Here is a 144,179-nt window from a genome sequence, read left to right on the forward strand (position 1 = left end):
CCCCACCCTGCACCACATGCCAGGAACCATACTGGCCCTCATGGCCAGATGCTATGGCCATGAAAGGCCACCAGCTGCCCACCCCCAGTGCTGCCCGCGTCACAATCTAAAACTGTGCACTTTCAAATGGACTCGAAATGTTAACTCTGTTTCTCCCTCTACAGATACGGCCAGATCTGCTGAGGTTACCCAGCATTTTCTGCTTTAATTTCAGATTTCCAGAATCTGCAATATTTTGCTTTTATTTTAGTGCTTTTAAATTAGTTTTTTTTATGCAGAATATAGGTGAAAGCTTGTGAATATAACTCTCAAAAGATTGCCCCAACCCTCCCCAACCACCACCACAACCCTCTCAGATTCTTTCTCACAGGTGATCTGCATGACCTGGCCCCAACACCTTAGGAAGGATATTTTGGCCTTGGAGGGATTGTAATGTAGGTTTACAAGCATGATACCAGGTCTTCAGGGGTTAAGTTATGAGGCGAGATTATACAAATTAGGCCTGTTTTCTCTAGAATTTAGAAGGTTATGGGTTAATCAATCAAAGTCTTCAAGATATTAACAGGAAAAGACATAATAGATAAAGATAAACTGTTTCCTCTGCTTGGAGATTCTAGAATTAGAGAGCATAGTCTAAAAATTAGGCTATGATTCAGGACATTCAGACCATTCAGGACAGATGTTAGGAAGGATTTTCACACAAAAGTGTAGTCGAGGTTTGGAACTCTCTTCCACAAACAGCAATCGATGCTAGATCAGTTGTTGCTTTTAAATCTGAACTAGATAAATTTTTGTTAAGCAAAGGTATTAAGGGATATCGGCCAAAGGCAGGTATATGAAGTTAGGCCACAGATCAGCCATGATCTCATTGAAAGGCGAAACAGGCTCGAGGGGCTGAATGGCCTACTGCTGTTCTTATATTTCTGTACAAAATTCAGCTTCTCATATCCTGGGATGATGCACAAAATGTTGTATTTTCTTGTGTTCCCTCAATGTGAATGAAAGTCACAAAGCATGTGGAAAATGTGCCGATCGGGAGAATAACGATACAAATGAAGAGATATACTGAGTGGACAGCTGAATCCCTGTGATTTGATCAGCAAATAGACCGCGATCAATGACCAGCAATAAAACATTAGTACCTGATTGAGTGAGATGACAAGATATTGTATTCAATTTATTGAATCAATCAAGGTAAATAAATACATTAAAGAATCGGACACAAACATTTGTAGCCTTTATTACATAATTTCAAAAAGTGGAACATTGTATGTTGCATGGTCACATTTATTATCAGCTTTTAAATTACAGTAACATAATACAAAGCATTAATGTGCTTTTAAGTAAAGCATTATGAAATGCTAGGGAAAATTGCTTTAGGCAAGTATCAATTGTAGATGAAAATTTGCATAATGAATCTCTTCTGGATGTTTCTTATGACCACAGTATCCACGATGTGAAAATTCTTTGACATTCAAGTGTAGCTGAGATCTGTGGCAAACAGCAGGAAATTCTAAAACATATTAATAAAAAAAAAGTAAGCATCAAGAACAATGGCATATGTGTTATGTTTACTCTTATCACAGCCCATTTTATGCACCATGGAAATATCTGTCATTAAGTTACGTATAGTAGCATTGTAATTTCCAGTTCATGAGTTGAGACTATTGCATGAATTTGTAGATTTCTAAGGGTGGGTTGTGTGACACATATTGTCACCCGTTTAATTGTACTCTATTACTACCCAAAAACTATACTCTGAAAAGTATCTATGAAAGGTATGAAAATGTATAGGTGAATCATTAATAATAACTTTCCTGGTTTTGCTTGTTCTGGAAAAGTAAATATAGAAAAAATAAAATCAGAGTTAGACAAATCATATGTAGAATATATGGATTTGGAATTGGATGGTCCGACTTGGAATAATGGACCAATTAGCCTGACATCAGAAGTAGGGAAAGTGCTGGAAACTATTATGAGGGACATGGTAACTGGGCACTTTGAAAATTATTATCTGAATACGCAGGATCAACAGGGATTTACTAAAAGGAAATTGTGCTGTATAAATTGTTTAGAGTCCTTGAGGTTGTAGCTAGTAAAGTGGTCAAGGGGCTACCAGCAAATGTCATGTATTTGGAGTTGCAAAAAACATTTGACAAAGTGATGTCCAAAGGTTATTGCATATAATTAGCACTCGTGAGATTGGGAGTAATATTTTTGGATGGATTGAGGATTGATTAATGGATAGAATGTAGGAACATACAGGTCATTTCAGTTGACATGATGTAATTAGTGGGAGAGAGCGAGACAGGATAATAAAATTAGCAGTTGATAAGGGAGAAGGTTACCCAACGAATAAGAGGGCCCAACATAAAAGAAGAGGAAGTTTCTAGGCAGCAGATATCAATGGAAATAAACTGGTCAGCAATATAAAAAGGACAAAGTTTGTGCAAAAGGCAGCAACAATTACAACCAGGCTAGCAGCTAACAGAGAAGTCGAACCAGCAGACAATAAGAGACCTTGCAAGCGAGATGGAAAACTTGGCGTTTCAGCCAGAATTCCATTCACTACCAGCGGTACCGGAAAGTCCCAGCTGCAAATGAGGACGGAAGATTTCAGCCCTTATTTCTGGCAGTATATCTGCTACAACATAGTCTTTTATGTAATTAATGTGTCAAACCGTAAATTGCTTAGGAAGCAGGAGGCCGTTCCTTATTGAACAGCTCTATAACTAAGTAACTTTACCTTGTGTGGCTGTACAATAAGGTTAGAAAGCTTAAAGTGGTCGATCAGAGGAAGTGGGTATCCATCATCCAGGGCCGCTGCATAGAACAATAGTTTTCATGTCAGTTGTAAATATAGTGGGCACAATTCTGAAATTAACAGTAGACCTTTACTCCCCATCTCCACAGTGAACAGATTTTACATTTGATCTGCTGCAAAGATTGCAGAATGATGCACTGATGCAAATTTTACTCCAAGCTGTTTGTTGGATGTGTTCAACATCTGAAAGATGTGCTGCTTTGCCATGGCTGGCGTATGCCAAGATTCACGGGTAGTGCTGAGGTGGAAGGTCTGTTATTCCCAGCTGTTAGTTTTGTTGAAATGTTTATTTTGGTTCCAATAACATTTTCTGAGATGTTTTTATATACTTTTGGAGCAATGTTTTTCTCATTGCTTACCTCTTAATATTTCTTTCAGAAAATACTTGCCTATTTTAAAGCTAGTGATTTCAGTTTTATGTACTTTGCATGGAGCTTGGGGGGATTTCCCACTGCAATGTGTTTCTTGGTGGCGGGAGGCGGCCCGCTGTTGGCCGATGGCGGGATCTTGTAGTCCCATCACGGTCAATGGGATTTCCCATTGAATCCACCTCTTTCCACCGGGAAACGCACAGCGAAGGTTCGCCGTCAGCGGGCCTGCTGAAAAATCCCCCCCCCCCCCCCAATGCGACCACCAATTCACGTAAAACAGAGTGTAGGTGTAAACTGTGGCTTTAATCGACTAGAACAGTGCCTGCCTGCGACTGCTCTGCTACTGAGAGCCGCCTACAGGGCTACTGCTCTTTATACCTTCCCTCAAGGGGAGGAGCCAGGGGCGGAGCCCACAAAGGCATCAATATGATACATCACAGGTATTACCTTACAATGGTCCATAAGTGGAGCCCTCATGGGCAACAGCGTGGTACAGTTACATACATGGTGAATGCTTACTACAATACGTTCACCACATCACCCCCCCCACCACATTGTTTACCTGCAACACAGCAATTGTGTGAAGGACACAGAACGATATTTTTAAGGTAAAATTTTGTTGCCAATAAAGTGAGAATATCTATCTATGTTAGGTCAGATAGGCTTCAGATGGTTTCACAGGTCGGCACAACATCAAGGGCTGAAGGGCCCGTACTGCGCTGTAATGCTCTATGTCTATGTCTATTAGTGCTGGGAGACCAGATTTGTTTCTCATTTTGTCGCTAATAATCAGCTCTGGAGCAAGGTACACTACACAGGTTAAGAATAAAGCTGCTTATAATCTACTCCAATGTAGGTAGTAGGGGTGGGGGTGTAGGGGAGTCGGGATGGAGTGAGGTTGGCGTGCAGAATGTTTTTTAAATGGTGAGATAAATAATAGAATGCACTGCTTGAAAGGGTTTGGATGAGGAGTACCTTCCATAGGAATAGGAGTATGTCAGTGCTTAGAGCAAGTTCGGCAAATTGGTGAGATCATGACTGATCTGTATCCAAACTCCATTTACACCCTGCTCTCCATACCCCTTAATACCATCAGCCAGCAAATTTGTATTGATCTCAGAGAGTTAACAATTGAGCTTGTTTTTTTTTGTGAAAGAGTGTTCGATATTTCTATCACCCTTTCCTTAAAGAAGTGTTCTCACCATCTCTCGAATGGCCTGGCTTTTATTTGAAGGTTATATCTCCTTGTCTTAAACTTACCCCAGCAGGGGAAAAGGTATCTCCAGGAACAGGAGCACATTATGAATGTGTGGTTGTGCAGGAACGACACAGGTGATAACTTCAACAGTTTAATACAAAGGTACTCAACTGCTTTTACATGTCATGCTTGTAGCTTGTAGCCACATGGGAGTGACTTCAGGTGTGTCCTCCCATCTCCACATTACCTATCACTCCTGGTACACAGGTCACATAGTACTCTGTGAGCGGATGCACATTTTTCGCAGGTATTTAGCCCCGCAAGCCTGTTCTGTCTTGCAATGAGTCCATGCTGATCTTTGACCTGACTCCATATAAACACTTTTGCCCCATGTCTCTCAATACCTTGGGCGAACAATTGACCTAGAATCCATTGCCATTCGTGAAAGAGATTTTCAAATTTTGACACCCTTTGTGTGTGGGAGTGTTTGCTAACTGCATTCTTGAAAGATCCGGTTCAAGTTTTTCGACAATTGCTAGATTCCTCAACCAGCAGAAATTATTTACCTCTATCTACTCTATTTATTCACTTTAATATCGGAAAAAAAAAACCCTGGACTGCTAAATTCCCATGGATCCAACGCTTGTTTGTGCACTCTCTCCTCATAATTTAACTCTTAGAGTTAGCATTTTGATAAATCTATGCTCCAGTATCATGAAAGCCAATACCTCTTCCTAAAATGTGCTGCTCACAATTGCTTATCGACTCCAGTTGTGGCCTAATCATGGTTTTGTATAACTGAACCATCACTTTCACCCTCTTATGTTCTAATCTTGTAGATACAATGACCAACATCTCAATAACCTTTTTGATTATTTTCTGTATCTATTGTTGACATTTTAATGATCTATGTATCTAGATCCCCAAGACTGTTGGATCTCTACTCTTTTTTGCATTTTGACATGTGGAAAGAACACCATTCTACCCTTTTTTGGTCTAAAGTGAATGACCTCACATTTAACTGCATTAAAACTCATTTGCCACATTCTTTCCCTGTTCACTTCACCTATCTTTTTATTTTTACACTATCAGATTATTTAAAAATCCTATAAACCTCAATGCAATTTCCTAGCTTTCCATATTTCGGATAACAGGAGCCTAGTTTATCTAATCTCTCCTTTGAATTGGAGCTTGTTAATGTGCTGGTGAATCTTCTTCTAATGTCAGTATCTTGTTTCTAAGGTGCAATGCTCAGATGGCACACAATTCTCCATGTGCAATCTAACTAAGTGTAGGAAAAAGTTCACACACTTGATATTCTAGCTCCTCTCTAGATATCAAAGCTAACAGATCATTAGATGCTCAGTTAACTTTGTTTTGTATCTGAGTGGCACATTTTAATGATCGGTGTACATGGACCACTAAATCTCTTTGTACCTTCACTGCTCCTCCGATTAATGCTCAGATCTGTTCTATTTTGGTACAAGATGGATGATCTCACACTTAACTGTGTTGAAATCCATTTGTTTTGTCCGCTCATTTAATCCATAAATGGTTCTTGGTAATTTTATGCTCCTGCCTACACTACTTGCTATGCCACTAATCTTTGTGTCATCAGCAAACTTGGATATATTGCCCTCTATTGTGTTATCTAAGTTGTTAATTATAAAGTGAAAAGTTGCTGCTTCAGCACAGATGCTTGTGGGACACCACTATTCACTTCCTTCCAATTCAAATACCTATTATCCCTACTTTCTATCTTCTGCTACCTAATTAATCTCTTCATCATGTCAATAATTTATTTTCAATTCTATGACCTTAAAATTTAGCTAATAGTCTCTTAGAATGATAGAATCATGGAATCCCTACAGTGCTACAGAGGCTATTTGAAACCTTATTGCATGCCTTCAGGCAATCCATATAAAATATATTCAGAGGAATTTCAATGTCTTAATGATAGATTCCATTATCTTCTCCCTGCAGGTCTTAGACAAAGAGGCCTACAATTTCCTGGCTTACCTTTCTTGCTTTTCTTAAATAATGGAATTATATTTGTAATTTTCCAATCTAAAGGGACAAATCCTTAATGTAGAGTTTTGGAAGGTTATGGCTAAAACTTCAACCAAATCTTTTAAAATTCTGGGGATCTGTGTTTAGTGCCATCATTTTCCGAAAACTGTTTTCTGACATACGTAGCTTTAATGAGTTCAAAAAGGAACTCTCTATTACCTTCTCCCTCAAATGCTTGTCTAACTTCTCTTTAAATGTATCAAGACAATATTTTGCTCATGGGATTTCCCATTGAGATTATCTCCGCCAACCCCGCCAATGATGTCATGGGGATACCGCCATGAAAGGTCAGGAAACCTATTAACATTCAGTTAAATACGATTAGCGGGCCTCCCTCCCAGTATCACCCCACCACATTGGGGAATTCTCCCCCCCCCCCCCCGCCCCACCCCCACCACTGATACACCATCAATAACACACGATGAGTGATGAACCTAACTGAGGCTTTAATACACTAAACAGCAAGACTCCTGCCTCTGGACCCGAACTGCCACCTTTATACATAAGCCCGAGGGGAGGAGCCACAGGTGGAGCCAGCCTGGACAAGCCCAGGCATGCACAAGCATGCACAATACAATACAATACATATAATGTAATAACGTTGTTTACCACAACCCCCACTGGCATGGCATCACATCAACAGCTATACAGCAGGCCAAACCCGCTGAGGGCATACAGGTAAATACAGCCCACTGGGGAGGGGGTGGGGGGAGGGTCATGCCCAGGAAGTGTCCCCTGTCACTGCTCCCAGCAGTTTTCACAGCTGCGGGAAGGGGGTGTTGCATGTGGAGGGGTCCCGTATGTGTGGGAGAGGTGGGGAATGCTGTGTTTGATCTGTCAGGAGCCATGAATGAGCCTGCACCACCAGCATGATTTTGTGCGACTCGCCCCTTCCATTTATTTTCGAAGTGTTTAAAAGTATGGTTGGAAAACCTGACAAGGTAGTTGGTGGGTTGCCCTCCACATTTCCCGCCTCAGATAACACTTCGAAAATATTGGAAAAATTCCATTCTTAGACTGCATGGAGTGTTCTAATTGTTCTGATTAAGTTTTGATACCGGTTTAGCATAACTTCCCTACCTTGCAATCCTATCACACAAGAAATAAAGTCTTATGCTCCTGCATTTTTAAATTGTCCTTTCTATCCTCTGGCACAACCTTTAGTAATTGGTGCATTTGTACTCTGTGATGCCTTTGTTCCTTTAATTCACCTAAACTTGCAACTTCCAGGCAATAAGTGAGCTCCCCATTCTTCCTACTAAAATGTACCAACTCACATTTATTCACTTGTCAATTATTTTCCAATTCTGCAAGTTTCCTGTCCTCCAGTAATTTCTTGCAGTTTTCCTCAGTGTCACTGTCACTAATAACTGTCATTACTATGTTTTTGGGATTTTGCTTTGATTTCTACACAATGTTTCGTTATTGGGCCAGGTTATTGTGAAGTAACCTGAGTAATATTATCAATTGCAGTTGCCCGTTTTCTGTCTCAATTGTATGCAATGAAAGTCTTTGATAACATGTTTCCTACTTTGCAATAATAAAATTAACATGATGTAGTTAACTGTAAAACTAAGATGGATAGAAAGCATGGATAATTGCAAATTAAGCCCTTCTGCGTGATACCTCCTCTATGTGTTGCATTATTCCTTGGTAAAGTTATGTACCCACAATGACTGGATGTGGGATAAATGGTAGTACATTGAAACTTATCTAGGTATTAGCATTTGAATACAGTTTTCTTGTTAACACTATTTGTTAGATATTCAATTTAGATTATTAAATTAAATTCAATTTAGCCGGGAGAGCTGAACATTTTGCTGTTGAGCAAAACTATGTAAACTATACACAGTCACGACAATTTCTGGCTTTGCAAACCTGTCCTGGGAATATGAGCACTGGATGTTCAGATTTAGTTTCGAAGCTCCCGAGTGTGAAGGCGGCTGGACAAAAGGCTGGCATCAGTGCTCCGGCACTTTGTTGAAAATATGAAAACCAAACAAAACAAACAAAACTCTCTAGCCTTATTTCCTCATACCCCCTCAATCCCCACATACTCCCCATGACATTCCAGCCTATGACACTCCACCCACCCCATTGCCCTTTATAATCCCGATGCCAACTTCATGCCAACTAATGTCAACTCATGCCCCCTCCCACCACCCTTTTCTCTTACAGCCAACATGCTAACTCACGCAGTATACACCATGGGCAGACACAAGGCCCATGCTGAAATTAAAGAAAGTTCTTAAGTATCTATTGATGAATTTGCTACTTTAAAAAACTTAATTGATGAAAAGCTATTCACTACATTTAACTTCACGTAAATAATTAATCCTATATAACAAAAAAAGCATTTGTATTCATATTCCCACTTCAAAAAATTATAAACACTTGGAGCTGTCAATCAAATTGTGAAGTAACAGGCATTCCACTGTGATAATGATAGGTTGTGAAGTCAATCCTGCAGCACATTTCCTGCAATGGTAGTCCTCAGGCTTATGTCAACCGACAAATTGATTGGCACTGATTTCTTTTAACAATGCAGGCAGTTATCTTCAAATATTAAAGGGAACAGTTTTAAATCCCTTGCAAGTTCCCTTTGACAGTTCTATTTGACAGTTCCACCGAGCTGGCCAGAGTAGATAGGGAGAAACTTCTTCATGCATCGATGAGAATCTGAAATGGTCAGGATCTGCTTCAGAGTGTGGTGCTGACAGGCTCAATCAAAGCATTTAAGATGGAATACATGATTACCTGAAGGATAAGACTGTGCAGGACTGGCTCAGTGGCTTAGTGGTTCGCACTGCTGCCTCACAGCGCCAGGGACATGGGTTATGATTCTATGACTGTGGGGAGAAGGTGAAGGAACGGCATTAAGTGAACTGCTCCCTCAGAGTGCCAGCACAGACATGTTGGACCAAATGGTCCCCTTCTATGATGTAGCGATTCTATGAACATTCCCCAATGATGGGTCGGTGATCCCGCTGCAGGTGGCGGGAATTTCATTTGCATTCATTTGCATCTGATGAATGCTCATTAAAACCTGCCCACTGGGGTCTCGTCAGGCTTTCCAATCCTGCGACACATCAGCATCAAACCTGATTGCTAAAGAGTGATGTGCATCAGGCAGGATCCTCAGTTCACCAAGGACTTCGAGGTGAGTGCAACAAAGCCTTTCTGCCATAGTGCTGTGCTGCTACTGATGTGCTGTTCACCACTCAACCCGGGCAGACCTGTTCCTGCTTTCATCTCCACACTGAGCTGGTCATCATGGACACTACTGTGCTGCTGGATCTATGGACCCTCCTGGTTGTCTCGGACCAGTATTCAATCTGGGGTTGGGGAGTAGAGGCAGTATTCTTTCCCTCTGGTGCCACACACCAGTGTCGATCACCGCAACAAAGGTGTGAAATTTGACCATTGCTGGAGTGTGAGGTGAGGAGGAAAGGCACGGTTATGTTCTGACGAAGACAAGGGGTATAATGTGGAAGGAAGATTCTGTCAGGAAGTGCGGTAGGACATGGGGCTCCCGATGGCAAACAGAGGGACTAAGGAGGTGGATTCCATGACATACAATGGAAGGTGGAGGGAAGAGTAAGAGGAGGGAAGCTGGACCCTGTCAAGCCTGCATGAAAACAAGGCATTCAAAGGGGTACCACAATCTTTACTGGAAGGGGATGGATGGAGATTCTAGATTTGGTGGGTAGTGGTCCAAGTGGCGGTCTGTTGTGGGGGGGTGGGGGGAGGGGGCTTCAGCCGTTACCCCAGAGATTTTAATCCTAACTGTTCCTGGGTAACTATCTTGCTAAGAGAGTCAGAACCATCTGGCATTTCTGATTTATATCGGAGTTTTGGATGCTCCCTGGTGCAGGTTAATTGCCCATTGGAATTTCCCATCAATTCCTGTGCAGTCGTTACGTGGGGTCATCCAGAGGATCCTTTAGATCAGCTGCTGGGGCACCTTCTGGGTACAACCCTCCGCAGATCAGAAGTTCTGGGCCAATTTGCAGAAGCTCAGGCAAGCAACCATAGCTAATATGTGTGCCAATTCTGTTCAGCATAGCACTGCTGGATTGTGTTCAGAAATGAGGACCTTAATTCATTCTTGTTTCCTTACCTCCTATTGCTACAGATACTGCAATCAGCTACTTCAGCGAAGGCCATGATTGAAGTGGCAAATTTCCTGGTCTTTATGATTCAGCTGCTCCCTCGAGAAACGCACTGAGCCAGCAGGACAGCTGATGTTTCATATTTAAGCAACTGAGGGATTTATGTACTTTTGGAAATTGCTGCCATTTTTAATGCAGAAAAATTCAAATGCAAATCATAAGTTTTCATAACAGTAAATAATTGGAAAGCCCGGTTTTATTTTTCAGGTTGACGCTTACCATTAATACGTGGTAAAATGACAATAGAAACCAAGAAATCAATTGCAGTTTGCAGGCAGTTTACCTGTGAGAATAAAGCACATTAATACCGTGAGGGAAAAGAGCGATATTCACATATGCATAAAATTGATTGAAATGCTCAGGAGAGTTCTGAGTAATTTATTCACTACGCCGAGTAAGAGACTTGGTTAAAAGCCACTTTGGAATGAAAACCAGCATGTGATATATCGCAGGCTTTGCTAACTGTAGCATTAATAGCTCTAGACATAAATTTAGATTGATTTACATTCCACTACATAAGTAGGACAAAGAGATACAGAATAAAATGTTTTGTAAATACCCACATTTCCCAGTCTCAAGGATCATTATCTGAGAGTTCAACTCTGCAGTCTTGGACTGACAGAAAATAAAAAGTCAAAACTCTGTGAAGTAGCACAACAGTTGCTTATGTCAAAGCTGACCTATTTCTGCTTCTGGCTTGAAAGAAATAAAAGATCTTCTCCATTGCAGACAGAAATAATGGGGGGAAATGTTTCCACTATTATTGTGCCCAGGTTTCTGTGGAATCGGCCAAACCAGTACAAAGGATCAGGGAATTTTCAATGTTAATGACGTATGAACAAAGTTACTTGTGTTGGTATTTTCCATGATCATTTACCATGGTTCAGGATTGAATTCACCCGAGTCAGGCCCCATCCACAGAACTGGCCATGTCCCAGGTCAAAATTGCGAGATGCTACCCATAATGCAGTTTTGAATTACAATCGTTTCCTTTGACACATAGACACTTATCAGCACATTTTAAAACAATTTTAATATCAAATAAAAAATGTAATTTACTGAAGAAACAGATGAATATACACCCATGAAATGCTTAAATAGTTCAGTATAGCTTTTTTTAAACTAATATTCAATTATTTTAAGTCAGTTTGCTTTTAGGTGGAGTACTGCACACAATTAGTAAAATGCTTTAGCTGATAAGCCCATTTTCATCTGTGTTAATGAAACTGAACCAGCTTGCTCATTTTAAATACATCAAATCATTTTATGATGGAGAAAAGGAAACAATCACATTTTGTTAACATTCATCAATTTTGCTGGCTCATGGACAATTTTAAGTTTATGATGATGCAAATACATTTTATTGCAACATAACCAGTGTGATTTCAAGCCTATTTTGACTGTAATTTTGCAATACATCCATCGCCCATACTGGCAAAAAAATTGCAAACGAGATCATCAGAAAACCTAACAAACTCTCGCTGATTTTTTTTCTGAACTGGAAATGGCCAAATTATCAGTCACACTTCTCAAAGCAAAATTAAAATTTATCACAAAATAAGAATGCTAATGCTTCTCACTTTAATCATCAGGATCACTCAGTAAAATTTTGATTTTTTTTTACACTAAAGTAATCATAAAGCAGGAATGTGGGAATCAGAATGCTGATCTTTTGCTCTGTATCTAAATCTAATGCTGCATTTTTAGCTGCCACCATCCCTGGCAAGGTTGCTTGAGCCAAATAAAGGGTGAGATCTACTGGCCTTATTGTGCCTGAAAGGCAGCGCGGCAGATTGATGCTGGGAGATCCCTCTTCTAATCTACCTGGTTTGCCACGCCCTGTGAGGCTGCAATGTGAATCCTGCCCATTGTGGGTGGGATCACTTTTTAGCAAATCTGCATATTAATGTGAGACAGCAAGTCTCAGTTTCCTTTTCATTAAAACATTTTTTTCCAATAAAAAGATATGGCCAGTCCACCTGCACCCTGGACATCTTTGGGTTGTAGAATGAGAACCGTGCAGACACGGGGTGAATGTGCAAAAGCTAATCTCATTCTAATATGCACTCACATGATTTACCCAAGGCGTGGGATGTACCTACTTGCCTTGGAGATCTTGGTTAAGTGCCAGTCTTCACAAATAGGGACCAGCTGGCATGGCATAGCATTTTGGGGGTCTTCCAGGGGATTGTAAGCCTCCAAGTGCTTGTCCTCTGGGTAGGGTGATACTGTGGCAGTGCCACCTAGGTCCTGGCATAGCTCAGGTGGTGCTAGCAGTATTGAGCTGACATTTGTCCTGTGATGGGGATTAGGCCTGGGTGAGGAGGTTGAGGACCCCCTTGTAGTTGGGGCTTGGGAGACTTTGAGGGCTGTTTGGAGGGATTGGGTATCATTTAAAAACGGCATCCCAATCTCATCCTGCACTGAGGAATTCTGGTGAGCAGAGCTCCTCAGTGCAAGAAATGGAGCTAACTGTGGCCTCAGCTACCCATTCCCTGATGAGGGTCCTAATCTACGGAATGGGTGGCACGGTAGCACAATGGTTATCATTGTTGCTTCAAAATGCCAGGGTCCCAGGTTTGATTCCCAGCTTGGGTCACTGTATGTGCAGAGTCTGCATGTTCTCACTGTGTCTGCGTGCGTTTTCTCCAGGTGCTCCGGTTTCCTCCCACAAGTCCCGAAAGACGTGCTTGTTCGGTGATTTGGACATTCTGAATTCTCCTTCTATGTACCTGAACAGGCACCGGCGTGTGGCGGCGAGAGGATTTTCACAGTAACGTCATTGCAGTGTTAATGTAAGCCTACTTGTGACAATAATAAAGATTATAAATGGCTGTTTGATAGCGTGATGGTTCTTGGTGCTCTGAGAGTGCGTTACAGAACTCTGTTCCCATTCAAGTATATCGCGCCCGTAAGCTTTACTTTACACTCTCATTACAAAAGTCTACTTTAAAAAAGTTTATTCTTTTTATGAGCTAGAATTTTAACCGCAGCCATCACAAAGACTTCAGGCGTCTAATCATTTCCTTTATCCTTCTTTACATGAAATATCTATCTCATTTATAAAATTTAATAACCATGTATCCTTCAAATTACAGAAATTTATCTACTTCCTTTTTGAAATCCCTTGAAGATTCTTGTTTGTTCAATGTGGTGGAACATATTTCCAACTATCATTAAAGATAGTCTGGCCTAATTCCTTATTTATCTTTTCCTTCCCTTAAAGCTGGAACCACACCCAGTTCTGGAGCCTTTATTTTGGAGAGAAATGTGTCTGTTTCCAGTTTATCAACCCCTTCATAATATCAAAAGATTTAATTAAGTCTCTCCACAGCCTTCTCTGCAAAAACATGAATGCACAATTGCTCTTCATGGTAAATTTTGGGAATGTTCCATCTCCTTTACCTCCTTGAATAACAATGTCCTTTATGAAAGAGGAGCGAGAAGATTTATGTGAGACAATGGACGCAATTCCCGGAAAAAGTTCCAAGTGCTGCAGCGAGGGGGAATTTTTAGAACAGTACAGCACAGAACAGGCCTTTCGGCCCTCAATGTTGTGCCGAGCCATGATCACCCTACTCAAACCCACGTATCCACCCTACACCTGTAACCCAACAACCCCCCCCCCCTTAACCTTACTTCTATTAGGACACTACGGGCAATTTAGCATGGCCAATCCACCTAACCCGCACATCTTTGGACTGTGGGAGGAAACCGGAGCACCCGGAGGAAACCCACGCACACAGGGGGAGGACGTGCAGACTCCACACAGACAGTGACCCAGCCAGGAATCGAACCTGGGACCCTGGAGCTGTGAAGCATTTATGCTAACCACCATGCTACCCTGCTGCCCCAAATTGCCGCGAGTTTCCTGGCCCTCGGCCTAGCGAATATTAATTGGTCCACTTAACGAAGCCTCACGGCCTTCTCGCCTCAAATGTCGACTTGCCAGCTGATTCGCCGGCACCGCGCTCGCCAGGGGCTGCTAAGAACATCGAGCAGCACTTAAGCTGCACTTGCTCAGTCAACCCCACCCAGCTTGCAAAAGAGGCGCGGAGGAGACCGGCCTCAAGAATTGTGGATGCTCACCGGCGGAGGATCCTGGATGTGCTGGAGGCCAGGAGGGATGTCCTGTTCCCTTGAGGGTTCCAGAGGGTGAGCCACAAGGCAGCCAGTGCTGCGTGGGACGAGGTGGCGGCAGCAGTCAGCTCAGGGAGCGTGACCAGGAGGACACGCCAGCAGTGTCGGAGGAAGGTCAATGACCTACACCGGGCAGCACAAGTGAGTAGAGACCAACGTCCCACCCCCAACCCCCCAAGGGAGCATCCCCCCAGGTGACCCCCAATCCTCCCTCCATCCCCCTCCTCCTTCAGCACTCCCTACACTCACCCCTTCAACCCTCCCTCAACCTACCCCCATCCCTCCCTTCACACCTGCCCCCACAACTGTGAACCACACGCGTGGCTAACGATGCCCTCTCAGTGTCCCCTCAGGAAAAGCCATCTCATAATCGGAGGGCGAAGGCCCAGACTGGCGGTCGAGTGCCGGACTTGGGAATCTTCACCTCTTTCGAGGACAGGGCCCTGGCGGTGACTGGTGTGGCCGAGGACAGGGCCGTCACCAACCTGGAGGCTGGTGGACGCCACAGAGGTGTGTACCTGAAAACGTGAGTAGTAATTGTCTTACTGACTGATCCATCCCTCCCGCTGACCACATGTCCATTCTCCAGCCGAGGGCGCCGGCCCTTCCTGGGGAGTCCCCTCTCCTGACTCTGAGGAGAACACCTTAGAGGAGAGTTCCAAGGATGCAACTGTTATAGTCGCGGCGCAGCTGTCATCCCCACCCTCCACTAGCACAGATACACACACCTCGGTGGGAAATGTTAGTGGTCACGTTTCTGGGGCACAATTTGGTGAACGCCACACTGCCGATGATGTACAGCTGGTGGAGGCAAGAACCCCCTGGCAAGATAGCATTTGGAGGATCCCTGAACCCAGCTGTGTCCCAGCCTGGTGCTGAGCCTCTGGAACAGAGTTACCTGGGCTGATGGAGATGATAGGGACCAACCTCGGTGTGCAGAGGGAAATGTTAGCTCAATCCCAGAGGCTCAGGGGAAGGCACCCCGGCAATGAGTGGCACCGAAGGCAACAATGCTCAGGTGGCGACCGCAGTGGAGAACCTGGTGCATGACGTTGGCACCATGAGTAAAGGTGTCAAAGACGTTGCAAGGTCGGTGACGGACATGGCTGAGGGTCTCGGGAGTATGCCTCACGGGGGAATGTCACCCAGTACCAGGCCGATCTTGATAAGGTTCTGCAGGACATGACCTGTTCTCAGATGGGAATAGCTGAGGCGCAGCGGTGCTTGTCCCAGTCGCAGGTGGGCATGGCTGAGGCACTGTAGAGCATGGCCCAGTCACTGAGGGATGTATCTCAGTCACTGAGGAGCATCGCCAAGGGTGTTGACATAATGGTGCGGACCATGAGGAACCGCCAGGTCTGGCAGAGCCAGATGATGCAGGGCAGCTGGGGCTCGGACCTGTTGCCCCTCCATCCCAAGGTCAACCCCAGGGCCCTATGGGCACCAACCGCGAGTAGGGGGTGCTGAGTGCCAAACCGGGCCCGTCCCATGGGACGGCGATGGTGGCCACCAGCACTCCCGAGTCTCACCCCCTGATGAGGCTGCGTCTCGGGGTCAGCACACGGGACAGGGCAGCACAGCTGTGCATGTGCCATCGACTAGTGATCCGGGGCCCACCGGCCCCAGTGCCTCCAGAGGACGTCCGCCAGGGGCATTGAAGGCCATGGGACAATGTAAGCAACTGGCTGCCTCCACCTCCAATATGCATCCTGTGGAAACACCAAGACGTAGTGATGGAGCTTGGAGGGCCAGGCATGTTGAGCATCACTGAAGGCACCAGTGTAGCGGGTAGTGGTTAGGTAAGGGATTGGAAGGATGTAGGGTTGGGGCCAGGGGGTTGGGGACGGCACTATCTGAAATGGGGTATTGTACATCACATTGGACAACTCTTTGCACACACATTATGATGCCACTGTCACTTTCTTCCGCAAAGTGGACTGACCCCCGGACCCTTTGCCTGTCTCTCCAGGCAACCCCCCCTCCCCATGGCACCCACCCACCCTCCATCCTTGGTCATGTCCCGGGAGCTGTGTCCCATCTCCTGGGTGTTCGGATGTTGGCTCCTGCGTGTGAGATGTTGACTCCCACAATGTCCAGGCATCATGGTCGATCAGAATGCTAGGCAATGACTCCCACATGCTACATGGTCCGCCTACCCATGGGAACCCATTTGACTTGTGTCAAGTGCTCATTTAACCACAATTGCCGATTCCCTATTAGCGATTGCCTTCTGCCGCGCTGCCAGAGGCCTCAGCAGTCGGTGGGGGCTATGGATGATCGGTGGGGCAGATGGGCAGGGACAGAGGTTGCCCCCGAAATGGGGTTGGGATCCAAGGTTTGGCATGATGGTGCCATGATTGATTGCCCCCCCTAGTGCCTCCACCCCCACACTCCCATGGTGCCCACCCCTGCTGAGGGACCCCCACCCCCCACCAAGCACTGGGGTGGCAATCCCAGCACCCCTGGTCTCTTTGCCTGTGAGCAAAGATTACCACTCCCCTCCTCGGCTCCCCACAGAAGCCCTTCCATTAAGTTCACCTTTTCCAAAAGGAGTACTAAACTGTGCCAGTGTGAGCAGTTGCTGTGGAGGCCGCTGAATGACAGGAGGCTGGTGAACGACAGAAGGCCATTGGATGACCGATGGCTCTCGTTAATTGTTTGGAAATGGGGCTTTTGTGGTGATAATTCGTTTCTTGCCACGCTATGGTGGGTTCCGAATTCGCCTACAGGAGCGGGCCGGTTGTATTGCAAATTGTTTGGCACCTGGTGCGTGTTGCTCTTTTTAACTGAATACTGATATGACAGTTATTAATGATGATATTGCTTCTCAGAGTCGCCAGGTATCAAATGATACCACCACAAGGTTTTACCGGATATCGATCAAAGACCAAACAATCAGTTAGTTAGTTCAAGTTCAATGATAGTTTATTTACACACAAGAATTACTTCGACATGCAACATAAAACACTACAAGCTAAATTACACCTAACACTACAACAACCTGTATTTAACTTCAGGTACCCGGCTTTATGCAGAGGAACAAGGTCTTTGTTCGGATCTTACATGGCTGGGTCTGGAGAAGTGACTTTGTTTCTGCTGGGCTCATCCATCTGGTAGCGATCGTTGGTCTTGAACTTGTCTTCTGGGCGTGATGCCACACTTGGTTTCAGGCGTAGGTCGGGGCCAAGAGAGATCGAGCGCCGGAGCCAAGGGAGACTGAACACATGGCAGTGTCTCTCTTTATCCTTCTGGGGTTTCGCACTCTTTTGGGCAGTCCTTAGCTTTGGACCCAATAATTCGGCAGGCTTCGATTACTGCCTTCGATTTTGACCAATAAAGGGGTTGGTGCCTTAATGGCGGGGCGTGTCCTGAGCGGTCATTAACCTTGGCTTTTTGGGCTCCCTGAGCAAAGGGAGTGGCACCGATGAGTCTGTTTCTGTATCTGTTACCTGAGTACAGGTCTTTGGTTCTGGGGAAATGGGCTATTAGAATGCAAAGTAGCTGGGGGTTTCGATAGCCTCTAGTTATCTGAGTTGCCAATATACATAAGCTCTGAGCATCTGAGTCCTGGGTTGACCATATTTCCCATGGTCCTTTGCAGGTGGCCATACTTCCCGGGATCCTTTGTAAATGGCCATCCCAGATGGCTACACGCGGTTCTCGTTTTTAGACTCTCCTGCTATTCACCGGCCTCGTTATTCTTAAGCGCGAGTGTAACGAGGCCGGAAGATCGCGCCCAATGTATGTTTTCTCACCAAGGACAAAACAAATTACGGCCAAGGTTCTCCGTTGTGAGTCCGCCCCGCTACCGCTGCTAACGGGACCAGAGAACCCTCTGTCGTGATCGAATGGAGAATCCTGCCCTACATCTTTCAATTTATCCATGCTGCCTTTTCCTATGCAGACCAGTGTTCTTCTTGGTTTTTTTTAGCACCCTGGAGCATTGGGCAAATGATGTTAGTGGTGTCTTTATGAATATTCTAAGAACTCTCCTGGTCTGACATCTCTGGCATATTCCAAACCAATGCATTGATGTTACCTTTCAACTTACTGGAAGCTACCTTTCACTAAATGTCATCACTTGTTCTATTTGCGTGGAGCTACATTATCAATTTTCTACCAGAGAACTCAGCAGATTTTCTTCCTCCTTACCTCAACGAAGGTTGGGCATTGCACTTTGTTTTTATGACACCAGAATGAATTCCAACTTACTTTCACAGATGATGGGACCAATGGAATCAGTGCTCAAAGATGAGCTGTATGCTGCTGCAGCTCTGTAATAACCCTTACGAGGCCCATGGGGATACACCAACGATCTCCCTGTGGGACTCATGGAGTATGAGCATCCCCTGTAGTGGGCCGAGACCTCCCCCCCCCCCCACCCCCGTCCCCCTCCAGCTGGGGGGGCTCGTTACGCTGCTCTGCAAAAACTGGCCCAGACTGGAACTGCCAGCCTTGACGTCCCGACTGAGACCTACTGTGTTACATGGCTTTCGGCACCGAGAAACATCCCCTATCCAACAGCATTTTGCCATTTTGTTTTGGCCTCGGTACGTTTCTCCCTGCCAAGGCTGCACTTAGAGGAATATCCTGCTGGGAGCTTCATTGGGGGTGCCATTTTGTCTGGCAGCCCTGATCTCCTGCAATCCCCCCTTCAGTCCCCCAGCTTTTCGGGCACTCCCCCACCCCCAACCTTGGGTGGCCTCCAGGAACTCCCGTCTATTTGGTAAGGCCTCCCACCAAAGCCTGCTCCATGGCGGTGCCAACCTTTCACCTGGGCACCCTGGCACTGCTAGGACGGTAATATCAGGGTGCACAGGTGGCACTGTCAAGGTGCCAGGCTGGCTGTGCCAAATTGCCCTGCTGCCAGGGGGTGCCAGGGTGCCACCTTGCCCTGTCTCTTACCACTTGGGGGTCTCCAATGGCCAGGGAGACCAGACCCCCCAGGTGCCATCATGATTAGTCTATGTTTGTGTAGTCGATGGTAACCATGATGTGGAGATGCCGGCATTGGAGTGGGATGGGCACAGTAAGAAGTTTTACAACACCAGGTAAAAGTCCAACAGGTTTGTTTGGAATCCTTAGCTTTCGGAGCCTAGCTGATGAAGGAGCTGTGCTCAGAAACCTAGTGATTCCAAACAAACCTGTTGGACTTTAACCTGGTGTTGTAAGACTTCTTGCTAAGTTTGTGTCGATCAGTACTAAATTGTGCCCTGGCAAGGTCTCCCAGGCATGTTCAGTGAGTCCCGGGAGCTGTTATGCCCATGTAAATGTTCAGATCTGGATCTTGTCAAGCGAGGGCAAGATCCAGATTGCACCGGGTGGAGTGAGTCGTGGGGTGGGGGGGGGGGGGGGGTCTGGTCTGGTTAGAACTGCCCACCCAAAGTGGGTGTTCTTCAGGAAATACGTTCCTCTTATATTTCCTATCTGTCAGATCTGGCGCGCATTGGTGTCTATGTGATACACTTCTACAACTCACCAAGGCTTCTTAGATTGCAGCTCCCAAACTCATGACTTCTGCTATCTAGAGGACAGGACCAGCAGACATATGGATGTCATGTTCTGCAGACTGGCCAAAGTGAATGATAATTTATTATGAAATAACTGCGTGATAAAGATAACTAGAATAAATAAAATAATAAACATTAATTAACTATTGTAGAATTGTATTGTATTGTAAAATATGTATATCCTCCAGCATGTCCTACTCTCAACTCCCCAACTCCGCAGCTTCACATGGTGGGTTTACACTGCCACCTAGTGGTCAGAGGTCATGCATAACATTATGTAAAACTTGCTTTATGCATATCATCACAATGGAAACATCATCAGTTCCATTATCCCCTTCCAAGTCACATGCCAGCTCAACTTGGACAAATATCCCCATTCCTTTATGGTTACTGGGTCAAGGTTCTTGTGCTCCCTACCTAACAGCACAGTGAGAGTACTGTTATTACGGTCAAACCACCATCTGCAACTGGAAATGTGCAACAAATGCTGGGATAGCCAGTGACACCGATATCCCAAGAATGATCAATGAAAAATAAAAATTGGGATTGAAGTAGAAGAAAACTAGCCCTAATATTTCCATATTATTCTGAATTTGGGACACCGGTACCCTTCATTGACAAATTTCCTTCATCGACACATATCCCATTTTGGTGCTGTCTGAAAAGACAGATACCTTTGAGCTGACTCTATGGTGTATTGCCAGCAGCTATTTCTGATTAAAGTACTTTCCCATTTATTACTGCTCATTGTTTTCTCTCAATTGATCGTTCATTCAATACAGCACCACACAAGACTGTCAATGGGCCCTTCTGGCAGCTCATTGAAATAACTGTCCAATTTAGCCCGGTGCTGCAGCCTTGTCTCCATAACCCTGCTGCAAATGAATCCTCTTTAAGTAGGTGCCCGAGTGCTTTTTGAGAGTTACGAAGTCTGATTCCACCACCCTTTCACACAGTTCCATATCTTAATAACTCTCTGAGTGTGAAACAATTGAGGGATTTCTGTTAGGTGGAGAAATTACAGAAGTTGTGATTGTTCTCCTGAGAACAGCAAAGGTTAACGAGAAACCGAATATAGATATTCAAATCTATGGTGGATTTTGAAAATGCAGGTATGGAGAAATTATTTCCTTTGTGCGACTGTGTTAGTAACCACTTATCATTACTTTAAAATAATTGACAGTGAGGAAATTAGGTTTCTTTTCACATCGAGAGTTGTTAAGATCTGGGATTTTGGCAGCTCTTATAGATGTTTATCATCATTCGGAAGGTAGGAGTTATGTTTGCTATTTTGCATTTCTTTTGGGATCTGCTTCAAACCTAGTAATCTAAGGGGTTCCAGAAATCATTTGCATAAACTTTAAAATGCCAGATTGAAGATTAAGTGGACCAAGTATCTGTACAGTAATAGTACACTCACAATGTAAAGGTGACGATAAAAATTAAAGCTTACTTGTGAGTGTATTATTGCTTAGTCCCACTGTCTCTATAGTTTAAAAGGTTTGGCTGGGATGGTGGGACCCATCATGGGTGGGATGGAAAATTGGGCAAACCAGCAAAATATCCATTGACTTTTGGCAATTTCTGGAAAATCCCAGCCAATAAATGGGGTTTCCACTTTACATACAAGTTATGGTGGTGTAGAGGGAGCAGCTCCAAAGAAAGTCTTGGCCCACATTTTCCACATTCGACTTAACATTTAAAAAAGTGTTTCGACTTGATGCAACTGAAAATGAAGTTTGAAAAACACTTACTTGAAAGGAACCGATGTGTGACTTCTTTAGAGATAATTGTACCCTAAATGAGAACAGTAGATATCTATTAGTTAGTGTTATCCAAAGTTACATTTGCTATTAATTAGACATCTTACGGTTGGTTTTAAGAAATGGTCAAACAGTTTGAAGTGGAAAGGTAGTAAGGGGTATTCTACATCTAACTATATTAGTTATTTGAGTCTAGTGTAGACCTATGATAGCAATTATTTAAAAAGCTTAATGTCTAAAGTTTCTTCATTATTGCCCATCATGGTTGCCTTTGAGAAGTTGTTTAAGTTGAAGTTAGGCAGCTGAAGACAGTCCCCAAAGTTGGAGCAATTAAAATCAGGAATCCAAACTCGGAGGAGCGCATAGAATTCAAAGGCTTGTAGGATTGGAGGAGGTACATAAATAGAAAGAGGTGACATCCTGGAGTGTTGTGAGAACAAAGGTAAGAATTTTGAAATCAAGGGGTTGCAGAACTGGATTCCAGTATGGGGCTGTGAGTTCAGGGGTAAAGGGTGAATGGGACCCGATGTAAGTGAAGTTATGGGAAGCAGAAGTAGTGGAGCACAAATTTACCTGAAGGTAACAAAGGTATGGATGAGGGTTTTCTGCAGCAGATAAGCTAAAGCAGGATGGAGTCAGGCGATGTTATTGAGGTAGATGATCAATTGGACATGTGATTAGAGCTGATCTTGTGGGTCAGATATAATACTAAGTTTCCGAATGGCCTCAGTATGCCTCTAACAGTTGTCATGTTGAGCAATGGAGTTGGTGGTGTGGGACAGGGATCAAAGGCAACAGCTTTGGTTTTCCTAATATTTAGTTGGAGGGAATTTCTGCTCATCCACCACTGAAAGTTGGAACAGCAGTGTAGTAAATCGGAGACAGTGAATGTGTCAATTTTGAGGAAGTTAGAGTTCCCATTTAACAAGTATTTATACCTGAGTGAGAACAGTTGAGCAACACTGTTGAGTTCATTAATGATTTCTCTCAATAACTTTATTATAAGATAGTCTAATATTACCTATCCAATGTTAGTTGCCCAGTAATCTTGTCGCCTTTTATACCGATTGTGGTTGTAATCTGTGCATTCTGTGAATGGAAATAGTCAATTATTAGATTCCAATACCACCAGCAAAAATAATTTGATTTAGAAGCTATGAGAAATCAAAGACTCACCAGTTTAATATTGAAGAGTGGAGCTAATGTAGAATTTGGTAAGATAGCAAAAGCATAGATATCTCCAGATGTTGTAAGGATGATTTTATCAGACAAAAGAGCCACAGATGGTGCTGAGTCAGATACAAGGTGCAGTTTCATCTTCATGATTGGATACATTTTTTTCACCTGGAATGATTGAGCAAGTAATTGTACACATTTCATTTCTATAATTTTAACTCATACTCTTATTGTCAGATTTCACATCATATGAAGGGTCTTTCCAAAGTGATCATTTAAAACGGGACTGCTTGGCAATTGGGGCACTAATATGACAGTGATCGATAGCCAACCAGTAGGTTTTAAGTTCCATATTGATCATTTCTGCCAGTAAAACATTTATACAGGGTGTTTGAAATTGGGATGAATTCCAGTGTTAAGTGATGTATATTTTGGGTGCATGCCAAGGAGACGTGGAAGATCAGAGAATTGAATTTCCGTGCTTTTGCTGACCAATACAAAAATCATTTCTGCTCATTTTCCCAGCATCATGCAATTTCCTCCCCAAACACAGAGTTTCCTCATGTTCATTGGTCTGTCTGTGATCTATTCAAGCCCCACATGACATGTGGGTAGTGGCACAGCTCCGAGTTTCCTGATTCTACACAGAAACATACTCAGGGTAATTTAAACTTGGATTTATGAGGATCACCTGCTGCTAGTATTAGAGCTGTTACAGATGGAGGTGTAGAGTTACAGAGACTGGAGAATGTTATTGTTACTGGGGAGGGGGTGTTTCAGGGTCAGGGCAAATATTTATCTCTTCCCCAAAGCAGTCTTCTCCTCTCTTCGGTTTCATGTTTCCTGAGGCCAGTGAAAGCTGACCAGCCAGGTTCAACCTGAAAAACATCTTGGGCTGGATTCTCTCAGCCCAGGCCGGGCCGGAGAAACGCCGGACGTGAATCGCGTGATGCCGTCCTGACGCCATTGGCGCCGGGTGGTCAGCGCGGCGTTGGTCTGGGGCCGCTCTATGCCTAGGCCCAATTCCTCGTGCGATCCTCGTTACCCCGTAACCCACCTAATCTTTGGATATTTAGGGGCAATTTGAATGGCCAATCCACTAACTTGCACATATTTGGACTGTGCAAGGAAACTGGATCACCCGGTGGAATGCACTTCACCTTAGGGACATGAGGGCAGCTTTAGCACATACCGCAGTGACACTCCTCTGTCCACATTCTCTGTTTGTGACTTTAGAGATGATCATCACACTCAGCTTTTCTAAACAGTATGTCATTTCAGACAGCCCAGAGGTGATATCTTTAATTGACCAGTTTGGTTGCAGTATGAGCATGAATTCATCAGATGCTCTTCACAGAAGAGCTGGGGAATTGATTGACATTAGCATCACAGAGTAACAGCAGCTTGATAGGGCAGTCCAGTATTTTCGAAGGACAAGGTTGTAATCATTGGCACTGACATTGCAATGCTGCCCCTTCAGAATACATTTCACAGACCTACCAAAACTACAGTTTGGGTCTCCTTACTTAAGAAAGAAAGCATTAACTGCAGTTCAGTGAATGCTGACTCGACTGATTCCTAGGATGAAGGGGTTATCTTACGAGGAAAGGTTGGGCCCATATCCATTGGAGTTGAGAAGAACGAGGAGTGATATTATTGAAACATATAAGATCCTGAGGGGACTTGACATGTTGGATACCCAGAGGATGCTTCCACTTATACATTAGAACTAGAGAACACAGTTCAAAAATAAGGGGTGTCCCATTTAAGTCGGAGATGAGAAGAACTTTTTTTTCACCAAGGAACATTCGTCTGTGAAATTCTCTTCCACAGAGAACAGTAGAGGTGGGGGTCATTGGATATTCTTTTGGGGCTGAATTAGGTGGGTTCCTGGTTTACAAGGGAGTCAAATGTTATCGGGGTTGACTGGAAAGTAAAGTTCAGGCCACAATCATATCATCCATGATCTTATCAAATGGAGGAGCAGGTCTGAGGAGTCATAGAAGAGGAGTGTTATTATCTATACATAAGCCACGGGACTGGGCCGATTAGGTTCCCGTGACTCAAGGTGAATACGAGGTACCACGCTGAGGAGACGGAGGTTTCTCACTGGCGGGGAACAAACCTGGGCATAAAAACCCCAACCAGGGTGTGGGCCAGTCGTGGAAGTCCCTCCGGAGAGTGGTGGTGTAGAGTTTTGTTCTTCATTCAATAAACCTTTGTGTCCTTTACGCTCCCATGTGGTTGCTTCCTTGGATCCAACACTGGTGATGAAGATGGTATTTCTTAAAGAGCACCAGGCCTTTCCCCCCATTTTAACGGCTAGGATTCAGCGATGAGCCCTCATTCTGGCGGCATACGAATATGTCCCAGAGCACGTCCAAGACACAGATCACACACGCAGATGCCTTGAGTAGGCTCACGCTCCAGTTGAAGCCACCAATGTCCTCTAGCACAGATGAAGTAGTCTCCACCATGCACTTCAAGAACACGTTGCCTGTCACAGCAGCCCAGATATGGGCGTGGACCCAGACCGAATCCCCCCTATCCTGGATTCACCACATCGTTTTGATTGGGGCCCAGCATTGTGCACTTCCCTGCGAGCTGAAGGCCTTTACATCCAAGATCGAGGAATTGAGCATCGAAGACAGGTCCTACTATAGGGAACATGCGTGGTGGTTCCACAAAAGGGGCAAGGCCCCATCATGGCAGACCTCCACAACAGGCACCCCGAGATGTCGACGATGAAGGTGCATGCCCGCAGTTATGTGTGGTGGCCAGGCATGGATGCGGAAATTGAGCAGCTCACCCAGCACTGTGGGATATGCCAGGAGCAGCAGAATCACCCATCAGTGGTGCCCCTCCACTCGTATGAATAGCTGGGTCCCCCATGGGTATGACTCCATTCCAACTTTGCAGGGCATTTTCAGGAGTCGATGTTTCTGTTACTCATTGACACCGACTTGAAGTGGCTGGACATCCACCATATGCCATCGGCAATTTCTAAGGCGCCAACGAGAATCTCTAGCTGTTATTTAGTATCCATGGAATCCTGGAAATCTTGGATTTGGATAACGGGACACCTTTCACCAGCATAGAGTTCTGGACATTCAAGCGGACGAATGGGATTTCCCGCACCACACCGTATCACCCTGTGTCCAATGGTTTGGCCGAGCGAGCGGTCCAAACGTTTAATCGTGGGGTGGGCAAACAGACGACGGGGTCCCTCAACACGTTTGCGGTATTTTTTCTTCAGTTACTGCACCACACCTCACACTACCACTGGCATGGCACTGGCAGAGATGCTTATGGATCAACAACTCCAGACTTGTCTCAGCTTTGTGTTACCGATATAGGTGGAAAGATCCGCCATGGACAGAACCAGGTAGAATCATACCTTGGTGCAGGTGTGCAACCTCCGGTATGTCAAATCGGGCGACATAGTCCATGTATGAAACTTTGGCAAGGGGGCAATATGAGTCCTGCGCACCAACATTTTTGACAGACAGGGCAGGTACAGCAACACGTTTGCGTATGGGTCAGGAGTCAAACAGACATCTGGACCATCTCCTCAGCCGAGAATCCTTATTGAGTGACGTCTTTTTGGAGGGTCCAGCGCAGCCCTCAAACATGCCATTACACCGCTGCTGTCACTCTCGCCACAACCCCATGAGGTTTTTGATGGCAAGATGCTAGATGCTGATGACTCAGACTCCGAGATGGGGATACTGCCGTCGGCGGATGTGGTCCGGGAGAGCAGCCATCACAGGTGTTGCTACCGACGGGCTCAACCCAAAAGCATTGGTCCCCTGACCCCACCCCGATGACGCTTGAATGGCAACCTCAAGTTAAAAAGGACAGAGGACCTTCCCTGCAACCTTTTTCAGGAGATGCATGCTCAGACTTGGGGAGGGGGGGGGGGGGGGATTGTAGTGTTATACCCTATACAGGAGCCACGGGACCGGGCTGATTAGGCTCCCTGTGACTCTCGAGGGATATAAACTACCCTGCTGTGGGTGGAACTCCCTCATTTGCGGGGAATAAACCTGCGCATAAAAAGCTGGGCCCGGTAATGGACCGGTTGCAGGAGTCCCTCCGGGCAGTGGTGATGTACAGAGTTTTGTTCTACATTCAATAAATCTTTGTATCCTTTATGCACCCTTGTGGTTGCTTCCTTGGATACAACAAGAGGTTTCCATAGAAATGTTATAAGGGTGAGTGACTGGAAAGTACAGTTCAGCCCACAATCTAATCAGCCATGATCTTATCAAATGGAGGAGCAGGCCTGAGGAGCCAAATTACCGTCTCCTCCTAATACATACATTTGTTCATGTGCATACAGGAGTAGGAAGGGCTTCTATCCCCACGACCAACAGATTGTTTATGACAGCATGGAAGGGAGCCTACATGGCAACCCTTGAAATGGTAAACTCTGGCAGTTTGTTACTGGGAGCACATTGGAGCTATGCTAATGACATGCAGCCCCAATCCCTTCATGTGGAGTCAGGTCAGGTGCAAGGGCAAGAAGAACATCAAGCTCTATGACTGTAAACTCACTTTGCACTAATGTTACAGGTATACTGTGAACGTACTCTGAAAAACAGAAATTTAATTTGGAAAGTTATAACGTCAATCTAATTTGTTCAAACCTTTGCAGGTTGGATTTTAATAATTCTATTCGTAATTCTGCGTTTATAAACTTTATGGGCTGGATTCTCCATTCCTGAGATGAAGTGTTGACGCTGGGGCAGGATTTGTGGACTTTCACGACAACAAAACTGGCGCCGAACCTGAAACGATTCAATGACTGTGGAAGGGCTAGCACCAGTCCCACGTGGAACACAATAATTTCTAATGGAAAACAGTGCGGGATTTGCCGGGTCCGTGATTGATATCTATTCATCTATGACACTCGGGAGGTTGACAAGCTGCAGCCGCATATACCCACTTCACTCCACACACCAGCCCAGCTAATAAGCACTGTTGTGCTGGAGTGCACCATACAGCTGATGGGTCGCTGGGGCCAGAGGGCAGCTAGGGGGGTGCCCTGGTGGGACATCTATGTGACCCGTGACCCTAAGTTCACAGTGGGCAGTCAGCAGCATGTTTAGCAAGATGGCTGCCTTGCCGGCTGCAGCAATGGTGTGTGCCAGCTTACCCCGACCCCACCGCCCACTTCCTGGCCACCCCCTGCTACTCCCCCCAGCCCTGGCAGAAGCCCCCCGGCCCCCCTGGCCAGCGGCACAACTGTCAGCAAACTATGAAGCTCTCTCCCTCAGCAGCTGAGGCACTGGTTTCATGATTTTTATAAGCACAAGTGAACTGCACCGTCGATAATTTGGCCTATTGGAGGCAGAGAATCGTGGAGGCCCCAGAGAATAATGGGTCAGGCCCGCTAATGATATGCCAGCGGCAATTACTGTACGTGTGTTCTGGAACGCATTCATGCCACTGTCGAGGCGATTGAGAATAGCAATTTGGCGTGAAATTGGCGCCTGCCGTGATTTTGGTGTCGGAACCGATTCTCTGCCTAATCCCGCCTTTCAAAAATTTATCTGGAGGTAAATTGTAGCAGTAAATTAGCCAGTAGAAATTCTTGGTGTACCTAAATTTAGTTTTACAACACCAGGTTAAAGTCCAACAGGTTTGTTTCAAACACGAGCTTTCGGAGCACGGCTCCTTCTTCAGGTGAATGGAAAGGCTTGTTCCAGAAATGTTTATATAGACACAGTCAGAGATGCCCCGGCTGGTGTTGTAAGACTTCTTACTGTGCTCACCCCAGTCCAACGCCGGCATCTCCACATCATAAATTTAGTTTGATTCTGGTGATGACTAATTTAGACCAGGAGGGGTCACTATTGTTACATTTATCAAGAAAATCCTTTTAAACCAAAAGTCAAATCCTGGGGTGTGCTGGATTAGCAGTTTATGGCTGAGAAAAATGAAGCCTTGCTTAAAAAACCACTTTTGAGAAAAAGAATGGTGCTTTTAATTTGAGTGGATCCATAAGTATTTTGTCAAAAATAATTTATCCTTCAATCTGAACAATTGAATGCCACGTCGTTTTCGTGTTTATTCCCTATCTCGCATTTTTTAATTCTTTTTTATAGACCAAAATTGGTAAATCTACTAAAATGTGTCTCCACTGTCAAAATGATTTTATGGTCACATCAGGAGCTGTTTTGTTCATTTCCCCACATTTTCTTCTTTCCTCTTCCCTTCCCCCTCTTGATTAAGAAAAGGCTAAAAGGCTTTTATATCTCAACCAAGTGGTCATTCTGAACAGGTCAGTTTAGACAATGAATGTAAAATCTTCCATCCTAGCAGAGAGCCAGTGTGAAGCTGGTATAAGGGATGACCCCAGCAAATGAGCACAAAGAATGCTGCACATCATTGAATAATGATGAAGGAGTGAGATATCATCTTGTTCGGTATGGGTAGTCAGGAATATGAAACTTGGATGAGTAAATGGTATTCAGATATAGATCAGTCATGGTTTAATTGAATAATGTAATTTTTCCACACCAGCTAGAACAACATTAGTTGCCTCACTAATACAAATTAAAGGGTCAAACGGGTAAAAGCCGGAGTATGGACAAGGGAAAGGCTGTGCAGAATTCTGAAAGAAGATGTAGTTATCTGACTCATGAAGGACGATTCTTTGATGCCGCGCTATCAGTTGAGAGTTATGCTTTTATGAATCGAGCGCCTGAAAATAATGGCTGCAAAATTGCAATCCTGTATTCAATCCATATTTCCTGACTCCTGAATGGAAGAATTGGATTATGAATAATTGGCAAGCTGTTTGCAGCTAGTTCATTTCAAATGGGCAATCTGTTTGTTACGTGTGAGGATGTTTATACAGAGCTGCATTGCATTCCATTCATGGGGGAGGGTGGCAATTTCCAGGCTGCGTTGCACCCGGCGTAAATCCTGCTGTGCCAAGAAAATTCTGTGTGATCCCAAAACCAGAATTTGCACTGGGCGCAAAGCAATTTACCACCTCCCCGGTTCCTTCCCACTGGCACAAACTGAACCATACTGAGAAAGGCCGAGAAGGCGATTAGCATGCATTTGAATACATTCTAATACCATCAGCAAGTTTAAAGTCAGATTCTCCAGCCAATTGCAATGTTCCTACCCACCAGCAGGGATGCCACTACAGGTCCTGACAATCGTGGACCAGGCGCGATGGACTCAGAGAGGAAGGAAGGGATTAAGTACCCTCTCTACGCTTACCTCCAGTGTGCTTGGGGGAATCCTTCAAGTGAAGGGAGGGTTGGGACGGAAGGGGAGGGGGGCTTTGCCTGGCCTGGAGGGGCTCAGGTTGGGGGTCTTTTCCAAGGGATGGGGGTCATGTGCAAGTCTTCCCTCTGGAGTCAAATTAAGATGGAAGTTTTGCCTTTGATGTGGCAGAAATATTTGTAGTGCTTATTTTGCATTCAACTTCATTCCTCTTTAACATTTTCAAGCCTCTGGTCATGCTGGGAAGCCTAAAAGCTTTGAACTGCATTGTTTACATTCAGTTTCATGCTCCATTACCTTTTATAAGCCTCTTGATTGACAGGTCCAGGCAATTTCATAGTCGGCAGAAGCTTTGAATGTTTTTATTGCTCTTCACGGTTCAGAAAATTTGCTTCCTCATTTCAACTGCTGCGGTTTGTAACCACAGTTTTTTTAAAATAGGGTTTCCTTTTGTCCTGAAGACCTTCCTAGAAAGACCCGGTGCTAAGTCTGACAGCTTTCTTTTTCATAGTGGGTATTTTTCCATGCCTATACTGGAGGTTGTTTTCAAATATGGAAGAAGCTGGCACAACTCAGAAATTAAACTCCAAGGGGTCCTTGATGAGGACCTTCTTGCATCCACCATTAATTTATCTGCATATACGTGATGACCAAACTGGGGAATTCGGAGGGCTTTGGAGCCCTCGGGTGGTTAGAGACACAGCTGGGCAGTGCCCTGGCTCTATCCTATACTGCCCTGGCAATGCTACCCTGGCAGTGCCATAGTGACAGGGCCCAGGGTCAGGGCCTGAAAGGGGGGGGGCATGCAGGAGGCGCTGCCTTTAACCCCCATATCAAAGTCTCTCTCTCTCTTGTGGGTCTCAATGTCTCCCAGGGTTGGAATTGCTTGGAAAGCATGTAGGAGGATTTGAGTTCAGATAGGGGGGTGAACTCACTACGGGAAAGGGATCAAACACACAGGAGTTGCGGCTTTGAGGTGCAAGATTCTCTAATATTGATTAGTTACAATTATCCTACCCCTAACTATGGTGTCTGCCTTAATGAATGCCCACTTGGTGCTCCTATAATGTCTCATCTTACATGGCCTAGAGCTATGTCTAGGTTTCTTCCCAGGATACCCATCAGACGTGGAGGTACGCTACTTCTGCCTATGCCTTGTAGCCTGTGATGCCTTTGGTGGACGTCCCTGGAGATCCTCAACCTGGAGGGGCCCAGCCGACTCGAGTGTCACTGGTGTCACTGTGGCACCCTGTTCTGCCTGATACCCCTGAGATGCACCGGTGTCAGGAAGGAGAGATTCGGAAGGGCTGGAGACTGCCAGAGTCTCCTGGGTGGAAGGCTCCAGCACTTCCTCCTTCTTTTGGATGCACTTGAGCTACTCTATGTCACGTTGGGCAGCTGGAGTGAGCTCAGAAGCCTCAGTGTCACCTGGCGTTGCCAGTCCCGGAGGCCTGACAATGCCTGCATCCCTGGTATCGAAGCCCTCAGCAAAATCCCTCCGTGTCTGAGCCATGCTCTGGAGGCCCCAAGCCATGGTCCACAGAGACAGATTGATGTCTTGGACTCCACCACTCATGGCTCGAAAGTCCTTCTCCAGGCTTTCCACTGCGTACAACACCCTTGTAGTGTTGCCCTGGGTGCCATGTAATACCGGCAACATCTCCTATGCCTGAAGGATTTGGGACACCCTCAAGTGGCCTTGCAGTTGCTGGAATGTCGCTGAATCCCCCTCCTGGATTTCCCGGCTCTGCCGTTGCACATCCAGAATCTCTGGGAGAGACATTTGCAGAGGCTTGCCATTTGACTGGGGACAGCTGTTTCCTGGGGTTCTACTGACTGCCTGCTCCCTTGGAAGATCCTGCTTCCACCTGATGTGCATCAGCAACAATGTGGTGCTCACCACATAGTGACCAAAAAACCTGCCACTAATATGACCCACCAAGGTGTGTGTCCCTGGATTGGTGGAATGTGTGGTTGATGCCTGTGATGACTGATTTGTGTCCTCTTTGATGCTCTCCAGGTGGGAGAGCACTGGTCTGGACAGCCAGGCCTCATCTGATGGTGATCCTGCAAGCCAACGAACATGAATTCAGAAAACGGGAGGGACAAGGGTCTGGGAAATAAACAACTCACTTGAGACAGGTGATCTACGTGAAAGTGCAATGGATCCAGACTTCACTGGTGCAGGCCAACCTCGTTGTCTATCTCAGCTCGCTCCATGATAACTCACCCTTGTAGCTCGTTTGAGGTTATTCAATTTTTTTCCGCCATTGGACCCTGGTCATCCAGGCTGCTGGCACTGACTGTAGCTGCCACTGCAACCTAGGCAGGATTAGCCTGGCTGACTCTGATTCTTCTATCCTCTCGGGGGTAAAGGGTGTCACAAATTTCCTCCACTGTGTCCAGCCGCATTTTGAGATCTGACTCCAGGAAATGTGGCTACCTGCAGCCAACCTATTGGCTTGACTGAGAGTGAGTGCAGAGGGACCATTTAAATGCAGCTCCCCCTTGTTAGCAATGCACAGCTGGACTCCAGTTGGGTGAATTAGATGCTTGGGGACTCCAATTCAGCGTGATTCACATGGGGATTCATTTATCGCACAAAGTGTGGGTTGACCACGATCTGATTCACGCCGGCCTCCGCACCAGTTTTTGCGCTCGAAATGACACTCATCATTTGCTGGGCAAATTCCACCCACGATGTTTAGATTTGTTCACTGTGAACAACGATTTGTTGAAAACAGGCCAATTGGAAGCAGGATCATTTGTAGGTTAAATTATGACTGACAGTAGAATTATAACATCTTTTGTTTAATGCAGTTATTGTAGAATAAAAATGTATACAATGTAAAAAGGGCATTTTCTTGTACCTGTGGTATCAGAGTTCCAATGGTTGCTGTATCCAAGTGTATACGGGAATTCGTGGGAAGCTGCAACAAGAAAAATATATATTATCAGTTCCATTTAATGACTGGAATTATTTTAATGCATCTTTTCATAATCCCTGAGCAAAGGAATCGTGGTTGAATTGGTCCTTACCATTGAAGAATGAACAAGTTTTATGTACTTTGCTACTGTTATTCATGGTTCATGTTAATATTTTAGAGATCTAGGGCGGGATTCACCGACCCCCCGCTGGACTGGAGAATCACTGGGCGGCGGCATGAATCCCGCCCCCGCCGGCTGCCGAATTTTCCACGGCGGAGTTTTGGCGAGGGTGGGAATCGTGCCAGGCTGGTCGGCGGCCGCTGGCAGTGCCCCCTCGGCGATTCTCCGGACCGCGATGGGCCAAGCCGCTGCCTGTTTTAGGCTGGTCCCGCTGGCGTAAATTAGACCTGGTACTTACCGGCGGGACCTGGCTCTGCGGGCAGCCTCCAGGGTCCTCGGGGGAGGGGGGGGCGATCTGGCCCTGGGGGGATTGCCCCCAGGGTGGCCTGGCTCGCGATCGGGGCCCACCGATCCGCGGGCGGGTCTGTGCCATGGGGGTACTCTTTCCCTCCTCAGCGGCTGCTGTGGACCTCCGCCATGGCTGGTGTGGATACAAACCCCCCTGTGCATGTTCTGGGATGACGGCAGAACACGCTGGCGCTCCGATGCATGCAGCAACTAGCACCGGCTGGTGGAGGCCCTTCGGCGCCGGTTGGCGCGGCGCCAACCCCGCTGCCGCTGGCCTAGCCCCTGAACGTGCGGCGGATTCCACACCTTCTGGGCGGCCGGACGCCGAAGTGGTTCACGCCACACCTCGGCGCCGACACTGCCCTCCCCGCCGGGTAGGGGAGAATCCCGCCCCATGTTTAATATTGAGAAGGTTATTGCTTTAAAGGGAAGATAATTACTGTGCTGGGCTTTAGTGATTTCAGGAAGATATCCGGAAGGTTACCAAGGTTTGTTTAATAGAGATAGGATAGAAGAGATAGACTATTACACAGCTGATAGACATATTTAGCTGGAGAAATTGTAAATGGAGGATAATTAACTTAAAGGTCAGTTTGAGGATAACCCAGAGCAGGCTGTGACTTCATGGAGATAGGTGAAGCCTAGGAAGGCTCTCTGCTTTCAGTTTGTCTGGAAGAGGTTTTTAGTTGCAGTTTGGACCTCCTGTGGTTTGCAGCTCAGTGAGAGAAGTTAGCCAAAATAAATTACTTTTAGACAGGTCTGCAGTGCAGACACCGTAAAACACAAACTCCTTCATTGACCATGTGGAAGGTTGGTGAGGCTTTATCTCAGTTTGAATCTTGTGCCGATCAGATGCTGGAAGATTGTCTCGTTTGAAGCTAGTGGAAGAATCTACAGTGAGCCTCATAGTGTCTTATTGCAAGAGAAAGCAACCAGCAGGTTATCTTAGAAGTATCGGAGAAGTAACCAGAATAAGGGACCGAGGCTCTCAAGGTTAAGAATGGGTAAATTAATGTTTTATCTCAGAGAATCACTGGAGCTGAGGATGGCATCCTTATGTGTGGTCATTACAAAAGTACATAACTTTAAGGTTGTTGTGTCTTATTCTGGTGGGATTTGATGGTTCCGCTGAAGGTAAAGGACTTTTGAATGGTTCACTGCATTTTACCCACCCGTCCCCCCACATTTTATGGCACTGCCTCCTCCACAATGGGGCCCTAAAGTTTCGCCCGTCAGAGAATTCTTGTGGAAAGTAAGAAATAAACTTGAATTCATAAGATACATAGATATAAGCCTTATTGCTAAGTTAGTAGAGCTTATTTTGTTTAATTATTTTATATATAATAAGGTTTATTTTGTAAAGAAAAGTGAAACCTTGTGGTGTAGTGCTTTTTTTTTATTTAAAATTTTTTTTCAATTAGTAGGCAAGTTAGCATGGCCAATCTACCTACCCTGCACATCTTTGGGTTGTGCAGACACTGGGAGAATGCGCAAACTCCACACAGACAGTGATCTGGGGCCGATTTGAACCCAGGTCCTCGGCGCCATGGGGCAGCAGTGCTAACCACTGCGCCGCCATGCTGCCCGGTTGCGTACTCTATTGGCCATAATGATATTCCAATTTATTTTTAAATACTACTGGTCCCTAATCGGATTTTAATACTGTCCCTATTTATATCAAAGGTGTTTGCTGGACCAGGGAGAGCTTTGTTTTGTAAACTGGGCCTTATTTTCTAATAGTTGGCCATCTTCGGTACAGAGTATAATTGTCATACTGGGCGTTTTAAGATTTCTAGGTGTTTTTAAGCAAGTTAATTAAATATATATTGGGGAAAGATAAAGGAAGAAATGAAAATAATATCCTGTCATGAAAGGAATTGAATATTGTTTGATTTTTAAAAACTGGATGATAATCAGGATATTTCGTGGGTTAATTCCAATCCCAAATGTAGTGCATAATTTGCAGATTCAGTGATAGTCATCTTTCATCTGAAATATATTTGAGAAACTGGGCTCCACTTACAATCTAGGCAGTCATCCAATTCAATTTATTAGTACCGCTTCTATATAAACACAACAGCATTCCAACTAAACCGACAAGCTTTGGGATTCACATTTCACGATAATCAGCTTTCAAAGGAAGCTGGCACTTCCATTGAACTTTTATGGTTTTACCTCAAAGGTGGGCAATCTAGGTGCACCCCAGGTCACCTACAAGCTCATTAACAATATATGAAGGACCTCTCACTAACTTTGTGACCTTTAGTGGGACAGCAAGAAAGGTCTAGGTGCATACATTTTGGAACTTAGGCCTAAATGGGCAAGTCAGCGCAAGTATGTCACATTCTTTGTTGTACTTAGAACATTGGAAGATTTCCAAATTTGAAATGATATTTTATAGGGAGCATTTTTAAAGGACATTGATGGAAAGGATTTAAAGTAGATTAACAAGCAGTATTTCAAGAGTTTGGGCCATATTTGGAAGGAGAAATTCACAGACCTGACCTTGTTTACGTTAGAGAAACGTTTGAGAGGAGACATGTGTACTAAATTATAATAATGTAAATCTAGTACAGAGTTAGAGGATATAACAAAATTAACCAGCCTCAAGCAAGAATTGAGGTTCCCTCTCAACAGAACAGTGGATATGCAGATAAGTGGATACATTCTCAAAATGACAATAGTATAAGTAGAATGAATGAGGCCTGGAATTCCAGTGTAAGGGGAGATGGAAGTTGGAGTTACATGTGCAGGTGGACAGGATGCTGGGGAAGAACCAGCGCCCATTAGGCTTCCACCCCATGGGAGCTCCATGGAAATTCTAAAAGTATCTGGGGATATTCAGATTAGCTCCCCCCCCCCCCCCCCCCCGGGCTCCATTTTGTACCCAGCTTTGGGGGAGTCCTGTGGTACCCTGGGAATCCTGACAGTGTAAAACCTGACATTTCTGGCTGGATATAGGCTTTCTGAGAGTAACACTAAGTTATATTAATATCCAGTACTACCTTTAATAGAATAAATATTCTGAGCTCCTTCAGAGATGCATTGTAAAGCAAAATATGACACTGAACTTCATATATTATGGCAGATAACCAACAGCTTGGTAAAAGACAGGTTTTAAGAAGTGTTTTAAATGAGGGATTTGAGGTTGTGAGTTGGAGAGGTTGGGCAAAGGAGTTCCAAAAAATTAGAGTCAAAGTCAAATCCACCAATGCTTGAGGATTAAAATCAGGGATACAAAAGAGACCGGAATTAAAGGAGCGGAGATATCTCAGAGGGTTGTCTAGGCTGGAGTAGATTAATCAAATAGAGAAGGGCGTGGAATAGAGGAATTTGAAAACAAAGATGAGATGGATGGCACAGTGGTTAGCACTGCTGCCTCACAGCGCTAGCGACCCGGGATCAATTATGGCCTGGGGCCACTGTCTGTTTGGAGTTTGTATGTTCTCCTGTGTCTGCGTCGGTTTCCTCCGGATGCTCCAGTTTCCTTCCACAGTCCAAAGATGTGCAAGTTGGGTAGATTGGCCATGCTAAATTGCTCCTTATTGTCCAGAAATGTGCAGGTTAGGTTTTGGGGATAGAGCAGGGTGGAAGGAAGAGTGGGTAGAGTGCTCTTTCGAAGGATCAGTGTAGACATGTTGGGCTGAATGGCCTCCTTCTGCACTGTAGTGATTCTATGATTCCAGAACAAAGGCACGGATGATTCAGCAGGTGAAGTGAAGAGGCTGGTGTGGAGTAGGGCAATATTTCATAGATGGAAAAACGCAGTCTTGGTGATAGCATGGGTATGTGGTTAACATGTTATTTCAGGAGTGCAGACAGCCTGGTTCAGCTACTAACAGTTGCCGAGGAGATGGTGAGGAAGTTGAGTTTGTGGTGGGGATCAAAGTTAATGACTTCAGTCTTCCAATTATTTAATTGTTGGAAATTTCTACTCGATTAGTGTTGGATGCCAGACAAGTAGTTTGACAAGTTAGAGAAAATGGCAGAGTTAAGAGAGCTAGTGGTGAGGTTAAGCTAGGTGTTATCTGTGTACATGTGGAAACTGGTGCTGTTTTAGGATGATGTCACTGAGGGGAACCATGTGGATGAAGAAAAGGAGGGGGTCCAGGATAGATCCTTGGGGGACACCAGAGGTAAGGGTTTAGGAGTAGGAGGAGAAGCCATATGTAGCTATTCTTAGACAGATATGAATAGAAATATAGGAGTGTGCAATACTGCCCAGTAGAATGACAGTGGAGAGGCAAGTGAGGAGGATTTTGTGGGCAACTGTGTCAAAGGATACAGACCGGTCAAGGAGGGTGAGGAAGGATAGTTTGTCTTGGTCAAAGTCACTCAGGATTTAATTTGTTACTTTGATAAGAACAGTTTCAATACTGTGGCAGGGATGAAAGCTGATTGGTATGGATTCAAACATTGAGTTTTGGGGAAAAATGGGTACGGATTTGGAAAGTGACAACACATTCAAGGTTTTTTGAGAGGAAAAGGAGGTTGGATTGGGTAGAAGGATCAAAGTTTGGCTTTTTGAGGAGGGTGAGGTGGGTGGTGACAGATTTCAAGCTGACAGTGAAAGAACTTTAGGAGAGAAGACTATTATGACTAAGACTATAATGTTAGCTAACATAGGAGCTAGGAAGTAAAATTGGATGGTCAGTAGTTTAGTGGGAATAAGTAACAAGAGAGCAGGGTGTAGGTCTCTGAAGATGACTCTGAGAAAGCATGAGCAGTGATGTTACAGAAGGAGACCATTCGGCACATGACATTCGACAGGTAAATTCCAAAGCAAGGCTATTGTGCTCTGAAAGCAATGGAACAAGTAATAACTGCCATCAATAAAGACAGAAACCACCCAATCTTGGAAAACTTCATCCTGTAAAATTTGCCGCTCCCTATCGAAGCAAATTTGTCAATGTCTCCCCCGCCCCCACACTCCATTCCCAAATCCTGTACTCAGCTGTTTCGATATCAGCAGCACCACCCTCACTGAGGTAATGCCTCAAGCCCTTTCTCCATCATCTCCCCTCTCCCCATTTCTCCACTCCTTCCTCACTGAAGTAAAAACGGAACACCAAAGTTTGCATGCCATCACCAATCCCCACTGCGAATTACATGGTCAGCTATCCCCACCAGCTCCATTCAGGTCAATCTACCCTTTCCCACTTCTTTTGCCTCCTTTGTCATCTTTTTCTCCTTCCCATCTACTCTCTCATCTCTGCTCCCCCTCCTGTCTCCTTATTGTTCTTGTTCTTCTCTTCCCCCCTTTTCTCCTATCCCTCATTCACTATCTAAGCACCACCTTCCAGCTACTCCCTCTCCTCTCTCCTGCCCTGATTCACGAACCCTGACTTACCCATCCCAATCCTTCTCCCCCCCCCCCCCCCCCCCCGCCAAATACCCTATCTGACCTGAAAAGTGTACTTAATCCCAATTCTACTTGTGGGAGATCAATTCATACTTCATTGAGTTACGAACATGCTCGCCACATCAATTCTAGAATACATCAAAATGATAACTTCTCTATTGATTTCTGGATTTAGTCCTGTGATTAAGTAATAACTTGCAGACAGTTTTATTCAGGCTGGAGGTCCTTGACACAATTCTAAACATCAAACTGTCCACAGAGATTATATGATTGGGAATTGATACATAAATCATCTTCTACTCACCATGTCATCAGTAATGTTAATAGATAAATCTCCTACTGAGTTGAATACATAACCAGCAGTATTAAAGAAATACTCAGAGAATCCAATGTAGAGCATACGGCCATGGTCCACTAAAAAATCCAATGGTGGAGCAGACAAAGGGACGTTGGTATGGTGCAAGAGATTATAGAATTCCCCCTGGTATGAAATTACATTTCAGTTAGTATTTTTCTGATGCTTAATAGTTTTCTCAGTAAACCATCATAAGTTGTTTTTCTTTGTATAACTTCATATACTTTGCAGTATGTCCACGATATATGAAGAATAAAAGACATCCAATGGGCAAATACAAAGAACTAAAAAAAATGCTTCACCCTGCCATATCATACTGAAACATCCTGAAGCATTCCATGGTATGATTTACTGTTTAACATGCAACAACTGCATTTATCAAGTCAAATTCAGCAGCTATCCTGCAGCAATAATGTCGCCTAATGAGTTGAAGGAGCAACCAATTTTTGTTTTTTTTATTCACCAATATTATTCAAAGATCAAAAGTTGGTTTGGACAGCAGGAGAACTTCCTGGCCGGAATGTTCCGGCCGTTCACGCTGGCACGATCTTGCAGTCCCGCTGACGGCGCATCCCCGCCACGGGTGTCACAGCGGTGAGGGGTGCATTCAACGGGAAACCCCGTTGACAATGGCGGGACCATAAGATCACGCTGCTGGCCAACTGCGAAACACATGGCAATAAATCACGCTGCCTTTTCAACAATGGCACCGCCTGAACAGGCAAGTGAATTTTAGTTTAAAACCTCATCTATGAGAGAGCACCTCCTTCGATGCTGGGGTGGAGTAGCAGCGCAGCTTGTGTTTCAGGTCTTGGTGTGGGTTTCTACCAACAATCTTCCATCTCACAAAAAGGAGAAACAGAAAATACAGAAAGTGTCATTGGAAGATTAGAGAATAGGAAAGAACAAGATGGATAATTTCAGGATCGGCTGGACTTATTCTATGAATCATGGGACAGGAGATCAGCGAGTGTATTCTATAATGGATTGTACCTTAGACAATATAGCACTGTTAAAATAGCATATTCTCTGACTCAAGTAATGCCAGAAGAAGTCAACACACTTCCAGTCAAAAGATTCTCGAGAATACACATTTATTGACCTTAAGCGAGTACCATTTATAATTACATTGTTTGTACAGTTGTGTAAATAGATACATCTTGGAGAAACATCTATTTCCTTTCAATTGGAAAACCTTGCTTGCCCATTTTCTCATTATATTATACTCTACCATACCTTGAGGGACAAAGTCAGTGAATCTTTTTCCACTGCTGGAGGACTGGTTAAAGAATAGTCAATCCCAACATATTTGTCAATTTTCTTTGTCACTGAAAGAATGAAGAAGTTAGAAAACAATAAAATATTAACAACTTTTTGAGTGCTCTTCAGTTTAACACATATGAACAGAAAAATGTAGAATAAGAAAAGATCACTTGCTGCACCAAGCCCACTACTCCTGTTAACCCACATAAAGTTTGTGTAGATAGAGTTCACTCAAATTGATTTAATTGTCAGCAAAGGATCTAAAATTCCTGTTAATATTGTTTAGCTATTTGGCAAATAGTTTCCTTGACTTGTTTTATCTGCCATTTTGTAAATATAGGAATCACATTGTCCACCAGTTCTCTGACACTATTTTATTTTTGAATGATGATTTTTTTTCAATATACATGTAATCAGGCCCATCTATCATTTCCCCAACTTATTTTACATTGATACAATCCATCTAGGCCAGGGGTTTAAACCTCTCCAAATTTGCCTAGGGATTTCATTTGACATATTTGCTTCCTCCATCTTTTTCAATAATAGGCGGTCTATTCGTGTATTCACCTGTTGAACTTTTTTAATTAATGTGACCACTGGCTGCATTCATTGTGCACCTTTTGAAAGACTATGGGGGGGGATATCTTACCAAGTACCAAGTGTGATTAATCCCTTCTTATCTCTTGTTTCAATCCATTTGGATTCTGGGTAGCTCAGTTGGCTGGAGATGTCGAGTGAGGCGAACAACGTGGGTTCAATCCCTGTCCTGACTGATGTTGTTCATGAATGCCTCACCTTCTCAACCTTGCCCCTTGCCTGAAATGTGGTGATCCTGAGGTTAAATGACCACCAGTCAGCTCTTCCCCTCAAAGAGGAAAGTAGGCTATGGTCATCTGGGATTATGCTGACTTCATTTACTATTACCATATCTAGTTCCTCCATGTAGATGTTTACCTCCAGTTCTACTGTTTATTTCAGATGCTGTTTACATTGATGTACAGGCTGTTTAATTCATCTTTAAAAAGTTAGTCCTTCTGTTTTATTTAAAACAATCCTTTTATATTTCTGTTTTATAACTCGTTATTTTATGATTGCTCAGATTAACCTTGTTTCTTACCTTGGCCCAATCTTAGTTCTCAAATCTCACTGTTACCTGCAGAATTATGTTATTTTCAGCAGGTCCCTCCCCCTCCATCTTACTATTTAAATTTGTATTGACAATCTTTTATATCCTGGATGCTAGGACACTGCTTAAACTGTGGTTCAAGTGAAACCCATCTCACTGGTACAGCTCCTGCCAGTGATGGTGACACTCTTCCACAAAATGACACTCCTCCTTCGCACAGCAAGTTTCACTTTCCTGTGCTCAATATTCCCATGTCAATTCACACACATGGCTTAAGTGACAATCCCGAATTACCAGCTGTGAAACTCTTTTATTTAATTTAGTTCATCACTTTGAATATTCGAGAGAGACCCTTCTCTCTTTTCTTCCCTGTGTCATTGGTCACAAAATGGATCTTACCTCTTCCTGGGGGTGTTTAGCACAGGGCTAAATCGCTGGCTTTGAAAGCAGACCAAGGCAGGCCAGCAGCACGATTCGATTCCCATAACAGCCTCCCCAAACAGGCGCCGGAATGTGGCGACTAGGGGCGTTTCACAGTAACTTCATTTGAAGTTTACTTGTGACAATAAGCGATTTTCATTTCATTTTTCATTTCATTTCATTCCAAATTTCTCTCCACCTACTCTGAGATATCATTTAGCTTTGCTCCAGGTAGGCACCACTCGCTTCTGGATACTCGGGCCCAACCGCAGAGAACACTATCTCTCTGTCTAATTATACAACCCTCTCTGACCACAAGTCTGCGACCACCCTCTGAAAGAGCATTGTACCTAGGCCCACTCCCCCACCCTATCCCTGTAACCCCATAACCCCACCTAACCTGCACATGGTTGGACCAAACCGTTGCACCCTTAAACTGCTACTTGCTCTTTGGTGCTTTCTGGCCTATCATTCCTGCAGCCTACATCCTTATCCTGACAGGCAGCAAGTATATGGTACCTGTTGGACAGGATTATTGACTCTGGATCGCTTTCTCTATCCATCCATGATTCCCTCTTCCTGCTAATTAAGAGTCATCAACACCACTTGATGCACCTGAGCTTTTTTTTGGAGGTGTGATTATACTCTGCAGAAAAGTACTGAAAACTCCCCATGACTAAAACTCCCCATCCCCAACCCATCGTGTTTCTAACTCACACTCCAACTCACAGGCTGAGCCACAGCGGTCCAGGTTTTCGAGACTCACCCATTGTGGGAATTGTCGCAGGAGGGATGGATAATTTGAAAGACCAGCAAAAGATCCGTTGACTTCGGGTGGGAAGTTTTGGTCTTTCTACGGGTGAGACCGGACAAATCCACCCATTGTCTTCCATCCAGAGACATTTAAAGCAAACATGACTATTAGCCACATAATCCCAAATATTACAGATAGCCTGAACTCCCATTTTTGCCATTTCTATTTATTTATTCACATTATAAATGCAGTACTTTTGATCTAGATATTTTATTGATGGATTTAGTTTGATTTCAGATTTCAGGGCGGCACGGTGGCACAGTGGTTAGCAATTCTGCCTCACAGATCCAGGGACGCACATTCAATTCCGGCCTCTGGTGATTGTCTGTGTGGAGTTTACACTTTCTCCCCGTGTTTGCTTGGGTTTTCTCCGGATGATCCGGTTTCCTCCCACAGTCCAAAGATGTGTAGGTTAGGTGGATTGGTCATGCTAAATTATCCCTTAGTGTCCAAAAAAAAGGGTTAGGTCGGGTGACTGGGTTATGGGGATAGGATGGAGGCATGGGCTTAAGTAGGGTGCTCTTTCCAAGGGTCGGTGCAGACTTGATGAGTAGAATGGCCTCCTTCTGCACTGTAAATTCCATGATTCTCTGATTAATTTGTGACTAATTAGCCATCATTCTATTTATTAGCTTCTTTACTTTTTTATTTCCTAAACCCCTATTTATTTATTTTAAATACCAGTTTTCAACTTAATGAAGTTCAGAATCATTTAATGAGTAAAGGATCCTGGGTGTATATGTGCATAGATCATTGAAGTTAGCCAGACAGGTGGAGAAAATAGTAATAAAGCAGATAGAATTCTTAATTCATTATTAATAGAGGCATAGAGTACAAGAGGAAGGTTATGCTGAACTTATACTAGTTATCCCTCAGCTGGAGTGCTGTGTACAGTTCTGGGCACCACACACTGAACGCATTGGAGAGAGAGTAGAAGAGGTTCCAGGGATGAGAATCTTCAGTTATGGCGGTAGATTGGAGAGGTTGGGACTCTTCACCTTGGAGAGAAGAAGGCTAAGAGGAGACATGAAGGGGCTGGGCAGAATAGATAAGGGGTTGGATTCTTCGGTTCCCCAGGGATTTCCCATTGAAGCCACCCCTCGCTGCTGGGAAATCCACGGTCGGGGATGCGCTGCCAGCGGGAATAGGGAATCCCAAGGAACGGAGAATTCCAGCCCAGGAGAAACTGTTCCTGCTCGTAAAAGGATCAAGAATGAGAGGATATAGATTTAAAGCGATTTGCAAAAGAAGCATGATGTGAGGAAAGCGTAACTTCACTGAAGCCTACTTGTGACAGTAAGCGATTATTGCTATTATTATTAAGTCATAATGTTCATTTACAGAGTCGGTACAGAGAGGGTGGGCCAAATGGCCTCCTTTTGCGCCGTAACAATTCTGTGATAACCTTTATTTACTGAATTTTAATTTTAAGCCCTTGTATCTGAATAATTTCTGAAATACTTGACTTAAATGAAACAAAAGCTGCAATTTTTCAGGCTCCAATGTTCATCTGACTTCACTTTTTCACAATCACAGAGTCATTGCAGCAGAGAAGATTGCTATTGAGCTCACAGAGTCCATACCAGCTAGTTATGTTATAATATTTGGGTATTTAATATTTTCCTCACACCTGGCATAGTTTGGAGAAATGGATTTATCTTTTCACTGAGGATTTCCTGCAATTCAAGACAGATCTGTAAAAGTAATGAAGGATATTGCAACCATTAAAAAGATTGTTACATAACCTTACATTTAACATTAAAAAAAAATACTATTATGATTCTCTAAAGGCACAAATTTATTATCCTTTCCTAAATGTGTGAACTCGGGCTACTTGACATAAAATACAATTATTTGTATTATTTGCATCATATTTTGGCTTGCACATCAGCTCCTGTGAGCAGCACAAGTGCCTAGCACTGTGGCTTCACAGCACCAGGGTCCCAGGTTCGATTCCCCACTCGGTCATTGTCTGTGTGGAGTTTGCATGTTCTCCCCATGTCTGCTTGGGTTTCTTTTGGGTGCTCTGGTTTCCTCCCACAGTCCAAAGACGTGCAGGTTAGATGTATTTGCCCTGATAAATTACCCTTAGTGACCCAAAAAGGCTAGGAGGGGTTATTAGGTTATGGGGATAGGGGCAGACTCGATTGGCCAAATGGCCTCCTTCTGCACTGTATGTTCCATGTTCTATTGTTTGTGTATATAAGTGTCCTAGGCTGGTGTTTTCTGTCCGACCATGCCGGCGGTATTCTCCCGTCCCGCTGCAAGCATGGATTTATGGTTGAGCTCCAAATTCTCCGTTCTCGCCAGCAGCAATGGCGGGAATCTCGGCACTAGTGCCATTTCACCACAGATTTTTTAGTTTTAATGTACCCTGTACATAGCAGGAGAGGGGATCTTTCAGTGTGGTTGCCCTTTTTTCAAATGGAGGGGGAACTCCTTGTGCTCAATCAGAAGGAGATCCCGAGCTGGCAGGAAGGTCACCAGGATATGGGCAGTTTTCTCACATGACAAATGGCCAACGTGGTAAAGGCAAGCAATGGGAGGGATAGGCCCTTAAGTCGCTCTTTATTGACCACTTAAGAGCCTCAATTGGCCTAAGGACAGGACAGTGTCTAGCACCAACTCACTGCTGGCATTTTACCAGTGGTGCTGGGAAGATGTTAAGAATCCTGCCCTCCCCCCGCCATTCCACCCTACTTTACTCACCATCCCACCATCTCCCAGCATGCCCTCTGGGACCCCGTAACCTTCAGGCATAGAATTTAAGGCACAGAAACAGACAATTCTGCCCAGCCACTGTTTATGTTCCACATTAGCATCTCCCATTCCACTTCATCTCACCCTACCGGCACGTGCGTCTATTCCTTTCACCCTCATGTGTTTATCCAGCTTCCACTTAAATGAATTTATGCCAAGCAACATTGAAATATCAAATCAGTAGCTCACAACAAGTATTATTTTGTTACTACATCTTCGAATTGCCAAATGATTTTTTAACTTATTTTAACAGAAAATACTGGTGGATAGAGGTCTGGGGATGCTTCTAACCAACATGTGTTACTCTGGTTGCATTAACTATGTTTTATATCATACCTTGTCATTCAGATATCTTCTTAAGGACGGTTCATACCATCTGATGATTAGGTTGTACAACCAGCTGGATATAAAAATACAGTTATGGAATATTTTAGTTGAGAAATGTAATTACTATTATGAGCATAAAATAAAGGACTTGATTGTCTGGTCTGCTCAGACACCCTGCAATCTAATCTGATTGTATTCTTTCAGCCTCCATGCACATTACGCTGTCGAGTTGATAAAATCTATGCTGAAAGTCAGGTCCAATGACTAAAAAAAATGAAACATTGGAAATAAAATATTGTATTTATAGAACAGTGTTCCCATTTCAGGACATCCCAAATTACTTTACAGTCAATGAGGTAATTTAAAAATCTAGCCATTGTTGGAATGTCAAAATTGGCCAATTTCCATGTCTCCTTTTTGTGTTCGGCCAGGATGGTCCGATGACTGCAGGTGCCTACCGGAAGCTGAAACTCCAATTTTTGAGGGGAGCTGCTGCCTTTGCCATAATCGTCCTCAGTGCTAGCAACAACTGAAGTGGTGGGAGATTGTAAAAATACTTATTGTGATGATCTGTGTCGGCAAATATTGACATTGTACAGAATTCCCAAATGCTAATGGTTGGGATATGCACAGTTATGCCAGTGAAAAAACTCCATCTTGGAAGGTATTGGCCCCAATTATCCACCCTTGCCTACCACCACACGGTCAATTCCAGCTCCTGGAATTTTAGGGTCAGATTAATTGCCCATGGTGTTATTTTCTCCAGATGTGGATAGTGTCTAAGGCGGGAGATCCTGTCATGGCCAAAAACACCACCCACAATTCCTCCAGCATTTTGGATTGGGTGGAGGACAGCTTTAAAAGCCTCGCTGATTTTGCTGTCTGTTCTTTCTCAAACCACCTGATTTAAGAAAGTTATGCACCAACTGCACCCGGTTCCCTTATGCTTGGGCACTAGCCTGGCTGAAGTACAGCAAGGTGAAACTCTTTTTCCCTGATGCATAGGAGAGGAACACTGGAGTCAATATCTCTGTTATTGTTGCAAGAATAATTCCTTTAATTTTGGCACCCATAATCGAAAGCTAAATTACCATCAAATGTTTCAATGCAGAACAGTGCGGCAAACCACTTTTTAATTGTTTTCCGATACATGCGACAAGACAGAAAAGGATGACGGGCTGATTTTCCTGTCCCCTCACGTGAGTACTGTATGGGCAGTGTGCACTTTACCGCATTCCATGTGCCTAGGTTTCTGTGTTCTCCAATATTTTATTGGACCTGGTCAGTGATATGGCTCATCTGCTTCCGGGCACTATTCCATAAAGCCATGTGCTGGGACTTAGGAGCAGAAGGACAAACAAAGGCCTGAGAGGCTTCCTGAGATCAGCAATCTCAGTGAGATCCAAGCTTGAGGCCTATTTCCAGCAAACTTGGAACAATACTGAAAATGGTTACAACTTCAGGCGCAACCACATGAACTTCAGGAGGAAGCAGGGATGCTCCTACCCTGTTCGGTTGCCATGACAGCATTGGCCTGTGACTATTGATGATGCAAGTTTTATTCTTTCATCTTGGGGTTAGCCCTAGAAATTTAGGACAACATAATGGGGGCGGAGACAACATAATGCCGGCAGGAAGTGTGACCATTTTAGTTTCCTGATTTTTTGCAATGGAGACATATTGTTTTTGTTTTGGAGATTGACGGCAAGAAAATCAGCTTCATCCTTGCTTGTACATGATGCAATTCAGATGAAAGTGATGTGTGGCTCTCTCCTTCACCAGTGAAAAACAGGATCTGTTTCTCATCCTTGCCTCCCCCCCCCCCCCCCCGCCGGCCATTTGCATTGACTTTTTAAGGGTAGAAAAGAATGAAAAGTCTGATAAATTGATCAATGTTTTTCATTAAATTAAGTACCTGGGTGAAGAGCAAAGAATCCATGTTGGACATTATTAAGGTTGATAAGAATAGGGGAGAAGATAAATTAATAACTTTTTTTTAATGACCTATATTGTCACAAGTAGGCTTACATTAACACTGCAATGAAGTTACTGTGACAAGCCCCTAGTCGCCACATTCCGGCGCCTGTTCAGGTACACTGAGGAAGACACAGGGAGGATGTGCAGGCTCCGCACAGACAGTGACCCAAGCCGGGAATCGAACCTGGGAAACTGGCTCTCTGAAGCAACAGTGCTCACCACTGTGTCACCGTACTGTGCCGTGGAGTCAAACTCTGGTTTTATAAGCCCTCAGATAATAAAGGGTAGAGAAGATGTGAGGAAGATAAAAGAGCACCAGAGTTCAAATATCTGGCAATGAATGATTTGCAAGAAGAAATGGTGCAGTAAGCCTTTATTTCGACAGCTCGGATGCAGAGGAGGAACAATCATGTAGAATGGTGTATCTAGAGTTTGGAAAGAATAGAAGAGGAAATTTGAGAGGAGCATGAGCATATTGGTATACAAAAGCACAAAAGACAAGGAAGACAGCAGTGAACCAAATGTTATATGAATCGCAGAAAGTCGGTATGCAGGTACAGCATGTAATAAAAAAGGCAAATGGAATTTTAGCGTTTATTACAAAAAGATGAGTATAAAAATAGAGAAGTGTTGTTGCAATTGTTTTGGGTATTGGTGAGACTACATCTGGAATACTGCATCCAGTTTTGGTCTCCTTATTTGAGGAAGAATGTGGTGACATTGGAGGCAGTGCAGAGGAGGTTCACCAGATTGATTCCGGGATGAAAGTATTGACGTATGAGGAGAGATTGAACAGTTTGAGTTTATACTCGCTGGAGTTTAGAAGAATGAGAGAGGATCTGATCGAGGTATATAAAATACTAAGAGGGATTGATAAAGTAAATGTAGACCAAATGTTCCCCCTTGTGGGGAAATCTAGAACGAGAAGTCATGGATATAGGTTGAGAGGTGGTAGATTTAAAAATTGAAATGAGGAGGATCTACTTCTCGCAGAAGGTGGTGGATTTGTGGAACTCGCTGCCCCATAGTGAGGTGGAGTCTGAATCATTAAATGGCTTCAAGAAGGATATAGATAGATTTTGGGAAAGGAATGGGTGACAGGGATATGGGAAACAAGTAGGGAGGTGGATCTGAGACCAGAAAGAGATCAACCATGATCTGATTGAATGGCGGAGCAGGCTTGAGAGCCGGAATTGCCTCCTTCTGCTCCTAAATCCGATGTTCCTATGTTCCTACATAAGGCAGAGTGGTCAAAAATGTGGATAGATGAATGGGAAAATCAATAGCTAGAGGTGGCAGCTGTAGATCAATGTTTCCAAAATCTAATGATAGAGGTTCAACCTTGATTATTGCACTCATAAATGGTACACAGTACACATACTCTAACTGGTCAGGTTACACAGCCACATGCTTTGGATGTGGGTTTGTGACATAACCGTTAAAATTTGGAATGCTCAGCAGCTTTGGTAGAGTTCTGCAAATCGTAATGAAAACACAGTCATTTTTTTAAAATTTAGAGTACCCAATTGATTTTTTCCAATTAAGCATGGCCAATCCACCTACCCTGCACATCTTTTGGGTTATGGGGGCAAAACCCACGCAAACACGGGGAGAATGTGCAAACTCCACACGGACAGTGACCCAGAGCCAGGATCGAACCTGGGACCTCAGCGCCGTGAGGCTGCAGTGATACTCACTCCGCCACCGTGCTGCCCCTAAAACAGTCATTTACTTGATATACGACATAGTATGATACAGAGATGTAGAATTGCAGTGCAAGAAGAACATATTGTTTACCTAGCTTTTCCTGAGACAGAAATGTGGAGTTTTGAAATGTAACTTGCACAATCCGTTATTGAGACAGTCGGCCTGCCTGTATTGTCTTTGCCAAATTTAAGGTAAAATGTGATGGCAATATTGTTGATCTGTGCCTTCACCGTGCCATAAGTCCTGCTACAGAAAAACGTATCCAATGTAAGTTAAAAATGATAAAAGTCAAATGTTAATTGACGCTGGAACTGAATGCTCAAAATTATCTTGCAGGTTAACAGGAAAAGAAATAAACAAACTCAATTACTCCACTGGATAAATCATTAAATTACATTTGCAGAAAGATGGTAATATCATGACATGAATAGCTTTCTTGACTGTTACACTCTCGGGTTACCTGTGAACTTCAAAGACTTGGCAATAAAATTAAAAGAATTCCCTTGGCATTAAATCAGAGCTGTGTTTATTCAGCTTTGATTCATATCTGAAGACTTAACTTTCATGGATTGGAAACTTGTGAAGCACGAAAGTTTGTTGCATCTAAAATTTCTATGGCATGCAGATCTGTTTCTGGACACTTGGGCTGATGGCCTGTGGAAGAGGATGTGATGAGCTCAACCTGCCAAAAGGGCTGGGATGAGCTCACCGCAGGGAAATGTTGATGATAGAAACATAGAAAATAGGAGCAGAAGGAGGCCATTCAGCCCTTCGAACCTGCTCCACCATTCATTATGATCATAGTTAATTATCCAACTCAACCTAATCCTTCCACTTATCCTTTCATCACCTTCACCCCAAGTGCTATATCTAATTGCTTCTTGAAAAGATGCAGGGCAAGATTCTCCGTTTGAGAGATGTGCTGACACCGGGACTGAATCACGAGTGTACTACATGGATAAAAGCGATGCCAGTCCCGTAGCGATTCAAGTCCCATTAGTGGGTTAGCACCAGCGCCATGTAGAATTTGTGCATTTTCAATGCATGCCGACCCTCAACCCAGCCAAAATGATGGCACTGGTCGCGCTGGAGCACACCCATCCCATTGATAAGTCAGCTGGGGACAGAGGGTACATAGAGGGGTTGGCCTGGGGGAGCACCCATGCGACTTGTGGTGCTAATTTCGCAGTGGGCAGTCAGCGGCATGCGCAGCCGCATGTCTGTGTTTCAGGCATTGACGGTCCATTCCTGGCCACTCTGACCCCACAGCCCATCTTGTAGCTGCCACCTGCGACTGCCCCATCCGTGCCAGAATCTCCCCGGCCAGCAGCACATCTGTCAGCACACTATTGCGATGTTGGACACTGTTTGTACCCTCTCCCGCACCATCAACATCCATTGCGCCTGTGTCCCGTTTTGAAATATCACAAGTGAAACTTGCTGTTTGTAATTCCTCCTGGCGGTGGTGGAGCATCACAGAAGACCCAGAAAATACCAGGTCGGGTCCATTAATGATATGCGAAATGGTCTTTACTGTACAATTTGCATGCCCACACTATGAAATGAAATGAAAATTGCTTATTGTCACGAGTAGGCTTTAATGAAGTTACTGTGAAAAGCCCCTAGTCGCCACATTCCGGCGCCTGTCCGGGGAGGCTGGTACGGGAATCGAACCGTGCTGCTGGCCTGCTTGGTCTGCTTTAAAAGCCAGCGATTTAGCCTTGTGAGCTAAACCAGCCCCTGGTTTGTGAGCCTTGTGAGCTAAACCAGCCACTAGCGTGTGGGGTAGAAGACATTTACGTCACTGTCAAGGGAACGGAGCATGGCATTCCATTTGGCACCTGGCGCTAACCTCTGTTTTCGGCTGACACCGAATTCTCCACCAAATAGTGTTTTCCGATTCCGGTGGAGAATCCTGCCCACAATATTTTGGCCTCAACTACTTCTTATGGTAACGAATTCCACAGGCTCACTACTCTGGGTGAAGAAATTTCTCCTCATCTTTGTCCTAAATAGTCCTCCCCATATACTCAGCCTGTGATCCCTGGATCTGGACGCACCTACACCATCGGGAACAACCTTCCTGCATCCATCCTGTCTAGTCCTGTTAGAATTTTAAAAGTTTCTATCCGACCCCACCTCATTCAACGAATGCAATCCTAACTAATTCAATCTCTCCTCATACCTCAGTCCTACCATCCCAGGAATCTGGTAAACCTTCACTGCACTCCCTGAACAGCAAGAACCTCCTTCTTCAGATAAGGAGACCAAAACTGTACACAATATTCCAAGTGTGGTCTCACCAAGGCCCTGAACAATTGCAGCAAGACATCCCTGCTCCTGTACCTGAATATAAAATGATACCAAAGATGCTCGGGCTGTGGGAAAGTTTTTAAAATTAACTGGCAATGGTTGCTGAGTGAAATGAAATAAAAGTCGCCATTGTGCTGGAGGACTTTTGAGAGAGAGCTGACTGGTGGTGATTTATCGTGAAGGCCATCACACCTCAGGCAAGGAGCAAGGTTGGGAAGGCAGGGCCTCCATGGATAACCTCAGCCGGGATGGGATTGAACCTCCATTGTTGACACTGCTCCACATCACAAAGCAGCCATCCGGCCAACTGAGTGAACTGAGACCTCTGATACTTGTGGTTTTAGAGTCACTAACTCCAGCCCCACTACAATTCATATCCATGACTTTATTGGGGCAGCCAGAAACCATGGGTGGGATTTTCTGTCAACAGAGACCGGAATTGGGAAACACGATTGGACGGAGAATCACTCTTCAGCCAAAAAGCGTGGCTAGCGCCGGGCGCCAAATGAAATCCCACGCTCCATCTTGCTGTACACCCCATTGACTGCCCACCACGGCCCGCAGAGTGACACTGGCTGTGTGGGTGCTCCCACCCACATCCGGGCACCATTCTGCCGGCGGGACAACACGTGGCTCACCCAAGGAGGATGCCCACAATAGCTCCCAGAAGAGGGTGCTGGACAGGGTCCGCAGAGAGTACAGCTGGCATGTGTAGGGCCAGTCACTGGTACCCTTGTCGGCAGGGACGGGAGCTGCCCCCCCCCCCCCCCCCCCTTGGTGCGAGGCACCGGTGGGGCCAGGGATGCGGTGCTGAGGGCAGAGTGCCAGGCGAAAAGCCGGGGATGGGTGTAGGGGTGGTACGGGAGGGGAGGGTGGGAGTGAGACATGTGCAGGGGCTGCAATGCAAACCAGTGCCATCGTGTGGCCCATTGGGCTAGATCAGTCACCGGGGTACTCACCATGCTAATCTGTCCGCACTTTATCACGTGCAGACAATGGATTTCAGCATACAACCAGGTATAGTTGCCATCAATCTCGCCACCGCAATCCTGGCGGACGCACTGAGGCTGTACATGCAGGAACTGCTCGGGGAGGGTCCTGCAGAACTGAAGCCTTCCCCAAAGGAACAAGGGCTAGGCGGGGGTGAGGGTGGAGAGTGGGCAGCCCAACAGACTGAGGAGGATGTGGGAAGGAGGCGCTTCCCGTTGAGCAGGGGACAGTCTGACATCTCTGCCTGATCATGGTGTACCTGGCACCTTGAGGTTGTGGGGATGGACACCCTAAACTTTTGCACCATGGGGTTCTTCCAGGCACCGAGTGGGGACTTGTCCAGGATCTTGAAGGCCTTATGCACCCGCTTTGTCATCAAGGCCCTGTCTGCCCGGTTGGCACAATACATTACCTTCGGTGTCACCGAGCCCACCAGGTTGCCCAGGCAGCAGATTTTGCCACCATCGGCAAGATGCCCCAGGTCCAGGGGGTGATTGACGTGATGCATGTCCCCCTACGAGCACTGCCACATGAGAGGGTGGGCTCTGAAAGGAGTTACACTTCATAAACATGCAGTTGGTGTGTGACCACAAGATGTACATATGCATGTTTGCGCAGTATATCTGGGCAGCGTGCATGACGCCTTCATCCTGGCGCACTTGACATTTCCTGACACCTTTGAGGTACTCCCCGGGTGTGGGCTTGGCTCCTGGGTGACCGGGGTTATCCGTTGAGGTCATGGCTGCTGCCGCCCAACCGGAGGCCACAGATTGATGAGGAGACCTGCTACAATGATGCCCAGACAGCGACCAGGGACATGATCGAGCGGTGCATCGGCGTGCCCAAGTTGCGGTTCAGGTGCCTGGACCACTCTGGAGGGGTCCGCCAGGATAGCATCAGGAGGGTCTCCGACATCGTGGTGGTCTGCTGCATCCTCCACAGCACAGCACAACAAAGGGGCAATATACTGGAAGAGGAGTACAATTGCCATGCCAAGCCCGTTGAGGAGGATGCGGGGGAGGGCCAAGGTGGGCAGGGCATGGGGCTCAGGTAGGCACAGGAGGTCGCACAATGTGTGTGCCTGGGCCGCTGCACATGGGACAATCGAATCATTTCCACGTTCGCCGACTAGGCAGCCCCACCGATCCGTCCCATTCCCCCCCCCCCCAAACCCTCTGCTCTGTCCACCCTGCCTGCACACAACCGCCATCATCACCGCAACTCTCTAGCCTCCCTGCACCCACCACCCCCATCTGTGCTCCCTACCTGCCTGACTTCACTGGTTGGCAGTATCAGCGGGTCTGTTCCATGGGATGGAGAATGATAATGATTCGCTCCACGCTAACCTCTGATGCTCTGCATCATTAGACATAGTCTGACCTCTGTCCTCGGTAGCATATTCACTATCCCCCAGATGATCCCTTCACGCGAGCTGGCCATTCTTCAGCATCGTCCAGCTGAAGCCTTGGGGGGGGGGGGGGATGTGTGTGGTGAGGGGGGTGAAGGGGCTGGGCATAGGCCGTGTTGCTGATAAAAATCAGGAGGAGGCAGGACGCCCGGGGGAGACAGCAGTCGGAGATCTGCTGGATCCCAGGATCCAGCTGGGTCCCAGCCAGATGCCGAGCCTATGGAACAGATGATCCCGGAGCTGGTGGATACATTAGGGAGTGGCCGCAACATTCAGAGGGAGTTGTCAGCAACACTCCAGCAGGTCCATAGTCGATTGGAGGAGACCCAGAAGCCACGGGCATAGAAGATGTCGCCGGCAATGCGTGGCACCGAGGCCAACATTGCTCGGGTGGCAACTGCAGTGGAGAGCCTGGTGCTGGCATCAACAGCTTTAGTGGAGGTGTCCAAGGTGTGGCACAGTGGGTGACAGCCATGGCCGAGGGCCTCAGCAGAATGTCCGACTCGCTGGGGGACCTTGATGAGGTTCTGCGGGACATGTGCCGCTCTCAGATGGGAATGGCCGAGGCACTGCGTAGCTTGTCCCAGTCACAGGTGGGCATTGCTGAGGCGCTGCAGAGCATGTCCCAGTCACTGAGGAGTCACTGAGGAGCATCGCCAAGATCTCGTAGTCAGCACATGGTACAGGGTGGCATGGCTGTGCATGTACCACCGTCAAGTACACCGGGGCCCTCCAGTCCCAGAGCCCTCAGAGGACCCCTGCCAGGGGCATCAAGGGCCATGGGACATGGTAAGTAGCTGGCTGCCTGCACCCCTGATGGGCATCCTTGGGTCACACCTAGATGTAGCGGTAGAACAAGGAAGGCCATGTACGTCAAGGATCACTGTTGGCACCGGAGGAGGGAGGAGAGGGGGGTGAAGGGTGGGTGAGGGTGTGGTGGGAAGAGTGGGGTCGCACCATCGGGAGAGTGGGGCATTGCTGGACATTGTGAAACATTGGAAACCCTTGACCACAACCAGCATGAAGCCTCTGTCACTTCCGCAATATGGGCTGACCTTCAAACCCTTGGCCATTCTCTTCAGGCACACCGCGTGCAGGTGATGGGTGTGAGCGAGCACTCAGCAGACAGGCAGGAGTCAGACTGTGGCATAGATTGAGGAACACTCTATGGTATTCAGCTCTATGTGGGTTATCATAACCCCCCTGCACTCAACAGAGATCCACTGACAGTGCCGACACAGTCCCAGCATCCTGGAGTGATGTAACACAGAATCAGGGAGAGTGGGAAATTGGGTGGAAGGGGTTGGAGAAGGAAGCAATGATGGACCAAGCCACATCCTGTGTGAAGCGGGCAAGTTTGAGGGCCTCCCTGGCCCTCTGGGCTTGCCCGACACTCGCTGCTGCCACCTGTCTTCCAGCCTCTGCTGGTCTGGCGCCTCCTCATAATCCTCATCCTCGTCCTCCTCCTCCTTGGAGGTGGTCACTGGTTCCTCATCCCCCACCTACAGCACGTCACCCTGCAGGTAGCCCTCCAGATGGTTTACTGCAGGACATCACTGGATCAGTCGAGGCATTGGTAGGGCATTTTAAGCAGTCAAATGCACTGCTCAATGTCAACTTGGGTAGGTACATGAGCCTCGTTGTATCAGGTCTCCGCTTCGGTCTCCAGCCTCTGTACTGGTGTCATGAGCCAGGTCCTCAGTGGGTACCACTTATCCCCCAACACCCAACAGCCATCCGGGGTGATATCTGACTGCCCCAGGATGTAGCTGTTGTGCACACTCCCTGGGAAGCGTGCACACACATGCGTAATCTGCATGTGGTGGTCTCACATCAGCTGTATATTCCGGGAATGGAACCCCTTCCTGTGAATGTAGGACACTTCTAGTTGGCCTGGTGCGCACAAGGCAACATGCGTGCAGTCTATTAGTCCTTGGACCTGGGGCATCCCGGTGATGGCGGAGAATTCTGCTGCCGGGCAGCTTGTTGGGTTTGGTCTATGCTAAAGACGATGCTGTTTTCTGCCTGAGCGAACAGGATGTCCGTGATCTGTTGGATGCGCCTGTGGGCTGTGGCCTGCAAGATGCCACCCAGGTCCCCGCTCGAGCCTTGGAAGGATCTCGAGGCATAAAGGTTCAGGGCTGCGGCTATCTTGACGGCCATGGAGAGTTGGTGTCCCTCTCCTCCACGTGGTGCCAAGTCCGTGAGGACATGGCACAGGTGCCGCACCATCTGCTTGTTGTTGCGGAGCCTCCTGCGACACACGCTGTCCATCACCTGCTCAAATGACTAGCAAAGCCTGTACACCCTTGGCCATTGTGGGTCTCCCTTTTGGCTCCCACCCTGGCCTGATGGGCGGCTGAGTCCTCTGGTTGTGGTGTGAGGTCCGGTACATGGGCTGCCGCCTTGAGCCTCTTCAGACGCTGCTGCTGCCGTTTGCTGCATCTGGCCACACCCTGGACCAGTTCTGCAGGGCCCAAAAGACCATGCATATCGTGCAATATCTGTAAAGAATTGGGAGAGGGTGGTAGACTGACAAACAGCAGTGCCTCCCACCCCAGGACCCTCCATTCCCCCATTGATCCTCCCCCCTCCCCCACACAAGGAACACCCTGCCCATGCACAAGGTCATGGGTGGTCGATGGGGCAGACGGGCAGGGATAAGGGTTGCCCCCAGAACAGGTACACATGATCCAGCAGTTGGCATGGCAGAGCTGCACGTGGTTGCTTCCCCCAGTGTGGACTACGCCCACCACCTTCCCCTTAAAGCCAATCCCCCCCCCCATGGTGGCCCACCCCAGCCGGAGGTGCCCCCCTGCCAAAACTGGTGTGGCAAGTCCAGTGCTCCAGGGCTCTTTGCCTGTGAACGAAGATAGCTACTCACTTCCTTGTCTCCCTGCAGAAGCCCTTCTGCCAGGTTCACCTTTTTAAAAAGGAGTTGTAATCGGAGACAATGATGCCACTTGCTGGGGAAGCCGATGAATGAAGGGAGGCTGTTGGATATGGGGTGGCTCCTGTTAATTGTATGCAAATAGGATTTAAGTGGTGATAATTGGCTTCTCACCATGCTACGGTGAGATCCTGATTTTGCCTATGGGAGCAAGCTGGTTTTGTCGCAAACTGTTTGGCGCCCAGCGCGGTTCTCATTTTTGGCCTCTCCCACTATTCACCGGCCTCGTCCACTCTCGCTTGAGCACAATGAGGCCAGAGAAACGTGCCATTAAGTGAAAATGAGGCAATACTCAAATTTGGTGTATTCAGTGTGTTTTCCGATATATTTGGAATTACTTACTTCTGCAATAACACCAGAAATAAACCTCCACAATAAGTTGCACAGGGTACCAAACAAGAGAAATTCTTAAAATTCTAATGCTGTAACGTTTATATTCCGAGGTAAGGAGTACTTACAAAATTTTTGATTTGATCTGCCAGTTACCATTTGTCTCAATGTAACCATTGGACATCGCAACTTTCAGTCCCAAGTTCGGGACTAAGATAATGCTCATGTCTGGCAAATTCACATTACGTATGGTAACCCTGTGGGGGAAAAAAAATTCTGCTGGATGAATGGTGTTTATAATTTGACTAATATGTATAAGCAGTACACTCACCCATGTTTTCCATTTCCATGACACTTGTTAAGAAAATAAACATGCACCTTTGCATAAGTTGATCAATTTACTCTCATACTTACACAAAATTCCAGTGTTCAGGGGATACATTTTTATATGTTTCATACAGTGTGTTAGCTGAATGGCCAATCCTGGGCATGTTAAAATTGCACCCTCAGGCCAGGATTCTCTGGCCCACTGCGATGTGTCTCCGCCCAGCAGATGAGGCGGGCAATTTAAATCTCTGTTCAGTTCACGGGACTATACTATCCCGCCAAGCAGGAGGAACTGTAAAATCCTGGCCGAAGTCTTGGCTGAGTCATAACTTCCTTCAGTGAACATTGGAAAGACTTAAGTTGTTGTTTTTAACCACTTGACATCAACCTTACTCCAATACTGACAATGCCACGTGCTTCTCCAAACAAAAGGTGACCTGAACTGAGCATCACCAGTACCTCAATCCTCCCCAACAAAGCTCTTTTCCACTATTGCTGCCTCCAAATTTAATGCATGAATCCACCACTTTAACCCCCTTATGTTGCAACTGCCTGCTCCAGCCATGTTTGCCTTTCTCTCAATCCCACCGAGTGGTTCTTCAATGCTCTAATTTCTGATCTTTATGCCTGGCCTGATTTTTGCTCCTGCACCAGGATACAGAAACAGGATATGTCCTGATGTGGGGGAAAGAGAAACACTGGCCGCAATTCTCCCAAACAATTTCAAAGCATGACCTCCGGTGGGAAATGTGGTGCGATTCCCTCTGGGCCAGTTGCCATGATCTAAATTGCAATCCACCGATGTTAGTGCAATAAATGATCCTCCAAGTGATTCATGCCGGGCCAAAGTCCCCAGGCATTTGATTCACCTGGCTCAAGGCTGAGCTGTTTGCTGTTAACAAGGGGGAGCTGCACTGAAACCATCCCTCAGCACTCACTCCCAGTAAAGCCAGGGGGATGACAGCACAGAGATCTGCTCCTCACTCCCGGGAGACAGTCCTGAACATGCTTCTGGACACCGTGGAGGAGAGGTGGGGCACCCCCGAGTGGGCAGGATACCTCAAAGTAACTTCTCCAAACCTGCCTGGGGTTTGGTGCCAGCAGCCTGACCAGGAGGACCAGTACCCAATGTCGAATGAAAATCAATGACCTCCTACGAGCTGCAAGGATGAGTCCTCCCCCCCCCCCCCCCCCCCCCCCCCCCGTCTCCTGCTGGCATCAGCGCCGTCTGTCACCCCTGGAATATCACCATTAACCACTCCTTGCCATCTTTCAACCTCCTGACACCCGACCCACCCCCCCCCAGCATCTTCCTCAGAACGACCCTTGGCACTCCCTATCTCAACCCCTTCCTGCCTAGGCCCAATGCTCACACATTCCACCTGGGATAGACCCCCTGATCTGCCAGGCATCCAACTCATAATGTCCTCTTTTGTCCTCACAGGAGAAGATTGCACACAATAAAAGGGAAAGGGAGAAGACTGGTGGGGGGGAGGAGGGTGGGTGGGGGGGGGGGGGGGAGGGGATGCTTGAGTTTTAAGACCTAAACCCCTGTAAGGGAAGGGCGCGTGTGTGAGGGCATGAAGTGAGCAGTGACTGACAGTGAGGTTGGCCTGCACCAGAGAAGTGAGGATCCACTGCATCTTCATCCAGATCACCTGTCTCAAGTGAGTTGTTTATTTCCCTGCCCCTTGTCCTTCCCATTCACTGAACCCATATCCCTTGTGTTGCAAGATCTCCATCAGATGAGGCCAGGCCATCTGGAGTTGCTGCCCGCCCTGCAACCAAAGGGACCAACTCAGAGGAGAGCTCCGAGGAGGACACAGTGTCACAGCTTTCCCCTGCATCATCCATCAGCGTAGTGACACATACCTCGCTGGGCACCATTAGTGGTCAGGCTTCTGAGTCATAATCTGATGAGCACCACACAGCTGCTGATGCACATCAATAGGAGGCAGGAATGTCCAAGGGAGACAGCAGTCGGAGGTTTGCTGGATTCCAGGACACAGCTGCCCCTTAGCCAGATGTCGAACCTCTGGAAAAGGTTCTCTCTGAGCTGCTGGAGATGCAAAGGTAGAGCCATGAAATCCAGGAGGGGTTCTCAGCTACATTTCAGCAACTGCAAGGCCGATTGGAGGTGTCTGGAAGCCTTCAGTTGCAGGAGATTGTGTCTGCATTGCGCGGCATCCGGGCCAGCACTGCAAGGGTGGAGTCTGCAGTGAAAAGTCTGGGGCAGAATGTCTGAGCCATGACTGGCAACCTACAATGTATGGCTCACTCACTGAGCTGCAGAAAAATGGCGGCCTCCAGGACTGGCAGCACCAGGTGGCACTGAGGCTTTTGGAGCTCACCTCAGCATCACTTCTGTTCCATGGAGTAACCCAGGGCCCATGATTCCCTTGGGGGAGGTGGAAACACTGGAGCCCATCCTGGGGCCTTCCACCAAGGAGACTCAGGCATTCTCCAGACCTTCTAAAACCCCCCATCTAACATCAATGCATTTCAGGGGCAGCGGACAGAATAAGGTGACATGGCGACACCAGTGACACCTGTAACTCGGCTGGAGCCCTCAAAGGCCAGGGCCTCCAGAGGATGCCCGGCAAAGGCATCACAGACCACAGGGAACATTAGGTAACCGGCCACCTCTACCTCTAATGTGTATCCTGCGGTAACACCTAGATGTAACAGTAGGCCCTCGTAAGATTAAGAATGTTTTATGAGAACAGAGTGGACATGGGTGAACACGGGCCGGGATTCTCCCGCAATTGGCGGGATGGCCCGATGCCGGCGCCAAGAGTGACGTGAACATCCGGGGGCTAGGCCAGCGGCGGCGTGGTTGGCGCCGCAGCAACAGGTGCTGAAGGGCCGCCATGGGCCGTCGCGAGTTGGCGCATGCGCAGAACCACCGGCATGTTTCCTGCGCATGCACAGGGGGTTTCTTCTCTGCGCTGGCCTCTGTAAGGCTCCGCCGGCCTCTGTAAGGCTCCGCCATGGCCGGCGCGAAGGGGAAGAGATCCCCCATGGCACAGGGCTGCCCGCAGATCGGTGGGCCCCGATCGTGGGCCAGGCCACCGTGGCACCCCCCTCGGGACCGGATCCCCCCGCGGCCCCCTGAAGACTCCGCTAGCCTCCCTCCAAGCCAGCTCCTGCCGGGATGGACCATATCTATTTCACGCAGGCAGGACTGGCCGAAAACAGGTGGCCACCCGGCCCATCGGGGCCCGGAGAATTGCCGGGGGGACCTGAGTTCAGATGAGGAGATATGCCCCCCTTGTGGGATAGGGATCAAACACAGAGGCATTGCAGCTTTAAAATGCAAAATTCTATCATATTGTCAATCGTCGCAGTTCTGCATTATTACTCCCTTTCTACTAGTGGGCGGGATTTTCCAACCCCCTGCTGAGTCGGAGAATCGGCAGGAGGCGGTGTGAAGGAGGCGGTGTGAATCCTGCCCCGCCACACTGACGCCTGCTAATAAATTCTTCTGTGCCGGTTTTCGGTCGGGGGCGGGGATCACGCCACGCCGGTCGGAAACCGCTGCGAAGAGCGCACGACCGGCGCGGCTTGATCCCCGCTTCCGCCCGAAAACCAGTGCTGGAGAATTCGGCAGCTGGCGTTGGAGTGGGAATCACCCCCCCCCCCCCCCCGGCCGATTCTCCACCCCACGGGGGCGGTCGGAGAATCCCCCCCACTATTAGAAAGGGAATAATAATCCAGAACTGCGACGACTGACAATATTATAGAATTTCACACCTCAAAGCTGCAATACCTCTGTGTTTGATCCCTATCCCACAGCGGGGTATATCTCCCCATCTAAACTCGGGTCTCTCTTCAGACCCTCCAAGCAATTCCAGCAGTTAGACCCCATGAGACCCAGAGTGACAGACATCCTGAAATCACTACTTCTTCACTCACTGACCACTTGAAGCAGTGGGGCAAAGAAATGTATCCCCGACCCACACTCCGACATAGCCCAGGATTCAGTGGGCAGTCAGCAGACAGACAGGAGTCAGACCTAATTTGGACCTGAGGAGCCACCACAGTTTACCTCAGAGTGAGTCATCATCACCCTTCTGCTTGGCAAATGACCCGCTGATGCTGCCAACTCAGGCCCATCACCCTGGTGTGATGTCAAATAGACCTTTGAAAGGAGGGGAGGGGAACAGAAGGGGATTAGGGTTTGGGGAAAGTGGGGAACAGGCCTCGGGGAAGTGGGTTTTGAGGCTGGGGGGACTGGGGTGGAGCATGGTGGTGTTGAGTTGCTGGACACAAAGGTTCATATTTGGCAAACCTGGGGCTAGTCCTTTGTGCCTGTCGGACCTTGGCTACTACCTGTTCTTCATCCTCTAGGTCCTCATTAGACTTATCCTCCACTCCTTTCTGCTCTTCTTCGTCCTCAGATGAAACCATACGTTTCTCCTCCTCCAGCATGTCTCCCTGCTGCTGTGCTAGGTTGTGGAGGGCACAGCAGACTACTACAATGTTAGAGAACATCTGCATGATCCTGAGGTGTTAGTTATAGAGGATCTGTACATTTAGGGGATGGAACCCCTTTCTGTTCATAAAGAGTGCTCCCTAATGCCACTGTGCTCTCAAGGCGACATGCATGCCATCAATGGACGTGGACCAGTGGCATCCCAGCAATGGTGCCGAATTCTGCAGCCCAGGCATCTTGGTGGGCCTGGTCCAGGTCGAAGTGGATATAGTTCGATGCTTGTTACCTCCTAGATGTGCCAATGGGCTGATGATTGTGAGATGCTGCACAGCTGCCTGCTCAAACCCTAGAATGACCCGTGGAGTAGATGTTGAGGGCAATCGTAAGCTTCATGGCCACCAAGAGTATATCTCCTCATCATCGGGCACCAGGCTCATGAGGATGTGGCACAGGTGCTGCATTGTCTCGATGGTCAGATGCAGTCTTCTGTGGCACATGGTGTCTGGCAACTCATTGAAGAACCATTGGGGCCTGTACACCTGAAGTGAACATTGGTGTACTCTTCTGGTCCCCTCCTCAGCTTGATGGGCAGCCGGGACTTGAGCCTGAGCAGTAACCCCCTGTTGCTGTGGTGCAGGCTCCAGTCTGCGTTGGCCTTGACGCAGTCACCAACGACTGTCCACCTTGACTGTGGTCATTAGGATGATGACCAGCTCCACTGGCTCTATCCCAAAATGCACCTTTACTTTGAGAAGAAGTGGAGAAGGAGAGAGAGAAAGAGAGACAGTCAATAAAGTTATCTATCCCGGGACTCTCATCTCTGCGCCTCCCCCCCATACCAACACCCCTTGTCCTCATGATCCTAGAGGCCGACAACCTATCACCCTCCCCAGCGCATAGCGCCGTCTTCAATACAATATCTTCCGTCCATAACACATCATCAACTCAACGGCCATAGGCACTGTCTCATGCCCCCTCGTAATCACTCATAGTCACATCCAGGCAGTCCCCTCCCTTCATTTTGGCAGCAAAGGGGCTCTTCATGTGCTGTGGATGCCCATGTGAAGCTATATGGCTCCTGCATCCACCAGTGCAGTCATGTGGTCGGTGCTGCAAGGTGTACCAGGTACAAAGCTCTTTCTGTAATTATACAGGGCCTTGATGAGGCTCCACCTGGAATATTGTGTGTAATTTTGGTCTCCTTATTTGAGGAAGGATGTTCTAGCTATAAAGGAAATGCAGCAAAGGTTTACTAGACTGATTCCTGGGATGGCAGACTGACATACAAGGAGAGATTGAATTACAGTAGTCCCCCTTTATAACGCGGGTGTTGGGGTCCAAGACAGCCACCCGCGTTGCATCCGAGCCGCGGATATCCACGATGGGTGTTTTAAACTTATTTAAAAATCTATGCTAGCGCTTCCCATTGTGAGTCTACGGGGGGCGGGGGGAGAGGTCAGACCCCCGTAGACTCACAATGGGAAGCGCTAGCATAGATTTTTAAATACATTTAAAACCCCCATCGTGGATCTAATTAAAACAGTGTCAATTTCAGCGGCCGGCTCACTTTGATCCGGAGAGGGAAGCTGCTCTCTCACTGAAACAATCAGCCGGCCGCTGAAATTGACACTGCCCACTGCTCTCTCCCTCCAATCCAACTTTTAAGTTTTAATGTTTCTGATTGGAGGGAGAGAGCAGCCGGCAGTGTCAATTTCAGCGGCCGGCTGATTGCTTCAGTGAGAGAGCAGCTTCCCTCTCCGGATCAAAGTGAGCCGGCCGCTGAAATTGACACTGTTTTAATTAGATCCACGATGGGGGTTTTAAATGTATTTAAAAATCTATGCTAGCGCTTCCCATTGTGAGTCTACGGGGGTCTGACCTCTCCCCCCGCCCCCCGTAGACTCTCAATGGGAAGCGCTAGCATAGATTTTTAAATAAGTTTAAAACACCCATCGTGGATATCCGCGGCTCGGATGCAACGTGGGTGGCTGTCTTGGACCCCAACACCCGCGTTATAAAGGGGGACTACTGTAATTCAATCTCTCCTTGTATGTCAGTCTGCCATCCCAGGAATCAGTCTAGTAAACCTTTGCTGCATTTCCTTTATAGCTAGAACATCCTTCCTCAAATAAGGAGACCAAAATTACACACAATATTCCAGGTGGAGCCTCATCAAGGCCCTGTATAATTACAGAAAGAGCTTTGTACCTGGTACACCTTGCAGCACCGACCACATGACTGCACTGGTGGATGCAGGAGCCATATAGCTTCACATGGGCATCCACAGCACATGAAGAGCCCCTTTGCTGCCAAAATGAAGGGAGGGGACTGCCTGGATGTGACTATGAGTGATTACGAGGGGGCATGAGACAGTGCCTATGGCCGTTGAGTTGATGATGTGTTATGGACGGAAGATATTGAAGACGGCGCTATGCGCTGGGGAGGGTGATAGGTTGTCGGCCTCTAGGATCATGAGGACAAGGGGTGTTGGTATGGGGGGGGAGGGTGGGGGGGGGGGGGGGGGGGGGGCGCAGAGATGAGAGTCCCGGGATAGATAACTTTATTGACTGTCTCTCTTTCTCTCTCTCCTTCTCCACTTCCTCTCAAAGTAAAGGTGCATTTTGGGATAGAGCCAGTGGAGCTGGTCATCATCCTAATGACCACAGTCAAGGTGGACAGTCGTTGGTGACTGCGTCAAGGCCAACGCAGACTGGAGCCTGCACCACAGCAACAGGGGGTTACTGCTCAGGCTCAAGTCCCGGCTGCCCATCAAGCTGAGGAGGGGACCAGAAGAGTACACCAATGTTCACTTCAGGTGTACAGGCCCCAATGGTTCTTCAATGAGTTGCCAGACACCATGTGCCACAGAAGACTGCATCTGACCATCGAGACAATGCAGCACCTGTGCCACATCCTCATGAGCCTGGTGCCCGATGATGAGGAGATATACTCTTGGTGGCCATGAAGCTTACGATTGCCCTCAACATCTACTCCACGGGTCATTCTAGGGTTTGAGCAGGCAGCTGTGCAGCATCTCACAATCATCAGCCCATTGGCACATCTAGGAGGTAACAAGCATCGAACTATATCCACTTCGACCTAGACCAGGCCCACCAAGATGCCTGGGATGCAGAATTCGGCACCATTGCTGGGATGCCACTGGTCCACGTCCATTGATGGCATGCATGTCGCCTTGAGAGCACAGTGGCATTAGGGAGCACTCTTTATGAACAGAAAGGGGTTCCATCCCCTAAATGTACAGATCCTCTATAACTAACACCTCAGGATCATGCAGATGTTCTCTAACATTGTAGTAGTCTGCTGTGCCCTCCACAACCTAGCACAGCAGCAGGGAGACATGCTGGAGGAGGAGAAACGTATGGTTTCATCTGAGGACGAAGAAGAGCAGAAAGGAGTGGAGGATAAGTCTAATGAGGACCTAGAGGATGAAGAACAGGCAGTAGCCAAGGTCCGACAGGCACAAAGGACTAGCCCCAGGTTTGCCAAATATGAACCTTTGTGTCCAGCAACTCAACACCACCATGCTCCACCCCAGTCCCCCCAGCCTCAAAACCCACTTCCCCGAGGCCTGTTCCCCACTTTCCCCAAACCCTAATCCCCTTCTGTTCCCCTCCCCTCCTTTCAAAGGTCTATTTGACATCACACCAGGGTGATGGGCCTGAGTTGGCAGCATCAGCAGGTCATTTGCCAAGCAGAAGGGTGATGATGACTCACTCTGAGGTAAACTGTGGTGGCTCCTCAGGTCCAAATTAGGTCTGACTCCTGTCTGTCTGCTGACTGCCCACTGAATCCTAGGCTATGTCGGAGTGTGGGTCGGGGATGCATTTCTTTGCCCCACTGCTTCAAGTGGTCAGTGAGTGAAGAAGTAGTGATTTCAGGATGTCTGTCACTCTGGGTCTCATGGGGTCTAACTGCTGGAATTGCTTGGAGGGTCTGAAGAGAGACCTGAGTTTAGATGGGGAGATATACCCCGCTGTGGGATAGGGATCAAACACAGAGGCATTGCAGCTTTGAGGTGTGAAATTCTATAATATTGTCAATCGTCGCAGTTCTGGATTATTATTCCCTTTCTAATAGTGGGGGGGATTCTCCGACCGCCCCTGTGGGGTGGAGAATCGGCGGGGGGGGGGCGGCGTGATTCCCGCTCCAACGCCAGCTGCCGAATTCTCCAGCACTGGTTTTCGGGCGGGAGCAGGGATCAAGCCGCGCCGGTCGTGCGCTCTTCGCAGCGGTTTCCGACCGGCGTGGCGTGATCCCCGCCCCCGACCGAAAACCGGCACAGAAGAATTTATTCAACTGACAGTTGGGGTCCATAAGCCCCCCCGCGGTATATCGCGAACCGCGGTATTGCGGAGCGCGGTATAACGGGGGACTACTGTAGTAGGATTGTATTCCCTGGAGTTCAGAAGAATGAGGGGGAATCTCCTAGAAACCTATAAAATTCTAATAGGACTAAACAGGGTAAATGCAAGAACGATGTTCCCGATGGTGGGTGTGTCAAGAACTAGGGGTCACAGTCTGAAGATACGGGGCAGACAATTTAGGAGAGAGATGAGTAGAAATTTCTTCACCCAGAGACTGGTAAGCCTCTGAAATTTGTAGTAAGTTCAAAACATTGTATGGTTTCAAGAAATAGGTATAGCACTTAAGGTGAAGGGGATCAAAGGATATGGGGAAAGTGGGATTAGGCTATTGAGCTGGATGAGCAGCCTTGATCATAATGAATGGCAGAGCGGGCTTGAAGGGCCGAATGGCTTCCTCCTGCTCCTACTTTTTCTATAAAAGAAGACATACTGCAACAGTGAAACCACAGAGTCTATTGAAACATCAAGGGGAATGAAATGCTTCGCCAGAAACAAGCTACAGAATGTCTCTGTCCAATGAGAGGGCTTTAAGACAGATAGGCTGCAGCTGTGCTTTGCCTGCTATGGGGTGTTAAACACGAAAGAAAGCAGACTTCAAGGCTTCACAGACTCAAAGCAACTTCCATCCGCGGGAAACCCTGACCTGCCTCCTCCAGCCCAACCTGAACCCCCATTCCCCAGGTCCCTTGAAGGAGCCCCCACGGCATCTGGCCGGCGGCTACTATGCCCTTGTGCTCCCTGGAGGTAGGTGGAGAGGTGTACTCACCTTCATGCACCCCCCTCAGAGTCCATGGTGCCTGGTTTCCACTTTTTAGGGATCTGTAGTGAATTGCGCCCATATGACTTTACGCAGGGGGGGAAATGGGAGCATACCAGGAGGGCACTGCATTTGACTTTAATCTCACTCATGAGATTAAAATGAATGCAAATCAGCTCTGATCAGGCTCTCACCATTTCTGGGCAAGATCCCGATCATGCCAGCTGGAGTGGGCCAGGAGCATCGGAAACTGTTTAACACCCAATGCAAATCTTGTTTTGGGTCTCTCCTGAAATTCTCCTGACTTAGCATGATTTGTATCCGGCGCAACATGATGGAGAATCGCCCTACTGTGCTTTAACTGCAAGAAGCAGAATCATTTTGCACACAGGCGTTTGACCAAAAGAAGCAAAACAGGCCAATAGAAATGTCTACTGGAGAGATTTCAATGGATGAGTCAGGTGAAGAATTATACATGATGGAAACAACAAGTTGGTTTCATCAAGTTTATAGGGGACAAATTATTTGTGACTGTTACAATGATGACCACAGAGGGAGAGCATCAAGTGAATCAGAAGTGCCAGATAGACACTGTACATCATGCAGCACAATGACCTTCACAGATCCGTGTGAAGTGGCTCAAAATGGCAATCCAAAAATGAAACCCTCAAAAGAAAGATGGAGGCTGTATGATGGCACGAAACACATATCACAGAAAAGTGGTTTGAGAGCCCAATGTAATGGCAAGAAGAAATATCTTGAGGTCCAGGTGATAGATGGGACACAACAAACACGCATTTCAGCTGAAGCAAGTCTAAAGATTGGGCTGGTAACCCTGAACGTGCCAACAGAGAAAGGGCAATAGACAGAGGGAGACAATATTCAAATCAAACACAAGATAGTAAGCGGTCATGTCACTGCGATGAAATGCACGAGCTGAAAGTAAATTAAGCAGTTACACTGGAGATTTTTCAATTCAGAGCTAAATTGGTATGCTTTAAGGTAACAATTCCAGCTGAGTATATACCGTTGAAAATGCATGATAAACTTGAATGTTCAATGAAGCATGCTGTGCGCAATCAGAACAAACAAATTTCAGAGTCAGAATAAAGTTACCAGGTGGAAATAATGATGCGCAATTTCATAATTGACCATTCAAAGTGGGAGTCAAAGAACCCAAACAGGTGATCGGCCAGGCAAAGCAGCCAGCAGAAAATGTATGCAAAGAAGTTGCAACTTTAAAGTTGCCTTGAAGAATCATATAGCCACGAAAAAGCATGAGGAGCCATTCTGTGTCAAACCCTTAGCACCCTCAACATGTGTCGGGCCATGTGTAATCCTGGGACATGTGTAAAAAAATTGTCACCTCGATCGTACACGATGGAAGTGAGTGACCAAATATACCAGTACAATCGCAGGTATAAACGATGAATTAGTGAAGTTGTTCCTTCACTGTAATCTGCCGGTCGGGAAGAAGGGATCTCACCAGCTGTACTGAGCACAGAATGATCACCAATAACAGAGGTTCCTGTGGCCCCAACCACCCGAATGGAAAAACATGCAACAAGGGTCATGCGAATGGCACTCTCTCGCCAAAGAACATCACCCAGATGAAAAGCCAATGTCAACGCACACATGCACCATTAAGAAACATGCATGATTTAAAGACTATGGGTGGAATCTTCCCAAAATTGCACAGAGTGCTGGATCAGGTGAGAAAAGCTGTGTGAAACTTGGCAGCTTTACAAACGCCTTTTCTCACCTGATTAAACAGCATCTGCAATTTCAGAGTGCAAACGAAGATTACACAGCCAGCTGCAGACAAAACTGGGATTCTGAAATCACGGCACCATTTGTAAAGAGTGTCCCAATCTCAAAGTTAAATTTAAGTCCCAATTGCTCCCCTCCAGCCCAGTGGACATCAAGACCATCCCCTCCACCCAAACCCTTTTTGGGTGTGAACTTACCAAACTCACAGACCGGGGTGGTGGGAAAATTTCAAACTGATATCTCACCTGCGAAAACTCCTGGTGAGATTTAGCGGCAATTGTGGGATTTGCGCCCATAATCAACGGGGCCACTAAACGGGACCTAAGTGTGCAATGCACGTGCAGTGACTGACTCATAGAAAAAACAGTGGTTAGTGCATGGGAACAGTGGGTGAATATTGAGTAACTTGGGTAAAGTATAGCCACACAGGAGCGTGCATTCAAAGTTGTTTTTTGTTCATTAGGAAAAGGGGGATGTTTGTATCTTTTGTTCAATATTAAAAGAAGCATATTTTGGTTTTGAAACGTAACCAGTTTTAATGTCACATCTGGATTTCCATAGTCATGTGACTATGTCACCATGCTCCCTCTAGAGGCAGTCATCTTCAGGCAGTTCTCACTGAGAACACACTGAAGATGTCCTTATACGTGAATGACTTCAAATGGCATGTCTGACAGCTCCTGGGAATGGGCAACCATCCTTAATAAGTATAGCAGGATAAGTAGTATAAGTAGTATAAATATAAGTATGGTAGGCCCGATCCCTGTAAAATTTGGCTCCTCATCCCACAGACAGTCAAGACAGGGTTGACCCTGCTTTCAGGCCAACCATTGGGACTTTGGCTGTAAGGACAAAATTCCAGCCAAAGTTTCAGATCAAATGATATTTTATTGGAACAAACAATATGCTGATCCATATGTAAATAAATTATTACAGAATATAAAATTGCTTCGCTCATTACATGGAGTTCATTTAAAATAAATTATTCATAGTGTTTGAATTAACGATACCAGACATTTAAAAACTATGAATGTCGTCTAGTCTTTTTTAGCATTTGTTGGGATCTCCAGATTTAAGTCTCTCTGAGGAAAAAAGCATGATCTCATTCTCTTGCACTTGCCCCTCATCCTCTTATTTCTATTTTTCAATGCATTTCCATGGCCCTTTTTAAAAGCTATCATATATTTCAATATATATACCAATATTTCAGAATTTGACATTTTCTGCAGTTGGTGGAGGGGATACGTTGCCAAAGTTAGCAGACACTATAAAAACAGAGTACAAGGGCTGTGAAGACAATCGTGAACACATTCAGGCGTGTATAGACTGATTTGTGGAATTGACAGATGGGTGTCATGCAATTCAATGAAAATAAAGTTGAGGTGATAGATTTTAAGAGGAAATATACACTCTACATTCAAATCCTAAAAATAGTAGAACAGAAATGTTTACATGTTCAGAGACAGAAACATGAGGACAAAGTGGTAAAGCTGTAAGTACAAAGGGTCAGATTCTCCATTTCAGAGAGTAAGTGTTGATGCCGAGACTGAATCGGTGGTGTTCTACGACCATGGAGACGGCGCCATTCCTGGAGCAATTCAGGATCTGTTAATGGGCTAGCACCGACACCATGTGGAACCAGAGCAATACCACTGAAAGATGGTGTCTGATTTGCCAGGCTCTGGATTGGCACTCAAGAGGCTGACAAGCTGCAGCCTTATATAAGCACTCCAGTTCCCACACACACTCATTCCAACCAACAAGCTGGCAAACTGAAGAGTGGCACCTTGGTTCATGGTAATGATGGTCCCTGCCTGGGCACCCCAATCCCGGGAACACACCCCAACCCCATACCCTGGTCACCCCCCGCTACTCCCCCTGGCCAGATGCCTCCCCACCCCCAGCCAGCCATGCCAGCAGCAGGACGGTAACCCACAGTCGCACATCTGGGAACATGACCAACCTCCGCTGTCTGCCTCAGCAGCCACTGTGCCTGTTTCCTGATTCTTAAAACTACAAGTGAATCTCACTGTCTGTAATTCATCCTGGTGGAGGCGGAGCATCGTGGGAGCCCCAGCGAATACCCGGACGGGCCCATTAATGAAATGCCAACAGCGCTAACTGTACGTGTGGCTTAGAATGCATTCATGCCATTGTTGAGACACCAGCGCGTGGCATTCCAGAGTGTTGGCCTTGTTTTTCGGCTGATGTCCGATTCTCTGTACAATCGTGGTTCCCAAAACCGCCATCAACAATGGGGAATCCCACCCAAAATATCAGATCCCAGGTCTAATCAATATGGGCAATGCTAGAGCTAAATTCTTTATTTAGATTGGAATATTATGTCCTGTTTTTACGCACCATACTTCAGGAAGAGGTTCAGAGTCATGGAAAGGATATAGAATCGGTTTAATAAGGTGATGCAAATGATGAGCGACTTCATCCCGAATCTTCCAATCTGGAGTCTAAATTCAGTGGCGGGCGTGGAAGTGAGAGTGGTTTTTGCTGGGAGGTAGGGTGGCTGACCACACCACGACATTCCTTTGTTCAGCTCATTACATCTGTAAGGATCTTGCCAACCCTCATGATGGGGACAGGAGAAAGTCACTATACCCACCATTACCTCCAGGGGTCGAAGGTCCGAGGGCCATACTTAGAGGGCAGCTGGAAAGCCTGAATGCTATAGCCCTTTCATCTGTGCCTGGCCCACTACTCCACCCTTCGCTGCAAACCCTTTCTCCCTTCCTTGGTCATTCTCCATGCAACGTGCCACACCACCACAAAGCCTCAACCCTAGACTGGCATTTACAGATGCTCCCAAATGCGGACAATGCAATAGCAACTCACTGTTCATCATGGAAGAAGTCCACCTCATCAAGTGCACACCATTCATGTCCAGTCGTGAATGTGAACATTCTAATTTCTCGCTGGTGGGGAACTTAATTCTGGCAAGTTTGCCTTTTGATGAGCATCATGACATGCTGATTGATGCATGTCCAAAGGCTTCTCAACATTATTCATCAGGATGATCGATCTGTCTTTAAAGTCCCGAGAACATCATTGCTAAAGTTCATCCCATCATCGGGAAACTGATTTTTAGATTCTCGCTAAATTAAGTTCTTTTGTCCGCCAAGCTTCCCACTGCTGGTGAGAGCAGATGATTTTTAAATTATTTTTTTAATTAAATATTTTGAATATATAAATACAAAACAAATGAACAACCCCAAAACAACCACCTCCCCCGCAACCACGTCACCCCCCCCCCCCCCCCCCCCCCCCCCATGCCCACCACCCCTAACGTTTGACGGTGACCAGTTCCTTGAAATACATGACAAATGGCTGGCATTTTATGTGAAGATTCCCAATCGAACCCCTCAATATATATTTAATTTTCTCAAGGTACAAAAACTCCATGAGATCCCCCAGCCATTGAGATCCCCCAGCCATGCTGAGACAGTGTGTGGAGAAGCTGGCATCCACTTCAACAGAATCCGCCTGTGAGCAATCAGTGAAACGCAGGCTAAGACACCTGCCCCGCATCCGCCTGCAGCTTCGGTAAGTCCGACATCCCGTAAATGGCTTCTGGGACCAGGTTCCAATTTCCTTTGTAAGATCGGCGACATGGTGCTGAAGAAGGAACCCCAAAAGTTCGCTAGCATAGGGGATGCACAAACATATGCATGTGATTCTCTGGGGCCCATCTACCCCCACAATCCTCACCCTTATCCTCTACCCCCTCAAACACTCGACTCATCCTAGCCCTTGTTAATTGTGCCCGCTGCACCACCTTTAATTTTATAAGCCGAGCCTTGCACACAACGAGGTGACATTCAACCTCCGCAGGGCTTCGCACCCCAACCACTTCTCCACTTCCTCGACACAAACTAAAGGCCCATCCCAAACCGCTCCAACACTGCAAACAAGTACCATCACTCTACCCTGTCAAAAGCCTTCTCAGAATCTAACGCCACTATCACCTTTTGTTTCCTCCCTCTCTGCCTAGTAGGTGCCGCACATTGGAAGATAATTGCCGTCCCATCACAAAACCCGTTTGATCCTCCCAACTACCGGCGGTTGGCACCCCTCCAAACTGAGCACAAGCACCTTCACCAAAACCGTTATATCCATGTTTAACAATGAAATGACCCACATTCCATTGGGTCCTCATCCTTACCGAACAGAAGTAAAACAGACGCCTGACTCATCATCAATGGGCGTGACACCCAAGACATTGAGTCTTCAAACCCCTCCGGTCTGCAACCCCTTTATAAAATTCCACCGGAAACCCATCCGGCCCTGGTGCCTTCTCTGACTGCATCCTCGCTATTGCCCTCCTAACTTATTCCACCCCCAACGGCTGGTCCACCTCTTCTCAATCTTCCTCCTCCACTCTGGAGCGCTCCAACCCCTCCAAAAACTCCACCATGTCCGAATAATCCTCCAGCAGCTCCGAACTGTACAACATCTTATAAAATACTCCTTTCACCTTCTCCAGCGCTGACACCAGCTCTCCTACCCCACCCCCCTCCACCCCCCACTGCACCTTACCATTCCCGAACCTGGACAATCTCCCGGGAAGCCGCCTACTCCCTCAACTGGCATGCCAGCAGATGGCAGGCCTTCTCCCTGCACTGCCCCTTAACATCGCAGTGTTAATGTAAGCCTACTTGTGACAATAAAAGTTATTATTATTAACTTCTGCACCACTTTATCCATGGACACCAGATCAAACTGTGTCTGCAATAACTTCTTACAGGCCAATAGCGCTGCGGTAGGGTCCTCCAAATACTTCCTATCCACCTCCAATATCTCATTCACCCACAGCTCACATTCCTCCCTAGCTTCCCTATCCACCTGCACCTTGTATGCAATCGCTTCCCCCCTCACTATCGCCTTCAGTGCCTCTCATACTACTGATGGCAAAACCTCCCCATTCTTGTTAAACCCTCCATACACATCCACCACCTTGGCCTTCCTTACACAAAAACCCAGATCCACTAGCAGCTCCATACCCAGACTCCACACCAGCCATTGGCTGTCCATTCTCTAGCACCGTGTCTACCAGGTGTGGAGCATGATTGGAAATCACAATCGTGGAATACTCCACTTTCCTCCCCCTCCCTCATCAGCTTCCTCAGCATCGTCGCAATAAACTCTGTCATCCTTGGGGCCCTCCGCTCCCTTGGGCAACCCCACGATCGTCAAATTCTGCCGCCGCGATCTATTATCAAAATCTTCCACCTGATCGGGGCCAGCAGACCTTCCACCGACTGCTTGAGTGATTCCAGCATCACCCTCCCATGCTGCTCGAAATGCTTATTGAACTGTCGTTTAAATTCCGCCACTATCACCTCAGCCAGTGTCTCAACCATTATAAAGGCAGCCCCACCTGGCGAACCTGCCTCTGCCATCTTCCCTGCCAACACACCTTTCGCTATAATCGATCCTGCCGGCGGACTGGTGTGCGAATCTATAGTGATCTGTATATATACAAGGAGTTTATGTAAAGATACTACAACTAAGTAATCACTAGAGGGCAGCACTAGAGATGAATAAATAGTCAGACTCAAGGGAAGATCTGCCTCTTCACAGGAACAGGGTCTAGTGACCACAAGAATACAAGGACAGCTCAGCACAGGTGTAGATAATCATAAGTATTTCTTAATGAATCATGTTCATGTAACACCTAGTTTAAGCATTGGAGAGAGAATAAACTCACAGTTAATTAGTCAACGTTACTCAATGAAGTATTTGCTCTAATTGGAAGACTATGAGTGTTAATCACTATTGAGTTAAAGATAATCCTGGAAGAAGCAAGTAAGTAACACATGTTGCACAAAATACAATATTACTATCAGAAATAGTAATATAATAGGATTGATCCTGCCGGCGGACTGGTGTTTGAATCCTTCTTCCCAATATTTTTTTGCTGGTTCTTGGACATTCTTTGCCAACCCAGTCTCACCTGGGACAAATTTTCTAAAGATTTCCCCCCAAATAACAGGTGGAAAGGACCAGAAGCCCAGGACTCTAGCGGGAGCTACCCAACGTGCGACCTCCTTCTACATGTCGCCACCGTATATCCCAGAGAGCAGAAGATTTTGCTCTTAGTCCTGAGAAGAGACTAGAAAAAGTGGGACGCTTTTCCCGAGGAGAGATAAGATTAAAGGAAAGTTGGATAGAGGGTGAGGATGGCTGTGGATGAACTAAACTAGTTATATGCTTGATGAACCAGTTGCTGAAGAACATAAATCATTTACAAAACAACAAATCATGGGGAAGTTTTGTAATGTGTTTTGAGAACAAGCCCCATCAGGAACAGTATAAAAACAGAATCTGCGATAGCTTTTAAAAAGGGTAGTGGAAATACATTTAAACATAGAAATAAAAAAATGAGAGGGAAAGGTAGGGGAATGAGGTCATGTGGTATCTCAGAGAGCTGACACAAGTGTGGTGGGCTGAATGGTCTCCTTCGCTGCTATGAAATGTTATGGATACAATTTCAATTAAACATTCCAAAAAATCTCCACATAAATTCAGAAGGAATTGACACTATTTTAGATAAGCTGATAATACAAAAAGAAGAAATAATAAGATAAAATAAAAATAAAAATAATAACTTCCATTAGGCGATTATTATCAAAGAAATTATAATTAACATACCTGTCTATGTTGTATTGAAGTTGATGTAAGGCATTAGTATGTTTGATGCCTGAAATTTCTGGAATTTTGATATCGAACAACCTATTTTGCAAAACAGACATTACGATCTGACAACCTGAAAAACAATTGTACCCATTTTTTCAAGTAATTTGAAATGGCAAAACAGAGATAAATTTTCATGGTGTGCTGTGGTTGTCAAAAGTCTTCAGCAATTTCATTTGTCCTCCCTCATAAAACCATACGGTGATCTACTTCCATAATTGGCATTATCCACATGATCCTATCGTCTCACTCTGGTCTTTGCTGCCAGGCTCTGCAATTCAATCATCTTTGCATCAGCACCATCTTGGAGGACTTGAGGGCTGGTTTAGCTCACTGGGCTAAATCGCTGGCTTTTGAAGCAGACCAAGCAGGCCAGCAGCACGGTTTGATTCCCGTACCAGCCTCCCCGAACAGGTGCCTGAATGTGGCGACTGGGGGCTTTTCACAGTAACTTCATTGAAGCCTACTCGTGACAATAAGCAATTTTCATTTCATATCAGATTTTGCTTTTGGTGGCTTTAAAGTAAGATTTAAAGTAAATCTTAGCAAAGTAAATTTAATAAAACCTTGCCTTTGTAACAAGGTGACAGGATTTGGTGTGAGCTAATCAAGATTATCAGGCAAAGAATGGGGGTGGTTGGTCAAGAAACATTGGACTAGTCAACTCTAGAGGTAAAGAAAAGTCACGTATAAGGGTTTCAGCAGATTAATTTAGAGGAGTTAAATTTGGGAACATTGCAGAGGTGATAATAGGCTGTTTTAGTGATGGCATGGAAAAAAAGTTGGAAAATTCCCCCCAAGCTTACAGTTCACTTCCCATGATCTTTATTACCTTCTCTGCCTTCATTGCTCCCTTCACTACTTCGCCCCTTGAGGCATCTTTCCCCTTCCAAGAACTCTATAATTCAGCTGAAGCCGGAAACTCAAATCATAGTTGTAAGGTATAGTGCAGTACCGAAAGATGAATATTTGAGAAGAGGAAGAAACCTATGAGAAGTGTAACAGCTATTCAGTGTTAAGTAAGCAGAGAATAGGGAAGCAGAGAATAGGGATAAATGGGTCTTTTTCAGATTGACAAGTTGTAACTAGTGGAATGCAACAGGGACCAGTGCTGGGTCTCAATTGTTTATAATCAACATCAATGATCTGGATAAAGGGATTGCTAAATTTGCTGATAATACCAAGATAGGTAGGATAATAAGCTGTCAAGAGGAAGTAGAGAGACTACAAAGGGCTATAGGTATGTTAATTGAATGCGAAAAGATTTGGCAAATGGAGTATAATGTGAGTAAACGTGAAGTTGTTGGCTTTAGCAGGAAGAATAGAAAATCAGCAAACTACTTCAAAGGAAAAATATTACAGAACTTGGAGGTACAGAGTCCCAGTATATGAATCATGGTAAGTTAATATGCAGGTACAGCAAGTGATTAGGAAGGTAAATGGAATTTTGGCATTTACTGAAAGAGGATTGGGATTTAAGAATAGGGAAGTGTTACTACAGTTGTGCAGGGCCTTGGTGAGAGCACATCTAAAGTGCTTGCAGTTTCCATCTCCTTATTTAAAAAAAAAGGCCAGGATTTTCCAGGGTTGCCTGCTGGGAGCAGTATTTGTCTTTGGCCACAGAATAGTATGTCAGGCAGAAATCAAGATTCGTGCTGGGCAGCAGACCCTTTGATAATCTATAAAAAGTCTTCAAGCATTACAAGTTTAAAGGTCTGTGAGACGAAGGCAAATGTCCATTTAAAGTGGTGGAAAACTTTGAAGTGTTTTTCATGCAGTCAATTTAATTGCCCTTTACAGTATAGAAGTCTGTGTGTATGCCAAGATGGCTAAAAGTTTGGATCTGCATTGTTTACAATCCATTTAATGTTGCATGACATGCTAAAAGCTTTCTGATTGACAGGTGGAGGCAGTTTCAAAAGGGAGATTCAGATTTGTTATTTTTATAGCTCTGCAGGGATCCATTATCTCAGGGGAGCCAAGGGGTGTACTGAGGGGGGCCTAAAGGAGGGACTGGGGGTTTTGGGGGGGACTGGGGGTGGGTCTGAAGGGGGGTACTGAGAGGAGGGGGGGAGCTGAAGGGAGGTTGCATAAGAGCTGAAAGGGGGTTCTGAAGGGTGCACTCCCAGCAAAGTGGCTGGGGCTACAGTAGCTGTTTGAGATTGAAGCGTCCTTTAAAAATCGCATTCAACATTGAAAAGCATTCCTGACAGAATGGAGATTCAGTGTTACTTGGTTTCAAATTGATTTCCAATGTGCCATATTGTTATTCCACTAATAAATACAAGATATGCGGGCAATTTTAGAGCAACTGTTTACCAAGGTTCATACAAACTTGATGTGAAAAGTATGATAAAAATATGTAACATCCTAAGTACTTCCATCTACCCACATGTATATTCAGACATTCCTATTTAAGGTATAAGAATATAAAACGGTGGTAGCATACCATAATTAATTCCTCTGGTGGTAATTTTTCCTTCAAATCCTGGATTAATGGTCCACACACTGACTATGCGGAGAAAAAGTACGCAGAATACAAGACCTCCAGCCCACTTCATTGCGTCCTTGAGGCCTTCAATCTAGAGGTTAAACTTAGAAAAACTACTCATCAGTTCTCTCGTCTCAGAAATTAATTCCCCTTTGTTGACTTCTTTATTTCTGTGTGAATCACAAGCTGTTTCTTATATTGACCGAATGACCACACAACCAGTGTCCAAAAGACAATTTATTAACAAACACACTTGTTTTATACGCAATGGTTCACACGGCTACGCACTAAACTAAACCTAATAAATAAGATGACCTTTATTTAACTTCGGTGTGACCGGCTCTGTGCGGGAGATAAGGCCTTTATTTGTGTCCACGTGGGTCGGTTGGAAGTCTTCAGGTTTATTTCGGCTGGGCTCGTCCTTCAGGTAGCGATCGCGGGTCCTTGAACTTGGCTGGTTGATATGCTGCAATTGGTCACACAGAGGCCTGTCCAAAAGAGGCCGATCCCTATTGCGCAGGGCTTCTTATCTTTCTTCTCTTTCGTGCCCTTTTGGGAGGTCCTATCTCCAGCTCCAATGGATCGATAGGGTTTCGATCACCCTCATTGATCCTGGCCAATTAAGGGGGCGGATTCCTCAGTGGCTGGGTGGGTCCTAGCTATCATTGTCCTAGGCACGTAGGTCTTTCCAACTAAGGGAAAGTGGCGCTGGTTAGTCTTCTATTGTTGTAGCTCCTTGATTCCATCTCTATTGTCTTGGGGGGAATGGTGATTGACTTTTAATGGGTGCAAGCTTTGGTCAGGTCTGTTTCCATTGCACAATACACAGAAGCTGTGATTTGTCTGTGTCCAAGTTGACCACAATTCCCTTGGTCCTTTGCAGGTGGCCATTTTAGATGGCTACACCTTCTACCCAGTTTCACATCAAATTCAATATTCATCCGTCAATCAACATTACCAAAACAGAATATTTGGTGATTATGATACTGTTATTTTTGGGATCTTGGTTTGTGTTAATTAGCTACCACATTTCCTATTTTGCACCAGTGCTACATTTTAAAAGTGCCTAATTGACTGTAAAGTCCTTTGGGGTTCCCTGAGGTTGTGAAAGGTGTGATATAAACATTACCGTTTCCAAAGTGACCAACATCTTGCCTGGCTCAAGTTGGAAGAAATTAATTCCAAGGGAAAATCTAGATTTTTTGTCTCAGACAGTGAGCTGAATTTCCATTAATTGGTGAGATTTATATTCCCCATGATCGAAGGTGAGTTTATAGTTTTTGTGGTAAAGTTTCCCAATGTATTACAATTATGAGTGCCTGACGCATACTCTGATTCTAATGATTAGTTAAGTTTTATAATTTCAGAAAACTGACTGCTTTGCACCATTGAGCATGAAAAGCTAGTGTAAATTGTCAGTGGGCCAAATGGATTAGTGTCAAAACTTAGCTGCGATTATTCTGCACCCAATTTAAGTGATGCAGACAGCAGGAATGTGTCATGCTGCCTGCTAACTTCCTTGATTTGGGTAAGCAGCCTCGCACTTAATGCACTGTTTAATTGGTTGCATGAATTGCAGACAACCCAAGATTGTGTGAGGCCAGCATCATTTGAAACTTGCCTGAATTACTTAAAACCAGACAGAGCCACTTAAAACCAGACATCTCTCAAAGGCAAGGCATATTCTGGCTGCAGCTGGGTCTGAAACTGTTGAGGAAATATTGGAAGACCTTCAGGAACAGCACCAAATGGTGCAGTACAGTGTACCCCTGGGTTTCTGGGTGCCGCGCTGCAATCACTGGTGCAGCAGGCGGACTGGAGGAGAGAGGCTCTTTTCACTCAGGAGGCCCTCCTGTTTACTGCTCAGAAGGCTATGGGAGCTGATGTCTGTAGTAATCGATGTTTATCATCTCAAACTCAGTACGTGGATGCAGTGATGCCAAAAGTTTAATCATAGAATCTCGACAGTACAGAAGGAGGCCATTCGGCCCATCAAGTCTGCACCAACCCTCCAAAAGAGCACTCTAACCAGACCCACTCCACCACCCTATCCCTGTAAATTTGCACATTGATCATGGCCAATCCACTTAACCTGCACATCTTTGGATATAAGGGGCAATTTTGCAGACCAAGCCACCTAACCTACACATCTTTACTGTGGGAGGAAACCGGAGCATCTGGAGGAAACCCACGCAGACATGGGGGAGCGTGTAAACTCCACAGTCACCCAGGGTCGGAATTGTGGCTAACCACTGTGCCACCATGCCGCCGTTGACCTCGCGTGGCTTGTCCGAGCCTTTGATAGCATCGTTACAAAGCTCCTGGCATAAAAATTAAACACCACCGCCACCTTGATGGCCACTGGCAGTGCTGTCATTATTCTCGTTGAGGCTGCAGGTCATGTTCCAAGAACATAAGAAAGGCTATTTGGCCCTTCAAACCTGTTCTGTCATTCACTGGTCATGGCTGATTTTTGGCTCCACCTTTCTGCACTATTTGCATGACCTTCGATTTCCTTAATATCTAAATAACAAATGCGGTTGTCTCTTTTTGAACGATTTGCCTTTTCCCAGTCATTCAGCATCCTCACGCCATTTGGTGCATAAATTAGTCTGAATGAAATGTTGGAGTCATAGAGTCACTAGGTTTTACAACACAGAGAGAGGTCCTTCATGTCCGCACTGGCTATCAAGAACCCATCTATTCTAATCCCATTTTCCAGCACTTGGCCCGTATCCGTGTTAGCTATGGAATTTCAAGTGCTCATCTAAACACCTTTGAAAAGTTGTGAGGGTTCCTGCCTCTACCACCCTTTCAGGCAGTATGCTCCAGATTCCCACCACCCTCTGGGTGAAAAAGATTATCCTTACATCTCCTCTAAGTCTCCTGCCCCTTAACTTATATCTATGCCCTCTGATTATTGACCCCTGCACTAAGGTGAAAAGTGCCTTCCTATCCACCCTGTAGTATTATCATAACTATCAGCATTACAAGGGTTCATCTAGTGTTAAGAATAGTCACTAGAGGGAGCTGCAGATACAACTATATAAAGCAGTGATGCTGGACCTTAGGGGAGGAGTGTATTCAGGAGACAGCTAGTGAAGGTCAATTGAGCAGTTCGTGTGAGAAGGTTAGATCAGTGTTCTTCAAGCTCGGGAGCCATGTTCGCGGCCAGTTTGAAGGCCGTTTGCCGCCGCCGTTAATAAATGGCGGCTGCTGCAGAGACACAGCTTTTTTTTACCTAATCTATTTAACCTCCTGCCTAAAGGGAGGCAGAGGGCAGGTCACACCCCCTGAACGTCGACGTCACGTGCTTTGGGCGCAATTACGATGCCTCCATTTTGTTAGCAGCGAACAAGCAACAGGACAGTAAAATTTAAAATGGATCGTTTGTTATAAGGAAGAGAGGACCAGAGACACAAACAGGCCAGGATCTCACAACTAAACCTGCTGAAGAGAGTAGCTCAGGACAATCCACAGCAGGACAAAGCAGTGTTGGTGTGAGCTGTGCAGGAGAGTCCACAGCAGGACAAAGCAGTGTTGGTGTGAGCTGTGCAGGAGAGTCTACAGCAGGACAAAGCAGTGTTGGTGTGAGCTGTGCAGGAGGGTCCACAGCAGGACAAAGCAGTGTTGGTGCGAGCTGTGCAGGAGGGTCCACAGCAGGACAAAGCAGTGTTGGTGCGAGCTGTTCAGGAGGGTCCACAGCAGGACAAAGCAGTGTTGGTGTGAGCTGTGCAGGAGAGTCTACAGCAGGACAAAGCAGTGTTGGTGTGAGCTGTGCAGGAGAGTCCACACCAGGACTAAGCAGTGTTGGTGTGAGCTGTGCAGGAGAGTCCACACCAGGACTAAGCAGTGTTGGTGTGAGCTGTGCAGGAGAGTCTACAGCAGGACAAAGCAGTGTTGGTGTGAGCTGTGCAGGAGAGTCCACACCAGGACTAAGCAGTGTTGGTGTGAGCTGTGCAGGAGAGTCCACAGCAGGACAAAGCAGTGTTGGTGTGAGCTGTGCAGGAGAGTCCACAGCAGGACAAAGCAGTGTTGGTGTGAGCTGTGCAGGAGAGTCCACAGCAGGACAAAGCAGTGTTGGTGCGAGCTGTTCAGGAGGGGCCACACCAGGACAAAGCAGTGTTGTTGTGAGCTCCAGGGCCTCTGGTGAACAGCCCATTAAGAAGAAACTGAAATCAGGCACAAAGCAGTATAAAGACGATTTTTTAAGGTATGGATTTATTAATTATGCCAATGCAAATCAGGATGCAAGGATGTGCGTTATATGCAGGGAAGTGCTAGCAAATGAAAGTTTAAAACCCTCAAAACCACAAAGGCATTTCAAGACTAAGCATGGCGAGTTCGAGGACAAACCTCTTGATTTTTTTCTAAGGCTGCAACGAGAACTTAAATCGTCAGCTGAAGTCCTCAGCAGTAATGTTACATTGAATGACAAAATACAATTAGCCTCTTACATGTTAGCTTACCGTGTAGCTGAAGAGAAAATGTCCCACCCTGTAGCAGAGAGATTAATTCTCCCTGCAGCATTAGATATAGTTTGTACGCTCATAGAGGTCCGTTGAAAAAGTGAAATGCATCCCACTTAGTGATAGCATGGTGGCTCGCCGAATTTCTGATATTGCTGAGAATTTAGAAGCCCAGCTTATTTCTCATTTAAAATCAGCGGAGGCATTCTCAATACAACTGGATGAAAGTACAGACATTTCAGATTGTGCAACCTTGCTAGTATACGTTAGGTATGTTTGGCACAATGAATTTGTGGAAGATTTGCTGTGCTACCTGACTTTAGCAACCCACACGACTGGCGCAGAAATTTTTGAAGTTTTGAATAGTTTTGTGGTTGGAAAGTGCGGGCTCGACTGGGGTAATTGCAGAGGAATCACAAGTGATGGAGCAGTCAACATGACTGGGAAAAACAGCGGAGTTATAGTAAGGATTAAGGAGGCAGCTGGTCAGGACATTGTTTGGAATCATTGTTTTATTCTCTGTGAGGCACTGGCATCGAAAGGAATTCCATCCAATCTTGAAGTGATTTTGAAAGGAATAGTGAAAGTTATGAATTTAATTGAACGCAGCCCACTCAATATCAGACTTTTTGACACTCTGTGTTCCGATATGGGGGCTGAGCACACACATTTATTGTTCCACACAGAAGTACGTTGGCTGTCAAAGGGTCGGATACTACTCAGAGTTTCCGAACTGAGGTACGAAATCCACGCTTTCCTCCTCGAGAAATTGTCCCCTCTGGCTGATTCGTTTGCTGATGAAACTTGGATGCTCGCAATGTCTTACCTTGCAGACATCTTTTCAATTCTAAATGAACTGAGCCTCAAATTGCAAGGGAAGGATGATGATTGCTTTCGACACTCTGAAGAAATCGAAGCTTTCCAAAAGATATTGAAAGTGTGGCTGTTGCGCGTGCGAAGCCAAAACTACTATATGTTTCCCACACTGCTACGACACATTGAAGAAAACAGCATTAGTAAGGAAACTGTAAATGGATTGGCAAGCCTTATTGAGTTGCATCTGGCTTCCCTGATCGACGGTTTTGGTCGCTACTTTCCAGAGGAGAAGTTTAAGATTCTGAGAGAGAGGAGGTGGGTGAAAAATCCCTTTGAGTTTGAGACCCCGGAATCAGTTCTCAACTTGCAGCTGACTCCAAAAGAAGAAATTGAGCTGATGCGTCTCAGCTGTGACAGCATATTAAAAACACGGCACAAGTCAATGAGGCTGTCAGCATTCTGGTGTAGCATCTCTGAGGAGTATCTGGAGCATTTTGTTGCTCTTGCCCTTCGCAATGACCTACATGTGCGAGGTTGGATTTTCCGTCCTCACAAAGGTGAAGACGCCACAAAGGAACCGGCTGAATCCTTCACCCGATATGCATATATCCCTCTCTTCCTGTGAACCTGATTGGAGTGAGATTCTGAGGGCCAAGCAAGCTCACCTCTCGCATTAACGGTAAGAGAAAATGGTAGGTCGCGAAGATCGGCTGGCGTGGGTCACGAGGGTCGACCAGCGTGGGTCGCGAAGGTCGGCCGGGTTGGGTCCCGAAGGTTGGCTGGTTGGTAAAAATGGGTCCACGGAAAAAAGTTTGAAGCACACTGGGTTAGATTATAGTTTATACCAGTAGTGAGATTAGCAGTGGGTGAGTGCAGTTCGATGTTCTTGATCAATTCTGCATTAGAACATAGAACAGTACAGCACAGAACAGGCCCTTCGGCCCTCAATGCTGTGCCGAGCCATGATCACCCTACTCAAACCCACGTATCCACCCTATACCCGTAACCCAACAACCCCCCCCACTTAACCTTACTTTTTTTTTATTAGGACACTACGGGCAATTTAGCATGGCCAATCCACCTAACCCGCACATCTTTGGACTGTGGGAGGAAACCGGAGCACCCGGAGGAAACCCACGCACACAGGGGGAGGACGTGCAGACTCCACACAGACAGTGACCCAGCCGGGAATCGAACCTGGGACCCTGGAGCTGTGAAGCATTTATGCTAACCACCATGCTACCCTGCTGCTGAACATTCTAAAGGTATACGTGTCAAAACCCAGTTTAGTGGTGTAAATAAAATCATAGCTTTGTTTAAGTAAAAGCTATACTGTGGTCTTTGTGGAACACTACACCAACCATCCTAAATAAGCAACACAAAGAACACCACACACCCTGGGTGGGATTTGCTGCCCCATCACGCCACATTTCTACCCTGACCCGCTGGCGGGATTCTCCGTTACATCGGCCGGTCAATGGGATTTCCCATTGTGGGGCAGCCCCACGCCGTCGGGAAACCCAGGCGCCAGCAAAACGACGAATCATGCCGGCAGAGAATACCGTCCCATATCTATGTCCCTCATAACTTTAAACACCTCAATCAGGTCCCTCCTGAGCCCTCTCTGCTCCAGGGAAAACAACCTCAGCGAATCTAGTCTTTCTTGATAGCTGAAACACCCCACCCCAGGCAACATCCTGATGAATCTCCTCTATTCCATTTCCAGTACAATCACTTCCTTCCTATAGTGCGGTGACCAGAACTGAACACAGTACTCCAGCTGGGGCCTAACCGGCATTTTATACAACTTCAATCTCCCTATTCTTATATTCAATGCCTTGGTTAATAAAAGTAGAATCCCATAAGCCATTTTAGCCAGCTTATCTCCGTGTCCTGCTGTCTTCAGAGATCTATGGACCTGCATACCAAAGTCTCTTAAATTCTCTGTACTTCCTGGAGTCCAACCATTCATTGTATATTGCCTTGCCTTGTTAGTCCTCCGAAAATACATTACCTCACACTTTTTATTGTCAGATTCCATTTGCCATTCTTCTGCCTATCTAACCAGCCCGTCCATATCGTCTTGTAATCTAAGGCCTTGCTCCTCACTATTTATCACACCACCAATTTTTGTGTGATCTGTGAACTTACTTGTCATATCTCGTACATTCACATCTAGATCATTAATGTATATTACAAACAACAAGGGACTCAGTGCCGATCCCTGCAGAACACCACTGGACATAGTCAGAAAAACAACCTTCAACCAGTTTTGGATCCAGTTTGGATCCCATGGGCTCTTACCTTCTTCATCGGCCTCCCATGTGGAGACCTTGTCAAAAGCCTTACTAAAGTCCATGTAGACTACATCAACTGCACTACTCTCACCTACACACCTGGTCATATCCTCTTCCCTTTGACAAAACCAGGCTGACTATCCTTGATTAATCTTTGCCTCTCCGAGTGGAAGTTAATTCTCTCAGTCTTTTTTCCAGTAGTTTCCCTACCATTGAGGTTAGACTCACTGGCCTGTAATTTCCTGGTTTGTGCCTACTTCCCTTATTGAATAATTGCGCATTAGCTGTCCCCAGTTCTCTGGCACCTCTCTTGTGGCGAGAGAAGATTTGAATTTTTTTTCAGAGCCCTGAAATCCTCGGGTGAGATGTAACTGCCTCGTCGTGACCGAATTGGTGTTGAAGTGAGGCTGTTGAACAAAAGGCCCCTCGCAAGATTTGAGACATTTGAAATGCCTCGCAAGATTTAACAGAATCTTGTGAGACATCACAATCTGGATCTCGCCCTCACTGGGCATGATCCAAATCAGCATATTTGGCTCATTCAAATATTTGCTCGGGATTCTCTTGGCACCTGGGACTCAACAGCCGTGCCTCGGAGATATCGCCAGGGCGCCATTTCGGACTGGTTTCCACAAATGTAGTCCTGTCATAATACCATCTGAGGGGAGGGGGGTCTCCCAGGCCATTAGAGACTCTTGGGTGGTCGGAGGCAGGTCAGGGTGGCACCTTGGCATTACCAGCCTAACATCCCGGCAGTGGCAGGGTGTCCATGTGCCAGGTTGCCACTGTGGGTGATCGGGCCCTGCGGGAATGTTACAAGGTGGGGGGGAGCGAGGGGGCATTCCTGGGGGCATCGCTGAGGTTGGGGGAGGAGGGGGATCGCAAACAAGGGGAGGGTGGGGCTGAAAGGGAGGGGGGAAGATCAGGGCAGTCAGACAAAATGGCGCCCTGATATGTGAGGAGCTTTCCCTGCTAGCCTACCATCAGAAAATTACTCAGAGAAACTCCCTGAGGTCAAAAATATTGGCAAGGTGCCGTTGAATAGTTGGTGTTTCCCGCCGCTGCAGCCACTGAGAAACACCCCTCTAAATGTGCCAAATAATTTTTTTTACAGTTAAATCAGGTTCCTCATCTGGCCCCGTGGATTTATCCACTTTTAGGCCTGTTAAAACTGTTAATACCTCATCCCTCTCAACATTCAGTCATTCCCTCATCCCTCTCAACATTCAGTCATCCAAGTAAACACAATGTGCCTCCCTGATTCATGTTACCCATGTCAACTTTTTCTGTAGTGATCACAAGTTCAAAGTACTCATTTAAAACCTAAAGGCTGGAACTGGGCTGAGACGTGGCCGGTAGATGCTGGGAGAGGCCTCCCCCGGGATTCTCGACGAATGTTACACCGCGCAAGATCCAATCGGACCTCACAAGATGTCATGCGTTTTATAACAAATTTAGCCATGCTGCCGGAACTCACGTCCACCTGGCATCTATGGGCCTAACGAAGGATGGGAGAGAGCAGGCGGAACAGTATCTGGACGGGGTCTCCCAGGTGGTCTGCCTCCAGGCAGGGTGGCACCCTGGCATTGTCACCTGGGCACCCTAGCAGTGCCCCTAGGTTCCAGCCTGGCACTGCCAGAGTGCCAAGGTGGGACTGCCAGGTTGGTAGTGTCAAGGTGCCAGGCTGGCATTTTGCCCATGCCAGGGTCCTGGCCCGAGAGTACCTGCCCGTGTGAGGTGGGGTGCGGGGGAGCCCCAAGGACTCCCCAGCAGCTGAGTTGAGGAATTAGGGAGGACCGGAGGTTGCATCGGGGGTTGCAAGATTGGGATGCCAGGGCACTAAAACAAGACAGAGTGCCGTTAGATAGCAGAGTTGAAACACTGGGAACGACCCTGCTAATCCCACCCAGAATCGGCTCTATTTTTTTCTAGTCACATCACGCCCTATATCTTCTGGTTCCAAACATAAATTGCCACATTGTTCCCGAATAGGCCCTACTCTTACCCTAACTCCTGCCCTTATGGTACTTATAAAACTCCTTTGGATTCCCTTCATTTTACCCGCCAGTGCTTTTTCATGCCCCTCTTCGATCTCTTAATTTCTTTCTTACGTAACCCTCTGTTCTCCACATTGTTGTAGTAACATATCTCAGATTCAACATCAGAAGAGTATTCCCAATAGCAAGTGTTATATTTCTTTTTCCATAGAACTATAAAATTCCTACAGTGCAGAAGGATGCCATTTGACCCATCGAGTCTGCACTGACCCTCTGAAAGAACACCCTACCTCGGCACACTCCCCTGCCCTACCCCTATAATCCACCTAGTATCTTTGAACATTAAGGGATAATTTATTATGGGCAATCCACCTAACCCGCACACCTTTGGACTGTGGGAGGAAACCGGAGCAACTAGAAGGAACTCACACAGGGATGTGCAAACTCCGCACACCCAGTCACCCAAGGCCAGAATTTAACCTGGGTCCTTGACGCTGTGTGGCAGAAGTGCTAACTACTGTGCCACTGTGCCCCTATACCAGCCATGCTGGTTAAAAATGCCAATATGGGCTCTTTTGTGGTAAGAACAGTTTGAAACTGACATCTTCACCTCCATCTGGCAAATCTAACCTTGGTAGAAATTTAGCTTTTCGAAGTGTACATTGAAAACAATCTGTGTTTAATCCCTCTGTATTATAGAAACATAGAAAACATTAGCAGGAGGAGGCCATTCGGCTCTTCGAATCTGCTCCACCATCATTATGATTATGGCTGAACTTCAAGTTCAATACCCTGATCCCGCCATATCCCTTGTTCCCTTTAGCCCAAAGAGCTATATAATTCCTTCTTGAAAATAGAAATATGATTGAGAAGGCGGGGCCTTCAGCCGGTACGAGAACTGAACCCACACTGCTGGTTGTACTCTTCATCACGAACCAGCTGTCTAGCCAAGTGAGCTAATCCGGCCCCATCTATGGCATCATGTGATAGCCTTTTAACTCAACCCCACAATTTCTTTCTAGTTGTCACTCTGATTTTAATCAGCTGAGGTTGTTTAAATTCCATCTGTGCCTTTCATTTTTGAAAGGAAACTATAACCATGATCCTTTTTCACCCAGAACTTTATTTGTTCCTTTGCCGTGAAACATAGAGTGACACTAATGTTAAAAAAATCCGTTGCTGCCAAATTTATTTTGTAGCCAATTAATTCAAATTTAGGAAGTTAGTGATAAGTCTTGAGACTGAGATCAAGGCAAAATATGTGCCTGGAGTTTTTGGCAGATGGCTGAAAGTCCATTTTACTCACTGGCATGATTTTGAGTAATAAGCATAAGCTCCCAGCACATCCTTAGCTCTTCAAATTGGCAGCCACCTTAAAAGAAGATGTGGGTGATCTGCCTGCCAGCTCGAATTTAAAGCAATGCGTTTACTTGTAGGTAAGTTTTCGGACATGAGAGCATTAATAAAGGTCTGAATTATAAAAACAAAACATAAAAGGAAAGCTGATGTTCAAGTGAAAAATTAAGGCAACTTGGACAGTCCCTGAAAATGGGTGTTGCAAATGTAACATTAGGTGTAATTCAGGAACCATGCCAACCTCATGCCATCTACTCATTATCATGATTTCTGCATGTAGCCGGGCAGCACGGTAGCACAAGTGGTTAGCACTGTGACTTCACAGCGCCAGGGTCCCAGGTTTGATTCCCCGCTGGGATACTGTCTGTGCGGAGTCTGCATGTTCTCCCGGTGTCTGCATGGGTTTCCTTCGGGTGCTCCAGTTTCTTCCCACAGTCCAAAGACGTGCAGGTTAGGTGGGTTGGCCATGCTAAATTGCCCTTAGTGTCCAAAAAGTTTGAGAGGGGTTGTTGGGTGACGGGGATAGCGTGGAGGTGAGGGCTTAAGTGGGTCGGTGCAGACTCGATGGGCCGAATGGCCTCCTTCCCCACTGTATGTTCTCTGTTAGCTGTTCATTGGCTGTACACATCAGCAGAGCAGCTGAATATTGTTACTACTTAAAGCTATCTTACACTGCTTCAAGCTAGCCCGCACCGCTTAAAAGGAGAGCTGCTATGTCGCTGCTTGCAATACTGTCAGCATTGAGAAAAATGCTGTGCAAAAATCTTAAATGAAGAGTTTTCTCACGATGCACTTGAGGTCTCGGTGGAGTGTGGAAAGGATGAAAGAAGTCCTCCAGATTCATAGTGAGAAAGCAGTGGTACAGATAGGGATGAAAGTCAGGGCCAGGGGGTTTAGCCGCAAGGACTGCAGTATGGTGCTGCAAGATATTTAGTGACTTCACATGAGTGGTCAAAGTCAAAGCAAATGTCACATTCAACCAACTGCACCACTAATCTTAAACAGTGCTCATAGAATCTACAGTGCAGAATGACACCATATGGCCCATCAAATCTGCACCGGCCCTCGGAAAGAGCACCCTACTTAAGCCCACACCTCCACCCTAACCCTGTAACCCCACCTAACCTTTTTTTGGACACTAAGGGCAATTTAGCATGGCCAATCCACCTAACCTGCACATCATTGAACTGTGGGAGGAAACCGGAGCACCCGGAAAAAACCCATGCAGACACAGGTAGAACGTGCAGACTCCGCACAGATAGTGACCCAAGCTGGGAATCGGAACTGGAACCCTGGAGCTGTGAAGCGACTGCGTTAACCACTGTGCTACCATGCCACTCAATTCACCACAGCCCCATCACACAGCCACCAACAATTCTTACCAATCAGGACTAACACCCAATATTCACCTCACTCACTCACTCACTCACTCACTCCCAACTAGCAATGCAAACTATTCAGCTATAACAGGTCTATCACCCAAACACATTGGATGACACTCGCTGAGAAAAAAAATCTACATTTATATTGTGCCTTTTACAACCACTGGTGTGTCAAAGCACTTTATAATTTGATGTTCAGGGTGAAATTTTACCAGCTCCCAAGTGAGCAGATGGGAGGGGTGGTGGAAGGCAGTAAAATGGAGGGGAGCTGTGCAGTATGACTGTTCTACACAGCAAACTTCAGCAGTGGGAATGGCAACATCTCTATCTCCTGCTGACCAGAGGCAGGCAGTCAATTTAGCCAATTAAAGGCCCAATTTCCATGCCTGATGCTTCAGAGAAAGTGATGAACACAATGCTCCTGGCAAACATTATCTGCTACTTCCTTGATACATCTGTGGAGAACATTTTCAGCATATGTGGTGCTTTGGGAGGATTGTGACATTAGAAAATGTAATGCTCCTAGGTAAATCCATCCATGTGGTGCAAGTTATCTGAAGGATAGCCCTCAGGAAATGGCACATTATGTAACATTTGTGAAGAGAAGATGCTTCTCTCTGACAAGCCAACGAAAGTTTGTATGGGACTGTGAATGAGGGTTGGTCGGCGATAGATGAGTACATAATGCATGAGGTGTAGTCGTGACAGCCTTTTTATCTCTTAAAGCTGCTCTTCCTCAACCAAGTGCAAGAGCGCTACTGGTAGCGTCACATTTTTCCATCCTGACAATGTTGGTTGTTGCAAGTGAAGGATTGATTGGAAGTTGCCTCAATTGTAAGGTGAGTGCTTAAAGGAAATGTTTCTGTAAAAAAAAATGCATTTGCTCCTTTCAGTAGATTGACAATCTGTGTGCAGGACTGCAGGAGATGAAAGTATTACACTTCTTAATGGAAAAATGAGTTATGTTTATAGGTCAGAAAAATCCCACTCAAAATGCTTTGATATAGTTAGAATGAAACTCACACAAAGGTGACATAAACCCTGTCTGCCAGAGATTCAGTGCTTTTAATTAACCCCCACGGAAAGTAGTTGAGCCCACAGCTTGACTGCACAGGCTTCATTATAGATTGGCCGTCGGCCATCTTACTGCTGGTTGACTTTTAAGTTGATTTTGGTATTTTTATCCTGGTGGATAAAAGTGTGAGGAACTACACTTTCAGTGAATTAGCAAATTTCCTGGTCCGCACTGTTTAAATATGAATCGTGCTTTATTGTTTACGTACTCACGTATTTTATATTTTCCTGTGAATGGCGTACATTGTATGTTGATCTTTTTTTGCAGATACATAGTGAACATAATTACTCTTCTATTCATGGGAATCTTTCAAGTGTTAGATTTCTGAATAACTAATTATGTAGCTGCTGAAGGAATACTGTTATTTGCATTCAAATCTTAGAACTTCATACAAATGTTCAAAGGCAAAAGGTAAAAACAAAAAGGTACCTGATTACATTCAATGTTGTGTACGGGAGCATGATGAATTGTGTCTCAGAGTTCTTCATGTCTGCAGGTTTTGTATGACAGTTCATTGAGGATGTATGAACTCGCAGCTTTGCGTCATCTTCAGCAAAGTGAGCAGATTCAATCCTCCAGCCCAGCTGAGAGAAGCAAGTGCAGTGTGTGGTACTCTGAGATCAATTGTTGATTGATCAGGTAAAAGCTTGTGATTTTTCGCTGATTAAAATTGAGCCTGTGAACTTCACTTCCTACTGAGAGCACTGGAGTGTGGATTATGCCCTGTTATCGAGGGACGTATTTTGAATCTGGTGTTCTGCGTACTTAAATGTAGGAAATTAGCATGTGCAATTCAATAATATCATCCAATCAAAAAAATCCTACCATCTTATAGAAATACGCACAGTGCACAAAAGGGAATGATCAGTTTTCCGACTCATTCCCAAGTCCATATGTGCTGGTTGGCAGTGCGTGATAGAGATACAAACTGAGGTACTTATGTCTAGCTTTCATCCAGCTTACCTGGGCAAAGTGACTTGTGATACGCGGTGATAAGTTCCTCCTCTGTGTTCTACTCAAACCTTCTGTTGTCCTCAATATGTTTAATCATTCTGTCTTCCTCCATCACCTCTCTTCTATGATTTACTTCTGTCACATTACTTTCTCCTAACTCCATTCCTACCTTTCTCAAAGGATTTGGTGCAGTAGTTTCTCTTCCTTCGTCGTGGATCGTGGGATTATATTCATTGGAGTTTAGGAGGTTGAGGGGAGATCTAATAGAAACTTACAAGATAATGAATAGCTTGGATAGGATGGACGTAGGGAAGTTGTTTCCATTAGCAGGGGAGACTAGGACGCGGGGGCACAGCCTTAGAATAAAAGGGAGTCACTTTAGAACAGAGATGAGGAGAAATTTCTTCAGCCAGAGAGTGGTAGGTCTGTGGAATTCATTGCCACAGAGGGCGGTGGAGGCCGGGACGTTGAGTGTCTTTAAGACAGAAATTGATAAATTCTTGATTTCTCGAGGAATTAAGGGCTATGGGGAGAGAGCGGGTAAATGGAGTTGAAATCAACCATGATTGAATGGTGGAGTGGACTCGATGGGCCGAATGGCCTTACTTCCGCTCCTATGTCTTATGGTCTTATGGTCTCTTATCAAATCCATTCCAGCTCCTTAACCACCATGCATTGAGGACTAGATCCCAAAGACAACACGAAACAACATCCAAAAATGATAACTCCACAGATCATAGAAACCAGAAGATTATCTTTATGTTTTAGGTTCACCAATCCTACACTTATGCAATGGTAACTAAACATGAGAATCTCCTGTAAATAGTCTTACTACTTTGGAAAGGGGAAAAGTATCTTTAAAAAGAAAGGAAGATATTATAATATGCTTTTAAGGGTTTCCAGCATGACATCACTAAAATGGAAGTGTGCCATGCAGCCTAGTTTTAGTTTTCCTTTGATTGCAGCAGACAAACACACACAGTTGTGTAGCACTGATGTCTTCAAACTTTATACCCAAGTATATGTGCCAAATCTCAATAAATGAATCCACAACATGTTTACCAAATACTTTAAGAGTGATTGATGTACTTATAACATAAAAACTTGCAGTGAACAACCTAATCCATGATTTGTTAAATGTGCATTGATGACTACTCCACATCCTCAGATGTTCTTTATGATCTATTTTGAGGGTGGGCAGTGGGGACTAAGATGAGGGATGACCCTGTGGCTTACTGCTTGCCAGTTCTTGTAAGATGAGTTCCCCTCCCCATTCAAACCTGCTCTGCATAGAGACCAATGCTCCTGTAACTGGCCAGCTGCAATGGAGCACCTGTTTAATGCCAACAGCTCACCAGTCACTTTAACCTGAAAGTGTTGAGTGCTTCTTGACACTTTTTGAGGTAGGTTCACACCTATTGTGGACAGAGATCAGGGGCGAAATTCTCCCCTACCTGGTGGGGCGGGGGGGTCCCGGCTTAGCGGAGTGGCGCCAACCACTCCGGCGTCGGGCCTCCCCAAAGGTGCGGAATTCTCCGCAACTTTAGGGGCCAAGCCTCACATTGAGGGGCTAGGCTCGCGCCGGAGCGGTTGGCACCACACCGACTAGCGGCAAAACCGGCAACAACGGCCTTTGACGCCCGCCGCCGGGTCTGGCCGAAAGGCCTTCGCCGGATCGAACATGCGCCGGTGCGTCAGCTGCTGCTGACGTCACCACCGGCGCATGCGCGCTGGGGGCTTCTCTTCCGCCTCCGCCATGGTGGAGGCCGTGGTGGCGGCGGAAAAAAAAAGAATGCCCCCACGGCACTGGCCCGCCCGCCGATCGGTGGGCCCCGATCGCGGGCCTGGCTACCGTGGGGGCACCCCCCGGAGTCCGATCATCCTGGCCCCCCCCCAGGACCCCGGGGGCCCACTCGTGCCGCCGATCCCATCGACACATAGGTGGTTCAAACCACGGCGGCGGGAGAGGTCTCTCAGCTGCGGGACTTCGGCCCATCCGGGCCGGAGAATAACGGCAGCACAGAAACCCGTAGCCTCCCGCCGGCCCCCGCCAGTCTCCAAGGCGGGCGGCGGGATTGGCGGCACGCCGACTTTTTGCGGGTGGGAGAATTCTGGACATGGCGGGGGCGGGATTTACGCCAGCCCCGGACGATTCTCCGACCCTGCTGGGGGTCGGAGAATTTCGCCCCAGATGTTCGCCCCTCAATCTGCATAATTATTGCAACAGTGGTAATTATGCTTGATGGCTTCTACTCAACATGAAATACATCTATCATGATCCAAAATTACATATCATAATTAAATAAAAGCAGGGCGGTGCAGTGGGTTAGCCCTGCTGCCTCACGGCGCCGAGGTCCCAGGTTCCATCCCGGTTCTGGTCACTGTCCATGTGGAGTTTGCACATTCTCCACGTGTTTGCGTGGGTTTCGCCCCCACAACCCAAAGATGTGCAAGGTAGGTGGATTGAACACGCTAAATTGCCTCTTAATTGGAAAAAAATGAATTGGGTACCCAAAATTTATTTTAAAAAAAAAATTATTATTATATAAAAGCTTTGGGCTTCACATTATGTCTGGGAATTTCCGCCCCCCACCCTCGGGTTGGGTTTTCCTGTGCCAGATGTAACAAAGCATTAGCCCAAGCGGGATCATTTGGTACCGCCAAAGTCTACAGGCCTTTTCATGGCTTCCCCCCACCCCGGAGCCCGCTGCCTGGGATCAATTTCAATAGGACTGGAAGATCCCACTGGTGTGAGGGGCTGGAAAATCCCACCCTATGCATTTGGGGCACACTGAAGTAAAATCATAATGCTAGCATATTACTTGTGCTGGTCGATTGGACTATCAAAGTTTAACATGAGTGGAATATTTTAATATCAGATAAGAAGACTGATCCTCAAATTATCAAAACAATTTTGCATAATTGTTTCTTTGCTTAAGAATGTAAAGGGCAGCACGGTGGTGCAGTGGTTAGCACTGCTGCCTGACGGTACTGAGGTACCAGGTTCGATCCTCATCTTGGGCCACTGTCCGTGTGGAGTTTGCACTTTCTTCCCTTGTCTGCGTGGGTCTCACCCCCACAACTTAAATGATGTGTAAGGTAGGTGGATTAGCCATGCTGAGTTGCCTCTTAATTGGAAAAAAATTAATTGATACTTTAATTTTTTTTTAAGTGTCAGACGGTTACAGATCTAGGAAGCAGCTTGGGGCCATTATACATTCCAGAAAACCCAGTGCTGTTCGCACGATCACACAAACTCTAGCTATTTTCCCCCAGTGCTTTTCCTACTCCAATATATTTGATTCATAAGTAATCAATTTCTGTCTATCAAATCTGGATTTGATTCATAACATGAGAAGGACAGATTTCTAATGCTGATGGATTGATTTAATCTTGCTTAGAATTTACAACTTACAAACTAGAGGGTGACTTTAGAAGTGTGCATGAGTTGAATTGCTAAGTGTCAGTCATCTGAAGTGTCAAACTCAGTTTGCTTTCAAATGTAATTCATTTTGACATGTCATTCTTCAAAGTACATACAGGGTCAAACACTTAAATTGATTTGTAAGCTCTGACTGGTTACATGTGTGCCTTCTAATATTACCTTTCTAATAATATCAGTGATAATATATGGAACCAGAAATGTGTTCCCCTCCATGTTTACAGCTATTTTGTTATGGAGATTACAAGCCCTGATCATTGGGTTTGGAGAAACACCTATTTATTCAGATAGATGGAGCTAAAGTTTCAACTTTCAAGAGTCAGTTCATGTTATGCCAAAGATAGATGGGTGATATTTACTATCTTCAGCTGAGATTGATTTGTGCTGCATATCATTATTATTTCCAAATAGAGGGGTGGGTTCTCCACTACCGTCCATGGGTTTTCTGATCCAGCGGAGAATGGAGTGTCAACTAGAAAACGGGATTGGTGCCGCTCCCAATCCCTTTCCAATGCTCTGGTCCCCTGCTGGTGGCAGCTGCAAGCTACACAGCCTGCACAAGTGGCAAACCCGATTCTCCAGCCCCCGTGATGCTCTAGACCTCTCAATCAGGATTCACGGGGGAATGAATTGGTTTAAGTATCATGGCCTGATGCTGTGGGCCCCACGTTGGGTCAGGGGGCCAATGCATGATGGAGGTGCCTCCCCAAAGTCAATCGGTAGGCTGCCCTCTCTCCCACAATGGAAATCCTGCGCCCACACCAACTGCACACCCAGTCCTCCCCCAAAACAACTTCTCAGACCACTCCAAACAGATCCCCAACAGACCCCCATCAGAACCCCCCCATCAGATCTCCCCAATACCCCTCCAACACACCCTCATTAGAGGCCCCCATCAGAGACCCCCATCCGACATCCCCATCTAAGACCCCATCCAAGACCCACATCTGAAGCTCACATCAGAGACCCCATCACCGCAAACACTCGTGCTACGGTTAATAGTTCTTCACTAAATGTTTGCTGCTATGAATAAAAGGAAGTCAAAGCACATGGCTGTTTTTAATGTAGTGAGGAAGAAGCAGCTAAGTGCTTTCTGCTGTGAAAAAGGAAAACTATTGCTTTTAATGTGATGATGAACTATGAAACATAGCAAGAATGTTTGCAAACACTGTAGTTAGCTCCAAAGCAGGGTAATGAAGATGCATTCACGCGTGAAGGGAAAGATAGATCAACAATCCACTAAGCACCTGTCTCTGGAGGAAGTCTCTGACATTTGTAACAGCTACTGCTTTAAGCATTTTTGTCAGAGGCAGCATATGTTAGGGAAGGGTAAGTGGAAATGCAATCATTTTTCACTCCACTGCCTCCACTACTTTTCAGCTTTCATACAGGAGTCTCTGTTTTGGGTCTCTGTTAGGGGTCTCTTTTGGGGGTCTTTCATGGGGTGGTCTCGGTGGGGTCTGATGAGGGAGTCTGATGGGGCAGTCATTGGATGGGTGGGTTATCATCATGCGTGCATGCTGTGGTGGGGGGGGGGGTGGAGTGACCCATTATTCCCATGGGGGAGAGGTTGTCCCAACTTTTTAACTGGGGAGGGGTTGCAGGATTTTGCATTGTGGGGGGAGGGGGACCTGCCACCAGAGCTCAGCATCAGGCTGCCTGCTCAAAATGGCAGCCCGATACTGGGATTCAAACTCTTCGTCCAGGAATAAATTTCCAAGGAAAAGGGAATTGAATCACATCTGGGTGCTACTCGTAGAGTCCATGACCAGGAGCGAGTTTCCACTGGCAGGAGCACTTAATCTCCAGAACAGAGAATCCAGCCCTTCATCTTCATAACAGAGAATCCAGCCCTTAGTCTTCAGAACGGAGAATCCTGTCCATATTGTCATCAGCTGTATATCTGGTTTCATTTATTATGAAATGAATAGATGCCGTTTCCTTCTCTGCATTATGATTGCAATTAACTTTCATGACCAATGCAGTTTAAGTCTTCCATTTGCTGTGAGGATGATTGTGCATAATGTCAGTAATGTTGTACCATACAATGGTGAAATTAATCTGAATATTAATTAATGTTGGAGAGTGTCACACATTTTATTTTTCAGAATCTGTATGGAAGTATCTGCCATTAAATTTAACAGAACTAAAAATAACATCAGAACATCACATTGTGAGGAGTTCTTGTGATGCAATGAGTAGCATCCCTGCCTCCGAGCCAGAAGCTCCGGATTCGAGTCCCTCCCCAGGACCTGATCACCGAGGAATGTGTATTTATAATGCGGGCAAACAGGTCGAGTATCGACCTGCCATATCCTTCCAACATACCAATAACAGGTGGTAAGAGCAGGAGAGACTCTTGGTCTGCGCCGCTTGGTGTGGAGTGGTGAGCTTCAATCTATAAGCTTCTGGCAACAGACTAGCGACCTAGTCCAGGAACAATCTCACTATGTGAACAATCTGCCTTGTGCACCACTAGGTACGGGAGAGAAACAATCACACATATGGGCTGGTTTAGCTCAGTGGGCTAGATAGCTGATTTGTGATGCAGAACAAGGCCAGCAGCATGGGTTCAATTCCCGTACCAGCTTACCCGAACGGGTGCCGGAATGTGGCGACTAGGGTCTTTTCACAGTAACTTCATACTTGTGACAATAAAAGGTTATTATTATCGATAGGTTGGATGACCTTTATCATTCTCTCTTATAATTTTATGTCCAATTTTATCTGTGATTGAAGCTTATTTAAGGTGTAAAATACGTAACATGAGAGTGAAATAAAATGCGGTGCCTGATATTACGGTATATGCGAATTTCAAGAAAAAGACTAATGAGAATATAGTGCCATCTTGTCAGGAGAAAACATCAATACATGAATTATCTTCATTTTACATTGTGTTGGGAATCCTGCATTAAAAGTTGGGAACATTTTTGGAGGTCATAAGTTCAAGTTCACTCTGGAACAAAAATACTTATTTAGCTTTACATTCTATTATAACCTGCCTGGTTCCTATTGGCTGGGGATAATTGGTTACCCCATGATGTATTTTGGGGCTATAACGAAATAGACTAATAGAAATTAACTGAGGGACAAATTAAAAATCACATGGAATGTGATTTAAGTCACCAGGAAAATGCTCCTGGTAGGGGCACTGCCCAAAAATAACAAAGCAAAACGGAAACTTATCAACATTAAACCATAATGTGAAAAGAATGGTCGATAAGGCAATTTAATCCCTGCGGTACTCACTGGGCATGGAAGGTGCCAGTGGGCGTCGCATGCTCCCTTTCCAGGGACACCCAGCAATGAATAAAGCCGCAGAAGAGGGATAGGCAGTCCGTCCGGACGACGGTTACCCCATGATCCTTGAGGAATATGAGCTCCCCCAATGAGGGGGGCGGGGCAATCATTAGCAGTGCAGCTGTACAAATAGAGTTGGCCACTCTTTCAGAGAGGAAAACCAGTAGTGAACTTCTGGTACTTTGTACACACTGTCATAAATAAAGTTACTTTCTGTTTGACCCTACAAACTCATGCTGGAGTCTTTGTGGCCCTCACTAAACATTCCATTTTGGTATCCTCTGAAAAACTGTAGAACGTTTTTATTGTCCTCATTGTAAACACTAAAAGGTTTCACACTGCCCTCTGAGGCACCGTACAAGAAAACTGGGAGGTACTATCACCGCAGTGAAAGAGGAAAATGGAGTATCAGATAATACAATAGATAGTAATAACTTTGTAAAATTGTACACAAAGGAATTTCATATGGAATTGCTGATCAATGGGTGAAAAATATCATATACAGTGTTTGAATGTGTATCTGGCGGGCAATTTTGGCTTTTGCTGATATGTGGAAATTTGGCTCTGCTATTAGAATAATTTTGAAATTCAGGAATGTTTGAAAGATCCACAATAGCAAGATCAGAATCAGTAAGTGACTTTGTTCCTTTACTGGTTAAGGAATGCTGTTCAATAAAAGATGTGAGTGTTTTTTTGGAAAAGCTGTCATGAATTGGAATATTTTGTACATTTTTTTACCTGAGGTTTCAAATATCTCTCAGACTTTCCAGATGGGGGATTTTTACAATGTAGGTTTTGACTTATTATATAGCTCATGCCCAAAACCAGACATTGTGATGTTGATTTGCTAATCCCAGCCGACGCTGCATTTTTTCCTGCAGCTGTAATACCTTTAAGTCTGCTCTGTGCATGAATCACCTTCCCACCAGGTGGATAATGTCTCATCTCTAAAATTATGAATCTATATATCTGAATATGTGGAGAAGATTGTGTAGAAGGTTGAGTTGCCACTCCCTTCTCCGAACACTTGCATTACATAACTTAGACTATAAGACCATAAAAAATAGAACAGGAGCAGGCCATTCAACACTTCGAGCCCGCTCCACCATTTAATAAAATCTAACACTCACTAAGTCCACTTTCCTGCTGCTCTCCATAACCTTTTATTTCCACCACTGATTAAAAATCTATTGATCTCCGCCTTGAAAATGTTCCAGGACTCGTCCTCCAAAGCTTCTCGGGGTGAAGAATTCCAAAAATTCACGACTCTTTCAGGGAATAAATGTTTCCTCAAAACTATCTTAAATGGGCAACCCCTTTATTCAGCGACTATGTCCTCTGGTCCTACACTCTCCCATAAGTGGAAACATCCTCCCCACATTTATCCTATCTAACCCTGTAAGAATTTTAAATGTTTCAATCATATCACCTCTCATTCTTCTGAACTCCAAAGAATCCAGACCCAACCTGTTTAATCTTTCCTCATTTGGCAGTCCCTCCATTCCAGGGATCATCCTAGTTCTCCTAGTGATCACAATTGCTATGCTGAATTTCATTCTGAGAAGTTATGGCAGTGCTAATAAATGTGTTTGGTACAGTATTATGTTTCTAACATATTCAAGAGTGAATATTCATGCTTTGTTCACTGAACTCACAGAACTTTAAGGGCAAACAAACTAATGGCAGATGTCATGAGTGTAATTCAATAATCATGCTTCATGCTGACTGGACAAATCAAGTTGGTAAAAGTAGTTTGGATCATAGATCGCATTCAAAACAGTTTCCTGGAACAAAATACCTTTTAGAGGTTGTCTTCTGTAATGACACAGGGTTAATTAGACATCTCATAGTAAGGGATCCTCTGTAAGAGTGGTCAAAATGTGGTAGAATTTTACATTGGATTAAAGAGTGATCTAGTTCAGTCTGAAACTAGAGTACTAAACTTAAATAGAGCTAATCTCATGTGTATGAGCAGGCAAGTTAACTTTAGCGAAAAAAGAAGACAGAAGGCTAAAGGAGAGAACTTGGTAAGTTATTCTACATATTTCAAGTTAGATGACCAAGCAATGTGGGAAAGTTAGTCTGTGATATCATAATTATCATTCTGTATGTTCATGTGCTGTTAGCTAATGGAATGATTTGAATTAAATCTCATCTCACCAACTCTTTGCTCGGTCTGGACATAGAAAGAGTAGATACAGTTATCTGATTCAGGTTGCAAGGGTACTATTATCACACCTTTCGAGTCACGCTATCATATACGCAGCTTTCATAAAAACTATATATTTGGATCGCTTACAGATGTGACCAATGTCACTGTGTGCTACAAGGCACATAAGGCAAGTCAAAACACAAATATGGTATAATTTCTTTCTTTTCAAAACAGTATCCTATTCATTTTTTTAATGCACCTGTTTATTCCAAAAAAGTGGATGAGGAGGAAAATATGCATTGTCTGAGTGGTATATTTGAGCTTCACATGTTGAGGATGAATTATGGGATGTCAACCCCATTGTTAATGTTATGTCTCAATAGCTGTCATTATAATAAGGGTATTCTTTTTAAATTACAAAAGAGTTTTGGGCCAATTAAACTCATTAAGTTTAGTTAATCTCATGCTCACTTAATTCACTTTCTTTCCTCAGGTGGTCCAGCACTAATACACAGTGAAAAGATGCACCATTGTTAGGAGAGCTATCTTTGGGGTGGCATTTTGAAAAAGGATCTACCTGCTTGTAAATTAGTGGAATAGGATTTTTCTAGTGTCCTAGCAAATATTTTCATGAGTTCCTCTCTGACCAATATTTTCACGAGTTCTTCTCTGACCTTGTTGTGGACAAACCGCCTGTCAATTCTGACTTATAAAATCACGCTCATTGTAATTGATTGAAATGTAAAGTTTGACATCTATGGGATAAGTAATGAAGCGCAAGGCCTGTTTCATCCTTAATTCACTTATCCAATGTCCTTCCTTGGCAATATCTAAAGAAAATATAGCAGTAAGCAAAATATACTGGTCCTATGAGTTCTCAAATTGAAGGCGTTAGAGAAGTACCCCATAATAAGAGGCTCCTTCATGTTTCTGAAACCCTAAAATAGAGGCCTTTTATTAAGGACTTGCAAAACATCTCATATAAAGAGAATTATTGGGTTCCTTGGTTTGCATAGCTCTGTGAAGCATTATTCTTGATATAATATTTTCATACATATGTCTTGTTGACTCTCAGTAAAATCTAAGTTAGGATTGCGTCAAAGAGTAAGGTAAAAAGTAAGTCCGTTCAAACTGCATTTACAAATACCAATGCTTATCATTACACAGGAGATCCAGAAGAACCTGGGGCACGGGTAGCACGGTAGTATTGTGGATAGCACAATTGCTTCACAGCTCCAAGGTCCCAGGTTCGATTCCGGCTTGGGTCACTGTCTGTGCGGAGTCTGCACATCCTCCCTGTGTGTGCGTGGGTTTCCTCCAGGTGCTCCGGTTTCTTCCCACAGTCCAAAGATGTGCAGGTTAGGTGGATTGGCCATGATAAATTGCCCTTAGTGTCCAAAATTGCCCTTAGTGTTGAGTGGGGTTATTGGGTTATGGGGATAGGGTGGAGGTGTTGACCTTGGGTAGGGTGCTCTTTCCAAGAGCCGGTGCAGACTCAATGGGCCGAATGGCCTCCTTCTGCACTGTAAATTCTATGATAATCTATGAAACCTTTAATAGACCCAAAATAATTTTTTGGATAATTTCTAAAAGAACTAGAGGAGAGAGGACATTGGGCATGATCTACCACCCTTGCCGTGCCCAATGGACAAGTTAGGAGAGTGGGCAATGAAATTGCAAATGAAATACAATGTGGAAAAGTGTGAGGTTATGCACTTTGGAAGGAAGAATTTAGGCATAGACTATTTTCTAAATGGGGAAATGCTTAGGAAATCAGAAGCACAAAGGGACTTGGGAGCCCTTGTTCACGATTCTCTTAAGGTTAATGTGCAGGTTCAGTCGGCAGTTGAAGAAGGCAAATGCAATGTTAGCATTCATGTCAAGCGGGCTAGAATACAAGACCAGGGATGTACTTCTGAGGCTGTATAAGGTACTAGTCAGACCCCATTTGGAGCATGCTGAGCAGTTTTGGGCCCTGTATCTGAGGAAGGATGTGCTGGCCTTGGAAAGGGTCCAGAAGAAGTTCTCAAGAATGATCCCTGGAATGAAGAACTTGTCATTTGAGGAATCGTTGAGGACTCTGGGTCTACACTCAGGAGTTTAGAAGGGTGAGGGAGATCTTATTGAAACTCACAGGAGGCCTGGATAGAGTGGACGTGTAGAGGATGCTTCCACTTGGTAGAGAAACTAGAACCAGAGGACACCAACTCAGACTAAAGGGACGATCCTTTAAAACTGATATGAGGAGACATTTCTTCAGCCAGAGGGTGGTGAATCTGTGGATCTCTTTACCGCAGAACGCTGTGGAGGCTAAATCACTGAGTGTCTTTAAGACAGAGTTAGATATGTTCTTGATTAATAAGGGGGTCGGGAGTTATGGGGAGAAGGCAGGAGAATGGGGATGAGAAAATATCAGCCACGATTGAATGGCGGAACAGACTCGATGGGCCGAGTCTAATACCAGAAAACCCCATTTACCAAAACAGTAGGTTTGAATTCTTTCCAGAGAACAGTTATCACCTTTCAATTATCAAGTGATCTGGACACATTTTAACATGCAGAGAGAGAGAGAGAGGAGAAGCCTTCATTGTCTAAATCCAGCTTCCAATAGTGTAAACCGAAAGAGCCACAGCCAGCTCCCAGCTCAAAACAAAAGTAAAACCCAGAGCCACAGCCCAGCTCCACCCACACAATTACATCACTGCAGCCATGTGATAAACACACATTCCTTAAAGGGACACTCCAATGACAGGTGTAGTCCATTTGGTCCAGGTGATGTATCTACCTTCAGACCTTTCAGCTTCCCCAGAACCTTCTCCTTAGCGATGGCCACTACATTCACATCTGCCCCCTGATTCTGCTGGAATTCTGGTATCCCACTAGTGTCTTCCACCATGAAGACTGTGCAAAGTAACTATTCAGTTCCTCTGCTAGATAGTGTACTTATCAACTTTACCATCAGGGAAGCACAGAGTCAAATGCCGGTATTCTCCATTCCCTGCCACTGCGATTGGGAATCCTGATTGAGAGAAATGGGGCAAAATCAGGATTCCTGCCAAGTGGCAAACCGGTCGTGGGTCTCTGAGCCCGCCCCATCGGCCATAACAGCTTTCCCGACGGCCCAATCGGGCTTCCCACCCGACCTGGTGGAACCATGCAATTAACTAATTCAAGCTATTTTGCATGCCATTGGCAGGCAGGATGCACCATTCCACCATTCACCAGCTAGGTGATATGCTCGGGTCCCCAGTTGAGAGTCCCACTGCGTGAATTGGTGAAAGCCCTGAGAATGAATTTGGTGCATGCAGTCCGACGGGTGACAAGGTGATAAGTACCCTCCAAAGAATTGTCTCCAGGATGCTGACTTCATGGGAGGTAGGGGTCGGGGGGAGGGGTTTGGGAGGGTGCCTGGCTGGACAAGCTCAGATCAGAGGACTTCCCAGAGATGCTCTTCCCATCTGCAGCCTTTAAACAGTCAGCATGTCAAAGTTAAAGCTTTGCCATAATAAAGTGCAAATGTGCTCATCTGTACTCCTGCACCATTTAAATAGTCACTCATTATCTCACTCGTTATCTCATAAGTACACATCCCTAATAATAAAGTGAAAATATTGTCAACTGCACCCCTAAACCCATTAAAAAGTAAGTCAGTATCGAAGAAATAAAGTTTTTTCATAATAGACTGAAATTGATCCCATCTGTACCCCGAAAGCCTTTAGCAACTCTGTCCATTTGCCAAGTTTAAAATTAACATTAAACGCAACTTATTCCAAATCTGTAGCTCATGCAGCAGCTGAACCAATCATTTCAGTATGTTGCTGAATGGGATGGTTGGTTTAAGTTCATGTAGACTCCACTAATAATGAGAGGTTTAATTTTTATTTGCTACCACATTACTAACAAAGTTGTTCACATTTCTTCACAATTTTAACACAACTACATGAAACCAATGCACAAGAGAATGTTATGCAATTACATTAGAAATGTGCTGCAAGAGGAATATTTTAAGTCCATAATTAACAGTTCGTAGTGTCTATTATTGGGTGGGAGCGTCACCTCTCCTGTGATCTACATTGCAGTGATACTACTTTAGAAGCTGCTTCATGGAGGCCACAATTTTTTTTGTCGGCCTAAATATAGAAATATAGAAGTCCTGTGAACTACAGCAACATTGTTCCTTGTTTGAGGACAGACATGAGTAGCAATGAAGGGCACAAACAGTATTGCAGGCAATCAATATTTTACTAAATTTGAACTTCAAGGCCAGAATTTTATTCTTCCTCCTTCCTGTACTCACAGTAAACTCCCATAAAGTTAGACACACACTGGGCTGGATTCTCTGATCACCTAGCCGTGTGTTTCTTGGCTGCGCGCCATTCGCTGGAGATGGGATTCTATCTTCCCACCGCAGGTCAGTGGGATTTCCCACATCACACCTCTGGAAAACTCACGGGCGGGGTGCGCTGCCAGTAGTATCAGCTAATCTCATCAACCGGAGAATTCCAGCCATGTTTAAAGGACTGCCTGGATCAGACACCTACTGTTACAGGACAGCAGGGATCAGACACACACTGTTACAGGATTGCACAGATCTGACATAGTGTTACAGGACAGCAGGGATCAGACACACACTGTTACAGGACAGCAGGGATCAGACATGCACTGTTACAGGACTACAGGGATCAGGCACACACTGTTACAGGATTGCACTGATCTGACATAGTGTTACAGGATTGCAGGAATCAGACAGACACTGTTACAGAGCTTCAGGAATTAGGTGCACACTGTTACAGACTATAAGGATCAGGCACACACTGTTACAGGACTGCAGGGATCAGGCACACACTGTTATAGGACTGCAGGGATTAGGCGCACACTGTTACAGATTCCAGAGATCAGGCGCACACTGTTACAAGACTGCAGGAATCAGGTACACACTGCTACAGGACTGCAGGGATCACACACAAACTGTTACAGGACTGCATGGATCAGAAACACACTGTTACAGGACGGCCGGGATCAGGCACGCACTGTTGCTGGACTGCAGGGATCAGGCACACTGTTACAGGTCTGCAGGGATCAGGCACACACTTGTACAGACTACATGGATCAGGCACACACTGTTACAGGTCTGCAGGGATCAGGCACACTGTTACAGGTCTGCAGGGATCAGGCACACACTTGTACAGACTACATGGATCAGGCACACACTGTTACAGGTCTGCAGGGATCAGGCACACACTGTTACAGGACTGCAGGGATCAGGCACACACTGTTACAGGACAGCAGGGACTAGGCGCACACTGTTACTGATTCCAGGGATCAGGTGCACACTGTTACAAGACTGCAGGGATCAGGCACACACTGTTATAGGACTGCAGGGATCAGGCACACATTGTTACAGGACTACACAGATCAGTCACACACTGTGACAGGACTGCAGGGATCAGACACACACTGTTACAAGACAGCAGGGATTAGGCGCACACTGTTACAGATTCCAGGGACCAGGCACACACTGTTACAGGACTGCACAGATCGGGTACACACTGTTACAGGACGGCCGGGATTAGACATGCACTGTTACAGGACTGCAGGGATCAGGCATACACTGTTACAGGACTGCAGGGACCAGGTGCAAACTGTTACTGGACTGCAGGGATCAGGCACACACTGTTACAGGTCTGCAGGGATCAGGCATACACTGTTACAGGACTGCAGGGGTCACATACTGTTGCAGGACTGCAGAGATCAGGCACACACTGTTACAGGACTGCAGGGATCAGGCACACACTGTTACAGGACTGCAGGGATCAGGCACACAGTGTTACAGGGCTGCAGGGATCAGGCACACACTGTTACAGGACTGCAGGGATCATGCATACAATGTTACAGACTAGAGGGGTTTGCTGCTGCTGAAAATATTTGCCTTTCCTCCCTTGTGAGATATTCAGTTGGACTGGCAACCAACCACTGTACACAAACCCATCAGAGAGTTAGATGGATACTGAAAAATTACTTTTCTTTTGTTAGCAACTAACTGTTGTGTTATGACACCCTGGGCTAATGAAGGGTCAATTCCAGCCCTATGTGCCCTGGAGTCACAACACAAGTGAATTAACAAATAATTCTTACAAAAATACCCAAAGTCTTTGGCCCTTGGTGCCCAAGAATCACAGTCACCGGGTTAGTAAATGCAAACATGATTACTGTTTATTTATATCAAGGACTATAATGAAACACACAGCCAATACAACTGGTTATGTATTAGCTAATACTGAATTCCCACCTTAACCTGCCCACCCTATATCTGCACACATAAGATAGCCAAACACAGAGGGTGGAAAGAGGTAAAAGAAACATAAGGGGAGTGGAGAAAGAGTCTTTGTTTCAGATGATGGTCTTTAGCATACTTCTTTACGGCATGTTTGCAGATTAAAGACTTGGGTTTGCAACCTGTAATGATCTTCTATGTAGTTTCATTCATTCAGGTTTTCTATAGTTTAGAAATGCATTACTCACATTTTCTTTTCCGAAGAGGCACCTTATTTCTGTTCAAACTTTGCTTTCAGTTCAAGGTTTGCATTAAGGCCTCTGTCATCTCAGGAATACAGCACCCAACAAGCTTCCTGGAGAGAGAGAGGGTTATCTCTCACAATGGGCTACTGGGGAGAGTTAGCTGGATCTTTATGGAGGGAGTGAGCCGGATACTTTCACCGGGCTGCCACACTCAAAGCTGAAGCCAAACTCTAACCTTGGGACTCTGAAAAATTCCCAGTGGAATAGGAGCCAATCATCACCTGTTACCGGGCAGAGCACAGCCTTTTGGGTCATTTCATTGGCCAAATCAACCAAACCGAGTCCCAATCCAGCTCTCTCACTGGCCAGTCTGCAACTCCAGTTTAAACCAGCACAGCCTTTTGAATTCTTCTGTTTGAATTAAAGGTACAGGAAGTTTGCCTTAAAGACAGATGTCCATTAATCACCATGGATCAAAAATGTAAGGGCAAGAATAAACGAAAGGGGATATAAGGAAATAACAGGAAGGACCCTTACAGTTGCCAGTGGCCTAATTCTGCTTCTCTGTCTTATGGTCTTATCGATCAAACACAGTTTTCATAATTTATTGATATATCACCATTGTTCAATTAGCATTAGTGGAAAAGTGGGAGGTAATAATTTGTCTGGACCTATCTCAGTGTACAGACGTAGCTCTTGCACAGATAGTGCACACTTCAAGAAGCTGGCACATTTGTAATTTATGTGTGAACTGTTGGTGCCAATTATGTTTCTACAGGCAGCATTGCAGTGACCTGAAAGTAAGTCCCAGGTACAGGGGACTGAAGCGGTCAACATTAGAAGAGGGTAGATTGCAATGACTGACTGGGGAACAGCCCTATTCCTCCTGTGGCCCCACAGGAAAGTTTTTAAAAATTGAAATAAAAATAAATAGTGGCCAGGCCACTGAAAAAATCCAGATCAGGGAAGGCCCAGTTCCTTCTCTACTCATTGCAAACACTTACTCCATTCAACAGACGTTAGGTCTCTAACCTAAACATGCAAGGAGTCACAAGCCTGTTTCAGACAACTTACCAGGACTCCTACAAAAATAAAGCTGACAAAGTTACCAGTTCTGTCCGGGTTGTAGGAGCAGATTAGGCATTGGCAATCTTGCTGCTAAATGTGTCAATGATGTGTCCACGCTATAGCCAAATAAAATAGATGCAACACATACAATATCTATATATGAATGCCTGTAATAATGCACCAAAGCAGTGCAAGATCTGTTCTTGATAGGCAACAGTGTGACGTAGATTACAAACTGGCATTGGATAAATCAAGCAAAGAGATGACCTTTCTTTCTGTTTTAAAATAGCAATAAGATCACAGTCCTCAAACCTATGCTGAGGTCGTAAGGTTAGGCATCACCATATGTCTATATGTACTTTCAGTTCTGAAGGTTTTTAACAAGCCAATGAGAAGGAAGTTAACCAAAGAGAATTGACAGGAATGCATGCTAGAGATTTATGAGGAGTGGTGTGGATTACAGGCAAATTGACCACCGTCCAGTTGCCATGCACCATCTGTCCTGAAAGTTGCACCAATATTCTCATACAGTTTCTGTGATTGCTCGCTGATGGTCTGCAGTCCTCCACACAATTGTAATTTGGGAGTGCTACGACACAGAGAGGGAAGTCCGGATCAGCATGAATATCCAAACTTTTCTTCAAAAACGCAGCGATCAAAAAGTATTTTCCAACAGAGTTCGATTAACATCAATACGCAAAGATCAAAGTGCGAATTGAGGTATCAACTAATTTCTTTGTGCTTTGTCTGCTGACTGTCAAAATGTGTTCAAAATCCATCACTCCTTTTGGGGATACAGTATAAGATGAAATATTTACATCCAAAATCATTCAAAATATGCCAAGGCAGAGTGAAACATGCAGAATTGAGTTTGTCTCTGGAAACTTACTTGAAACTATACTTCTGAGAAATCTGAAGTGGTGGCCAACAAATGAGGTGTGGTATGTCTGAAAAATGAAAATAAATACTTTATATTGGGCTCTGTGTGCCAGAACGCTTATACCAGACATGTCTATAAGATGGTAGTAATTTTTTAACATGAAACCAAAGCTGTACTAATTACTGCAAATCCCTGATATTTGTTGAATTGAAATTTATTCTGATTTTAATATTCTGCTAAATGTTGCAAAATGAATACTGTTGAACCAACAGCCTTTTGCAACATTAGCCATGCTGAATTGAGGAAACATCTGAAACACTTTTTACTGCATATTGTTTTCAAATCCAGTTTGGAAGTTCACTGCGTGTTAAACTATTGCATGTGCATCACTCTTGAATCTTGCATGGCAATAAAATGTGAGTGCTGGCCCCCCCACTTAATTATTTCCTTGGACTAGTTAATGTTCCATGGCACTGTTTCACCACAATGTAGTTTGTGCTTTCAGTTATCTTTTACAATGCCATAGATTTTCAGGACCTTCTAGTCCCGCTGATGGCAACCCCCCCGTGTTGTGTTCTCCGGCGGAGGATGGTGTGGGGCACGCAAAACCTTGTAGACATCGGCAGGGTTGGAGGATCCCGCTGGCGGGCTACGTTCGCCACCAGAAAAACCGTTGTGGGGGAGTGGGCAGAAAATCCCGCCCGATATTTTTACAAACACAGTATGAACCTACCACTCAAAAGGTCCTAGGTTCAAGCTCCAATCAAATAATCATCTAATGCATCATCCAGGCTGGCATCTTAGCATTGATCAAAGTGCTGGTTATTCATTTCATTAGCTGTTTGTGGGATCTTGCTGTGTGAAAATTGGCTGTCTTTTGTCTCGACAAATCAGGAATAGTAAGGCAAAAAAGTCACTGATAGGAGTAGTCTATAGGTCACCAAATAGTAACGTTATGGTGGGGCAGGCAATAAACAAAGAAATAATTGATGCATGTAGAAATGGTACAGCAGTTATCATGGGGGATTTTAATCTACATGTCGATTGGTTTAACCAGGTCGGTCAAGGCAGCCTTGAGGAGGAGTTTATAGAATGTATCCGCGATAGTTTCCAAGAACAGTATGTAATGGAACCTACGAGGGAACAAGCAGTCCTAGATCTTGTTCTGTGTAATGAGACAGGATTGATTCATGATCTCATAGTTAGAGATCCTCTTGGAAGGAGCTATCACAATATGGTGGAATTTAAAATACAGATGGAGGGTGAGAAGGTAAAATCAAATACTAGTGTTTTGTGCTTAAACAAAGGAGATTACAATGGGATAAGAGAAGAACTAGCTAAGGTAGACTGGGAGCAAAGACTTTATGGTGGAACAGTTGAGGAACAGTGGAGAACCTTCCAAGCGATTTTTCACAGTGCTCAGCAAAGGTTTATACCAACAAAAAGGAAGGACGGTAAAAAGAGGGAAAATCGACCGTGGATATCTAAGGAAATAAGGGGGAGTATCAAATTGAAGGAAAAAGCATACAAAGTGGCAAGGATTAGTGGGAGACTAGAGGACTGGGAAATCTTTAGGGGCAACCGAAAGCTACTAAAAAAGCTATAAAGAAGAGTAAACTAGATTATGAGAGTAAACTTGCTCAGAATATAAAAACAGACAGTAAAAATTTCTACAAATATATAAAACAAAAAAGAGTGGCTAAGGTAAATATTGGTCCTTTAGAGGATGAGAAGGGAGTTTTAATAATGGGAGATGAGGAAATGGCTGAGGAACTGAACAGGTTTTTTGGGTCGGTCTTCACAGTGGAAGACACAAATAACATGCCAGTGACTGAGAGAAATGAGGCTATGACAGGTGAGGAACTTGAGAGGATTGTTATCACTAAGGAGGTAGTGATGGGCAAGCTAATGGGGCTAAAGGTCTCCTGGCCCTGATGGAATGCATCCCAGAGTGCTAAAGGAGATGGCTAGGGAAATTGCAAAATGCACTAGTGATAATTTACCAAAATTCACTAGACTCTGGGGTGGTCCCGGCAGATTGGAAATTAGCAAACGTGACACCACTGTTTAAAAAAGGAGGTAGGCAGAGAGCAGGTAATTATAGGCCAGTGAGCTTAACTTCGGTAGTAGGGAAGATGCTGGAATCTATCATCAAGGAAGAAATAGCAAGGCATCTGGATAGAAATTGTCCCATTGGGCAGACGCAGCATGGGTTCATAAAGGGCAGGTCGTGCCTAACTAATTTAGTGGAATTTTTTGAGGACATTACCAGTGCAGTAGATAACGGGGAGCCAATGGATGTGGTATATCTGGATTTCCAGAAAGCCTTTGACAAGGTGCCACACAAAAGGTTGCTGCATAAGATAAAGATGCATGGCATTAAGGGTAAAGTAGTTCGCATGGATAGAGGATTGGTTAATTAATAGAAAGCAAAGAGTGGGGATTAATGGGTGTTTCACTGGTTGGAAATCAGTAGCTAGTGGTGTCCCTCAGGGATCCGTGTTGTTCACAATTTACATAGATGATTTGGAGTAGGGAACCAAGGGCAATGTGACACTAAGATAAGTGGTAAAGCGAAAAGTGCAGAGGATAGTGGAAGTCTGCAGAGGGATTTGGATAGGTTAAGTGAATGGGCTAGGGTCTGGCAGATGGAATACAATGTTGACAAATGTGAGGTTATCCATTTTGGTAGGAATAACAGCAAACGGTATTATTATTTAAATGATAAAATATTAAAGCATGCTGCTGTGCAGAGAGACCTGGGTGAGCTAGTGCATGAGTCACAGAAAGTTGGTTTACAGGTGCAACAGGTGATTAAGAAGGCAAATGGAATTTTGTCCTTCATTGCTAGAGGGATGGAGTTTAAGACCAGGGAGGTTATGCTGCAATTGTATAAGGTGTTAGTGAGGCCACACCTGGAGTATTGTGTTCAGTTTTGGTCTCCTTATTTGAGAAAGGACATACTGGCACTGGAGTGTATGCAGAGGAGATTCACTAGGTTAATCCCAGACCTGAAGATGTTGGATTATGAGGAGAGGTTGAGTAGACTGGGACTGTACTCGTTGGAATTTAGAAGGATGCGGGGGGATCTTATAGAAACATATATAAAATTATGAAGGGAATAGATAGGATAGATGCGGGCAGGTTGTTTCCACTGGCGGGTGAAAGCAGAACTAGGGGGCATAGCCTCAAAATAGGGGGAAGTAGATTTAGGACAGAGTTTAGGAGGAACGTCTTCACCCAAAGGGTTGTGAATCTATGGAATTCCTTGCCCAGTGAAGCAGTTGAGGCTCCTTCATTAAATGTTTTTAAGGTAAAGATAGATAGTTTTTTGAAGAATAAAGGGATTAAGGGTTTTGATGTTCGAGCCGGAAAGTGGAGCTGAGTCCACAAAAGATCAGCCATGATCTCATTGAATGGCGGAGCAGGCTCGAGGGGCCAGATGGCCTACTCCTGCTCCTAGTTCTTATGTTCTTATGACACAACAGCTGCGACTGCACTACCAAAGTAATCCATTGGACGTGAAACACTTTGGAGCATCCTGAGAATTTGATTAAGATGTGATATAAATGGAAATTGTTTCTTTCTTTGAAGAGAGGAACGACAATGCACCAGCTCTAAAAATACCCTCACAGGAAAGGAATGGTTTCTCAGTTGGCAGAAACAAAGATCCTTGGATTTAAGGCTAAATCCAACACTCTTTTAGTGCTAAATGGGGCACTCAGTTCATGCTCGTATACTGTGGTTTTCTATGACTCCGCTGTTTACACAAATGTTGTTACACAAATTACATGTTGGTGAAATGTTAGGGTAACATTTAGATGTCCAGGCACGTTAATTAAAAAATACACTTCTGGCAACTTTGGGTGGATCTCAGAAATGATTCAGAGACCTCAGTATTATAGGCTTGTCAGTGTTTTCTTGGGCGGATCCTTCTAGGGTTGTCTTTCTAATTTGACATAGCTTTCTGTTGAAGAATCCTGGTTTGTTAAACAAAGGCCTTCAGGATTGTGTAACCAGTAAATGGGCAAAGTCATTGGGCCTGGTCGTTTGATAATCAACACTCATAATATGGCTAATTTGCTGAGTCTGCTCCCACAGTGCTGACTGTTATATTAAATGGTGGGGAAACTCCTGCGACACTGAGGGCTAATACAGCAGCCACTAAAAATCATAGTCATAGAATCCGTACAGTGCAGAGGGAGTCCATTCAGCCCATCGGGTCTGCACCAACCATCCAGAAGAACACCCTACATTGACCCGCTCCCCTGCCCTAAATCTGTAACCCCATCTAACATGCACATCCTTTGAACATTAAGGGGCTATTTAGCGTGGCCAATCCACCTAACCTGCACATCTTTGGACTGTGGGAATAAGCCAGAGCACCCTGAAGGAACCCATCCAGACATGGGGGGAAATTTGCGAACTCCACACAGACATTCACCCAAGGCCGGAATTGAACCCAAGACCCTGGTGACATGGGGCAGCATTGCTAACCGTTTGTGCCACTGTGTCACCCCTGTAAATGTAAATGAGGTAAGAGCTTTATACTGAGGTTGTTGCATTTTGGGCCTATTAGCCCAGTTATTTCACTCTTACTTGCTGCCAGAACAACTCCCAGCACTGAATCCTTTCTCGCTGTGGACTAGGACATTTCCTTACATAACCAATAACTGGGGAGTGAGCCTTGGCACCAAATAGAAGCTGCGGATCGGCATGAGGTTAAGCAGAAGGCAACTAATCTGATGCCCTAGCAGTTGATGGTTATGCGGTTTCTGCTATGGGATTGGGGTACACAAATTAGGAAGTCTTGCTACAATTTGATAGAACTTTGATGAGACAACACCAGGAATACTGTGCACAGTTTTTCTCTTCATAGTTAGAGAAGCATCTACTGCAAAGGAGCCAATATAGCAAAGCTTCCCCATGTTGGTCCTTCGGATGAGAGGCTTTTTCTATGATGAGTAAATTGGGCCGATATTCCCTGGAGTTTAGAATTAGGATCACATTGGAACATGCACGATTCTTAAGGAGGTTGACCACATAGAAACTGAGAGGCAGCTTCTCCTGACTAGGGAAGCTAGAACACAGAGGCACCACCTCAGAATTGTGCTCAATCATTTTTGACTGTGATGAGACTAAATTACCTCTCTTTGAGGGCTGTGAATCCTTGGAATTCTTTACTCCAAGGTGTTCTGGTGCTCCTTCGTTGAGTATATTTAAGGCTGGGATTGACAGGCTCATGTGGGGAATTTTCTGCCCATTTCATCTGCAGAATCGACGACGTGAATGGAAAATCCCTTGAGAGGCTCAAATCTCATTTCACACCGAGGTAAAAGTGTGACACAATTGCCACCGCCCCCTGCCAGTGACATAATGGGAATCCTGACGTTCACCATTAGGAACACGATTGCAATAAATTTGCATCTGATTATCAGGTCTCTAATTCCCCCACACCGCGCCCCCCCCCCCCCCCCCCCCCCCCCCCCCCCCCGCCAACCCCTGTTACATTATCCATTCACGTCAGTATGGCACACATAGGTCTCCCGTAGTGTTCAACTGGCAAGCAAAACCTGCCAGAGGAGCTCAGGTGAGTGCATCGCTCAGGAGAAAACGGGTCATGCCTGGCACAGTACTCGGGCAGGGCCGGAGGGGATGTGTGTGGGTGATGGGGACGGTGGAGTGTATGGTGGGGTTAGGGGTGTTAGTAGGCTTGGGTCAATCAGAGCACCCCTCCTTCCCCCCCCCCCCCCCCCGCAACCAGAATAATGCCATGTGACCTGCCCCTGGGAGTTTCCTCTTTTATCAGGCTGACGATATAATGGAGAAAGCCGCCATCGGGACGAACGGCTTCAAATTTGCTTTTCCCAACCACTGCAACACTGCAGAAACATGGAAAAATTCCACTCATGGGCACTAAGGGAAACAAGTAATATGGGAGCAGATAGGAAAGTAAAGTTGAGGCAAAAATCAGCCATGATCTTATTGAATGGTGGAGCAGACATGTGACTGCGTGGCCCTCTGCTTCTATTACTTATGTTATCTTCTCCAAATACTTTGCAGCAGTGCAGCAAAAGTCTGAGTCTTGTAAGTTAAATCCAGTGTAATGGATGTTTGATTCAGTTTCCCTCTGCTAACTGAAGTTTCTCTGGGTGGAATAAATGCTGCCACTGGGACGAGACCATCTCATAATTTTGAGTTCAAATCTCAGTCCGACCCAATTGCACTTTTTATTACCAACTATCTTGAGTTATGCGGCACATGGGGATCATTGTCTCCTTCGAGCAGTAAATTCTGACATTATTAAAACTGAGCCAAATTGCTTTCAAAATCTTTCCACTAAAGCACCCTGTAGTCCAACAAAGAGCAAAATGAGGCAGTGATCCTGAGGCAGTGCTGCCTGCCTTTTAAAACGTTTGTTCCAGGTCTGGTCCTACATCAAATGTGGAAGTTCTAGTCAATCCAAGGGCAGTACTGTGGTGATTTGATGTGATGAGTTCCTTCAGGGCGGCAAGGAGAGAAATGCACCTTCAGATCTCCACTATTTCAACACAAGATCTCTCAGGCTGGGCTTTCAATTCTGGGCCAGGAACCTGCCCACCAGGATGAAACGGTGGTGCAGTGGTTAGCACTGCTGCCTCACGGTGCTGAGGACCCGGGTTCGATCCCGGGCCCTGGATCACTGTCTGTGTGGAGTTTGCACATTCTCCATGGGCCTCATCCCCACAACCCAAAAGGTGTGCAGGGTATGTGGTTTGGACACCTGCCTGCTGAACCAATTCTGGGTCCTGACACCATTTCGCATCAGCATCACTGCGTGACCCAGTTTTCAAAAGCAGATGATTCATTTGGCCCAGTGGCGTGTTCAGTGCCCAAGCAGCGATACCGGGAGTGGAAGTTGGGACTTAGAACTGAAAGGCCTTTTGAAAGGGCGAGTGGTAGCTAGGACAAGGCCTGCCGCTCTGAGCAAAAACTTCTGCCTCAGGATTAGGCTGGCACTGCAAAGGGAAGAGGTGCACCAGCCGCACCAAGATTTACGGATGACTCCTTGGAGGCCTTCACTGAGGCTGTGGCCAAGAGGTGGGAGAATTTGTTCCCGACCTCTGCGTGAAATGCCCCGTCCCCACCCCGAGGAAAGGTGGAGGTGGAAGTCAGCAGTGGTGGAATCACCAGGAGGCCAAGGGTCCATTGCTGTAAGCACTTCAATGGGCTTGTAAGATCTGGGAAGGATAGCACCAAGTGGGATGGGTAACTGGCCTCGAATACTGTACACAACACCATGCACACAAGCTCAGCAGACTGCATGCCTGTATTCCTCCCTAACATTATCAGAGTGAATGCCCAGTTCCATCACTTAAGGGGTTTGCCACCCTCACATGTAGATTGGAAATAATAAGGGGGCACCACGGAGGCACATAACAGTTCATAACATCATCCCCCCCTCGGCCTGCTGATTCAGCAAGTTTTCAACTATGGGGCTTCCAGGCCTATAGAAAATGAATGACGAACGTAACCTCCATCATAGAGATAGATTATTCAGCAGGATAGTCCCATTGCCACCCAAAGACATGAAGCATGTGACCTCCAGCTCCATCATCACCCCACCTCACAGCCCAGGCACCCACATACAGGCTGTACACCCACACAGGCCTTCCCTTTTGGCCCTTTTTTCAGTTACCACCACAATCCATTTAAACAGAGAAGACCAATCAACCTCATCAAACTGTATTCTTGTAAGAATAAAGATCAAATGAGAAAAGAAACAAGGTGCGGAATTCAACAAAAAAACTTTTAGTTGTCATTTTGGCAGGTTTGACTGGTGTTTTACACCTGATTTTGTAGGTGAGATCCATATCACTATTCAAACACGCAGTCATTTTGGGGGGCTTTGGAGAGTTTCTCCCCGGTCCAGTCCACTTAGAAAATTTTTCACCAATGGAGAGGGGGACTCGCTGGCAAGACCGGCTCCTCAGAGGTTGGGCTGCCATTTTGAAAGGGTGCCCCAATCTCTAAGTGAGCTTGAGCATCCCCCATACTCCCACTGACGGACACTGTCACCCTGCACATATTGGCACTAACCTACATGCCCCAAGTGAGGGCATCCTGCAATGGGGTCGCTGAGGGCCCCCCTTTTTCAAGCTTACCAAACCTGCTTTCAGGCCTCCCCTTTAAAGAGGCCTCACCCTTCACCCCCAACCTTTATGAGGCCCCTTCCTACCTGCTCTTCACGCTCACACCCGTCATGCCGACCTCATCCTCCCTTTCATGGGCATTGCCCAGCCCCTCAGGCCCAGACCCCAGGCAGTGCAACCTTGGCACCTGTGCACCCTGGCATTGCCACACTGGCACCAATTACAGTGCCCCTGTCAGCCTGGCAATGCCAACTGGACACACTGGCAGTGCCAGGGTGCCAGCCTACCCTGTCCCAACCCCCCAGGAGTCTCCAATGACCTGGGAGACCCCCTCTGATGCAATTACGCCTGTTCCATGTTTGTGTGGACCAGTACTAAATGGCTCATTTAAATATATTGATCTGGATCTCGCCCAGTGAGAGTGAGATCTAAATTGCAACATCTCGCGAGGTCCGGTTGAATCTCGCGAGACATCTTGAGCATCACGAATCTTGCGAGAGTCAATGGCCTCGTTGTGATACCAAGTCAGACAGGTGACCTATCAAGCATAATTAACAGCATGGTGCCTGGTTATCGTGCTCATTCCTGTAGGGTGCTTCTCCATGGCTGAGGATGAGATTGGAGGCAGCCTACTTCATTGTATTTGCATCCAGTTGAGGTGCCTGTGGCTTCCATCCTTACCTTCATTGTGTCCTTTGGAGCTCCTCTACAGGCTGCTGTACCTGTGTTATTGCATGGGCAGCCTCTATCACAGCGCCTTGTGGCAGGGATCTTTTCTGTGTCAGAGGACTCAAGGAGGCCAGTAACCATCAAGGGGTCCCCTCATCAGCCTCTTTGACTGCCTGAGGCCTTTCATGGTGTGTTAGGAGATGGTTCTAGTGCCTCCATGTCAGGAGGCACCTCCTCAAGGTTAACCCTTGTCAGCAGCAGTCACTAACAGACTCTGGATGTTGACCTGAAAACATGTGGTTCCTGGACACCTCACAGGATGAAAGCATCATGAGAACTGCCTGAGACATGCAGACCTACAAAATGTGCTGTGTGTCCTCACAGGCAAGCTGGATATTAAGTGAGGGGAAAAAGCTTTTTCTATTGAGGATTCTGGCTGGCTGATCTGTTAGCACTTTGATGGCTGCACAATTGAAATTTATGATCCGCAAGATCTGGGGGAAATTCATCGATGATGGAAAAGCTCAATGACCTTTCTGCCTGCGTCACCCTCTCTGTATCATAATGTATGTATTCCCTTGCTATCCAGAATAGGGCATCTGTGACCTTCCTGATAGCAAGATGAACTGCTACCTGCCAGATACCAACCAGATATATACCCGATCCCTGGAACACTGGCTGAGCATGGTTTTCCATCTTTGAGCAATGCCTCTATTAGCACTGATGGCTCTCCGCTGTGTGCATGCATACTGTCATGGCCACAGACATACGATCCCCCATGCTTCCCAATATTCGTCCACTGAGGCCTTTTAATTAGTTCCAGGTCTTCTGGAGACAGCGGGATCCATCCTCTGGGATATTCCCACCTCCACTGCAATTGAAAATCCAGCCCTTATCATCTAATCATCTACTCACACTATTTCTTCTGGAAGAATGTCACAATAATGGAAAACTGGGACTGAGTGAGATGCACATACAACTTCACCAGCTAACCACAGATACACTGAATTGTTTAAAGAAGACCTGTTGAAAAATATACAAGAAAAGACTCTTATCAAAAATTGCCTGCCATGTGTCACCTGGAGACCTGCTGCATGGAATTTCACATCAGGAGAGTGTTAAGGTTGATTTCAAACAGCGACTTTCTTGAAAGGAAGGCATTAAAGATACGCAGTGTGGAACTTTGATCAGATGTAGTTCCATCAAGACAATGAAAAATGTAAACTGGCCAGATACTCATCAACCATTCAATACCCTCTGTGAAGGACAAGATAACTCCATCTTCTTTTGATTCCGATCTTGAAATGTGTCAAAAGTTTCAGCGATGAAAAGATCAATAAATGGGATTATTTGATCTACAACAATGACTGCAAGGCATACTAATGAAATTCCTTTCTACGAATATACAGACAGGAGCTATAAAAACTGATTCTGCCAAGGAGAATCAGGAGGAGGAAAAGGAAACATTACAGTCATCTGAAAACAGTACTGGAAGAGAGCAGTAAAGATAGCTCTCTCTCTCTGAAGTTAAAAGAGTGTCTCCAATGAAGTGCAGACCTGAACCAAATCACACTAGAATTTGACAGGAAACCAATTAACTTCAAACGGCTGCAACACTCAACAATTTGCACCTCAAAGTCAAGCAAAGGACTTAAACATTCTTTTGACTTTTTATTGGACACTAACTTTCTGATTTTAGAGATGTGTGTGTCGTTGTATTTTTGGGAAGGATTCCCGCCCTCCCGATATTTCTCAGTGATGAAAGGCGTCGCGTTGTTGGCTGGTGGCAGGATTCTCTGCTTCAACCAATGTCAATGGAAATTTGAAGCCACCCCGCGCTGCTGGGAAATCTGCGCTCAGGGGTGCACTGCTGGTGGGATCAGAGAACCTCGCCAACATGAATGGCTGGAGAATTCTGGCCTTTATTATTTTCTCTCGGGTTTAGCAACTAATAACTCTTTCTTAGAGTCAAGAAACCTGGTTGTCTCCTTATAAAAAAATGTATTGGAAAAGGCATTTATGGGGAAAATAAATTTTAAAACCTTAGTGGCAACTAACTGAGGAGGTTGACTATTCCTCTTCACCTGGTTGTACTAAGAGATATCTAGTTGGAAGATGATTATATCCAGGGTGACGTGCCTGGCAATGGAAGAATGAACTTGAATCCATTCCTGATACCTTATACCGGGCAAGATTGATGTTTATCATTGGCCATAAAGTGTGGTTAAATAACTGGATCGGATTTAGTTAGCTCCAGATTCCCATGAACCAATCCTGTTAAGGTGTACAGCATTGTTATTATCTATGATGGCCAATTTGGTATGCAAATTCTCAGGCTCCATATCAACAATAGTAATGTAAATCATTTGGCAACAAAGTTGAAATAAACAACGTAAGTGTCTTTCAAAGCAAAATCACAATAAGCTGTGATGAATTAAGATGTAAAATATCGCAATGGAGCTATGCCACCAATATTTCCTATAGTCCACATGCACTACAGTGCTCAGGGCTGTATTTACAGGCACTGCAATGCAACCATGAAATCCCTGACTTACATATAGATCAGTGCTAGAGATAAAAAGCAACTATCAACAAAGTGCATCAAGGCCAAAACCAAATTCGCAAGAACATCACGGTTAACACCAAAGTTTCCTCCAGTTTTTCTTTGTCACATACAGCCAGTTTACTGAATTGCACTCAAGACAGTTGCACGGCTGCACATGTGTGCATCTTAATGGAAACACTGGTTGTGTGTGGCCTGTTGATTTTACTCCACAGTACATTCCCACACCCTGGGCAACTTCGAGGCCATGTTCATTAACACCTGTAAAAAATTTCAATTTCTACCCGGTTCCCACACAAAATGTCATTGCTTAACATTTAAGCAAACACTGAGACAGTAATTGAAACTTTTCTTTGTAGAAGAAAGAAGATAGAAGAAAGTTGTTTGTAAAATTATTTTGCTAGTTTCATGTTTATTACTCACTTGACTCGGACACTTACATGGTACATATTTCAGTCAGTATGATGTGTTATCTTACGTTCTAGTCGTGTGCTGCTTCTTTGTCCAGAGATGTGCCAGTTTGCCCTTTTGTTTCACTGAAGCTGAGATTCAAGTTGGAAGAGCTGTGATATCTCCTGAGATATTACTCCAGATCACTCTGAACTCCACATTCGCAAAGATCAGCTGCAACCTCGACAGCCACAGAGTCCTTTGTGGAGCCTTCCTGCATCAGCAATCTAGGCATTCCCAAACATCTTACAGTAAAGTTTAGAAATTCTTCAACACTGAGTGACTAAATTAGCAGGTTTAGGCATAGCCCATTATCATCTGTAGTTATTAGGTCTGCCATTTCGCTCGGCTCCAACCTCTGTGTCTTCCACATCACTTTCCTTTGCCTCGGATTAATCCATTTTTTAGAAAATTGATCATTGTTTGCAGCTTTTTTTAGCTGATATAAACAGGAACAAATACTGACAGTCAGAAACCAATGCTTTGAAACTAACTTATGAATCCAAACAGGAAAAAAAATGCTGAACAAACTATTAACAGTGCACAACAAGCAGACAAGTTTGCAACCATTTACATAGTAATTATCAAGATAACCCTAAAATCAATCTGGAGCACTCCATAATGAACACAGCAGAGTGCTGCAGGCTAGTTATGGAAAGTTAAGGAAAGAACTTGAAGACGGAATAGAGCAGCGGCCAGGTAAAAAGGACAGCACTGTGCCTCATTACCACAGGGAAAATGGTAAGCCACAGTGGACAGAATTCTCTTACTATGGGTTGGATATGTGGGGGTTGGAACAAGGTACGTGGGTCGCGGGGACGAGGGGGGATGGCGGGTGGGGGTAGTTTGGCGGTGGTGACATTGATGCACACAGTCAGGGAGAGGTCACAACGAAAAACCAGAGTTCTTTGAGATTGCACCAATATCCAGAGCACATTATGTAGTCGGCCGGGTTCAATCATGTCGGACTGATGATAGCTGACTAGACCTTCCTGCCTTCCAGCTGAAATAAGAGCTGCCTGATAAGAATCTTCTGCAGAATATAAGGGGAATGATGATCCCTATAACTGTTGACAGTAACTGTCGAATATTCGGAGAAGCGACGACATGCCTGGAAAAATGTGAGAGGCGATGTTAACTTTGCCATATCTTGTTTTACCCAATGGGATGCGTAGGCAAAAGAATAGTGGAAAAGCGCAACAGCTCACGCAGCTTCAATAGAGAGAAACAGAGTTAATGCTTCAGGTCGATGAGTTTTCAGCAGATCTCAGCAACATCTGCCTTGAGTAGTTACTTTTGAGAAGTTTAGGCTATTGGCAGCACTGCAGAGTTCCAGCAGGGAACCCATAGGGTCTAATTGTGCCTCATGAAGACTGTTGCATGCACAACTTCTGCATAATGGCCAACGTAAATCTCCTCAATGTCTATTTTAGCAACTATCCGTTATGTTTCGTGATTGTCCATTAGGTCCATTGAAACAATACAGAATTTCTCCAGAAATTGAACTGACGCAGTTGACTAATCTTAATTTTTCTGTATTTGAAGTCCGGTGTTATTCCAGAATCACAGAATTTTTTTGGTGCAGAAGGAGGCCATTTGGCCCATTGTGTCTGCACCAGCTTTTCAAACATGCATTATGACTTATGCAGCTTTATTCATAAGAACACAGGAAGCCAAGTAGGCCATTCAGCCTCTCCAGTCTGTTCATTGTCCATATCCTACCTTTATTAGACCTCCCAAAGTGCATCATCTCACACTTATCAGGATTCGATTCGATCTGCCATTTATGTACCCAATTTGACAGCTGATCAATATCAGTCTATAGCCTAAGACTATCCTCCTCACTATGAACAACACGACCAATTTTGTGTCATCTACAAACTTACTAATTATACCTTCTACATTTACATCCAATGTTAATGTACATAAGAAACAGCAAGGTTCCCAGCACCAATCCCAGTGGGACACCAATGGTCACAACCTTCCAATCTCAAAAACACGGCTCCACCATCACCCTTTGTCTTCTTTTAACAACCCATTTTTGGATCTAATTTGCCAACTTGACTCGGATCCCATGGACTCTGATTTGAACTTGTCAAAGGCCTTGCCGATGTCCATGTCAACCACATCAACTGTGCTACCGTCATCAATATATTTAGATACCTTTTCAAAATCTTAATTAAATTAGTTAGACGTGATCTCTCACCAACAAATCTATGCTGACTATCCCTGATCAATCCCTGCCTTTTCAAGTGTTGATTAATCCTATGCCTCAGAATTGTTTCCAATAATTTCCTCACCATTGATGTTGGACCAACTGGCCTGTAATTACGTAGTTTATCCCTGCTGCCCTTCTCGAATACATGTACCACATTAGCTATCCTGCAGACAGTTGGCACTTCACCTGTGAAGATTTAAATATTTTCGTCAGGACCCCAGCAATCTCCTTCCTTGCCTCCCATAGCAGCCTGGGATACATCTCAACAAGTTCTGGGGATTTATGCATCTTTATGCCCACTAAAACATCTAATACCGCATCCTTATTCATCTTAATGCGCTCTTGATCATCACCATCCCAACTGCAATCTCCAGTTACCATGGGCTGGATTCTATTCTCTGTCTAGCGATACTGGAATCCCGGTACGTGATCAGGTGAAGAATCGCATGTCAGCCGAAAATCGAGGGCGGCGCCGGGCGCCCAACAGAACTCCACCCTCCATTGCCTCAACAACGGTGTGAGTGCGTTCCACACCGCATGTCGGGCGCCCAACAGAACTCCATCCTCCATTGCCTCAACAACGGTGTGAGTGCGTTCCACACCGCATGTCGGGCGCCCAACAGAACTCCATCCTCCATTGCTTCAACAGTGGTGTGAGTGCGTTCCACACCGCATGTCGGGCACCCACAGAACTCCATCCTCCATTGCCTCAACAACGGTGTGAGTGCGTTCCACACCGCATGTCGGGCACCCACAGAACTCCATCCTCCATTGCTTCAACAGCGGCGTGAGTGCGTTCCACACCACATGCTGGCGTGGCCATGCTAATTGTACGGTATAAGCCATTGGCTTATCATTCACGGGCCCGACCATGTATTCTTCGGGCCTTCCACGGTGCTCCTCCTGATCGAAGTACCAAAAGTGAGGGTCACTTGTGGCACTGATAATTGGGAAATAGGTGCCAAGGCTGTTGAGGGAGAGAGGAGGGAAGACATGTGTTACTCACCACTGTTGTATTGTGTATACTGCATACGTGGGTATTACGGTAAGGCCCCTGTACTAAATGTACGGGGGTAGATCCTTGCCCTCTGGCTCCGTCCAGTAGGCTGAGTATAAATGTGTGGGTTCTCCGAACTGCAGCCATTTCAGCAGCAGCTGCGGGAGGCTCCACATCTCTGCGTCATAAAGCCTTGATTACTCTCTACTCTCGTCTCGTCATAATTGATAGTGCATCAATTTATTATGCAGAGATTTTAAAACAATGGATCTCCGCATCAAGCCTGATTGCCTGCAGCTGCACCCTCAAGCAGACAATGCCAAGTCGGCCTTCACACATTGGCTAGCTTGCTTCCAGGCATACATCGGATCTGCGACAGAACCACCCTCAGAGGCCTAGAAGCTCCAGATCCTTTACACGCGACTGAGCTCCGACATCTTTCTCCTCATCCGGGATGTGCCAACCTATGCTGAGGCCATGGTGCTACTGAAGGAGAACTGCGCTCAGCAGACCAACAAAATCTACGCCAGGCACCTCCTCTCCACGTGGCATCAACTCCCTGGTGAGTCTGTGGAAGATTTCTGGTGTGCCCTGCACATCCTGGTGAGAGATTGCGATTGCCAGGCCGTTTCGGCCGCTGAACATTCTGACCTGCAATTTAGAGATGCGTTCGTTACGGGCATAGTGTTGGATTACATCCGGCAGCGCCTCTTAGAAGGGGCTACCATCGACCTCGCGCCGACCAAGAAACTAGCGCTCTCGCTCACAGTCGCCTCACGCAATATACAGGCTTATGCCCCCGACCGCACGGCCCATCCCTCCTGGGCATCGTGGACCCCGCCAGCGATCTCCCCAAGCCAACCCCAGGCCTGCGCCATGCAGCAGCTAACCAAACCCAGAGGACCCAAGTGCTATTTCTGCGGACAGTCAAAACACCCCCGACAGTGCTGCCCGGCACGGAGCGCGCTCTGCAAGGCCTACGGGAAGAAAGGACATTTCGCTGCTGTGTGCCAGGCCTGCTCGGTCGCCACTATTGTCCCGGCAACCCCCATGTGTGACCCCCGAGTGCTGCCATCTTCCTCGCCTCAGACCACATGCGGTCCGTGGGCGCCGCCATCTTGCTTGCCATCTTGCTCACCTCAAAACACGTGCGGCCCGTGGGCGCCGCCATCTTGCTGGCTCAGGACACGTACGGCCCATGGACGCCGCCATCTTCCCCACCTCAGGACCCCTGCTCGTCGGGCACCTCATCGAGCCGCTCATTGCCTGCAACCGCCACCGACCAGCCATGTCTGGCCTCCATCACGATCGACCAGTCCCAACCGCACAACCTTGCGACCACGTCGATGACAGTGAAGGTTGACAGGCACAAGATATCCTGCCTTCTAGACTCCGGGAGCACTGAGAGCTTCATCCACCCCGATACGGTAAGGCGCTGCTCCCTCACGGTACAACACATCAACCAGTGATTCTCCCTGGCCTCCAGATCCCACTCTGTGGTGATCCAGGGGTACTGCACCGCCACCCTCACCATCCAGGGCTTACAATTCAGCGGCTTCCGGCTCTCCGTTCTCCCCAACCTCTGCGCCACCTTGCTACTTGGCCTGGACTTCCAGTGCAACCTCCAGAGCCGAACCCTGAAATGTGGCGGGCCCCTACCACCCCTTACTGTATTCGGCCTCACGACCCTTAAGGTCGACCCGCCGTCCCTTTTTGCAAACTAGTCGCCACCAGGAGCAGATGGTACAGTGCCCAGGGCAGGACCTTCATCAGGTCTGAGGTCCAGCGGCTGCTGCGGGATGTATTATCGAGGCCAGCAACAGCCCCTGGAGTGCCCAAGTGGTAGTGGTGAAAACTGGGGAGAAAAACAGGATGGTCGTTGACTACAGTCAGACCATCAATCGGTACACGCAGCTCGACGCGTACCCCCTCCCACGCATATCTGATATGGTCAATCAGATTGCACAGTACGGGGTCTTGTCGACAGTGGACCTGAAATCTGCCTACCACCAGTTCCCCATCTGCAAGGCGGACCGCCCATACACTGCGTTCGAAGCAGATGGTCGCCTTTACCACTTCCTTAGGGTTCCCTTCGGCATCACTAATGGGGGTCTCGGCCTTCCAACGGGAGATGGACCGAATGGTTGACCGGTAAGGACTGCGGGCCACCTTCCCTTACCTGGATAACGTCACCATCTGCGGCCATGACTAGCAGGACCACAACGCTAACCTTTCCAAATTCCTCCACACCACCAAACTCCTCAACCTAAGCTACAACAAGGAGAAGTGCGTGTTCATCATGGTCCGATTAGCCATCCTCGGCTATGTGGTTCAGAACGGATTTCTAGGGCCCGACCCCGATTGCATGCGCCCTCTCATGGAACTCCCCCTTCCCCACTGCCCCAAGACCCTCAAATGATGCCTAGGGTTCTTCTCGTACTACGCCCAGTGGGTCCCTAACTATGCGACAAGGCCCGCCCACTCATCCACTCCACAGTTTTTCCCCTGACGGTCGAGGCTCACCAGGCCTTCAACCGTATCAAGGCCGACATCGCCAAGGCCGCGATGCACGCGGTCGACGAGACGCTCCCCTTCCAAGTCGAGAGCGATGCATCAGAGGTCGCTCTGGCCATCACCCTCAACCAGGCAGGCAGGCCCATGGCATTCTTTTCCTGTACCCTCCATGCCTCCGAAATTCGGCACTCCTCTGTCGAAAAAGAAGCCCAAGCTATCGTTGAAGCTGTGCGGCATTGGAGGCATTACCTGGCCGGCAGGAGATTCACTCTCCTCACTGACCAACGGTTGGTTGCCTTCTTGTTTAACAACACACAGTGCGGTAAGATCAAAAATGATAAGATCTTGAGGTGGAGGATCGAGCTCTCCACCTACAATTACGAGATCTTGTATCGCCCCGGTAAGCTCAACGAGTCCCCCGATGCCCTATCCTGAGGTACATGTGCCAGCGCACAAGTGGACTGACTATGCTCCCTGCACGATGATCTCTGTCACCCAGGGGTCACCCGCTTTCATCACTTCATAAAGGCCCGTAATCTGCCCCACTCCATTGAGGAAGTCAGGGTTATCACCAGAGACTGCCACGTCGGTGTGGCGTGTAAACCGGCCAGACCGTGCGTGCCTGGTGAAGGCCTCCTGCCCCTTTGAACGCCTCAGCGTGGACTTCAAAGGGCCTCTCCCCTCCACCGACCGCAACACGTATTTTCTTAATGTGGTCGATGAATATTCAAGATTCCCCTTCGCCATCACATGCCCCAACATGACGTCTGCCACCGGCATCAAATCCCTCAACACCATCTTCGCTCTGTTCGGTTTCCTCGCCTACGTCCACAGCGACCGGAGATCCTCATTTATGAGCGATGAGCTGCACCAGTACCTGCTCAACAGGGGCATTGCCTCGAGCAGGACGACCAGCTACAACCACTGGGGAAACGGGCAGGTGGAGCGGGAGAATGGGACGGTTTGGAAGGCCGCCCAGCTGGCCCTATGGTCCAGAAATCACCCGGCCTCCCGCTAGCAGCAGGTCCTCCCCGACATCCTTCATTCCATTCGGTCGCTCCTGTGCACTGCGACTAACAAAACTCCCCATGAATGTCTCTTTGCCTTCCCCAGGAAGTCCACCTCCAGGGTTTCGCTCCCAACATGGCTGGCAGCTCCAAGACCCGTTCTCCTCTACAAGCACGTGCGGCTCCACAAGGCGGGCACTTTTGTTGAGAGGGTACAGCTACTCCACATGAACCCGCAGTACGCCTACGTAGCGTACCCCGATGGACACCAAGACACAGTCTCCCTCAGGGACCTGGCGCCAGCTGGGTCCCCACACAACCCCCCTCTTCCCCGGCGCCACCCTTCCTCCTCCCGGCGCATCCCACCACAGCCCCCGCTCCAGGATGATCCGTCCTCCCCCTGCTCACATCCGGGGATGAAGATGAGATCGACACACTCCTGGAGTCACCGACAACCGAATCGAAGCCAGAATTGCCACCACAACGGCACCGCTCGCAACGGCGGATCAAGGCGCCTGATTGTCTAAATTTGTAACCTCTTTCTTAAATTTTAAACAACCTGTCTGTAAATAGTTTTCCACCACACCCGCTGGACTCTTTTTAACAGGGGGTGAATGTGGTAGTCACCACTCTTGTATTATATTGTATATATGGGTATTATGGTACTGCAGGTACAGGGGTAGATCCTTGCCTGCTGGCTCTGCCCAGTAGGCGGAGTATAAATGTGTGGTTTCTCCGAGCTGCAGCCATTTTGGCAGCGGCTGCGGGAAGCTCCACATCTCTGCTTAATAAAGCCTCGATTACTCTCTACTCTCGTCTTGTCGTAATTGATAGTGCATCAAGACATGTTGCCAAATGTGCAGCCAGTCCTGCTGCTGGCTGGGGGGGGACGTCTATCAGGACTGGGTGAGTAGTGGAGGGTTATCAGGGGATAGACCGTGGGGTCCACCCGGGACCGGAGTGTCCAGGCACGGACTGCAATTGCCGCGGCCTGCAAGGCAACCATCCAGCTATGCACCCTGCTGACTGCCCACCGTGGCCCATGTTGCACAGAGCATGGCCAGCCATCACCCCTCCACAACTGAGCACCATCCTGCTGGCAGGGCATCAAGCAGCCCACCCAAGGTGGATTCCCACAGTAGATCCCGCAGAACATACCACTGACATGGGTCGCACCTATTACCAGTACCTCTGCAAACAGGGATGGGTGCCGGAGTCAGAGGCCCTATCCGGTGCAAGGTAACCAATGGGGCAAGGGGTGCGGTGCAGAGGGCAAAGTGTCAGGGGGAATGACAGGGGGTGGGGATGGGAATGGGAGGCGGGGACATGCGGGGTTAGGGGCTGCAATGCAGGCTGGGGCCACAAAGTAGCCCGCTGGACCTGGTTGGGAACGGGGGTACCAACCATACTAATATGTCTGCTTTTCACCCTCTGCAGACATTGGATTTCGGTATCCAGCCAGGAGTGGTTGGCACCTGCCTAGCTGCCACAGCCTGGCAGATGTAATGAGGTTGTACAAGCAGGAGCTGCTCAGGTAGGGCCCTGCAGCAGTGGAACATACCCCAGAGGAAGAGAAACCAGCCAGTCAGGATGGTGTGCCCGCTGCCGAAGAACGAGGAGGAGGCTGGGAGGAGACGCCGGATCAGGTCTCTTGTAGAGGCTGGTTTAGCATAGGGCTAAATCGCTGGCTTTTCAAGCAAACCAAGGCAGGCCAGCAGCACGGTTCAATTCCCATACCAGCCTCCCCGAACAGGCATCGGAATGTGGCGACCAGGGGCTTTTCACAGTAACTTCATTTGAAGCCTACTTGTGACAATTAGCGATTTTCATTTAATTTGTGTACCGGCAGTGCTTGTTATTCGAGGGATCGACAGGACGCATGTCCCCCTGCAAGCACTGCTGCATGATGGTGTGCCCTTCATTAACCAAAAGGAATTCCATTCCATGAACGTGCAACTGATGTGGGACCATGAGATGGACATCATACACCTCTACGCTCGATAACCGGGCAGTGTGTACAATGCCTTCCTCCTGACAGACTGGACGGTTCTTGATCTCTTCGAGGGTCTCCTACGAGGTGAGTGGTTAGACACTGGGTGACAGCAGATGTGGTTGATGATGCCTATCCGGAGGCCACAGACCAACTCAGAGCACCGCTACAACGACGGCCATACCGTGTCCAGGAGCATAATTGAGCGATGCATAGGCGCCCTGAAGACGCAGTTGAGGTGCCTGGATCTCTCTGGAGGGGCCTAACAGTATAGCCCTAGGAGAGTTTCCCACATCATGGTGGTCTGCTGCATCCTCCACAACATTGTGCAACAGAGGGCCAACATGCTGGAGGAGGAGGAGGATGAATGCCAGGCCTCATCTGATGAGAAGGATGCAGAGGAGGGCCAATACTTATTTTATTTTTTTATTCAATTACTGGATGTGGCCAGCATTTATTGCCCATCCCTAGTATGGGCGGGGCATGTGGCCTGCGCAGCCACAGGAGACCGGACAACGTGTGTGCCTGGGCCATCTAGCATGTGACAACTAATCGCCTCCTGGTTCACCAACTAGGGAGCTTGGTTAAAACCCATATCACGACCAGCAGTGCATCAGCGTCATGAAGATGCAGTTCAGGGGCCTGGATCGCTCAGGAGGGGACCTCCCGTATATCCCCAGGAGAGTTTCTCAGATTGTGGTGGCCTGCTGTGTCTCCCACATTGCGCAGCACAGGAGCGATAGGCTGGAGGAGGCCGACAAATGCCAGCCCTCATCCAACGAGGTAGATGCAGAGGAGGGCCAAGGTGGGCAAGGCATGTGGTCCTGGGCCGCCACACATGTGACAATCTAATTGGCTCCAGGTTCACCAACCAGGCGGCTTGGCCATTGACAGCCCTACTGTCCCGTCCCACACCTCCATATCTCTCCCCCCCCCCTCCCCAACCCTCCTCTTAACACCTCCTCCCCTGTTCACACTCCCTGCACCCTCTACCCCCCCCCCCCCCCCCCCCAGTTTCACCAACTAGGGGCCTGGCTGATGGAAACCAAAGTACCCGTTCTACCCCCATGCACCCCCGTGACCAGCCATGCCCACCCCTGTCCACCCTCCATGCACCCCTCACCCCCTGCCTGGGACTGTGCCACGTCACTCAGGGACTGGGCTAAATCGCTCAACCAGCGCCAGGCCAATGCTCTCGACGCCCACAGCCATGGCCCATTATAATTGGGCCACGCTCTGGAGTGCAGCAGCAATATCCAAGTGGCCTCGGTACACAGCTGCCTGTGACATGGGGGGCCTGTCCTGTGCCTCGGCCACCACTTGCACACTGTACCCCAGGCTTTGGACATCCTGACCCATGGCCTATACCGGGCGCACCCAAGCCCTCCACCATGGACACCACCTGTGCGGTGTTGGCCTGGGTAGTGCATATTGGCATCACCTTCTGCCCCTGCAAGCAGTTGGACTCCTGTATTTGCAGACACTTGATGGCGCCTCCATCTCCAACATTGATGGGACTACCCTTTCCAGAAACCTGAGATCCATCTGGTTGGTAGCTAATCCCTGCTGTCGCGCCGCCCTCAGACCGTCCATCCTCCAGGGTTCTACCTCCATCTGCTGTACCGCAGCACGTGTGGGGTGTGCACCAGAGAGTGCCCCAGGATCTTCTTTACTAACATGCCCAACCGAGGTCATTGTCTCTGGGATGGCAGAGGGTGTTAGTGGTAGCAATGATGAGAAGTCGGTGTGGTCCCCAGACATGCGCTCTGGGGTGTTTAAGGCTTGCGGCTAGGGGCGAAGGACACTAGGTGGACCTGTCTTGTCGCCAGGTGATCCTGCAACACAAAAGACAAGACACATGGTTATGGGGTGATCGGGGGGCACAAATGCCAGAGGATCATCGCTAATCATTGTGGGTTCACTCGGATCACCAATGCCAATCTCTGCCTCGGCGGCAGCTGCCGCTCTCCGACACCACCAGAATTGCAAAACGCGATCTGGCAGAGAATTGCATGTCCGCTGAAAATCTAGGCCGTCGTCGGCGCCCATCCGAACGCCATGTTCTCTGTCCAATGCCCTCTGCTCTGTGATGGGAGGGACCGCAGATCTGACTTTTACTTTTTACATTTTATAGCCAAGTGGTATTGTGGGAGTGACAGATCGAGAGAAAGAAAGGTATGGGAGTGTAGGTGCATGGCATATTGAAGATGCGGTTATTGGTATCGCACTGGGATGAATACTTCTCAGACGAGCAGAAGGGAGATGTCTGGGGTGCCTTGTTCCTTCCTTCTTCCGATCCTCCTCCTCATCTCATGCTTTCCAGTCTGTTACTTTAGAGCTGTGAGAAGGGCTGTCATCTCATGCATTCGTGGTTGTGCAAAAAATGTCAAATCACTATGAATATTGACAACCACTTAAGTCAGTAATGCAGAGCTCCTCCAGAGTGGTCCAGGCCAAGGAGGCATTGTACTAGTGTACCAATGATCTACTCAATCATATTTTTATGGAATTATGGCTTTCATTGTGTGCATGCATGCAACTATGGGCTGCACAATGGAGTCATGAGCCATGCTTTCAATGGTTAGCCCTCTTGACCATTTGCCATCCTTTGGTTTGCAGGCATGGTTCAAACACTGCTGGAACTGTGGACTACCACAGAATGAAGGCATTGATGCCAGGATACCAGGCATTGACCTGAATAATTCTCGGCATTGGGTCACTCACTGACTTCATGTTGAAGGAACGGAATCCCTTTCGATTCCAGTTTAGCGAAGAGCTGATGTGCAGCGCCTGCAAAGTGATGTGCGTACTATCAAAGTCACTCTGCACCATGGAGCAATCTGAAATCTCAACCTGCCTCTGTCTGGTAAGACAGAGTGAAATGCATTTAGCTCTTACTGTGTGGAGAGCCTCAGCGATCTCTTTTTTTTAAACATCGGGCAGAAATTTGCCAGCTGTTCAGGATATTTCCAGCCCCAACCTGCAAGGAGCCAGGTGCATAAACATTCAACACTACATTCATCTTCATAGCCATTGGCAATACAGTCCTTCCCTGTTCTGTGGCTGCCGCTATGTTTGCAGCAGATGCCAGATTTCAGCGAGAAAATCCTTACTGAAGTGCAAATTGTCTCACACGCTGTTCCTTGTTGAGGTTTTGGTGGGAGAAAGAAATTCCTGAGGCAATATGGCCACCTACTGAGAGCCCTTCTCTCTTTCCTTCTCCCTCTTCCAGCAACTTTGTCGTGTTCTGCGTGACCTCTGTTCATTCTCCACGTAGCACTGTATTCCAAGGAAAATGCCCACAGACGTGTGAAAAATGTCTTTCAGCACCTGCCATACACCCTGTAGACTGGTGCAGATTTGAAGTATAGAAAGCACCTAACACTTACAGAATTAAACAACAGCCAGCAGAAATCCATCAGTTCCTGGCCTGCAAGTAGTTGATAATCCTGTTAAATAGCACTGATATGACAGTCCTATCTCCTATTCAGTGTGTGTTCAGCCATGCGAGGTTAAGAGACAGCATTAACTAGAGTTTTGAACTCTAAAATAGCGCTGCTGGCAATAAATCAGTGTGGCAATCTGATTGATGTCATGATCTACCTGCTTTGTATGTTTCTGGCGGCCACTCACAGCACATGTTCTAACCCTCCCACCACTATGGCATCCGTGACATTTGCTCCAAAAGGGTGGGATTATGGACACCACTTTGGAGTTCCGAAGGTACTCACAGTGTCCACAAAATGAACGCCAGTGATTTTAACTTTGGTTTCTTACTTTGTTTTTGCTTTTCTTTTTTTTTCTGTCTATCGTTTGAGTATCTTAACTTTAATAGGAAGGTGCCTGAGAATCAAATGAAAAATAATATTCCGTCATCAAGGTCATCAAAGGAAGCTTTCAGTATTTCAAGAGGGTGATTTTGCACCCACGTTCGCCGTGAGCGCAAATTGTGATGTGGGTGGAAAATCTCACGAGAATCAGAAAATGTGGTTCTCTCCAGAGAGATCTCTTTTTCGGGTATTCCCCTCCCCTTACCGGTGATGTAACAAGGTTCCTGTGCATTTAAATGAAGTTAAATATATTTAAAGGGAATTCCCACCATATATTCTCCCTAGCTAAGGAGTTTCCTCTTCGCTGACATGACGTTACGCTATTGTAAAACATGAATTAGCCGAGTAGAACTCACCAGGGTTACAACGATAAGTATAGCATCCAGGGGAGAGGGACATGTCTGGCACCATGGCAGTGCCAAACTGGCAGTGCAAACCTGGCATTTCCAGGGGGCTATGCCAGAGCGGGCACTCTGGGGACCATCATTGGGGGTGGCAGGTGTTCCCTTATGTGTGGGGCAATGCCCCAGTTCTTATGTGGGTGGTAGGATTGCCCCGTTACTTATGTGGTGGTGGGGCTTGACCCCGAGCTTGGGGGAGGGGAGTCCCCCTTACATGTGCTGATGCTGCTCCAGTGCTTGTGTGTTGGGGAGTTGCCCCAAAACTTGTGTGGCGCAGGGGTGGGGGTTGCCCCGATGCTTGTGGGGGGGGCATCTCCTGTGTCCGGGGGTGGCGGGGGGGGGGGTGGGGGGGGGGGGGGGGGGAGGGGGGGGGGGCGGGTGGGTGGGAGATTCTTTTCACTGCAGATTGGGGAACCTTTTAAAAATACCCCCTGACCTCTGCCGGCTCTTTCAGGACCTGTCCTGCCAATGTGATGGTGGAAACCACGTGCCCAGTGTGCACAGTGTGCCAGAGAATCTGGAGAGCAAACTCAGCTGTGCAGCTGGAGAGCTACATGCTGGTATTCCCGCTGGAACTGACACATAAAAATATCAGAAAAGTCCGCCCATAATAGGAGAGTAAAGTAGTTTCAATGTTTATCATCAAAGCAATAAACAGGTGAGTTCTTTTTCTGTCCTATTCAAAATTGTGTTCAAAATTCTGAAGGGTTTTGATAGAATAAATAAAGAGGAACCATTTCTACTGACAGATGGATTGATAACCGCATTCAAGATGATTGTCCCAAAATCCAGAGGAGAGATCAAAAGGATTTTTTTTTATTGCTCAGCAAGTTGATATTATCTGGAATGCACTGCATTCAATCATAACTTTCAAAAGGAAATTGATTATACACTTGACAAGTAAAAATTTGGTTTGAAGAATATTTCTTTCAAAGTGCTGGCAAAGACATGGTGGCCTGTTAGTGTTGTATGTTGCATGGTTCTAAAATTTAAAGGTGTAATTAGCCTGCCTCTGCTTCTATTCCTGTGCCTGTAATTGATGTGGAATCTTTTTATTAAGGAAGCCTTAACAACGCACTTAGAAAAAAAAAGTAAGATTAGAACAAACCAACATGGTTTTACAAAAGGGAAACCACGTTTGATGAAGTTATTCGAAATTTTTGATGTTAGGATAGATAGAGTGGAACCTGTTGATGTAATATAATTGAATTTCCAAAAGACATTCGATAATGTGCCACACAAAAGATTAATACACAAGATAAGGGCTCGTGGAGTTGTGGGTGATATATTTGCGTGGCTAGAGGATTGGTTGGCAAACTAGAAGCAGAGAGTAGTGCAAAATTGAGCATTTTCAAGTTGACAGACTGTGCCTAGTGGAGTGTCACAAGGATCAGTTCTAGGGGTTCAACAACCTATATTAGTGACCTAGACAAAGAAAAAGACAGTAATGTATCTACATTTGCTGAGTCAGGCCGACCGGCCGAGTTCCTGACGACGTGGAACTCAACATAAGCATGTTAAGTGAGTGGGCAACAAGCCTACAGGTGGAATGTAATGTGGGGAAGCATGAGATTATGCATTTTGGTCATAAAGAATATTCTGATTTGGGGTGACACGGTGGCGCAGTGGTTAGCACTGCTGCCTCATGGTGCTGAGGACCTGGTTTCGATCTCGGCCCTAGGTCACTGTCAGTGTGGAGTTTGAACATTCTCCCCTAGCCTGCATGTGCCTCAACCCCATAACCTAAAGACATGCAGGGTACATGGATTGGCCATGCAAAGTTGCCCCTTAATTGGAAAAATTAATTACAAAAATACATTCTGATTTTCTATTCTTAAAAGGTGTGAAACTTGTAATGTTGGTGTTCAGAGGTATTTGGGTATACTCATAAAAGGAGCACAAAACGCTAGTATGCAGTTATAGCAAGCAATTCGGAAAATAAATGGCATGTTGGCCTTTGATCTGTTGTTACCTCCCAGCTTGGATACCATGGGCTGGATTCCCCGCAGCCCCGCGCCGAAATTGTGTCTAGCGCGGGGCCGGAGAATCAATTTTCGCGCCGAATTCGGGCTTGGTGCCGGTCCAGCGATTCTCCGGGACACGAGAATTGGCGTTTTTGTGAATTACTCCGCACAACTGGGGAGTCATTGCCAGAGGCTCGCCCAGCAATTCTCCGCTCCCGACTAGCCGAGTTCCTGACGACGTGGAACTCACATGCTATGGCCAGTCTGAACTCTTGCGTGGCGGCTGCTGACTCAGTCTGCAGCCTCCTTGGTAGCGGGAGGGGAGATTGTGCATCGGAAAGGCAGGGGGCCATATGGGCGGCCGGGGGACGGTTCGGGCAGGTCAGATGCAAGGGCGCGTGGCCGATCGGGGGGGGTCTACATCTTGCAGCTGCCTCCGTGGTCCGAGTCCGCCATGGCAACCGCTGGAGGCCACCGCCGTGTGCATGCGCGGATTAGAAACTGGAAATACGGGGGCCTGTATCCGCAGCTAAAGCTGCAAGAATCACTCTGGGTCCCTGCTAGCCCCCAGCTGGGCATTGAATCAGCTCAAACTTTCTTCAGGAATCTTCGGAATGAAACACCAGCGTTTTTACGCCGGCGTGGGGACATAGCCCCATTTTGTGAGAATCCAGCCCCATGAATCAATCTTATTGAAGTTACAAATAAGTCTTTATTAATAGTTCTGAACTATGTACACATTTATAATTGAGGGTAAAGATGTGGAGAGGACTCCATACGAGGTCCTTATGTGTTGCTACCTATCTTGTGACTGACTTTAACCTCAGTCATGTGCCTTCTTACACCATCGTGTGATTCCCATGTTTTTCTTTATAAATTTAGAGTACCCAATTAATTTTTTCCAATTAAGGGACAATTTAGCGTGGCCAATCCACCTACCCTACACATCTTTGGGTTGTTGGGGCAAAACCCACGCTATCACGGGGAGAATGTGCAAACTCCACGCGGACAGTGACCCAGAGCCGGGATCGAACCTGGGGCCTCAGCGCCGTGAGGCAGCAGTGCTACCCACTGCGCCACTGTGCTGCTCTCTCATGTTAACTCTATAGGTACCAGATCATTTACTGTTCAAGGGATGTGGATGTTGCTGGTAAGGCCAACATTTGTTGGCCATTCCTAATGGTCCTTGATCTTAGCGTCTCACTTGGCCATTTCAGAGGGCTGTTGAGAGTCAGCCACATTGCTGTGGGTCTGGAGTCATGTATAGGCCAGACTAGGTAAGGATGGCTGATCTCCTTCCCTAAATGACATTGGTGAAATTGATGGGTTTTAACAACAATCGATGATGTTTTCATGGTCATGAGATGAACTTTAAATTCCAGATTTCTAATTGAATTGAAATTCCACCAGTCGTTGCGGCATCAATCTGGGCCTCTGGATTACTAATCTGGTGACATTACCACTATGACACCGCCTCCCCATCTAGAGCCTTTATTGCAAGAACACATGATGAGAAAACATGAATTAGAAGCAGGAGTATGGCAATTTGGATCATCAAGCCTGCTCTGCCATTTGGTAAGATTGCTCTGCCATTTGGTAAGATCATGACTGCTTTGAGTTTGGTCTGAACTCCACTTCCCTGTCTGTAGCCCCCCCCCCCCATCCCCAGCCCCCTCTCTTCCCCCCCCCCCCACCCCCCCCCCCCCCCCCCCCCCCCCATCCAACCCCCAGCCCCCATAACTCTTGGCTCCCAAGGGATCAAGATATAAGATGAATGGAGTAGAGGAATAAAGAAGTTTTGTTATAATTGTAGGGGCTTTGGTGAGGTCACATCTGAAGTACTCTGTGCAATTTTGGTCTCCATATTTAAGGAAGGATTTGCTTGCATGGGAGGTGGTGCAGCAGAGGTCCACTAGATTGGACCCTGAGGTGAGAGGGTTCTCCTGTGAAGAGAGGCTGAGTAAACAGAGTTTATGTTCTCTGGAGTTTGGAAGAATGAGAGGTGATCTGTTGAAATATACCAGATAATGAAAGGGCTTAACAAGGTAGATACAGAGATGTTGATTCCCATGGTTGGAAATCTAGAACAAGGGAGCGCAGTTTCAGGACAAGTGGCCAATTATTTAGGACTGAAATAATGAAATATTTCTTTACTCAAAGAGTTGTGAATCTTTTGAAATCTAAATCCAAGAGTTTTGCGGATGTGTCATCACTTGGTCTACCTAAGACTGAGATAGACAGATTTTTGCCTCTCAGGGAATCAAGAGATATGAAGAGTGTGCGGGAAAGTAGAGTTGAAGCCCCTACGTTCAGCCCTGATCTCAGTAAATTGCGGAGAAGGCTCGATAGAACTACGGAACCATATCATTCCTGCGGTTCAGAAGTAGGCTATTTGGCCCATCGAGTCTGCACCAACCTTCTGAAAGAGCACCCGACCTAGGCCTGCTCCCCAGCCCTTATCCCTGCAACCCCACCTAACCTTTGGACACTAATGGGCAATTTTAACATGGCCAATACACCTAACCTGCACATCTTTGGACTGTGGGAGGAACCGGAGCACCAGGAGGGAACTCACGCAGACACGGGGAGAACGTGCAGACTCCGCACAGACAGTCTCTCTATGCCAGATTTGAAACCGGGAGTCCATGGCGCTGTGAGGCAACAGTGTTAAGCACTGTATCACCTTGCAGCCATATGGTCTCTCTTGCTCATATTTCTTCAGTTCTTATGTGGTATTTTGCTCTGTATTAATATCAGGTTGACTTACTTTCAACAATTCCCTCACACTTCGTAACCGACCATTTATAATAGAGTACACCCGCTTTCGCCTGACTTGATCCAGAGATATCCACATGATTATTTTCCTCAGCATTTTCTGTGTGTGATTTTGATCTAGGTGGCACTTGTATTGAGTCGTGTGTCTGTGGCGTGTATTGTCTATGTGCTGTTTTAGTTGAGGGTTTCAAATTTTCTTTTCTAAAGTTAAACCATGCCTGGTGAGTTGAATTTCTGACAAGCTGCAGCCTGTTACCCTGGCTTTGCATAACCACAAGATCCTCATGTGCTCTTAACTGAAGTTATTACAGAAACCGCTGTCTGGATTCTTATCTTTACAAAGTATTTTAACTCACTCGGCATTGCTTCCACTCCACCTTTTTGTAATTTGTTCTCAGGATCAGGCAAAGCCACACAAGTCGTTCATCTTCGCTTGCTGAGAAGGTGGTAGGACATTTCTACTTGAACCGCAGTAGCCCTTCTGATTCCCACAATCATGGTCGTTTCAAAATTCCAAGATTTTGTCCCAAGTTGATGACGATACACCAATTTAATGCCCAAGTCAGGATTGTCACTTTGAGGGGAACTCACAGCTGATACAATAGCACTCCCTTGATCTTGCTGTTCTTGCCCCGATACAACCTCTGTTCATTAATTACAGCTGTCAACTGCCTGCGCCTGGCCTGCACTATTTGCAACCTTGCTGCAATATCCAATCCGGAGATGAGCTTCAAATTATATAATTGCTCCCTCACTAAGACTGTCTATTTCCACCAATGAACTCCACCCCTGCCCAGAGATCCCTACCGCGTACCTGTTCTGGTCAGTACCTTACTGGCCGACCTTTTATATATTGGTTAATTGAGACCCCGCCCCATAGGTCCCACCCTATAGGTCCCAAGCGGGATATTACAGTTTCCCCCCTCCTCTTCCCCCCTTGGCTTTCCCGCCTCCCCATCTCTGAAAGCCTCACAAGATATTTGTTCTCCTTTAATTCTGGTTTCTTCATCATCCCTAATTTTAATCGCTCCACCATTGGTGGCTGTGCCTTTTGCTGCTTTGACCTAAACTCAGCTGTAAGTCGCTCTCTAAACTCTCCTACTCTCTACCTTGTTTCCTCCTTTAAAATGCTCCTCAAATTTGAACAAACATTTGGCCATTTCTTCTAATATTGCCTTTTGTGGGTTGATATCAAATTTTGAGTTAAGGTTCTCCTGTGAAATGTCTTGGGTCATTTTATTTTGTTAACGATACCATATAAATGTGAGTTGTTGTTGATCGCGGTCACCAGGATGCAAGAAGGTTTTGAAGTCAGAGTGCCGAGTTGTTGCTGTGCATTCTATTGACTGTGCGTACAATGTGCTGGTGGTGGAGGAGGTGCGCATAGAATCCAGTGAATGAGCTGCTGATGAAGTGAACTTCTTTATCATGGATTAGGGAGAACTTATTCATTGTTGCTGTGGCTGCACCCATCTCGAAATATACTCATGACGCATACCAGATTGCTGGTGGCAAGATTTTGAGGGGCCGGTGATTAGTCACAGAGTACAATGGGTGGGATTTAACTAAATGGGAACAAAATCCCATTGCGAGTGCGTTTAGCCAATAGTATTATGGCACTCGCAACCCCAAGAAACATAACGTTAGCACCCCAGTGAGATAGGGGGCCTCAGTGAGGAACGTGCGGCCGAGACCACACACAGCCTCGTTTTAGACACTGAGGAGATCAGTTCGCTGGAACGCCTCAGTGTAGTGAGAGATCGGGATGACATTTTTAAATGGTGTCCTGATCTCTCGAACTCCCGAAGCGATCCCCGACCTCCCTCCAAGCCCAATGCACCGTGGGAGTGTCGCAGGACACCCCCCCCCCCCGCCCGCACCCTCCAACACCCATGCAGAGCACCCCTGACCCGATCACCATCGCGCAAAAAATGCTAAGCTTTGCATCTTGCCAATGCCAACCTCATACCCTGTAATTGCCCCTGACAGCTGGCAGTGCCAGAATGGCACTCAGGTGGCATAGCCAGGTTGACAATGCCAGGGTGTCAGGTTGACAATGCAAAGGTGGCACCCTTCTCAAAGGGCATGCACCTGGGGGCCTCCAATCCCCTGGAAACCCATGGGTGCCACCCCAGCACTGCTAGGGTGCCCAGATGACACAGAAAGGCTGGCTGGGGCATTTCCAAGGTGCTTGGCTGGCAGTGCCAAAGTGCCTGGATGGCATTGTACCTGGGGGGGTGCCCTGGCCTTATGAGGTGCGGTGTGGGGGCTTCCAGAGCACCTTTATAGGTGAGTTGGGGTGCTCAGGGGGTTCGGAGGCGGTGGTGAAGGGTCTATCTGAAAATGGTGCCCCAATTTGTTCCTGCTCTGATGGTGGAGCTGAGTGAGACTGAGTGTGACCTCGGTGGGGCGTTCCTCACCAAGGCCTCGAAATGAAGCAGAGTCCCATTCAATAGCACGGTTTTTCTCAGCGCTGTGAGTATTCCCCGTTCAGGCCCCTTATTCAAAGCGAGTCGCGTTGAATAGCTATGTGCTATTGAATAGAACTGCGAGCGCCGGGAAACACGCGTCTAAACGCACTCACGAGGGGACTTTGTTCCCTTTTGGGAGAATCGCGATCTCTGTTTCAGTTCCGTTAAATCGCACCCATTGAATATGATTAACCATTCATATATTAATGGAACTGTCAACAACTCGAAGTGGTAAAAACAAGATAAATATTTACACTTGATGGGATGGTGAGGGAACGCACGGCTCTCACAGTCAAAACTTTGTGCAATCAGCAGAACCTTGCTTCACTTGCCCTTGCTTTACATGTGTTTCACTTCAGTTAAACTGATCAGAAATAAACTCCGCAGATGATAACCAGCGGAATGTGCCAACTCTGCACCTGGGCAGTAGTCAACAAAATGTCTTGTGCATTGCACTCAGAACCTTGATGGGCCGCATATGGCCCCTGCATCGTAGGTTGCCCACCATTGATTTAAAGGCATACGGATAAATCTCCTGAATGGTTATTGCACCCATTTCAACTCCTCTATGTTTATGTTAGCTGCACACACTCAGTCCCCAATAATTTTTCAAACTTACCTGCGACAGACTGCACAGTTTTAAAGAAACATTATTATTCAAAAATAAACCAATGACTTGCAAAAAAAAAAACCTCACTCCCCTGCTAAATTCAATTTTTTCATCAGATCTTTGTCCTGCTAAGATAAGGGAATGATGATCTGTATGTTTACTGACTTCCCTCTCCAAATATTGGCAGAGTGAGAAAAGACACCTTTTGTCAGAAACACTGGGACTGTGCCTCACTGCCATTCAGTGTAGCTGCGAAAGGTGATTTAATTCTACCTTTCAGAGTACCGACCACATTGATCCCTCCCACCTATAGTCTTTTGTTCTGAGTTCTAGCCTGACTAGCAGTACAACAGATGAGCTTTGGAAACATGCTGGACTGTTTCCGAAAACACTGAGCGCTGTCTGCCGAGGACAGCAGTTTTGGAGGGTAGCTTAAAGGAAAACACAACTTTTAACAGTAAGTACAGTGCCTGTTGTTGCTGGTGTTTGCCTGTTTAGTGGCAACCTTCATGTATTAAAATGTGCATTTCTGTATTTGCAATGGGTCCAGTTACTAATCCTGCTGGCTAATCTTTGCTCAGACACTAGTTCATTTATCGAGGAGCTGAAGATAAAACTATGATTTATGGAAACATTATAGACTGGAGTTTTTTTAACCTGGTCTCTGTAACGCCTTGACTGTTAGAGTATGTACGAGGCTGTTGCGAAGGTTCAGCTTGCACTGATTTTTCATTGTTTAAGGGCAGTATAACGACAGCCTATACAATACATCTGATGATAAGACAGGTAATGTATAGGCTGCCGTCAAAGTGTAAACTGCAATTCAAATTTTTGATTGAAACTAAATGACCGTTGACAGTATGCGTCACGCAGTTTTCAATAGGTATTCATTCAATGGCAGCATGAATCAAATTTCATGCATGCACAAAACCTCAGAAGTGACAAATGAGTTTTTCCTGCCTAATCATTTGGCAGTGTTTGGTGGACAACGTAACCCAATATTCATTGCTCAGGCTAGCACAGATTGAAGAAGATGCTAAGCAG

At 46.3% G+C, this 144,179-nt stretch overlaps 1 protein-coding gene across 1 annotated transcript; it reads right to left on the reverse strand.

Annotated features, from left to right (window-relative positions):
- Nucleotides 1–1,242: 1,242 nt before the first annotated feature.
- LOC119968645 (bactericidal permeability-increasing protein-like) lies at nt 1,243–78,913 on the reverse strand. Its single transcript, XM_038801266.1, has 15 exons — nt 78,796–78,913; nt 76,305–76,419; nt 58,096–58,224; nt 50,067–50,222; nt 46,302–46,365; nt 44,836–44,899; nt 40,819–40,910; nt 39,532–39,708; nt 33,340–33,399; nt 23,225–23,392; nt 23,070–23,137; nt 22,040–22,082; nt 10,855–10,918; nt 2,747–2,823; nt 1,243–1,513 (listed from the first exon to the last, which is right to left on the reverse strand). Exons 1-15 carry the CDS (start codon nt 78,905–78,907, stop codon nt 1,475–1,477), a joined length of 1,428 nt encoding a protein of 475 aa, XP_038657194.1. The 5' UTR covers nt 78,908–78,913; the 3' UTR covers nt 1,243–1,474.
- Nucleotides 78,914–144,179: the final 65,266 nt, after the last annotated feature.

Source organism: Scyliorhinus canicula, chromosome 7, assembly GCF_902713615.1.
Source record: "Scyliorhinus canicula chromosome 7, sScyCan1.1, whole genome shotgun sequence".
In the NCBI taxonomy this organism is placed as follows: domain Eukaryota; kingdom Metazoa; phylum Chordata; class Chondrichthyes; order Carcharhiniformes; family Scyliorhinidae; genus Scyliorhinus; species Scyliorhinus canicula.

Bases quoted from the DNA above. Each gene is read 5' to 3' on its own strand.
- LOC119968645 (XM_038801266.1), bottom strand. From the start codon at position 78,907: ATGAAGTGGGCTGGAGGTCTTGTATTCTGCGTACTTTTTCTCCGCATA. The intron at 40,911-44,835 runs GTGTGAGGAAAA...TCATTCTTTCAG, and splicing joins ATTTCTCCAAACTATGCCAG to TGACAAAGAAAATTGACAAA. The intron at 23,138-23,224 runs GTGAGTCTTTGA...TTCCATTCACAG, and splicing joins CACTCTTCAATATTAAACTG to AATGCACAGATTACAACCAC.